Below are 144,179 nucleotides of genomic sequence, written 5' to 3' on the forward strand. Positions count from 1 at the left end.
GAGCTCACTCTGTCCCTGTGCTTTGTGCACACAGCAGCATGGAGCTTACCATGGCAGCCAGGGCTTCAATAGCGTCCTGGCTGCCATGGTAACCGATCGGAGCCCCAGGCTTACACAGCTGGGGCTCCGATCGGAGGAGCAGGGGAGAGGGGATCCTGTGGCCACTGCCACCAATGAGTAATACTGGGTGTGGGGGGGGGGGGGGGCGCACTGCGCCACCAATGTTTTTACTATTGGCCGGGATTGGGATGGGGGTGGGGGGCGCACTGCGCCACCAATGTTTTTACTATTGGCCGGGATTGGGATGGGGGTGGGGGGCGCACTGCGCCACCAATGATTAATGCTGGGGGGCTTGGGGGGGGGGCGCACTGCGCCACCAATGAAGATAAGTCTCTCAATCATTCATATACAGGAGGCGGGAGCTGGCTGCAGAATCACATAGCCGGCTCCCGACCTCTGAGCGGTAGCTGCGATCCGCGGCACCTGAGGAGTTAACTACCGCGGACCGCAGCTGCCGTTCATAGAGGTCGGGAGCCGGCTATGTGATTCTGCAGCCAGCTCCCAGCTCCTGTATATGAATAAATGAAAGGCTTATCTTCATTGGTGGAGCGGTGGCCACAGCCCCTCCCCTCCTATGTTCTCTCCTCTCATTGGCTGCAGCGGCAGCACAGGGGGAGGAGACACTGCTTCCTTCTCCCCTGTGCTGCGGAGGGAACACAGAGAGCGCTGAGAGCAGCACGTTCTGTGTTCCCAATATGTTATCGGTATATCTGCAAAATAGATGCCGATACCGATAACGTTCAAAATCCTCAATATCGGCCAAACCGATAATCGGTCGATCCCTAGTGCTGTGTTGGACTGGGATCAATCCGAAAATCTGAAAGCGCTTATGCGGTTTTTGGGATTCACCAACTACTACCGTAAATTCATATTGAACTATTCAACTGTGGTTAAACCTTTAACAGACATGACTAGGAAGGGGGTCGATTTCTCTGTTTGGTCAAAGGTGGCATTACAAACCTTTTCTGCTGTGAAATAATGTTTTGCTTCAGCCCCTATTCTGGTGCAACCGGACGTGTCTCAGCCATTCATTGTAGAGGCTGACACAGCCGAGGTAGGGGTGGGAGCAGTTTTGTCGCAAGGTCCTTCACCCAGTAAATGGCGCCCATGTGCTTTTTTTTTTCTCTAAAAAACTTTTGACTGCTGAAAGAAATGGCGCCATTGGTTGGAAGGAGCAATTTATCCTATTACAGTAATTACTGATCACAAAAATCTGGCTTACCTTGTTGACTGAATCCAAGGCAGGCCAGATGGTCGCTGTTTTTCACCAGATTTAACTTCATTGTCATCTACCACCCTGGGATTAAGAACATCAAGGCGGATGCTTTGTCGCGCAGCTTTTCTGGGGTGGGGGTGGGGGGGGTTATTCTAAAGATCCTAGTCCTATTTTGTCTGAAGGGGTAGTCATATCTGCCCTATATCCTGATCTTGAGGCTAAGGTGTTGGAGGCCCAAGAGGATGCACCGGACTCTTGTCCTCCAGGTAAATTGTTTGTTTCTTCTGACTTATGTCATAAAGTATTTGAGGAACATTACTGTACTGTCTTGGCTGGACAGCCTGGGAGAGAATCCACTGTCAATCTCATCTCGCGCAGATTTTGGTGGCCGGAGCTGCGTAAGTGTGTTGAGGACTATGTGTCAGCCTGTTGTACCTGTACTCGTGCTAAGGTGACACATACTCGGCCTTCTGGATCTCTTCTTCTGTTACCCATCCTGTCCAGATCTTGGATGCATTTGTCCATGGACTTTATCACTGACTTCACGAATTCTTCGGGAAAAAACGTGATCCTGGTGGTAGCTGATCGGTTTAGCAAAATGGCGCATTTTATAGCATTGTCGGCTCTACCTAATGCCAAGACTCTTGCACAGGTGTTTGTCGATAACATTGTGAAACTACATGGCATTCCCTCTGATGTGGTGTCTGATCGGGGGACTCCGTTTGTTTCCAGATTCTGAAAAGCGTTCTGTACTCGAATGGGGGTACAATTGTCCTTTTCTTCGGCTTTTCAACCTCAGTCGAACTGACAGACGGAGCGCACCAATCAGAATCTGGAGACTTACTTGAGATGTATTGTTTCGGAGAACAAGTAGTAGCGGTCTTCATTCTTGTCGTTAGCTAAGTTTGCCATTAATAACCATAGACAGGAGTCCACTGATAAGTTGCTGTTTTTTGGGGCATATAGATTCCATCCGCAGTTTGGCACATTTTCTAGTTCTCAAAACTTCCGGTATTCCTAAGGAGGAAAGAGTTTCCTCTTCTTTGTCTTTGATTTGGCGGAAAATTTGGCGTGTGGCTGACAGGAGCCGTATGAATGGTCCGGACCTAAGAGTGAGTGAATCTGTGTGGCTGTCCACAAGAAACATTAAGCTTAAGGTACCTTTTTGGAAGTTGGGCCCAAGATTTATTGGTCCATACTGTATAAGATCACTGCCATTGTTAACCCTGTAGCCTTCCGTCTTGAACTTCCTCAGGCTTTGAAAATTCATAACGTATTTCATAAGTCGTTGTTGAAGAAATGTGTCAAACCTGTTGAGCTGTCCTCCTTGCCTCCCGCTCCTGTCATGGTGGACGGTAATTTAGAATTTCAAATCAGCAGGATTGTGGACTCCCGAGTTCTCCGTAGATCCTTCCAGTATCTCGTCCACTGGAAGGTTTACGGACCAGAGGAGAGGATGTGGGTTCCAGCGGCTGATGTTAATGCAAATCGTCTGGTGAAAGCCTTTCACAGAGCCCATCCTGATAAGTTTGGTCCTGGGTGCCCGTAGGTCACCCGTAGAAGGGGGGGTACTGTCACAGTCCCTCAGGCGACTGATATCAGGAAATCAAGGAGATTGGCTGAGCGTGAAGGAATCTAACAGCCTCCTTGATTTCTCTTGATTCTGTGTTCGGGTTAATGACTACTTCCCTTTTCTCAGCTGTTGCTCAGTGGTCATCACTTCTACCCTTTATAGTCTGACCCCACCCTTCGGGTTTGGCTGAGCGGGTGTGAGTTTGTCTCTGGTGTTCCTGTTCGTCCGTCTCTACAGAAGTTAAGTGTCGCATTTGTTATATTCCCTGTTGTTCGTATCTGGGCCTGAGACAGAGACTTCCATTCATCCATCTGGGGAGAAATGGGTTGTCCCTGGTCCTAACCTTTTCCAGGGCCTTATAGGGATATAAAGGCCTAGGTATCCTGCATATGAATATTCCTACCTTCAAGGTCTATTCATATTGATAGATAGTTAGGGCCCGTATTAGGGTTGTCTAGGAGGTGACCTGTTTCTTCCCTAGTTTCCAGGCCCAGTTACTGTTCCCCTTCCCCCCCCCTCCCCGTTTTCAGTGTGGAAAATACACCTGTTCTGTGTCTAGAGCCGCAGAAGGTTTTGGCTCACAATCACTGACCTAACACTGATGTGTGAATGAGGCCTAAGAGTTGTTTGTAATTTTTTTTTACGTGATAAACGCATTTAAGGGTCCATTCACACATCCGTATGTGTTTTGCGGATCCATGGATCCGCAAAACACGGACACCGGCAATGTGCGTTCCGGATTTTGCAGACCGCACATCGCCGACACTATAATAGAAAATGCCTAATGGACACGTTCTATTTTTTGGGGGAACGGAATTGCGAACCCAGAAATGCGGATCCGGGCAGCACATAGTGTGGCCCCATAGAAATGAATGGGTCCGGAATTCCGTTCTGCAAAATGCGGAACAGAATTACGGACGTGTGAATGGAGCCTAAATTGATTGCATCCACATGAAGAAAAATAACTGAACGCAATCGCAGACAAAACTAACTGCACTTGTTTACAAAACCATCCATTTTTTTCCTGAACAGATCTGGACACAATCTGTATAGCTCGTCTGAATGTGGTTTGATACAGCAAGTACCTGCCGTGTATGGAGTGGACTCAGGTGCTGAGCCTGCTTCTTAGGGCTCATGCACACGAACGTGGCCGTATTGCGGGCCGCATACAGGTGGTACGCAATAGACGTGCATCGGCCGTGTGCACCCCCCACCACGGATTGCGGACCCATTCATCCGAATGGGTCTGCAAACCCAGAGATGCAGTGCGGAAGCACGAAGTGCGGACCATTGGATGCGGATCGCGGACCCCATTCAAGCGAATGGGTCTGCGATCCGCATGCGGCTGCCCCACGGTCGGTGACCGCAATTTGCAGTCTGCAGCACATGGTCGTGTGCATGAGCCCTTACACCCCTTTTGACAATAAGGCCTTTTTCACACAAGTGAGTTGTGGTGCGATGTGTGAAGCAAACGTATAGCATCCGGCCTGAATCCTGACCCATTCATTTCAATGCGTCTGTGCACGAGCGTCGTGTCCTCATACAGCTATGTGAACGGAAAAATAAAAAAAAGTTATGGCTCAAGGAAGATAAAGAAAAATGAAAATGCAAAAACAAAAAAAAACTCCGGTATCCTAAGGATTAAACTAAAAAAAATAGTAAAGCTTATAGATAATTTTTTTTTTTTCAGATATAAACAAATTCTTGAAAATTTGTCTCAGACTCTGATCATGAACTTGCAGCTACCCGGGGGTCCTGGCTGCACCCTGCATACATATCTCACGGTCACCCACTCTACAAGTGTCTTGAATCCCACTGTTTTCAATGGGATCGCGCCTGACTGAATGTAAGTCGCTAAAGCTCTTCCGCCGCCAGAAATGGAGCATGTCTCTGCTATATACTGCTGGTATCGCTGCCAGTGCCATGGACCGCGTACCCACATCACACACCACACACGGGGCCGCAGCCCGGGCGCGTCTTCTCTGCCGCCACTAGTGACGTCACGTGCACCGCCCCCTAGAGCCGGAAGAGCGCTGTGCAGCCCTAGACTGGCATAGGCGCCTGTGATGTCTGCTGAGGTCCTCCAGGGCTGCAGTGCAGGTACATGGAAGGGACGCTGTCTGATTCATTCTGCTGTTATGCTGGTGCCCACCCCATTATGAGACTTAAAAATGCCCCTGTACTTCTGCTTGTAATACTTCATACATGTTGCATGGTAGGGGCCTAGTGTGGCTTATTGCGCAGGCGCGCTTCCTCTCACATTGTGGGTGAGAGTGAGATGCACTTGCATGCTGGGCAGTCAGGTTGTCAAAGCATCTGTCCTATGCCCAGCGAGCATGGTTGTTGGACAGGTTACCGTATGTCTCTCCACACCCAATGTCAGAGTGGACACAAGGGTATAACAAGTAATCATGGGACCCAATAGCAGAACTTGTCATGGAGCCCCACTCCATCATGACCTTCATCAGTAAGTACCGAATGAATGGTGTAATGCACACAGCAACGTCACAGTACAAGTATAGGGCTCATTCAGACGGCCGTATGCTGTCGGCAAATATGCGGATCCGTTTTTTGCAGATTAGATGCCGTCCCATTCACTTCTATGGGGCCCTTTTCTTCCATTGCATGGCTCAGGAAAAAAATGAAACATGTCCTATACTTGTCAGTGAAAATCAGGACATGGCCCTATTGAAATGTCCATTCACACGTCTGTAGAATGGGTCCGCATCCGTTCCACAATTATGCGGAACTGGTGCGGACCCATTCATTCTCTATGGGGCCGGAAGAGATGCGGACAGCACACAGTGTGCTATCCGCATTTCCAGAGTGCGCCCCCGATCTTCCGGTCCACAGCTCCAGAAAATAACAGAGCATGTCCTATTCAAGAATAGGCATTTCTATGGTGGTGCCAGCCGGGTGTATTGCGGATCCGCACTACGGACGTCTGAATGGAGCCGAAGTCTATGGATCAGCCAAAAAAACTGAATGCAATCCGTTTTTTTGCTGACATGCTGAACTGTCCACAAAAAACTGATCCGCATTTTTGTGGACAGCATGTGGCCATCTGAATGAGCCCTAAATTTACACAACAGAAATAATGTACACGATAATATCATAGCAAAGCAAGCAACTTAAAAAACGGTCCCAATGTACAATGTGACATCACAGCAAAGGAAAAAGTCTTCACTAACTGCATCTTTACGTCTGAGTAGGAATGGGTCCCCTTAAGGCTACTTTCACACTAGCATTCGGGGCTCCGCTTGTGAGTTCCGTTTGAAGGCTCTCACAAGCGGCCCCGAACGGATCCGTCCAGCCCTAAGGCTACTTTCACACTAGCGTTCGGGGGCTCCGCTTGTGAGTTCCGTTTGAAGGCTCTCACAAGCGGCCCCGAACGGATCCGTCCAGCCCTAATGCATTCTGAGTGGATGCGGATCCGCTCAGAATGCATTAGTCTGGCAGCGTTCAGCCTCCGCTCCGCTCAGCAGGCGGACACCTGAACGCAGCTTGCAGCGTTCGGGTGTCCGCCTGGCCGTGCGGAGGCAAACGGATCCGTCCAGACTTACAATGTAAGTCAATGGGGACGGATCCGTTTGAAGATGACACAGTATGGCTCAATTTTCAAACGGATCCGTTCCCCATTGACTTTCAATGTAAAGTCAAAACGGATCCGTTTGCATTATCATGAACAAAAACAAATACCACAGTCCATCACAATATACTGCCAGCAGCACAAAATACATCCCCAAAAACTTCTGCCGGCCGTGAGGAGGGCTCAGGCAGCCCCCTGGGCATCAGCCCACCAGGAAGTTTCCCTGTAAAGTCTATGGCCAATCCGCCCCTGGCCATACATTGTATAGCGGCTGTGCTTGGTATTGTGCTCTGCCCCATTTACCTCTATGGAGCTGAGCTGCATCTAGGCCACGTGACCAATAAACGTGTCATCACTGGTCTAGGAAATGCAAAGAGAAGGCCAAGACGCTACTGCGAGTATCACTGCCTTTTCGAAGAGCTGATCGGTGGAGGTCCCGGGTGTCGGACTTCCACTGATCAGACAGTGATGACTTATCCAGAGGTAGGTCAGTCCCCAGAGCAGCTACTATACTTGCCATCCAGATACTTACACCCATGATTGGATGGAAGTATATACCCCCGCACAACCCCTTTAATATTTATCTCTGTTGGTCTAAGACAGAGGTCATTCAACTTCCAGCACACCAGATGTTGTGAAACTACAACTCCCAGCACGCTCTATTCCCTTCTTTGGAAATCCAAAGAAAAGCCGAGTAAGTTTGCATGCTAGGAGCTGTAGTTTTACAACAGCTGGAGTACTGAAGGTTGCTGACCCCTGGTCTTGGGCGATAAAAGGGTTAGTTTTCCTATCGCCCATGACAGCACCACCGGAGAGAGGAGGATCTGCCCCACAGAGACAGGAAACCTGCAGAATAAAACGGGCGGGCATACTCCTCCTCGTCAGTGTGGTTTCCTGTCTCTGATGGGAAGCCTGCAGAGCGACATGCTGGATCCTTCCCTCCGGTGGGTCCCCCACTTACCTGCGATCCTGGAAGTTGCAGAGCCAGCAGAGGCACATCTGAGCTCCGGAGGGGGCGGCAGTGTGCGGGGAGACGGCAGCATGTGTGGCGCCGGAGGAAGAACGCTGACCACCAGGGGGAGGAAGAGGAGCGGCCCCGGCTGTGAGTAGGCCGTGGAGCGCTCCTAAAGTCACATGACGCCGGCTGTGACGTCATCTGCAGGCGCCTATGAGAGGTGCACGAGTTGTCGGCCAGGCGTCTATTCCGGCTGGAGCATGGAGGATGAGAGCCTTCAGAAGCGATCTGAGGATCCCACAGTTCCTGCCCCAGCTAAGCCCAAGAAAGTGGGGGCAAAGAAGAAAAATAAAGAGTGTGCGTTATGCAGCAAGGGCTTGCCATCTGAATGGTAAGATGGAAAATGTCTAAACATAACTGTTGTTATAGCTTAGACGGAGTATCACTGGGTAATTACATTTTGACCTGCAAACCTGTGTAATTCATTTCCCAGGGATAAGATGTGCCAGCCCTGTATAGATAGGACGGTGGCTGAAGAGTCTCCCTCATTTTATAAGTGTTTGCAGACGTTGGTGCGCTCTGAGATTAATGCATCCCAGGTAGCCCAGAAACGGCAGAAACCTAAAACCAGAGCACCTTCCAGAGAATCCCCATCGTCAGACGAGGGTGAGATCCCTTCTTCAGTATGTGGTCCTTCTGATTTCTCGTCACAGGACTCGTCAGGGGAAGAAGAAATAGGGGGGAGACCCTGTTTTCCGGTTGAGGACACCGAGAAACTCCTTAAGGCTATTCGCTCGACTATGGGCATAGAAGAAATTCGGGAGCCCCGCTCAGTTCAGGATATTATGTTCGGGGGGTTGGAGTCCAGGCAGCATGGTACCTTTCCAGTGCATAGGAATGTATCAGCTCTGATTAAAGGAGAATGGAAAAAACCCAATAGGAGGGTATTTATTTCCAGGAGTCTCAAGCGTAAATATCCTTTTAAGGAGGAAGATTCTGCGTCTTGGGATAAGGCACCTAGGATAGATGTGGCTATATCCAAAGTTTCCAGGAAAACGGCCCTACCATTTGATGACACGGGAATCTTGAAAGACCCGCTGGATAAAAAGGCGGATGCCTTTCTGAAAGGGGCCTGGGAGGCATCTACCTCTTCCTTTAGGCCTAGTATAGCCTCCACTTGCACGGCCCGGTCTCTTATTGTATGGTTGGATGAGCTTGAATCCCAATTAAAAAATAGATGCCCCCGTGAAGAGATATTAGCCTCCCTCCCTACAATTAGGAAGGCAGCAGACTTTCTGGCAGATGCCTCAGCCGACTCAGTTAGATTGGCGGCCAGATCAGCGGCTTTGTCAAATTCTGCACGGAGATCTCTTTGGCTGAAGGGCTGGTCTGGAGACATGTCTTCTAAATCCAAGCTTTGTGGTGTTCCATGTGAAGGGGAATACCTTTTCGGTCCAAGTCTGGACGACCTGCTAGATAAAGCGGCAGACAGGAAGAAAAAGTTTCCGGGGTTTCAAGGATCCTTTTCTAGCAGAAATAGGTTTAGTCGGTCCTTTCGTCCCTTTAGGGGTAGCCAGGAACAGGATAGGAGAACTAGGGAGGACCGATTCAGAGGTCAGAGGAAAAATAGAAATTTTTTCTATAACCAGTCCTCCGCAGACAAGAGAAAGCCTGAACAACAATGACGCCAGGATTCCGGTTGGGGGCAGGCTGAAGGGCTTCTTAACGGAGTGGAAGAAAATTTCCCTAAGTCCGTGGGTTTTAGATAGTCAGCCAAGGGTTAAAGTTGGAATTCCTTCAGTCCCCTCCGGCCCGATTCCTTCCAACCATAGTCCCCCCTTCAGTCCTAGGGAAATCAGTGATACAGGCAGAAGTGCTGAATTTAATAGAGAAATCGGTCTTGATCCCAGTATTAAAGGAAGAAGTAGGCAGAGGATTCTACTCCACTTTTTTTGGTAAAAAAAACAGACGGTTCTTTCAGGACCATTATAAATCTGAAAAGATTAAATCAGTTCATTCAGCCCAAAAGATTCAAAATGGAAACAATACGATCAACAATCAATCAATCTTTATCCATTATGCTTCATGGCCGTTCTCGACTTAAAAGACGCATACTACCACGTCCCCATTGCAATAGAACACCAGAGGTTTTTAAGGGTGGCCATCTAGTTGAAAGGTCAACTGGAGCATTTCCAATTCCAGGCTTTACCCTTTGGCCTTTCCATGGCCCCAAGGGTGTTTACAAAACTAGTGGCGGAAGTAGCAGCCCACATAAGGGAAAAGGACATTCTCTTCGTCCCTTACCTGGACGACTTCTTAATAGTAGGTAAGACAGAAGAAGCATGCATCTGGGCAGTATCAGAGATCCGGGTTATCCTGAACAGGTTAGGGTGGATAATAAACGAGGAGAAGTCAAGACCCCGTCCATCGAGGAGGCAGACCTTTTTAGGCCTAATACTGGACTCTTCTCTCCAAAAAACCCTTTTACCTACAAGCAAGGTAGTAGTTATCCAGAACAAGATCCAGGATCTAACCCGGAGACCGGTTACTTCAGTAAGAACAGCAATGTCGGTCCTCGGCTCCCTCACATCCTGTATTCCGGGAGTAAGGTGGGCTCAGCGGCACTCCAGAGCCTTACAGTGGGAAATCCTGTCTGCTTGGAAGGAAAGCCGGTCCTTGAATGCGAAAATGGAGATCTCAGTCCAGACCTTACAGAAACTATCATGGTGGCTGGATACGGAAAATCTCGTCCAGGGGATCCCGTGGAAAACAGGAAGATTGGTGTGCCTGACTACAGATGCAAGCCCGTGGGGGTGGGGTGCCCACATTCAAGGAACCTCCTTCCAGGGTCGTTGGGACCCCCTACAAAAAGTAGAGTCCTCCAACCTGAAAGAATTGATGGCAGTCGGCCTTGCGATGAGGGCCTCCCTTCCGAAGATAAAAGGGAAGGACCTAAGGATCCTTTCGGACAACAGGACTGTAGTCTCCTATTTGAACAGGCAGGGAGGGACAAGATGCAGGGCTCTTATGGAGGAAGCCTATGTCACTCTGAGTCTAGCAGAAAGAATATGCACCTCGATTTCAGCAGTCCACATCAGAGGGGTAGAGAACAGACAGGCAGATTTTCTGAGCCGCCATACCCTGTCCCAGGGGGAATGGTCCCTAGACCCCATTGTTTTCCAGAAGATAGTAGATCTCTGGGGAGTTCCCGAAATCGACTTGTTTGCCACGTATTCAAACAAGGTGGCCAGGTTCTATTCCCTAAGCAGAGCGGGATCCCCCTGTGGGATAGACGCCCTGACACAGGAGTGGAATTTCCGCCTGGCTTATGCCTTTCCCCCTCTTCCCCTGATTCCCCGAGTTTTACGGAAAATCAGGGAAGAGCGGGCCACAGTAATCCTGATCGCGCCCTTCTGGCCCAGGAGGTCCTGGTTCACGGGACTCCGAACCATGTCGATCGCCGATCCCTGGGTCCTTCTGAGCCAGGGACCAGTGAGACATCCAGCTGTAGACAGCCTACATTTAACGGCCTGGATTTTGAAAGGTGGTTATTAGAGAAGGAAGGGTTCTCTAATGCCTTTGGTTTCTACCCTGCTAAAAAGTAAAAAGGAGGTTACTATAAAGATCTATAGCAGAGTTTGGCACAAATTCTTAAATTTTGCCCAGATCCAGTTAAGGAGCCTACCTAGGGTTGCTCCCTTGCTTTCTATTCTTGAGTTTCTCCAGAAAGGTTTAGAAATGGGTCTATCAGTCAGTACCCTGAGAGTTCAGGTCTCTGCCCTGTCGATTCTGTTTAATCAGAACATAGCTAGTAGCCCTTGGGTTGCCAGGTTTTTTAGGGCTGTGGAGAGGTCTTCCCTGGTGGTAGTTCCAAAAGGCCCCCCCTGGAGTCTAGAGGTGGTATTAAAAGCTTTGTCTGGGCCTCCCTTTGAGCCCATTGATTCTATTTCGATTAAGCACCTTACCCTAAAGCTATCCGTTCTGATAGCCTTGACTTCTGCTCGGAGGATTGGGGAGATCCAGGCCATCTCCATCAACCCTCCGTATACCTTGATTTTAGAGGACAAAGTTATCATCCGTCCTGACCCGGCTTTTCTTCCAAAAGTCGCCTCCAAATTCCACCGCTCTCAGGAGATTGTTCTTCCCACTCTCTGTCAAAATCCTTCCTCTGAGGAAGAAGAATCTCTCCACTGTCTGGATGTCAAGAGAGCCCTTTTGGCCTATCTGTCCTCTACCTCTTCCTGGCGAAAATCTTCCTCACTCTTCTTACAGTTTCAAGGTAGAAACAAAGGTTTTGCTGCCTCAAAGAGTTCTATATCTCGGTGGGTCGTGTCAGCCATCTCCTTATCCTACCTTTCATCGGGGTTGTCTCCCCCGGGGGGCCTAAGGGCCCACTCAACCAGGGCAGTGGCTGCCTCCTGGGCTGAGAGGTCTTCTGTTCCAATGGAGAAAATTTGTGAGGCAGCGACCTGGTCTTCCCCTTTGACCTTTTTTAGGCACTATAGGTTGGACTTGAACTCTTCTGGTGATCCTTCCTTTGGTAAAGGGGTTCTTCTTTCTACTTCCCACCCTTATGGATTACTCTAGTAAATCTCCGGTGGTGCTGTCATGGGCGATAGGAAAAAATGGTATTACTTACCGGCAATTTGATTTTACAGAGCCCATGACAGCACCCTGGGTTTCCCTCCCTGGTGGTTCTTCTTTATTACACGGGTGTGCAGAGAAAAAAAAAAAAGAATAATTTTTATATAAAAAAAAAAAAAAAAAAGAATATATATAATATATGTTCCCTGTATACAAATTGCATGTCTAATTCATGTGGCGGCCTTCCTCCGATACTTGGAAAACTCACTGACGAGGAGGAGTATGCCCGCCCGTTTTATTCTGCAGGTTTCCTGTCTCTGTGGGGCGGATCCTCCTCTCTCCGGTGGTGCTGTCATGGGCTCTGTAAAATCAAATTACCGGTAAGTAATACCATTTTTCAATATCCATGGTGGTCGAGAATATTTATGGTTTAATATCTAATATTACGGTATAAAGGGATTGTCCCATGACAAACACTTAACCCCTATCCAGAGGATAAGGGATAAGTAATCCACAGGGGGCCCCTTTGATAACTAGAATGGGGGCCCTGTGTTCCCAATTTGAATGGAGTGTCGGTCATACATGTGAACTGCCGGCGACCGTCCAGTACAGTTGTCAGCTCTGTCTGCCGTCCCACAGTGATGAATAGAGTGGCAAGCTTGACCTTCTGCTCCATTCATTTTGGATGTCACTGCTGGTAATGAGGCCCCATTCTCCTGATTGGTGGGGGTCCCAGCCGCCAGACCGCCACTAATCTAATGCTGTGAATAGAGGATAACATGATATAATTGGAATACCCCTTTAACCTGTGCCCCAGCTAGTAACCCAGCCCCAAGAGATTGCAGAATTGTAAGAAGGTGCGATGCTGATTTCTAATAATGGCACAATAATATGATCATACTAGACATTAAGCCTGTTACAATAGCGGGCGCTAGAACAGTAGTGCATAAACATTAGTAGGAACAGTCTATATTAGATGGCAAGGGGATGGCTGGCACTGACTGGTGGTGCTGTGGCTGAGACTGGTGGCACTGACTGCTGGCAGCGGCTGCTGGCGGTGGCTGAGAATGCTGGGACTGTGCGGCTCTGTAATGCACGGACAGTAATGGTGGCGCTCTGACGTGTAGAGCACAACATAACCTGCGAGTGGCGGCAGTGATTGGGCGGTGGGCAGTGCGGGCGGCACGTGGAGCGCCATGTGATGATTGGTTGGCTTGCTGCACATGTGCAGTTTAATTATCGGCACACACGCACAGACACACAGCCCTGAGCACGCACACAGGGCTTTCATTATAAGAGATAGCTCGTACCATTGATTCCCTCAAACACAATGTATAATAATAAAAGCCATGTGTGTGTGTTCCGTGTCCGTGCGCCGATAATTAAACATGCGCGGCGCGCCGACCAATTAGCACATGACTCCTGCACTGCTTATTACACAGCTTTATTCCGCACCAGGTGTCCGCAAGGAGGGCCGGAGCTCCCGTTACCTGACAGGCCGCAGTGCATGCCTCTGATGCCGCTGTACAGTTCCAGCACCCGCAGCGGCGCCATCACCAGATCCCGTGGTCTCTGCGGCTTGCACGTTGCTCCCTCCTCTTCCAGGGCCCGGGCACTTCTGTGTGAGGCCGCCCGACGGATGACTCGCTTCCTGGGGCTCAGTTCTGAGGGGAAGTTTGTAGGAGGATGTTCTGTGTATAGAGGTGGCGGAGGCAGCATCAGGTGCTGAGTGCAGGGGGCTGCCGCAGGCTTGGCATTTGCCTCTAGTAGTAATACTCCTGCTCTAGTGTCCATCCATTAGTGATCCTGCCCCTGCTCCAGGTAACCCCCATCAGTTTCCCCTGCTCCAGGTGCTCTGCTGTCTGCTCCAGCTTCCCACTTTCTGCTGCAGGTGTTCCCCAGAGCCCCTACTCTCCCTGCATCCAGGACCAACCCCTCCCCGAGTACCTCTGCTCCAAGTGCCTCCCCTTTAGTTCCAGATGCCCCCTCAGTGCCCCTCCTTCAGTTGCCTCCCCTCTGTAGTGCCCCTTCTCCAGATGTCCCTCCTCCCTCTGGTGCCTGTGCTCATGCCACCTCCACCTCCTGTCGTGCCCCTGCTGAGGTGGTCTCTGCTCCAGGTAACCCCCTTGCGATGATGGGGATTAAAAACCATGCCCCCTTACTGTCTCTTTCACCAATTAGCAGAGTGATTCCTTATCTCCCGATTCTGTTCTCCGGCGCGCTGATGTGGGCGGAGTGAGGCGCTGCGATTCTATTGGCCAGTGCGCCGCACATTTAACATCTCCACACACGCACGGACACATCGCAGGCACAGAGGGATTTTATTATAGAGGATTACATGTTAGATGTAGCTATAGCATTTATAATACATATATGGGTTCTTTATAGCATGTGATCATTAGATTTGGAGGCATGTAAAGGGTAGTTTCAGGACTCGGGATATTCCATTCACTGTCTCACATTCACATTTCTTCTTCCAGAGACCATCCAGCAGCCCACAGATAATTACTCCATTACGGGACCATGTCGGGGTCAGCAGCAAATGGTAGACCAGGAGTTGGAGTTGGCGTTGTGATCACACATCCTTCCTATCCTGGCTGTGTTTTACTAGGACAGAGGAAAGCTAAAGGCTCGCCAGGGGCAGGCATGTATCAACTGCCAGGAGGACACCTAGAATTTGGGTATGAGTACCTTGCTTTAGCAGTACATTGGTAAATGTCCAAACTTTTACTTGAGCATAGAGATTCCGAATTGTCACCTTCTGTCTGTGGCCAAGCAATAGGCCAAACATATTACAGTTGTGCATTGCAAATAACACTAGTAGAAGAACATGATTGATTAGGGACGCTTAAAAGTACATAACTGGAATTGAAAGTTCTAATTGTAAACGGGTTTTTGTTCTTACAGGCTCTTAAAGCGGTTCTCCAAGCTTTTAATATTCATGATCTATCCTCAAGATAGGTCATCAATATCAGATTGGAGGGGGTCCGAGACCCGGCAACCCCGCTGATCAGCTGTATGTATCCCTTCTCTCCTCCTGCATGCCAAGTGTCGGACCACCAACAATCTGATCATGATGACTTATCCTGATGATAGGTCATCAATATTAAAAGCCCGGAGAACCCCTTTAATATAAAAAATGTTAAAAGGGTTTTCTGACTGTTTTATACTGATAACCTATACTCATTAAAAGTCATCAGTATCTGGTCTGTGGGGGGCTGACATCCGGGACCCCCGCTGATCTGCTGTTTTAAGTAGGCCACTCCTTGCAGCTAACCAAGCACAGCTCCATACATTGTATAGCGGCTTTGCTTGGTATCAAAGCTCAGCCCTATTCACTTAAATGGGACTGAGCTGCGCCTAGACGTAGACCAGGTGACCGTTGAACGTGACATCACTGGCCTAGAGTAAGCTGTGAGAAGGCCGCAGCTCTCTTCAAACAGCTGATCGGCGACTGTCGGACCCCCACAGATCAGATACTGATGACCCGTTCACACATCTGTATTTCTGGTCCACATCCGATCCTCATTTTTTGCGAGGACAACAAATCGTGTGCTGTCCGCATCCACACCTACATTCTGTGGCCCCGCAAAGAAGATAGAACATGTCCTATTCTTGTCTGTTTTGCAAACAAGTATAGGCAGGACGTAGCGATCTGCAAAATGGCATCTGCTGTGCATGAGACCTAAGACAGTCAGAAAAACCCTTTAAATTCAAAGGAAAAAATATCTTTGCCAGGGATGCATATAGGAATTCCTTGTGTAAATGCTAACTCCGCAGCCAAATAGTGTGCAGCATTTACAGTACCAGCAAAATGCATAAGATGTTCTAAATGTCATCCACAACCTCATCCACATGCTGTGGAGAACACCTGCCGCTTATACGGACTTGAACTGTGGCTTTGAGTCTGCAGCTTGTCAGCTTATGTTGTGGGTTTTACCTGCGGCTTTCAACCTTTGGATTTCAGAGGATAAAAGGTGAAAAACCCAGTGCAATTGCCATAGCAATGCTGCTGCAAAAGACACCCTATTTTGGCCATTTTGGGGGCTGCAGTTTTCAGAGAAACCCACTGTACCCTTACAATTCATTGACACAGGGCCTTATACCTGATTAAAGAGGACCTGTCACCGCTCCTGACATGTCTGTTTTAATCGCTTTATGCATTCCCCATGTAATAACAATTCTGGAGCACCTATTCTTATGGCTTAATGTTGTGCCATTAATTTATTATTTCTACTAGAAGTTATGAATGAATTGCTTTTAGCCTTCAGGAGGGTACAGAGGGGAGGTAACAAGTTGGGGGGGTGTACCTGCACAGTCTGAAAATGGCCGCACTGATTGGATAGAGTGAGTCTGTGCAGGTACACCCCCCCAACTTGTTACCACCCCTCTGTACCCTTACTGAAGGCTGATAGCAATTCATTCATAACGTCAAGTAGAAATAATAAATTAAAGGGATTCTGTCACCTCTTTTTACCCTAGATCGCCGCTAGCATGTCCGCAATATACTTGTCCTATAGCTCTGTGTGGTTTTATTTAGGGGAAAAAATGATTTTAGATATATAAATGTAAATAGTAAGGAGCCCAAGGGGCTGCACTAACCGTTCTGGAGCCCAGCTACGCCCCCCTGTGAAGGAGCCCAGCACCGCCTGTATCCAGGAATCTCCTCCTTGCTCACGAAGTCAGATCGCCGTAATCTCGCGATGCGCAGTGCCAGCATAGTGTTCCTTCCCTGTGCTGGCATCAGCCTCAGGGAAGGAACTGCACATTGTGAGATTACAGCCATCTGACTTTGTGAGCAAGGAGGAGATTCCTGGATACAGGCGGTGCTGGGCTCTTTCACAGGGGGGCGTAGCTGGGCTCCTGAACGGTTAGTACAGCCCCTTGGGCTCCTTACCAGGCTTACCATTTACATTTATATATCTAAAATCATATTTTCCCCTAAATAAAACCACACAGAGCTATGGGACAAGTATATTGCGGACATGCTAGCGGCGATCTAGCCGTGCATGTCCGCATCTCTCTAGGGTAAAAAGAGGTAATCCCTTTAATGACACAACATAGAGCCATAAGAATAGAGGCTCCAGAATTGTTATTACATTGGGAATGCATGAAGCTATTAAAACAGACCTGTCAGGAGAGGTGAAAGGTCCTCTTTAGGCTAGGGCTACACGACATGTATCGCACAACATTTTTATAATGATAGTCTTTGGTGTCGCACTTTCATTATGAAAATTGCAGTGTAGTTGTGCCCTATGTGTCGCGCGACTTATTGTTGCGCAACACATATCGTTGTGTAGCCCTAGCCTTAAAGGGCTTCTGTCACCCCCCAAACAGCAATTTTCAGTATTGGACTTAATATAATTGCTAATGTACGCCGAGTCCATATATACCCCTCTTACCTCTGGCTGTGCTTTAAAGGGAGTCTGTCTCCAGATTTTGACCTTATAGACCGCTTACATAGCGCTCTAGCATAGCAGTCTATGATTCTAATGGTACCTTTGTTTTCTTGTGAAGTTCCCCCAAGGCAAAAACAGACTTTTATTCATATGTAAATTAGGGCTCGCAAGTGCCCACGGGCGGCGTTCACCTCGTTGGAGCCCAGGCTGTTCTGCCTCTTTTCGTCATATCCCCACCCCAGCCTCTTCCTCTGCCCGCCGCGCTCTTCCTTTGCGTCCTCCTTCTCAAGTTCTCTGCAGCGAGATCCATTGCTTGGCCGGGGCATGCGCACTGCGATGCCCATTGTGGGTGTCTCTGGTCCGTCTCCTCACCCCTGTTTCGCACCGTTGGCCGGCGCATGCGCAGTAGCTAATGCGATGCCGTGCCCACAATGGGCATCGCAGTGCACATGCCCCGTCAAAGCTATGGATAGCGCAGGCGTGGGATCTCGCTGCAGAGAAGGAGGACGCAGAGGAAGAGGCTGGGGCAGGGATATGACGAAAAGAGGCAGAACAGCCTGGGCACTTGCGAGCCCCAATTTACATATGAATGAAAGTCAATTTTTGCCTTGGGGGAACAAGAAAACATCAAAGGTACCATTAGAATCATAGACTGCTATGCTAGAGCGCTATGTAAGCGGTCTATAAGGTCAAAATCTGGTGACAGACTCCCTTTAAATTCTTTAAAAATAGTACTTTTGTGATATGCAAATTTCTTCACTACCAGCAAGTTAGGCGGTTACTTGCTGGTAGCCGCCGCATCCTCGGTCTAAAAAAACGCCCCCTCCTCCACTTGATTGACAGGGCCAGCGAGCGCTCTCCTCCTCTCGCTGGCCCTCTCTGCTCATAAAATCCCGCCCCTGCACCGTACCGGTCCTCATTCGGCGCAGGTGCTCTGAGAGAAGGACGTCGGCCTACACCCGGAAAAGAAGCATCAGGTGTAGGCTGACGTCATCGGCGCAGGCGCACTGAGGAAGGAGCGGGCAAGCGAGCGTCCTTCTCTGAGCGCCTGCACCGAATAAGGACTGGTACGGCGCAGGCGTGGGATTTCATGGGCAGAGGGGGCCAGGGAGAGGAGGAGAGCGCTCGCTGGCCCTGTCAATCAAGTGGAGGAGGGGGTGTTTTTTAGACCGAGGATGCAGCGGCTACCAGCAAGTGACCGCCCAACTTGCTGGTAGTGAAGAAATTTGCATATCACAAAAGTACTATTTTTAAAGAATTTAAAGCACAGCCAGAGGTAAGAGGGGTATATATGGACTCTGCGTACATTAGCAATTATATTAAGTCCAATACTGAAAATTGCTGTTTGGGGGGTGACAGAAGCCCTTTAAGGGTTCAAGTGCTTTCAAACTGGTATTTTTTTTACAAATTATGCTTGCATGTATCTGGATGTACTTTGTATTAGTGTTTTGCTCTGTATTTTGGTCTGCGTCCCATTCACATTTGTTTTTATGGGGCCACAAAAAATGTGGATAGAACATGTCCTATTCTTGTCTGTTTTGAGGTTGAGGATAACCCTTTTTTCAATTGGGCCTGCAAAAACTGCGGGATGCACACAGACCGCATCTCTATTTTGTGGATCCGCAATTTGCAGACTGCAAAATGGATATGGTCATGTGAATGCACCCTATATTTGAGCCTCAGGAAATACTCTGCATCGGTTAGTCATCGATAACCAGTTCCTAAATTATGTTCCATGTCATTATTGTGCAGTGAAAGCTGGGAGGCTTGTGCTGAGCGGGAAACTCTTGAAGAAGCTGGACTTCACCTGAAGAATGTCCGCTTTGCTTCAGTGGTGAACTCAATCAGTAGTGAACACAATTATCACTATATTACAATAATAATGAAAGGAGACATAGACCTGAATTATCCATCAGAACCTACAAACTTAGAGCCGGAAAAAAATGAAGGTAAGGAAATTTTAGTCAATGCTGTAAGTCAAATATAAGATGTAAACTGCAAGCCCGATCCTGCACGTCTTCCCGACAGGTTACTATTAAAAGGGTTGTCCTTTCTCAACATTAATGGCATATCACTAGGATATACCACAAATGTCAGATAGGTGCAGGTCCTAACTCTGGAGCCAGCCAGTGGCGCCTGAAGTCAACAAGAACACATTTCCAAAAATAGCAGTGAATGGCTCTCCATAGCAGTAAATGGAGAGTAAGGGCTCATGCACACGAACGTTTTTTGCGTTCCGTATACGGACCGTATTTTGATTCTGTATATGGTCCGTATACGGAACCATTTATTTCAATGGGTCCACAAAAGATGCGGACAGCCCCCGTGACCCCGCAAAAATTATGAGACCTGTCCTATTCTTGTCCGTTTTGCGGACAAGAATATGCATCTCTATAATGGGCCTCCTGTTCCGTTCCGCAAACTGCGGAAGGCACACGGGCAGCATCCGGTTTTTGCGGATCGCAAAAAACGGCAGTCGTGTGCATGAGCCCTAAGAGTTGCTACCTTTCTATTCACCACTATGGCCCTGTCGGAAATAGCTCTTTACACAGTGGTGAATTGAGGGTGGCCACACATAGGCGGCTGCTCTCCCTTCACTTCAGAGGCCCTGTTCTGGCGTTAGGAGTGGGTCCCAGAGGTTGGACCCACACCTATCTGACGTTTGTGGCATATCCTAGCGATGTGCCATAAATGATGGGACAACCCCTTTAATGACCAGTACACACCATGTGCTGCTGCATGGTGCCTTCATAAAGCACCCTATTCTCTCCTAGAAAGAATGGCATGTAAAGAAGCAAGCCATGATTTTTCTCTTAGCTTCCTACGATGTTTTTGATCCATATAGTATCCATACAATACAGACCGTTAAAGAGGTTGTCAGAGCTGAACCCAGACATATCCCCATCTTCACCGCTCCGGCCCCCCTGATATGAGCATTGGATCATTTCCTGCTCCGATGCTCTCCTTTGCCCTGCGCTGAATCATGCAGGGCAAGGGCTTTTTTGTTTACTTTGGCACACTGCTAGGAGGAGGCTTCCGGCCACCAGTGTTCCCAGTGACGTCACCGGCTCTGATGGGTGGGCTTTAGTGCTGCCCTAGCTGTTTTACAGGCTAGAGCAGGACCAAAGCTTGCCCATTAGTGCCGGTGATGTCACCAGGCTCACAGCAGGACGGAAGCCTCTGCCTAGCAGTCCCCATGAAGAGCCCAGTATGTCACCGGAACTCCAAAAAAGCATCGGGGCATGAAATGCTGCCTGGGTGAAAATGGGTATACCGTATTTTTCGCCCTATAAGATGCACCGGCCCATAAGGCGCACCTAGGTTTTTGAGGAGGAAAATAAGAAAAAAAATATTTTGAACCAATAGGTGTGCTTTTGGTGGGTTTTGAACTAATTGTGGTCTGTGGGTGACGCACTGTTATGGGGGATCTGTGGGTGACGCACTGTTATGGGGGATCTGTGGGTGACGCACTGTTATGGGGGATCTGTGGGTGACGCACTGTTATGGGGGATCTGTGGGTGACGCACTGTTATGGGGGATCTGTGGGTGACGCACATGGGGGATCTGTGGGTGGCTCTTATTGGGGTCTCTGGATGGCACTGTTATGGGGATCTGTGTATGACACATATATAGCATCTTATGCTATGTGTCATCCACAGATCCCCTCCATAAGTGTCCCTGTAGTGAATGACCCTCAATACAGGGGATGGGGGTCGCATCTGCTTTTATAATGACAGCGGGGCCCGTGTAGTGACTGTATTGTACTACACGGGCCCACTCACTGTATAATCGTATCTGTAATAGTTAATTATGCATATACCGGTAATCGGATAATCAGCGCCTATATTACTTACAACTACAAGCGCTCGGTAGGTAGCAGAGAGGAGGGAGGAGGCAGGCCGGGAGGACGGGCGCTGGCAGCGTGAGTCACTACGTCATGCGCCCACGCCGCCTGCTTCATTCATAAAGTGGGCGGCGCAGGCGCATGACGTAGTGACTCACGCTGCCATCGCCCGTCCTGCCTGCTCCCTCCTCACTGCTACCGAGCGCTTGTAGTTGTAAGTAATACAGGCGCTGATTATGCGATTACCGGAATATACATAATTAACTATTACAGATACGATTATACAGTGAGCGGGGCCCATGTAGTAGAATACAGTCAGTGCACGGGCCCCGCTGTCATTATAAAAGCAGATGCCGGCCCCCAGCACCTCCTCCCTCACAGCTGATACACCCGCCGCGCGGCATCGTGGCGGGTGTATCATTAAAAATTCGGCAAAATCAGCAGCATTCGCCCCATAAGACGCACTGCTATTTTCCCCCCACTTTTGGGGGGGAAAAAGTGCGTCTTATAGGTTGAAAAATACGGTATGTCCTGGTTCAACTCTGAACATGGACAACCCCTTTAACCATGTACATGAGGCCTTAGATGAGTCAATAATACCCCAAACAAATGAAGGAACTGTAATAAATGTAATTTTACAACTTCTTTTTACTTTTTATCTTGCAGGCTGGAATTGGGTCAATTGGGAAGAATTTCCTCCAAATGACCAACTGTTCTGGGCCTTATGCTGCTTGAGAAAACAAGGATATGATCCGTTTAGTGAAAATTTTGACCATCTTCATCCAGTACAGCAATAATGATCCTGTTGGACTTTAGCTTTCACTGTGTTCTGTAATGTACACTATCTTCATGCTATGTTTATATGAATAGCTGTTTTATTAGTTATTGCAGTTTTAAGCAGTTTTTGCATTTCAAATCCGAACCATAGAGTAATTTATTCTGTGGATTTTTTTTTCAGCAGCGTATGGGTGAGATTTGCTGGCCTCATGCATATGACCATAAGGCCTCATGTACACGGACGTTTTTTTTTGCGGTCCGCAAAACGGATTTCCGTTGTTCCGTGATCAGTGACCGTTTTTTCGTCCGTGGGTCTTCCTTGATTTTTGGAGGATCCACGGACATGAAGAAAAAGTCGTTTTGTTGTCCGCCTGGCCGTGCTGAGCCAAACGGATCCGTCCTGACTTACAATGCAAGTCAATGGGGACGGATCCGTTTGACGTTGACACAATATGGTGCAATTGCAAACGGATCCGTCCCCATTGACTTTCAATGTAAAGTCAGGAGTCCCTATTATACCATCGGATCAGAGTTTTCTCCAATCCGATGGTATATTTTAACTTGATGTTAGAATATACCATCGGATTTGAGTTAAATCGTGAAACTCAGATCCGACAGTATATTCTAACACAGAGGCGTTCCCATGCGATTAAACTGGGACTCCGATCAGAACTCTCTGCTGCCACCAATATTGGGGGGGTCGGTCATTTTAATTAGGGGGGTGGGGGCGGCCGCACTGGCCACCAATGTGTTAAATACAAGGGAGGGAGGGGGGGCTGGCCGCACTGGCCACCAATGTGTTAAATACAAGGGAGGGAGGGGGGGCCGGCCGCACTGGCCACCAATGTTTTAAATACCAGGGAGGGGGGGCCGGCCGCACTGTCCACCAATGTGTTAAATACAGGGAGGGGGGGGGGGGGTCCTGCCCCCTGCTCCCTGGCAGCACCTGCCAGGCAGCAGGGGGCAGTCATGTACACAGTTCTTTTAGTATATTCTAACCTGAAGCGTCCCCATCACCATGGGAACGCCTCTGTTAGAATATACTGTCGGATCTGAGTTTTCACGAAGTGAAAAAACAGATCTAAAAAGCTTTTATGCAGACGGATCAGCGGATCCGTCTGTGCGAAAGTAGCCTACGGACAAGGATGACGGACGCGGATGGCAATCTTGTGTGCATCCGTGTTTTTTCACGGACCCATTGACTTGAATGGGTCCGTGAACCGTTGTCCGTCAAAAAAATAGGACAGGTCCTATTTTTTTGACGGACAGGAAACACGGATCACGGATGCGGCTGCAATTAACGGTGCATTTTCCGATTTTTCCACGGACCCATTGAAAGTCAATGGGTCTGCGAAAAAAAATGGAAAACGGAACAACGGCCGCGGATGCACACAACGGTCGTGTGCATGAGGCCTAAGTGTTTTGCAGTCAGCAAAATGCGGATCTGCAAAATACGGATGATATTCGTGTTGCATCCATTTTTTTTTTTTTGCGGCCCCATTGACTTGAATGGGTTCCAGGTCCACATTTTGTGGCCGAGAATAGGAAATGTTTTATCTTTTGCAGAATGGACATACAGATGCGGAAAGCTCTTGATTATCCGTGTGCTTTCCACATCCGTATGCCTGTTCTGCAAAAGATAAAACGTGTTATTCTTGGCCACAAAAGTGGATGCAGCAGAGAGGACATTTGCAGACCACAAAATACATACGGTAGTGTGCATGGGGGCCTTAATCTCATCCGCTTTTCTAGTACTGTAGTACACTGGATTTTTCGCACACCAACCCATGTGGATATACCTGAAACGGAATCTTAATCTAATTTTTAATAAAATGCACAACAAACGATGCCATTTAACCAGTGTTATGCCTTTTTTATGCGTTGAATATAGCTGTCCTTTGTCAGCCCCTTCCTATAAATTGTCAAATCTGGCCTATGACCTCATTTCTCAGATACAGCTTCCTGCCAGTTCATCACATTTATAAGTTAAGGCTGAGTGCACACTTCAGTTATTTCCATCAGTAAGGGCTCATGCACACAAACATATTATTTTTTTCCGTGTCCGTATGTCCACTTGGCCGTTCCACCAAAAAATAGAACATGTCCTATTGTCTGAGTAGGCTTCACTGCTGGTTTAGGCCTCTTGCACACGACCGTATGCCCTTCATGATCATATGAGTGCGGGACAATAGTCCCGCAGGCGGCCCGACGTGCACAGCATCATTGTAATCTATGCTGTGTGCTCCTGTGCGCACGATCAATGCCGCTCCGGGACATGTGGCCTGCTCACGGACCGTATATTTCGGAGGGCATACGGTCGTGTGCAAGAGGCCTTAGGCTCACAATAACTGATGGAAACAACTGACCAAATAACTGAAGTGTGAACTCTGAAGTGATGTGGTGCAGCTTGAGCAATCTAATGTTAAAAATAAACTTTATGAAATATGTGAGACAGATTTACTAATTCTGTCTAATCCTGGCACACTGATTAGACAGCACGCCTACATTAAGTGAATCCTCCGGCAGCGCAGGGGGGAAACAAACACCTGTGTAAAAAGCCAATCTATGTAAAAGACCGCAAATGAGTTTTTAGCAATTCTCATCCACACCAGAAACTGACCAGCATGTCAAAATATGAAGCAGATTTCACCTTTTGTAATGCAAATATTGAAATCTGCAGCAAATCAGTAGCATTCCCTCAACAGAAAACGCACTATTCGTGCATTTTATGTTTCTCCTGCAGATTTCCAGCAGAATCTTTTTTTGCTGCAGAAAATCTGCTGCATTTCAGTCATTTGTAGATATACCCTGCACTAGGTTTTCATTTTTCTTCTTGATATACAGTGGATATAAAAAGTCTACACACCCCTGTTAAAATGTCAGGTTTCTGTGATGTAAAAATATGAGACAAAGATAAATCATTTCTGAACTTTTTCCACCTTTTAATGTGACCTATAAACTGTACCACTCAATTGAAAAACAAACTGAAATCTTTTAGGTGGAGGGAAGAAAACAATAAAAACTCCCCCTTATAACTGGGGATGTAGCTGTGTTCAGAATTAGGCTCCATTCACACGTCCGCAAAATGGGTCCGCATCCTTTCCGCAATTTTGCGGAATAGGTGCGGACCCATTCATTCTCTATGGGGACGGAATGGATGCGGACAGCACACAGTGTGCTGTCTGCAGCCGCAATTGCGGAGCGCGGCCCCGATTTTGGGTCCGCAGCTCTGCAAAAAGATAGAGCATGTCCTATTCTTGTCCTGAGCTTGCGGACAAGAATAGGCATTTCTATGGGGGTGACGGGCTGGTGTGTTGCGGACCCGCAACACACCACGGACGTGTGAATGTAGCCTTAAGCAATCACATTCAAAATCATGTTAAATAGGAGTCAGCATACGTACACCTGCCACCATTTAAAGTGCCTCTGATTAACCCCAAATAAATTCAGCTGCTCTAGTTGGTCTTTCCTGAAATTTTCTTAGTTGCATCCCACAGCAAAAGCCATGGTCCACAGAGAGCTTCCAAAGCATCAGAGGAATCTCATTGTTAAAAGGTATCAGTCAGGAGAAGGGTTCAAAATAATTTACAAGGTATTAGATATACCATGGAACACAGTGAAGACAGTCATCAAGTGGAGAAAATATGGCACAACAGTGACATTACCAAGAACTGGACGTCCCTCCAAAATTGATGAAAAGACGAGAAGAAAACTGGTCTGGGAGGCTACCAAGAGGCCTAGAGCAACATTAAAGGAGCTGCAGGAATATCTGGCAAGTACTGGCTGTGTGGTACATGTGACAACAATCTCCCGTATTCTTCATATGTCTGGGCTATGGGGTAGAGTGGCAAGACGAAAGCCTTTTCTTACAAAGAAAAAAATCCAAACCAGGTTACATTTTGCAAAAACACATCTGAAGTCTCACAAAAGCATGTGGGAAAAGGTGTTATGGTCTGATGAAACCAAGGTTGAACTTTTTGGCCATAATTCCAAAAGATATGTTTGGTACAAAAACAACACTGCACATCATCAAAAGATCACCATACCCACAGTGAAGCATGGTGGTGGCAGTATCATGCTTTGGGGCTGTTTTAATTCAGCTGGAACTGGGGCCTTAGTTAAAGAGGACCTTTCACTAGAATAAAACATCTAAACTAACTATACAGACATGGAGAGCGGCGCCCAGGGATCCCCCTGCACTTACTGTTATCCCCGGGCACCGCTCCGTTCTCCCGGTATAGCCTCCGGTATCTTCATAGTTAGGCTCCACCCAGGGGAACCTGCCGGGGTCTCTTTCTCCCAGGCTGTAGCGCTGGCCAATCGCAGCGCTCAGCTCATAGCCTGAGAGAAAAAAAAGCCTCTCAGGCTATGAGCTGAGCGCTGCGATTGGCCAGCGCTACAGCATGGGAGAATGAGACGCCAGCAGGTTCCCCTGGGTGGAGCCTAACTATGAAGATACCGGAGGCTATAACGGGAGAACAGAGCAGCGCCCGTGGATAACAGTAAGTGCAGGGGGATCCCTGGGCGCCGCTCTCCATGTCTGTATAGTTAGTTTAGATGTTTTATTCTAGTGAAAGGTCCTCTTTAAGCTAGAGGGAATTATGAACAGTTCCAAATACCAGTCAATATTGGCACAAAACCTTCAGGCTTCTGCTAGAAAGCTGAACCTGAAGAGGAACTTCATCTTTCAGCATGACAACGACCCAAAAGCATACATCCAAATCAACAAAGGAATGGCTTCACCAGAAGAAGATTAAAGTTTTGGAATGGCCCAGCCAGAGCCCAGACCTGAATCAGATTGAAAATCTGTGGGGTGATCTGAAGAGGGCTGTGCACAGGAGATGCCCTCGCAATCTGACAGATTTGGAGTGTTTTTGCAAAGAAGAGTGGGCAAATCTTGCCAAGTCAAAATGTGCCATGCTGATAGTCTTTTTGGGTATGAGTCTTAGTGCTGTAATAAAATCAAAAGGTGCTTCAACAAAGTATTAGTTTAAGGGTGTGCACACTTATGCAACCATATTTTATTTTTATATTTTTTCTTTCCTTTACCTAAAAGATTTCAGTTTATAGGTCACATTAAGGGTCCATTCACACGTCCGTGTGTGTGGATCCGCAAAACACGGACATCGGCGATGTGCGTTCCGCATTTTGCGGACCGCACATCGCCGGCACTGAATAGAAAATGCCTATTCTTGTCCGCAATTGCGGACAAGAATAGGACATGTTCTATATTTTTCGGGATCGGAATTGCGGACCCGGAAGTGTGGATTCGCACAGCACATTGTGCTGCCCCATAGAAATGAATGCGTCCGCAATTCCGTTTCGCAAAATGCGGAACGAAATTGCGGACGTGTGAATGGACCCTAAAGGTGGAAAAAAGTTCTGAAATGATTTATCTTTGTCATTTTTTTTACATCACAGAAACCTGACATTTTAACAGGGGTGTGTACACACTCACCTAAAGAATTATTAGGAACACCATACTAATACGGTGTTGGACCCCCTTTTGCCTTCAGAACTGCCTTAATTCTACGTGGCATTGATTCAACAAGGTGCTGATAGCATTCTTTAGAAATGTTGGCCCATATTGATAGGACAGCATCTTGCAGTTGATGGAGATTTGAGGGATGCACATCCAGGGCACGAAGCTCCCGTTCCACCACATCCCAAAGATGCTCTATTGGGTTGAGATCTGGTGACTGTGGGGGCCATTTTAGTACAGTGAACTCATTGTCATGTTCAAGAAACCAATTTGAAATGATTCGAGCTTTGTGACATGGTGCATTATCCTGCTGCAAGTAGCCATCAGTGGATGGATACATGTTCTCATTCTGTTTACGCCAAATTCGGACTCTACCATTTGAATGTCTCAACAGAAATCGAGACTCATCAGACCAGGCAACATTTTTCCAGTCTTCAACAGTCCAATTTTGGTGAGCTCGTGCAAATTGTAGCCTCTTTTTCCTATTTGTAGCGAAGATGAGTGGTACCCGGTGGGGTCTTCTGCTGTTGTAGCCCATCCGCCTCAAGGTTGTGCGTGTTGTGGCTTCACAAATGCTTTGCTGCATACCTCGGTTGTAACGAGTGGGTATTTCAGTCAACGTTGCTCTTCTATCAGCTTGAATCAGTCGGCCCATTCTCCTCTGACCTCTAGCATCCACAAGGCATTTTTGCCCACAGGACTGCCGCATACTGGATGTTTTTCCCTTTTCACACCATTCTCTGTAAACCCTAGAAATGGTTGTGCGTGAAAATCCCAGTAACTGAGCAGATTGTGAAATACTCAGACCGGCCCGTCTGGCACCAACAACCATGCCTCGCTCAAAATTGCTTAAATCGCCTTTCTTTCCCATTCTGACATTCAGTTTGGAGTTCAGGAGATTGTCTTGACCAGGACCACACCCCTAAATGCATTGAAGCAACTGCCATGTGATTGGGTGACTAGATAATTGCATTCATGAGAAATAGAACAGGTGTTCCTAATAATTCTTTAGTGTATATATATATATATATATATATATATATACATACATACAGTGGGATGTGAAAGTTTGGGCAACCTTGTTAATCGTCATGATTTTCCTGTATAAATCGTTGGTTGTTACGATAAAAAAATGTCAGTTAAATATATCATATAGGAGACACACACTAATATTTGAGAAGTGAAATGAAGTTTATTGGATTTACAGAAAGTGTGCTATAATTGTTTAAACAAAATTAGGCAGGTGCATAAATTTTGGCACTCTTGTCATTTTATTGATTCCAAAACCTTTAGAACTAATTATTGGAACTCAAATTGGCTTGGTAAGCTCAGTGACCCCTGACCTACATACACAGGTGAATCCAATTATGAGAGAGTATTTAAGGGGGTCATTTGTAAGTTTCCCTCCTCTTTTAAATTTTCTCTGAAGAGTAGCAACATGGGGGTCTCAAAACAACTCTCAAATGACCTGAAGACAAAGATTGTTCACCATCATGGTTTAGGGGAAGGATACAGAAAGCTGTCTGTTTCCATAGTTAGGAACATATTAAGGAAATGGAAGACTACAGGCTCAGTTCAAGTTAAGGCTCGAAGTGGCAGACCAAGAAAAATCTCGGATAGACAGAAGCGACGAATGGTGAGAACAGTGAGAGTCAACCCACAGACCAGCACCAAAGACCTACAACATCATCTTGCTGCAGATGGAGTCACTGTGCATCGTTCAACCATTCGGCGCACTTTACACAAGGAGATGCTGTATGCGAGAGTGATGCAGAGGAAGCCTTTTCTCCGCCCACAGCACAAAAAGTGCCTCTTAAGGTGGGCTAAAGCACATTTGGACAAGCCAGCTTCATTTTGGAATAAGGTGCCATAACAAGGGGCGTTATGCATGGAGGAAAAAGAACACAGCATTCCAAGAAAAACACCTGCTACCTACAGTAAAATGTGTTGGTTCCATCATGCTGTGGGGCTGTGTGGCCAGTGCAGGGACTGGGAATCTTGTCAAAGTTGAGGGACGCATGGATTCCACTCAGTATCAGCAGATTCTGGAGACCAATGTCCAGGAATCAGTGACAAAGTGTCACGGATGAGAGTGGGGGAAAATCCTCATCCGTGCGATGTTAGGGATAAGGAAGCTGCTAGGCCTGGACAACAGAATTAGGGAGCAGGTCACCTCCTAAAGCGTCCCTAACTCTGACCCTGACTCCTAACTGTATGAGCCAACCCAGATGGTAGGAGGGCTCATACTCAGGAACCTCGAGTCCCTACTAGCCCTCCAGAGATCCCTGGACTAGGAGCAGGGTAAGACTACCTGTTCCTCCTAGACACAGAGGAACAGGAGTCTCACTGGCCAAGCTGCAAGGAAAGGGGAACATCAACAGCATATGGATATGGCAGGCGAGTGAAACCACTTCCACACCTACCTGCCACAGACACACTGACTGGAACCCGTGCTCAATAGCTGTTATCCACACCAAACACAAAAGGACACAACATAAACTCACACAGGAAACCAGATCCATAACTGCAATGAGGTGAGACTCCACACAAACATAAGCATAACATTAATACATTAGTTTCATGACCACAAGGGTGGCCCTCACTGGATAGATGGCATCAGGATACCAGGAGGATGACTCCAGCATAACATGCCTGGAGTACCCCTCAGCTACAGGCTTCCAGCAGAGGCTAAGTAGCCACACCCACACAGACATACTAGGAAAGGAATTAACCCTTCCAACACCAGAAAAGGTAAGTGTCACTTAAAGGGGAAATGCACACATAACTTAAATCCCGTGCACACCAAACATACAAAGTGCACACCTACAAAGACAGGTTGCCAGTTGCAACCGCATGCACTTGACAGCAAGCTGCCTAGCAACCAGCTCAGGCTGCTATACTGCCAAATAACATCATGTTGCCAGCGGCAACCACACGTGAGGCATAATACTAACAGCCCTCACCTGTGATTGACAACAAGACCAGACCGCAGGCAACTGCATGCGGCTCAAGGAGTCACGACCATGACACAAAGCTGAAGCTGTGTCGGGGCTGGATCTTTCAACAAGACAACGACCCTAAACACTGCATCAGACCAGTGTAGTATTCTGATCTCATCATGTCTATCTTCATCGGCATATCTGGATAAAACCAAGAAAAAAGAGAAAGAAAATCTTTTAGAATATGGGTAATGAAAGAACATTAATAGTCCAAATACTAACTACCCAACACAGAATAGCATTAGTGGTCGGTCCAGAACAGGGGAGAAATAAGGGCAAGCCACAATCCTATCTAACCAATCCTACATTGTATTCTACATTTAGACCACTTGGTTTGAGAGAATTAAGTACATAGATCCACTCTAGTTCTTTTTTCTTCAACAGAGTGGATCTATTACCTCCTCGTCTTGGCATGGGTACATGATCAATTATATAACATTTAAGGTCCCTTTCAATATGTTTTATTTCAAGAAAATGTTTTGAGACCGGCAAGTCAGGGCGCTTCTTCCTAATGGATAATCTGTGGTTGTTGAGCCATGTTTTCAAGTCAGTGGAGGTTTCCCCCCACGTACAATAATTTACATGGGTAGGTAAGGACATACACAACATAACTTGAATTACAGTTTAAGTGGAACCGTATTGGATATTGCACCCCTGTATGAGGATGCAAAAAGCTTTTTCCTTTTATATAGCGACAATTTACACACCCAAGACATGGGAAACAACCAAGTCCCGCCGAAGTTATTGTGGTTTGTTCCACCATTCTGCTTGGGCCAACATCAACTCTTACAAGTTGATCACGCAAACTTTTTGTTCTACGATATGACATCAATGATAATGACTGAAATTCAATGACAGATTTGTGACAACCCTTTAATAAATTCCAATGTTTTTTTTATAATTTTGGAAATATCTATACTGTATTCCGTATAAGTAGAGATGAATGGAATTCTCTTAGTGTTGGCACGAATCAGCTTTTTAGAAAGTGTTGTATTATCTTGGTCATGGATTCTGTCCCCTTGTTGCTTTAAAAGTTTAGAAGGATAACCTCGATCCAGGAATTTGCCCACCATCACATTCAAAGTGTTGTTAAGCACCACTGGATCTGAGGTAATCCGCTGCGCCCTAACAAATTGTGAATAGGGTAAAGATTTGATCATAGATCTCGGATGGTTACTATTATACTCTAAAAGAGAGTTTTTGTCAGTTGGTTTAGTAAATACTTCTGTGCATAATTTGCCATCAGATAAAATAACCTTAGTGTCCAAAAACTGAATCTCTTTCTGGGAGTGCACAAGTGTAAACTGTAGAGTATCATCGATACTATTCAGAAAATCCTGAAACTCAAGTAATTGCGGCAAGGAACCTGTCCATATGAGGAAGATGTCCACATAACGCCACCACGCCAGTACATGACTGTAGTGGTGGGAGACGTAGACAACATCTTCCTCATAGACCCCCATATAGATATTAGCGTAGGTTGGGGCCACATTGGACCCCATCGCCACGCCTTGACGCTGTATGTACTGATCTTGAAACAAAAAGTAATTATACCGCAATGTTATTTCCAACAACGCCAGGATGAACTGGCATGCCTGTTCAGTAAATGAGGAATGTTGTAACATATGTGACACCGCTTTAAGCCCTTTGCAATGATCTATAAAGGTGTAAAGCGAAACTACCGTACATTGAATGATGCCAAAATGACATCATCTAAATGTGATATATTGATAGAATGCAGTTTATTCCAAAAATCTGATGTATCCAAAATATAGGAGTTTGCTCCAATGGCAAAATTACGTAATAACTTGTTGAGGAAGACAGAAATGTGGCTGAAAATTGAGTCAGAGCCAGACACTATGAGGAGTTAATGCACTAATTTTGTATTAGTCACATGATATGATGTAATCAGTTGTGGGTGTGTATATACACTGCTCAAAAAAATAAAGGGAACACAAAAATAACACATCCTAGATCTGAGTTAATTAAATATTCTTCTGAAATACTTTGTTCTTTACATAGTTGAATGTGCTGACAACAAAATCACACAAAAATAAAAAAATGGAAATCAAATTTTTCAACCCATGGAGGTCTGGATTTGGAGTCACACTCAAAATTAAAGTGGAAAAACACACTACAGGCTGATCCAACTTTGATGTAATGTCCTTAAAACAAGTCAAAATGAGGCTCAGTTGTGTGTGTGGCCTCCACGTGCCTGTATGACCTCCCTACAACGCCTGTGCATGCTCCTGATGAGGTGTTGGACGGTCTCCTGAGGGATCTCCTCCCAGACCTGGACTAAAGCATCTGCCAACTCCTGGACAGTCTGTGGTGCAACGTGACGTTGGTGGATAGAGCGAGACATGATGTCCCAGATGTGCTCAATTGGATTCAGGTCTGGGGAACTGGCGGGTCAGTCCATAGCATCAATGCCTTCGTCTTGCAGGAACTTCTGACACACTCAAGCCACATGAGGTCTAGCATTGTCTTGCATTGGGAGGAACCCAAGGCCAACCGCACCAGCATATGGTCTCACAAGGGGTCTGAGGATCTCATCTCGGTACCTAATGGCAGTCAGGCTACCTCTGGCGAGCACATGGAGGGCTGTGCGGCCCTCCAAAGAAATGCCACCCCACACCATTATTGACCCAATGCCAAACCGGTCATGCTGGAGGATGTTGCAGGCAGCAGAACGTTCTCCACGGCGTCTCCAGACTCTGTCACGTCTGTCACATGTGCTCAGTGTGAACCTGCTTTCATCTGTGAAGAGCACAGGGCGCCAGTGGCGAATTTGCCAATCTTGGTGTTCTTTGGCAAATGCCAAATGTCCTGCACGGTGTTGGGCTGTAAGCACAACCCCCACCTGTGGACGTCGGGCCCTCATATCACCCTCATGGAGAGTCTGTTTCTGACCGTTTGAGCAGACACATGCACATTTGTGGCCTGCTGGAGGTCATTTTGCAGGGCTCTGGCAGTGCTCCTCCTGTTCCTCCTTGCACAAAGGCGGAGGTAGCGGTCCTGCTGCTGGGTTGTTGCCCTCCTACGGCCTCCTCCACGTCCCCTGATGTACTGGCCTGTCTCCTGGTAGCACCTCCATGCTCTGGACACTACGCTGACAGACACAGCAAACCTTCTTGCCACAGCTCGCATTGATGTGCCATCCTGGATAAGCTGCACTACCTGAGCAACTTGTGTGAGTTGTAGACTCCGTCTCATGCTACCACTAGAGTGAAAGCACCGCCAGCATTCAAAAGTGACCAAAACATCAGCCAGGAAGCATAGGAACTGAGAAGTGATCTGTGGTCACCACCTGCAGAACCACTCCTTTATTGCGGGTGTCTTGCTAATTGCCTATAATTTCCACCTGTTGTCTATCCCATTTGCACAACAGCATGTGAAATTGATTGTCACTCAGTGTTGCTTCCAAAGTGGACAGTTTGATTTCACAGAAGTGTGATTGACTCGGAGTTACATTGTGTTGTTTAAGTGTTCCCTTTATTTTTTTGAGCAGTGTATATTGTTCACTATGTCCTGTTACTTTGCTTGAGAAAGGCTCTGGTATAGAGCTGAACCGTCGCTATTGCCACTGAGGTGAATAGTTTTTTTTAATTTTATTTCCTTCGAGTGCTGCCTTTTTCCTATATATATATATATATATATATATATATATATATATTTAACAACCCACTGTATATTGCCTAGGATGGTGTTGCATGGTTTTGATGACTGAAAGACTTGGAGAAATCCTGCTGCAGCAGCAACGCCATTGAGATGTATGGAACGGATTTTCAATTTGTGCACCAAATCTGCTTTAGGCCTCATACATATGGCCATGCCTTGTTTTGCGGAACGGAAGGTCTGGCCCCCAATAGACTAGTCGTATCCATGTTCTATTTTATTTTATTTGCGGGCATGGATCTGAGGTATGGAGTGCCTTCCGCCACTTTAGCGGCCCCACTGAAGTGAATAGGTCCACAGAGCCTAACAACGTTTGTGTGCATGAGGAATTAGGCTGAGGTCACATCTCCATTTATTTTCTGTTCTTCTGAGCAGTCAGAACGGAAAGTAAAAAACAAAAACGGATCCTGTGTTTTAAGCATCCATTAGACCCCTTTCACACAAGCGAGTTTTCCGCGCAGGTGCAATGCGTGATGTGAACACATTGCACCCACACTGAATCCTGACCCATTCATTTCAATGGGTCTGTGTACATATTTATTTTTTTCATGTATCAGTTCTGCTTTGCATGAAAAACGCAGCATGTTCTATATTCTGCATTTTTCACGCAGGCCTGGCCACATAGAAGTGAATGGGGCTTCAGTGAAAAACGTATTGCATCCGCAAGCAAGTACGGATGTAATGCGATTTTCACTGATGGTTGCTAGGAGGTGTTGTTTGTAAACCTTCAGGTTTTTGTTTTTTTATCACGCGCATGAAAAACGCATTGCACCCATGCGGAAAAAACAATGCAATCGCAGACAAAACTGACTGAACTTGCTTGCAAAATGGTGCAAGTTTCACTGAACGCATCCGGACCTAATCAGTCACGCTCGTGTGAAAGAGGCCTAAAGGTTTTCACCATACCTCATAATTAGGGATGAGCGAACTTGTGTTTCAAGATCGGTGTGCAAGGTTCAGGTTATGTAAGAATTCCGTTATGGATTCCGCTACCACAGACCATAGGCACAGATTGGAAGCACTACGAAGCACTTCTGATCCGTGCCTCCATACCGCAAAAAGATAGATTATGTTCTATCTTTGGCCATATGTTGCATTGTTCAAGTCAATGGGTCCACATCCGCAAGTGGACAGCACACGACCAGTGCCCATGCGTTGCAGATTTGCAAAACACAGATACCGGCCATGTGCATCCCGCATTGTGCAGAACCCTTGATAAGACAGTCCTATCCTTGTCGATAATGCAGATAATAGTAGCACGTTTTATTTTTTGCAGCACAGACACGGAATGCACACAGAGGCATAGCCATTTTTTTGCAGCCCTTTTAAAGAGGATGGTTTATACACAGTGCCTACTTTAAAAAACTTGCTGCAGTCTTAGCTGTACTTTTGTACAGTGGAGTAAATACAAAAGGCAATTATCCCACCAGGCGATATGTATATCTTTTCTAAGCTTTTCTCCCACATCTGAATTGTTGGAATGTAATGTTCTTGCATTTTCCCCCACTATAATGGTGTTACAATGACAACTCCAGAACACAAAAACATGATCTACAGATTCCAAAATAAATCAAAGATCTTGTACATATCAATGGTAAGTAGCATGAGGCTGTAAGTCATGAATCTGTGCCATCTCGTATATTTAACATATTTTATTACGCAGTAAACTAATTTCATAACCTGTCAATTTCTATAGTTAAAGAGGTTCTGCAGGCCATTTATATTTATGACCTACCCTCAGGATGGGTCATCAATATCTGATCAGCGGGGGTCTGACACCCAGCCAATCAGCTGTTTGAAGAAGAGGCGGCCATCCATGCGAGTGCTGCTTCCGGTTTATTAAACTACGCATCATCTTCTCTGGAACAGTGGTGTAGTGTAGTTACAAGTACTCGCTCCATTCAAGGGAATGGGGAAGAGTACTTGTCAACACACTGCACCACGGAGACGACAGCCAGTGTAATGAACAGGTAGCAGTACTAACACGGAGTGCCATATCCTCATCAAATAGCTGAGGATAAGTCATCAAAAATGGCCTACAGAACCCCTTTAATTAAGGGCAACTGTACAAGTTCTGGAATACGCACAGTTTTTCAGTACCAATTCCCATGAGGAAATGTCACAGCATAGTACACCTTGCAGATTTATTCTTTGTGAAAATTAACAGGCCGTGCGGATTATCAAATCCGCAGCATTTCAATACTGTTTGCAGTTTTAGCTGCGGATTTCACCATAGCCGCATCAAATCCGCACCAAATACAATGATTAGAAATTGTGGTTTTTGGTGCGGTTTGGGTGCAGAAACACACAAATCCGCACATAAATTCATGTGGATACTCTGTGCATTCACCTGCACCTGGGTGCAGGCATCCCAAGAGTGTCCCACTACGGGCATATGACACGTGGCTTAAAAATACAAGCCCTAAATTTAAAGTAGAGTCTAGAAAAGGAGCTTTTTTGTATAACTTTCCAGTAAAATCTCTTTCTCGCTCTTCATTGGGGGACACAGGAACCGTGGTATAGCTATGTCCTCTAGGAGGCGTTGACACTAGATAAAGTTGTTAGCTCCTCCCCTGGCAGCTATACCCCCTCCAGCCTGGAGAGAGAGCTTCAGTTTGTGTACAAGCAGTAGGAGAAGCAAGCAAACAAAAAAAAACATGGAACACAAACCATGCCAAAAGACTCAACGGGGTCCTAACCAACAACTGTGGCCGAACAACAATACTGGGTGGGTGCTGTGTCCCCCAATGAAGAGCGAGAAAGAGATTTTACTGGTAAGTTATACAAAAATCTCCTTTTCTCACCCATATTCATTGGGGGACACAGAAACCGTAGGATGTCCAAAAGCAGTCCACGGGGAGAGAAAAACCACAGACCCATGGAAGCAAGTGTCCCTGCTGGCATCTAAGAAACTGCCGCCTGCAAGACCATGCGGCCCAAGCAGCGTCCGCCGATGCATAAGTATGCACCTGGTAAAATTTTGTGAATGTGTGTAAGGAGGACCAGTAGCCGCGTTACACAACTGCGCAGCCGAAGCACGATTCCTCAGAGCCCAAGAAGCGCCCACCGCTCAGTGTAGCGAGCCGTGACACCTAAGGGCGGAACCCTGCTCCGGGTGCGGAATGGTACGGCATTTGCAGACCGAATCCATCGTACAATTGCCACCTTGGAGGCCGCCAATCCCTTGCGTGGACCCTCTGGATGAAAAAATAAATAAAATTTCAAAAAAGGGGTTCCGTACGCCGGAAGGGACTGGAGGCTGCCCATAATGATCAGAGCCCTGACAACGTCAATGACATAACTCTCTTCCCTAGGGTGTGAAGGAGAGGGACAGAGAAGGAAGGACAATTTCTTTATTGATGTGGAAGACAGAGACCACCTTCGGGAGAAAGAAGGAATGGGCCGGAGAACCGCCTTATTTGTGAAGACCCAAGAAGGGTTCTCTGCAAGAGAGCACCCCCAACTCGGACACCAGTCTGATGGATGTGATAGCCACAAGAAAAAAAAAAACTACCTTCTAGGACAGGAGCCGGAGAGATATCTCCCGCAAGGGCTCAAAGGGAGAAGACTGGAATGCTGAGAGAACTATATTCAGATCCCAAGGCGGTAAAGGACAGTACGGAGGAACCGTATGTGCCACTCCCTGAAGGAAGGTTTTCATGGGCATCAGGAGAACCAGAGGACGCTGGAAAGCTGCTCCAGGATAGAAGAGCCAACACCTGACCCATCAAGGAACTAAGGGCTAAACCAAGGTCCAACCCTGATTGTAGAAAGGATAGGACTGTAGTGAGAGAAAATAAAACTGAGTGAGGGAATGTCCCAGCTTTCACAGAAGCCCAGGAGGACCTCCAGGGCCTATAATAGATCCTGGGCGATGCAGGCTTCCTGGCCTGAATCACAGTGCGGATGACGTCCGCCGAAAACCCTCTCCACCCACATCAGAATGGCGGATTTCAATAGCCACGCCGTCAAACAAGACCCTAAATGCTGATGTAAGACCGGATCCTGTGAAGAAGGCCGTCTGAGTGGCAGTGACCAAGGGACATCTCCTAGAAGGAGAACGAGGTCGGCATACCACGCGCAACAGGGCCAATCCGGAGCGACTAGGATTTTTCGGAATGCCCTCCATCTGATCCTCCGTAGAACCCTGGGTAGGAGAGAAAACACATAAGGAGTGAGAACTCCCGCCAAGGAAATATCAGGGCGTCCATGCCGCATGCTTCCGGAACCCTTGCTCAGGAGAGAAAGGTGGGAAGCTTTCGTGTAGATACCGTTAGCACACCCGGACCAATGGAAGTAGTCCCTGTAGTAGGAGGGATGTGGAGGGCGCCACAGCCCACCAGTTGGGACCGGAGCGTGTCTGGAATGGAAGGCCACCAAACAAATACCCCGTGCAAATGCAGATGAGGGAAGATAGTAACGTAGGAACTACCAAGGCATGCGGGGTGGCTATGAACCATGAGCCAGAGGAGGAAAAAGACAGGAGAATAGGCTAGGTCTAGGCCCATTCCTCGTCTGAGACCGGCGCTATACAGAAGTAGCCAAGGATTAAGTGGCTGTGCAAAAAACTCCGCCTGAGGAGGAAGCCAAGCAAGGGGAGTCACACTGTATTGCTAGCCACATACCCCAGCAGAGGAGGGGGCCACCCGCAGAGGCAACCAAACTCAGTGCTAGAAGAGTCCATCACCTGACGAAAGAGCTAAGCAGTAAGAACCCAAGTATGTAGTGGTAACGCAATACCGCTCCCACAGTAGTAGCCAGCGCTTGCCCCGTCAGCACAAAACTGAGGGGGAGGCCCGAGACTATCCATAGAAGCCACGTACCGTACTGCTCCAGTTTAAGTAGAGATAACCTTAAAAACTCTACCTGGAAGGGCGCTGAACCGGAGCAACTGCCAAGCTAGCGCCAGGGTAGAACCCCTACCTGAGGGGATGTCCCACTGCAGCGACCACGAACTCGAGCATTAGCGAAAAGCTGCACCTGTGGAGAACACGCTGTAGTAGCTAAACTAGAGTGCCAGCATAACCACTTTCCCAGAGAAGGAGGAGTGGTGGATAGAGAATACAGAGTCAGTGAAACACTTGACTCGCTGGAATGTACTCACCATATATGTGCAATGGTGTAAGCACTACGTATTGATGCGGACAATATCATGACCGACTGGAACAATGGAGGCCCATGGAGATAGGGGTCTCTAGGACACAAAGTGATGCTAGGAAACCCCTCTGAGAAGACAGAGGATGTTATAATCATGCCCCAAACCAGCACCAAAAGAACAGGATACAATCAGGAATAGCCACCGTATCCACTGGCGGCACCCATATAGCACTAGAGTAAGAGTACCGGGCACCGTTGAGTACCAACTGTTGCCACGCTCCCTTGTGATATTAAGCGAAGGCACCTAGAGCCGTGGCGCAGTTGATTTGCAGCATCTGAAGATGTTTAGTTATTCCCCCACAAGTGGATCACTTCTGAAAGGGGGTAATGCAACAGAAGGCACAGAGATGGGCAACACTCCGCCTATGGAAGGATAGCGCGATAGTCAGATTACCCTACCTATGGAAGGTGGAATGCGTACGGCAAGTACTTAAGCCAGTGGTAGGGAAAATACCCCACCTAAGAAGGGGGGGTTAATGGCCACGGCGAGAACTAGTGCATATGTCGAGTACTGTACCCCGTGGGAGTGCAATTAGCACCTAAGTAAGGGGGTAATGCATACAGCACACCTTGTAACCAGTGAGAATGTCATCGCGCCACCTATGGAAGGGGCTAATGAATACGGCAGGTACTGAACCCAGTGGAGATGCAATTCCGCCACCTACAGAAGGGGGAATGTATAAGTCTGGCACTGAAACCAGTGTTATTGTACTTAGTCCACCTATGGCAGAAGACAATGTATAAGGCCAGTACTGTATCCTGAAGTAGTGCAATTACTCCGCCTATGGAAGGGGGTAATGCATACAAGTACTGCTGGCCCCCATAGACGCAATCTTGGGAGATTACTTCGGATTCATGTCAGGGTCTGAATCAGTGATTCTCCCCCCCAAAGGGACCCACTCCTGTGAGGGAGGGTACGTCTGAGCGTGACCCAGGGAGGAAGTGTGGAGATATTCGAGGAGAAAGATGACCTGCTGTGGTCCGCTAGCGCGTAGATCTACCTCTCAGAATCTTGACCCTGGCAGTTGCGGACTTATCAACCAAACTACCCAGGGGGTGGAATGGGAACTTCTAGAGGTCGCTTCACCAGATTCATCAATCAAACAACTCCAGAGGGTGGATTGCACAGGTGGAGAATCATCAACCAAACGACCCAGAGGGTGGATTGGGAAGTTCTGGTTGTCCCCCACTGGATTGCGCAGGGGGGAATTATCAACCAAACGACCCAGGAGGGTGGATAAGGAATGTCAGAGGTCCTTTATTGAATGCGCTGGTGGAAAATTATCAACCAAACGACCTGGAGGGTGGATTGGAAATACTTCAGTTGTCCTCAACGGGATTTGCGAAGGTGGAGAATTATCAACCAAACGGCCCCGGAGGGCGGATTGGGAACTATGAGAGGTCCTCCGTATCAGACATAGGACACGGGCCCAGTGTGGTACCACACAGACAGGTTGGTCCTGTGGTAGTGAGGGCTGAGGAGGGGGCCCGTATGGCATACATCTTTTTCATTTTTTTTAAAACTAAGATTCCAGCCTCAAGTGCACAAGAGGCAGGAAAGGGTTAAATTTCGCCTCATTACCTCCCTTGCACTAGGAGTAGAAGGGTTAAGGCCATTTTGAGGACGGGGGGCAGGCTCAGCATGCATCTGGGGGAGGGGTAGCAGGGCGGGAAGAATTTGCACCAGAGTGCCGGCCGAATTACATGGCAGTTAACCCCCTCCAGAGCACCGCGCCGGCGTCCGCTCGGAAAGGGGTGGATAATGGTGGTAGGTGCCGGCCCCAGGGATTCCTCCTGTCAGGGAGCGGGAGCCTTCTGCGCTTCCCTCTCTGCATGTTCTGGATATTCCACCAGGAAGGGGGAACAGCGGTGTGGTCGGCCTCCCGCAATTTGGAAGCGCCGGCCAGGGAATTCCACCGTATTAACCCCCCTATGTGCCGTTGTCCCGCTCCTGTGCCAGGGGGTTTGCCAGAGGGGGAGTGGGTGCTGGGCTATGCTGAAGCCCTGTGCCTGTTCGAAACTATTGCCACCAAGAGGGAGGGAGAAGATCAAACGACCCAGGAGGGTTAATACACGTCAGAATGGGCATACTTACCTAGTTCCGTGTACTCACCTCATCTTCATCCTCTTCTCCTGCCGCCATCATCACTCTTCCTCTTCTCCAGCAGGGTCACCCGTCTTCTGGAGAGATGCAGGGGAGCGAGGCTGCCCTGGTCCACCTTGTCTTCTTGTGGGGGAGGAGGCAGCGTGGCGGACCAACGCTGACGTGCTCCCCCGGGAGAACAGGGAGGCGGACCACTGTTTCCCACCTGAAAAGAAGGAAAATAATAAACTAAAATAAAAAAAACCTCCACGAGCTATTCTTGCCTCCTATTGACACTAGAAAACTGAAGCTCTCTCTCCAGGCTGGAGGGGGTATAGCTGCCAGGGGAGGAGCTAACAGCTTTTACTAGTGTCAACGCCTCCTAGAGGACATAGCTATACCCACTGTTTCTGTGTCCCCCAATGAATATGGGCGAGAAAGTAAAGTCAAGAGCCGTCCCATTTATTTGTGTAATCTTTGGCTGATCACCAGATATTGTATTATTACAAGGGACTCGGCCTCTTGCAGGATTTAGCCTTCTTGCTGTACTTTTCTATACAAAAAAAGGGGCAGAAAAACTACAATGTGCGACTTGCAAGCCATGTACCCTTTTGGACACTTACAATTTTTATCTAAGTAAACATACGCCACTCAACCAGAGTGATATTTCTATCAATGTGAATAGAAGTAAAACAAATTCTGCAGCTGCCAGGTCAGTTCACTCCAAAAGATTTTTGAGGCTCTGCATTCTTTCAACTACAGCTTGATGGCTGCCTTTCACAACATGATGTACCATACTTGGCTAAAGGGCCTTCAAGTACAGTCTTAATGGACAACAAAGCCCTAAGCAAGTTACAGTGCCTGTAAAATGTGGACTGATTAAACATTATGGTTGAGGGTTGTTGAAAGTGAATAAACATTACCATAAAAATAGAAAATACAGAATACTTTTTATCCTTCTAAATCTTCAAGTGTAATGCGAGAAAGTGTAAAAAGCTGGAAAAAGTCTTTAATGAAATAACCTTCTGCCATGCCAGAATTTTACAATAGAAAAGGGCATGAAATAACCATCAATTCCTTATGTACAATATAGCATACATGCATACTCCATGTCTGAACAAAAACATATATACATACACATGGACATGCAAATACATTTATATACAAACAGTGGAACCAACTTAGTTAAAAAAATATAGTGGGTAACATCTGCAAGTAAAAGACTGTTTTACAAAGATGCTTAAAGGGGTTGTCTCACCTAAGCAAATGGCGTTTATCATGTAGAGGAAGGCACTTAATAATGTATTGTGATTGTCCATATTGCTTCCTTTGCTGGCTGGATTCATTTTTCCATCACATTATACACCGCTTGTTTCCATGGGGTTACGAGAACCTTGCAATTCAGCAGTGGTGGCCCTGCTTGCACACTATAGGAAAAAGCTTCAGGAAGCGCTTTTTCCCCATAGTGTGCAAGCACGGCCACTGCTGATGAATTGCAGGGTGGTCATAACTCCTGGATACGAGCAGTGTATAATGCGATGGAAAATGAATCCAGACAGCAAATTACACAATATGGACAATCACAATACATTAGGAAGTGCCTTGTATTAACTTTCTCTATATGATAAATGCTATTTGCTGAAGTGAGGCAACCCCTTTAAAGCCTATAGTTACTTGAACTACAGACTGCAGGACTGAGATGTGCAGAAGTGAAACGGCCCCTTTATCTCTATGCACACACCTGTATTCTGTTTATATCCCAACAATATAGTCCACCAAAAGTAGACATATCTTCAGTTTAAAAAGGGATGTATGGATGAGTCCAGGCTCTAGTGAAAAAAAAAAAGTAGGTACACCTCATCATATTAGGGATGTTTGGCTTCCATGTTCCGCTTTGAGAGCTGGATGATAAATACAAATTTTTAGTCAGAGTCACTGCTACTACTGGAGGAATCGGTCGACATTACTTCCACATCATCTTCATTCTCCTTGTTGGGCCCTAAAGATTCCATTAGGAAGTCATTGCTGTGGTTTGGAGGTAGCATATTCATTGAAATATCATTGGACTGCCATGGATATTGTGGAGCCAGGACATCTAAAAATGCAAAAAGACAAATCTAAAAAGTCAAATACAGAACATTACTGTGCTACATTTACCAAGTGCTACCAAGACCTAAAAACAAATGGCTTTCCACGCTAAAATAAATCAAATTTTATTTACACTACCTCTTTATCCTGTCTTTGTATGGGGAAGCTATAGTAATCCTTGAATTTCATGCTATAAGTTAGGACTTTAGAATTTTATTCCTGGCAGTTCATTTTAGGAAAATTAACAGAGTTTGTCGAACCACTCATCCACAAGCATGAAAAGAAAAATAGGTGGTTTTCAAGATTGCCGATGCTTAAGTGTTTGCTTCTTAATTCATACACTGGAAGTGCCTATCATAGTGAACCTATCAATGGACGGGCTCGACAATTACTGGCCAACATGGCTGATCAGTCATCTGTGGGATTGTTCGTACAATGGGTCACACCAGCAACATGCCACACTAAGGCCTCTTGCACATTTTTTTTTTGCAGGTTCCGTATGCATTCCGTTTATCTATTCCCCTAAAAGATGGAACTTGTCCCATTATTGGCTGCAAATAACGGTCCGTGGCTCTTTTTCTTACTGATAATCTATCCTCTGGATAGATCACGAGCATCTCATCGTCGGGTGTCTGACACTCGAGACCCCCACCTACCTGTTTGAGAAGGCAGCGGTGCAGGGAGTGGCGTGCGGCCTTCCCACATGCCCAGTGAAGTAACGACTATTGTCACTGGCCTAGGCACGGCTCAGTCCGGTTTACTTCAATGGGGCTTAGCCGTGCAAAGCCAGTGATACTAGTTGCGACGTCACTGGGCCTGCAGGAAACAGCAAGAAGGCCATGGTGCTACTGCCTTCTCAAACAGCTGATCGGCAGGGATCCCGGGGAATGGGATAGATCATTAGTAAGAAAAAGCTGAAGAACCCCTTTAAGTTATAGTAAACTTCCAGTACCCCCGCAGATCAGCTGTTTGAAGAGGTTGTGGCCTCTTCCTAGGCCAGAGACAACAATGCTTATTGTGCAGCTCAATCCTGTTCCAAGAAAATGGGACGTGGCTGAATTACCAAGTACAGTTACTATACAATATACAGCACTGTGCTTGGTATGCTGTGAGACGGCCATGGCCTCTTCAAACAGCTGACTGGCAGCAGTGATGGGAATAAGTCCCTCTGCTTATCAGAAATTGACGATCTATCCGAAAATCATTATCCAAAAATGTTACACTGATGAGTTTTTGACAGAAGGGACCCCGCAGATCTAGAGAACTGGTCTCATGTCTCCACTTGTACACAATCCAAGTAGCAATGTGTAGTAGAGCACAACGCGGCACTCCCCCGGGAGTAAAAAATCTTCTTGCTTTATTGCTGTGGGTTACCTAAACAAGGACATTAACATCTAGGAGACGGCTGTTTCGTGCACATCTTCATTTCGTCTGGCCTTCCCACACAAACTGTGGCACGCCCCTTAATGACCCTGGGATTTTCCATTTTTGCATTTTTGTTTTTCACTCCCCGCCTTTCCATAGTCCTAACTTTTTTATTTTTCCATTCACATAGCCTTATGAGGGCTCATTTTTTACACTACGTGGTAAAATTGACCCGTTATCCTTATTCTCCAGGTCAGTACGGTTCCAACCATACCACACTTGTATAATTTTTCTTGCATTTTGATACTGAAAAAAAATAATAATTTACCTGAGGAATTTTTTTTTCTCTTCATAACCATATTCTGACCCCTATAAACTTTTTTGTAGCTATGTGTACAGGGCTGTGTGAGGGCTCATTTTTTGCGGGACGATCTGTTCTTTTTAGTGATACCAATTTTAAGTGTGTGCCACTTTTTGATCACTTTTTATTAAAAAATGATTGGGTAGTTGAAGTGACAAAAAAATTGCAAATTGTGTATTTATTTTTATTTGCCATATTATTATATTTTAATAGTATGGACATTTTCACACACGACGATACCCATGATGTTTTATTTATTTGTTATTGGTTATTTTTTAGAGGGGTGATTTGAACTTTTTTTTTTTTTACAAATATAAAAAACCTTTAAGTCACCTTGGGTGACAATAACTGGCAATCATTCGATTGCCCATAGTATTCAGTGATGGCTAAATAGCCATCATTGAAGACTTCATTTGCACTATATCAATACAAGGCTGCCACCTAATGCTAGATGCATTATCCTGGGAATTGACTCTGAAGCTGGCTTGAGGCTTCAGTCAATTAGATTGAGGTAACAGGTCCCACGATGTCAGCCGGGGAACGCTGTTGCCGGACCGGAAGTGCACGACTTCAAGTTTCGGTCTGCACAGATACCGTGGTCACATTTGACCACGGCATCTAAAAGGTAAGATGTTTGCGATCAGCCTTATGGCTGATCGCATACATGTGCCGCGGGTCTCTGCTATTTAAAATAGCAGAGACCCCGCGGCTAAGGGCCCGCTGCACACGCGAGAGGGCGCCATGTTTAGGGATCGGACCCATGACGTACAGCTACGTCCTGGGTCCTTAAGGGGTTAAAGGCACCTAATGAACCACATTATACAGCACGATACAAAGTATGTCAAACTTGAATTCCTCCTCCGTTTACAACAGGTAACAAAAGGAGGAGATAAAGAAAAATGCTATTGCAAAAGGAGGCAGAAATTATCAAAAAAAACAGGGAGTTGGGCCCTCTAGGGTTAAACGACAGAAATGACCTTAGTGTGTTTTTATGAAATATCTCCTAAGGGAGCGCAATACTGTAAGGTTTGGGGAAGTTACCGGTCTCAGGTACACATTTTTATCCTTGTTTTTAGTGCTATGATTTGTATCATGTGCTGTATAATGTGGCTCATTAGATAACCCGCAGAAAGCAATAAAGCAAGAAGATTTTGACTCACGGGTGAGCGCCGTTTTATGCTCTACTACACATTGTATATGGACTCTTTAAAGACACAGAGCACCACTAAGGAGTATGTGGGATTAGAGATCCAAGCACTGACAGCAGCATATGCAAAGCAGTCCCAGTAGTGCCAGTCTGCTTCTTGGTTGTTACAATCCAAGTAGCAAATAGATAAGTCTGGGGGCACAATCCATTATCATCAAAATATCAAGATATGAAGACAGCAGAGTGCTCCCATAAAATATAATAAACTAAAATATTTTTATGAAACCTGACATTTGCCATTCTGGGATTTTCCATCCAATTGCACCACTAACAGCAATCTAATGAGCATTTCCATTTTGTGTTTATCACTAAGAAACCATTTGTAAGAACATACCTGGAAGTCTGCCAGCTGCCAAGGCATCCCCTGGTAAATGACCATTGACACCATTTGTAGGGAGGTTACTCATCTGTCCCAACAAGCCACTCCTCATTTCAAGATCTGTGGGGTAGGGCCGACGAGGATCCCCTTAAATAAACAAGTAAATACATCAGTTATTCGAAGTCAGCTTTACAGATAACTTTAAAAGGGAACCTGTAATTTATATTATTACAGTTACAGGGGTTGTCCACTGTTTTATATTGATGTCTTAGCCTCAGAATAGGTCATCAATATCAGATCAGCGGGGGTCCAGCTGTCTTCTCTTCACCGTTTACCTGCTCATAGTTGACATAGCAGCGGCGAGCAGGTGTAATTACAACTCCGCAATGCCATTCACTTCAATGAGACGGCTCCTTCCTGTTCCCATTGAAGTGAATGGGATGGCGGAGTTGTAATTACACCTCTCATTCAAGTGCTGCGGTCTTTTCAAACAGCTGATCAACGGGGGTGCCAGCAGTCGGACCCCTGCCAATCTAATATTGATGACCTATCCTGGGAATAGGTCATCGATATAAAAAAAAAAGTGGACAACCCCTTTAAGGCAGAGTTCATTTTTTGTCTTTGCTAAAAAAAAAAAAAAAAATAAAAAAAAAAAAGTGATGCAAAAGCCACTTCAGGATTTCTTATGTTTTCACCAGAGGTTTTTATGCCGACATGGTTTTTGCCTTTACTTTGATTCAACAGGAACTGTGACATGGATTCCACACAGAATGCTAGTCAAGGATTGACATGTCAACTCTTATTTCCAGAGCGGTTTTTAAAACCATAAGAGGAAAAAATGCACTGTATAACTTAAAGGGGTACTCCACTTATGGTAATTTATCCCCTAGCCGCAGGCTAGTGGAAAACTGATGGGAGGGGGTCCTTCTGCTGCTGGGACCCCAACTGATGACAAGAATGGGGACCCCATGGAGCCCTGCTAAATGAATAGAACGGCTAGTTGGGCATGCACGCAGCCGCTCCATTCATTTGTTTAGGAGTTGTGGATCCAAGTACAACACTCGGGTATCTCCAGAACTTCCACAGAAATGGATATAATCAGTTTTCCTATTTAAACTCAATGAAGATTAATTGCAAGCATTTTCAGAATGGTTTGGTTTTTTTGGGACGCAAAATCTGTGCCCAAATAAAACTCAGTGTGAACATATCCTAAATCTTTTGTTGTAAAATAATAAACGAAAAAGGAAAAAAATTCTGCAGTTTAATTCTGGATTTTCAACTTCCTAATGAAGGAAAACAGAGGAAAAAAAAACAGTAGTTACCTGGAACCCACGTCATAGGAGCGCACACTGCGTTACTTGCACTAATCCGATGGGCATACTTAATCAATTCTTCAGATGAGATTGAACCTTCGAATGCAAAAACAAAACGTGTAAAGTGAAATTCAACACAGTCTGATCATCTAAAAGAAATCTCATATTGCTACTCATTTCACATGTAAATAGTCTGACGGTTGTCCTCTGCTTATAATGGAAGATAGTGAGCTGCTCATCTAGATTTATATTACAGTCCAGCTTTCCCAGATTTTAAAAAGGCACAGGTATAAGAAAACTGCTGCATTAGTTGTACTTTTTCTTTTTTTAAACCTCTTGTTGGGTCCCTGGGTACGTTAGTCTTTATCAGTTCAGTCATGGGCTGTTTTTCTTTAATCACTGACATATAAGAAAATGGATATTCATTTTTAATTACTTTCTTAGACCTCTTTTACACGAATGTATGCACTCCGTGGCAGTATTGTGGACCACATTTGCGGATCCGAAATACACAGGCGCCGTTCCGTGGGCATTTCGCATCACTTCAATGGGTCCGCGAATCCGGAGATGCGGAACGGAACCCTACGGAAGCACAGAGTGCTTCCGTGGGGTTTTGTCCTGTACTTCCGTTCCGCAAAAAGAGAATATGTCCTAACTTTTTGCGGAACGGGCAGATCGCTTAAAGTGAATGGGTCTGCTATCCACTGCGGCTGTCCCATGGTTGGTGTTCGTGCATTGCAGCCCGTATGCAAGAGGCCTTAATCTGTTGTTTTAGCTATAAAGCAATACATTTTTTTAAATGGGTATTCTACCCTTTAGCCATAGATAGGCTATCCTCCAAATAGTTAATTACACTGCGTGCAGAATTATTAGGCAAATGAGTATTTTGACCACATCATCCTCTTTATGCATGTTGTCTTACTCCAAGCTGTATAGTCTCGAAAGCCTACTACCAATTAAGCATATTAGGTGATGTGCATCTCTGTAATGAGAAGGGGTGTGGTCTAATGACATCAACACCCTATATTAGGTGTGCATAATTATTAGGCAACTTCCTTTCCTTTGGCAAAATGGGTCAAAAGAAGGACTTGACAGGCTCAGAAAAGTCAAAAATAGTGAGATATCTTGCAGAGGGATGCAGCACTCTTAAAATTGCAAAGCTTCTGAAGCGTGATCATCGAACAATCAAGCGTTTCATTCAAAATAGTCAACAGGGTCGCAAGAAGCGTGTGGAAAAACCAAGGCGCAAAATAACTGCCCATGAACTGAGAAAAGTCAAGCGTGCAGCTGCCAAGATGCCACTTGCCACCAGTTTGGCCATATTTCAGAGCTGCAACATCACTGGAGTGCCCAAAAGCACAAGGTGTGCAATACTCAGAGACATGGCCAAGGTAAGAAAGGCTGAAAGACGACCACCACTGAACAAGACACACAAGCTGAAACGTCAAGACTGGGCCAAGAAATATCTCAAGACTGATTTTTCTAAGGTTTTATGGACTGATGAAATGAGAGTGAGTCTTGATGGGCCAGATGGATGGGCCCATGGCTGGATTGGTAAAGGGCAGAGAGCTCCAGTCCGACTCAGACGCCAGCAAGGTGGAGGTGGAGTACTGGTTTGGGCTGGTATCATCAAAGATGAGCTTGTGGGGCCTTTTCGGGTTGAGGATGGAGTCAAGCTCAACACCCAGTCCTACTGCCAGTTTCTGGAAGACACCTTCTTCAAGCAGTGGTACAGGAAGAAGTCTGCATCCTTCAAGAAAAACATGATTTTCATGCAGGACAATGCTCCATCACACGCGTCCAAGTACTCCACAGCGTGGCTGGCAAGAAAGGGTATAAAAGAAGAAAATCTAATGACATGGCCTCCTTGTTCACCTGATCTGAACCCCATTGAGAACCTGTGGTCCATCATCAAATGTGAGATTTACAAGGAGGGAAAACAGTACACCTCTCTGAACAGTGTCTGGGAGGCTGTGGTTGCTGCTGCACGCAATGTTGATGGTGAACAGATCAAAACACTGACAGAATCCATGGATGGCAGGCTTTTGAGTGTCCTTGCAAAGAAAGGTGGCTATATTGGTCACTGATTTGTTTTTGTTTTGTTTTTGAATGTCAGAAATGTATATTTGTGAATGTTGAGATGTTATATTGGTTTCACTGGTAAAAATAAATAATTGAAATGGGTATATATTTGTTTTTTGTTAAGTTGCCTAATAATTATGCACAGTAATAGTCACCTGCACACACAGATATCAACCTAAAATAGCTAAAACTAAAAACAAACTAAAAACTACTTCCAAAAATATTCAGCTTTGATATTAATGAGTTTTTTGGGTTCATTGAGAACATGGTTGTTGTTCAATAATAAAATTAATCCTCAAAAATACAACTTGCCTAATAATTCTGCACTCCCTGTAATTACCAATAAGCCGGTTTTGGCAGCCACCTGCGCTAATGCATAACAGTAGACTGAGCTTTTACAGGGGTATTACCATGTTATAAAAAAAATTAAATAAATCAAATTTGGTAGAATTGAAGGGAAAAAAAATAAAAAAAAATCAATTCCACAGTTTTATGGGTTTTGTTTTTACGATGTTCACTATGTTGTAAAACTGATCCGTGCCCTTCATTCTCTGGGTCAGTACAATTACAACAATACTACATTTATATCATTTTCTTTTGTTTTAATACTGAATTCGTTTTTCTTTTCATCGCCATATTATGACTCCTATAACTTTTTTTTTTTTATAGTTATGTCTACAAAGCTAAGTGGGGGCACATTTTTCCAGGACAATACCATTCTCGGGTGTGTACGACTTTTTATTCCTTTTTTGGGGGAGGGGATATAATGAAAAAAAATCATGAATCAGCCATTTAGATTTTTTCTTCTGTTACGTTGTTCACCGTATGGGATAAATATTTTAATAGAACATGAATTTTCAGATGCCGTGATGCCTACAAAGTTCATTTTTTTCATTGTTTTAAATTTTGGGGAAAGGGGGTGATTTGAGTTTTTATATTTAGATTTTTTATTTAGGCCCACAAGGGGACTCCAATATACAATTACTGGATTGCCATTTCTATTCTGTAACTGAATTTTATGCATTAATAAATACAAAAATCAGGATGTCCCAATGCAGTGCTGCCACAAACTCTGGCTTACTACAACTAAGGCCTCTTTCACACTACCGTTTTTTTTTTTCGTTTTGCGGTCCGTTTTTTGCGGTCCGTATACGGAACCATTCATTTCAATGGTTCCGCAAAAAAAACGGAATGTGTTCCGTATGCATTCCGTTTCCGTTTTTCCGTTCCGTTGAAAGATAGAACATGTCCTATATTTGGCCGCAAATCACGTTCCGTGGCTCCATTAAAGTCAATGGGTCCGCAAAAAAAACGGAACACATACGGAAATGCATCCGTATGTCTACCGTTTCCGTTCCGTTTTTTTCTGAACCATCTATTGAAAATGTTATGCCCAGCCCAATTTTCTCTATGTAATTACTGTATACTGTATATGCCATACGGAAAAACGGAACGGAAAAACGGAACGGAAACAACGGAAACACGGATCCATGAAAAACGGAACGCAAAACACTGAAATGGACATACTGTAGTGTGAAAGAGGCCTAAGGAACACCTTCCCCAATCTCAGCAAGGGAAAGGCATTCCTACCCGGGAACTGCACTGCACGCTTACGTTTCTTTTTACCTTTCCGATGCCATGGTCACATTTGACCACAACATCTGAGGGGGGAAATGTCTGCTATTGGCATTAACTCCAATCGCAAACATTAGCCTTGGGTGCCGGCTGTGTGAGAGAGGGCAAAGTGGAGCAGGCACAATTTTTAAAGACCCTACTGCTGATGTACAGCGGTAGGGAAGTACAAACCGGATTTCAAAAAAGTTGGGACACAATACAAATCGTGAATAAAAATTGAATGCAATGATGTGGAGGTGCCAACTTCTAATATTTTATTCAGAATAGAACATAAATTACGGAACAAAAGTTTAAACTGAGAAAATGTACCATTTTAAGGGAAAAATATGTTGAATCAGAATTTCATGGTGTCAACAAATCCCCAAAAAGTTGGGACAAGGCCATTTTCACCACTGTGTGGCATCTCCCCTTCTTCTTACAACACTCAACAGACGTCTGGGGACCGAGGAGACCAGTTTCTCAAGTTTAGAAATAGGAATGCTCTCCCATTCTTATCTAATACAGGCCTCTAACTGTTCAATCGTCTTGGGCCTTCTTTGTTGCACCTTCCTCTTTATGATGCGCCAAATGTTCTCTATAGGTGAAAGATCTGGACTGCAGACTGGCCATTTCAGTACCCGGATCCTTCTCCTACGCAGCCATGATGTTGTGATTGATGCAGAATGTGGTCTGGCATTATCTTGTTGAAAAATGCAGGGTCTTCCCTGAAAGAGATGACGTCTGGATGGGAGCATATGTTGTTCTAGAACCTGAATATATTTTTCTGCATTGATGGTGCCTTTCCAGACATGCAAGCTGCCCATGCCACATGCACTCATGCAACCCCATACCAGAGATGCAGGCTTCTGAACTGAGCGTTGATAACAACTTGGGTTGTCCTTGTCCTCTTTGGTCCGGATGAAATGGCGTCCCAGATTTCCAAAAAGAACTTCGAATCGTGACTCGTCTGACCACAGAACAGTCTTCCATTTTGCCACACTCCATTTTAAATGATCCCTGGCCCAGTGAAAACACCTGAGCTTGTGGATCTTGCTTAGAAATGGCTTCTTCTTTGCACTGTACAGTTTCAGCTGGCAACGGCGGATGGCAATGTGGATTGTGTTCACTGACAATGGTTTCTGGAAGTATTCCTGAGCCCATTCTGTGATTTCCTTTACAGTAGCATTCCTGTTTGTGGTGCAGTGTCGTTTAAGGGCCCGGAGATCACGGGCATCCAGTATGGTTTTACGGCCTTGACCCTTACGCACAGAGATTGTTCCAGATTCTCTGAATCTTCGGATGATGTTATGCACAGTTGATGATGATAGATGCAAAGTCTTTGCAATTTTTCGCTGGGTAACACCTTTCTGATATTGCTCCACTATCTTTCTGCGCAACATTGTGAGAATTGGTGATCCTCTACCCATCTTGGCTTCTGAGAGACACTGCCACTCTGAGAAGCTCTTTTTATACCCAATCATGTTGCCAATTGACCTAATTAGTGTTAATTGGTCTTCCAGTTCTTAGTTATGCTCAAATTTACTTTTTCCAGCCTCTTATTGCTACTTGTCCCAACTTTTTTGGGATTTGTTGACACCGTGAAAATTGGAATCAACGTATTTTTCCTTTAAAATGATACATTTACTCGGATTAAACGTTTGATCTGTCATCTACGTTCTATTACAAATAAAATATTGACATTTGCCATCTCCACATCATTGCATTCAGTTTTTATTCACTATTTGTTTAGTGTCCCAACTTTTTTGGAATCCGGTTTGTATTTATATTTTTATCAATGTAAAACAACTACAGTACTAAGCAACTACATCACACTTTCTGCAAACTGGTGATAATGAAAACCTGCCATTCCACTACGATCATTATGTTAACTTTAGATATCTGTATAGTGCACAAATATGTTAGGGTGCATTCACACATGCCAGAACTGATGCTGAAAATTTTTGCAGCAATTCTGCAAAAATCTGCAGTGGCAAATCCACACCAAATTGAGCAGATTTTGGTGTGGATTTGCTTACGGATTTCACCTTCAGAAAGCTGCTGGAGATAAAATAGAGAAAATAAACACTATGCGCGTCTCCCCTGGCATTTCAGGGCTCCAGTGTCTGATCCCATGCAGATCTCCATACAACCCGGCCTCCTAAAATGATTTGTCATTCCATGTGAATGCTGCAGCGGTCACATGTGAAGAGACGTCATCGCAGGAGGCCAGGCTGTTCAGAGACTGGCATGGGACCTGGCAAAGGAGCAACAAAAGAACCATGGGAAGACAGTAGTGTTTTTTCATTATCAAAACTGTTTATGATTTGCTGTGGATCCATGGCCAGTATGCAGCAAAGTCCACAACTGGAGTCTGTGGCAGATTTTGACTTCCCTGCTGAAAACAATGGGGAAAATCAGCAACAAACATGACAATTCCACATCAGAAATTGACAGGCTGTGGTCATTTTCCACACAAATCTCAATAATTTTGCTGGTACTATAACATGTTGAAGATTTTCTGCCCACAAATCCGAACTGAAAACTCAGATGGCTGTAACATGGTCATATTTTGCCATCTGTTTTCTGGCCCCATGGCGGGCTTATTGAGCCAAACTCCAGCATCAAATATACTTCTGTATTGCAGCCGTAATGCGGTTCCTAAAATAAGGTCACATTATAGCTGGTTCAAGGAGTCCTTCATATCAGCAATTATATCTCTGCTTAAAGGGGTTATCCAGTAATAGATAATGATTACCTATCCACAGTACAGCAGCTGTGCTTGGTATTGCCGCTCAGCCCCATTCACTTCGATGGGGCTGAGCTGCAAATGGGCCGTGTGACTGAGATACGGTGATGTCACATGGCCTAGGAAGAGGCTGCAGCGCATATGGAGCGCTGGCATCTTCTAACAGCTGATCGGCGGGGTTCCCTGGTGTCAGACCCCCGATCTGATATTGATGACCTATCCTGAGGATAGGGCCATCAATATTAGTTACCAGATAACCCCTTTAATTCAGAAGAAGTGTCACATTAATATTGTTTCCAAAGTAGCTTAATTTTACACACAGCTGTAAAACTTTAACTGACCTTTTCTTGCTTTTTCAATGGACTTCAGTTTTTCTTTTGCCTGGTAAACTGCTGTTGCCTAAAGAACAAGAAAGGTTAAAAAAAAAATAATCTTTAAAAGCTATTCTATTAAATGGATTTCCTTTGGATAGATAATCAATATCGTATCGGTGAGGGTCCGACAACCAAAACCCCCACCAATCAAGCCATTTGCAGCAGCAGAACTTTGGTTATTACATTAATCTTAAAAGTAGTCTCACTTTACTAAATAGCATTTATTAACAGAGAAAGTTAATACAATCCTGCACTGGCTGGATTCATTTTTCCATCACATTATACACTGCTCATTTCCATGGTTACGACCACCCTGTAATCCATCAGTGGTGGTTGTACCTGCACACTATAGGAAAAAGTACCAGCCTATGTCAGCACCCACGGCCCGGCCACCAGAGAGGCTGGCACTTTTTCCTATAGTGTGCAAGCACGACCACCACTGATGGATTGCAGGGTGGTCATAACCATGGAAACGAGCAGTGTATAATGTGATGGAAAAATGAATCCAGCCTACAAAGGAGGCAATATGCATAATATCAATAGATTAGTAATTGGTTTGTGTTCACTTTCTCTATATGATAAATGCCATTTGCTGAAGTGACACAACCCCTTTAAAAGGGCTTCTGTCACCCCACTAATCAGTTTTTTTTTTTTTGTGTACTTAACCACCTCCGGACCGCCTAACGCAGATTCGCGTTCCGGAGGTGGCAGCCCTGCGCAGAGTCACGCATATACGCGTCATCTCGCGCGAGCCGAGACTTCCTGTGAGCGCGCGCTCACAGGAACGGAAGGTAAGAGAGTTGATCTCCAGCCTGCCAGCGGCGATCGTTCGCTGGCAGGCTGGAGATGTGTTTTTTTTTAACCCCTAACAGGTATATTAGACGCTGTTTTGATAACAGCGTCTAATATACCTGCTACCTGGTCCTCTGGTGGTCCCCTTTGTTTGGATCGACCACCAGAGGACACAGGTAGCTCAATAAAGTAGCACCAAGCACCACTACACTACACTCCCCCCCGTCACTTATTAACCCCTTATTAGCCCCTGATCACCCCATATAGACTCCCTGATCACCCCCGTGTCATTGATTACCCCCCTGTCATTGATCAACCCCCTGTAAAGCTCTATTCAGACGTCCGCATGATTTTTACGGATCCACTGATAGATGGATCGGATCCGCAAAACGCATCCGGACGTCTGAATGAAGCCTTACAGGGGCGTGATCAATGACTGTGGTGATCACCCCATATAGACTCCCTGATCACCCCCCTGTCATTGATTACCCCCCTGTAAAGCTCCATTCAGATGTCCGCATGATTTTTACGGATCCACTGATAGATGGATCGGATCCGCAAAACACATACAGGCGTCTCCCTGGAGCCTTCCAGGGGGGGTGATCAATGACTGTGGTGATCACCCCATATAGACTCCCTGATCACCCCCCTGTCATTGATCACCACCCCTGTCATTGATCACACCCCCCTGTCATTGATCACCCTCTGTAAGGCTCCATTCAGACATTTTTTTGGCCCAAGTTAGCGGAATTATTATTATTTTTTTCTTACAAAGTCTCATATTCCACTAACTTGTGTCAAAAAATAAAATCTCACATGAACTCACCATACCCCTCACGGAATCCAAATGCGTAAATTTTTTTAGACCTTTATATTCCAGACTTCTTCTCACGCTTTAGGGCCCCTAGAATGCCAGGGCAGTATAAATACCCCACATGTGACCCCATTTCGGAAAGAAGACACCCCCAGGTATTCCGTGAGGGGCATATTGAGTCCATGAAAGATTGAAATTTTTGTCCCAAGTTAGCGGAACGGGAGACTTTGTGAGAAAAAAATTAAAAATATCAATATCCGCTAACTTGTGCCAAAAAAAAAAATATTCTATGAACTCGCCATGCCCCTCATTGAATACCTTGGGGTGTCTTCTTTCCAAAATGGGGTCACATGTGGGGTATTTATACTGCCCTGGCATTCTAGGTGCCCCAAAGCGTGAGAAGGAGTCTGGTATCCAAATGTCTAAAAATGCCCTCCTAAAAGGACTTTGGGCACCTTTGCGCATCTAGGCTGCAAAAAAGTGTCACACATCTGGTATCGCCGTACTCAGGAGAAGTTGGGGAATGTGTTTTGGGGTGTCATTTTACATATACCCATGCTGGGTGAGAGAAATATCTTGGTCAAATGCCAACTTTGTATAAAAAAATGGGAAAAGTTGTCTTTTGCCAAGATATTTCTCTCACCCAGCAAGGGTATATGTAAAATGACACCCCAAAACACATTCCCCAACTTCTCCTGAATACGGCGATACCACATGTGTGACACTTTTTTGCAGCCTAGGTGGGCAAAGGGGCCCACATTCCAAAGAGCACCTTTCGGATTTCACAGGTCATTTACCTACTTACCACACATTAGGGCCCCTGGAAAATGCCAGGGCAGTATAACTACCCCACAAGTGACCCCATTTTGGAAAGAAGACACCCCAAGGTATTCCGTGAGGGGCATGGCGAGTTCCTAGAATTTTTTATTTTTTGTCACAAGTTAGTGGAAAATGCTGATTTTTTTTTTTTTTTTTTTTCATACAAAGTCTCATATTCCACTAACTTGTGACAAAAAATAAAAACTTCCATGAACTCACTATGCCCATCAGCGAATACCTTGGGGTCTCTTCTTTCCAAAATGGGGTCACTTGTGGGGTAGTTATACTGCCCTGGCATTCTAGGGGCCCAAATGTGTGGTAAGGAGTTTTTTTGGAAAGAAGAGACCCCAAGGTATTCGCTGATGGGCATAGTGAGTTCATGGAAGTTTTTATTTTTTGTCACAAGTTAGTGGAATATGAGACTTTGTATGAAAAAAAAAATAAAAAAATCATCATTTTCCACTAACTTGTGACAAAAAATAAATAATTCTAGGAACTTGCCATGCCCCTCACGGAATACCTTGGGGTGTCTTCTTTCCAAAATGGGGTCACTTGTGGGGTGGTTATACTGCCCTGGCATTCTAGGGGCCCAAATGTGTGGTAAGGAGTTTGAAATCAAATTCTGTAAAAAATGACCTGTGAAATCCGAAAGGTGCTCTTTGGAATATGGGCCCCTTTGCCCACCTAGGCTGCAAAAAAGTGTCACACATCTGGTATCCCCGTACTCAGGAGAAGGTGGGGAATGTGTTTTGGGGTGTCATTTTACATATACCCATGCTGGGTGAGAGAAATATCTTGGCAAAAGACAACTTTTCCCATTTTTTTATACAAAGTTGGCATTTGACCAAGATATTTATCTCACCCAGCATGGGTATATGTAAAATGACACCCCAAAAGACATTCCTCAACTTCTCCTGAATACAGAGATACCAGATGTGTGACACTTTTTTGCAGCCTAGGTGGGCAAAGGGGCCCATATTCCAAAGAGCACCTTTCGGATTTCACTGGTCATTTTTTACAGAATTTGATTTCAAACTCCTTACCACACATTTGGGCCCCTAGAATGCCAGGGCAGTATAACTCCCCCACAAGTGACCCCATTTTGGAAAGAAGAGACCCCAAGGTATTTCGTGATGGGCATAGTGAGTTCATAGAAGTTTTTATTTTTTGTCACAAGTTAGTGGAATATGAGACTTTGTAAGAAAAAAAAAAAAGAAAAAAAAAAAAAAATAATCATCATTTTCCGCTAACTTGTGACAAAAAATAAAAAGTTCTATGAACTCACTATGCCCATCAGCGAATACCTTAGGGTGTGTACTTTCCGAAATGGGGTCATTTGTGGGGTGTTTGTACTGTCTGGCCATTGTAGAACCTCAGGAAACATGACAGGTGCTCAGAAAGTCAGAGCTGCTTCAAAAAGCGGAAATTCACATTTTTGTACCATAGTTTGTAAATGCTATAACTTTTACCCAAAGCATTTTTTTTTTACCCAAACATTTTTTTTTTATCAAAGACATGTAGAACAATAAATTTAGAGCAAAATTTATATATGGATCTCGTTTTTTTTGCAAAATTTTACAACTGAAAGTGAAAAATGTCATTTTTTTGCAAAAAAATCGTTAAATTTCAATTAATAACAAAAAAAGTAAAAATGTCAGCAGCAATGAAATACCACCAAATGAAAGCTCTATTAGTGAGAAGAAAAGGAGGTAAAATTCATTTGGGTGGTAAGTTGCATGACCGAGCAATTAACGGTGAAAGTAGTGTAGGTCAGAAGTGTAAAAAGTGGCCTGGTCTTTCAGGGTGTTTAAGCACTGGGGGCTGAGGTGGTTAAAATCCCTATACTGCGATTTATCCATACATAATGTGATTAATCATTTTGGTTCAGTAGATTCTGCTAAAAACGTACTTTTATAATATGTAAATTACCTGTTTACCAGCAAGTAGGGCGGCTGCTTGCTGGTAGCAGCCGCATCCTCCTATCATAATGACGCCCCCTCCGCATGTTGATTGACAGGGCCAGCGAACGGGATCTCTCTCTGCTGGCCCTGTTTGCATTCAAAATCTGGCGCCTGCGCCGTATCTGTCTTCAGTCGGCGCAGGCGCACTGAGAGGAGGACGCTCGCTCGGCCGCTCCATCCTCAATGCGCCTGCGTCGGGTGTAGATGGGACGTCATCGGCGCAGGCGCATTGAGGATGGAGCGGCCTAGCGAGCGTCCTCCTCTCAGTGCGCCTGCGCCGATTGAATACAGTTACGGTGCAGGCGCGAGATCTTGATAGCAGACAGGACCAGCCAGAGAAAGATCCCGTCCGCTGACCCTGTCAATCAACATGCGGAGGGGGCGTCATTAGGATAGGAGGATGCGGCTGCTACCAGCAAGTAGCCGCCCTACTTGCTGGTAGACAGGTAATTTACATATTATAAAAGTATGTTTTTAGCAGAATCTACTGAACCAAAATGATTAATCACATTATGTATGGATAAATGGCAGTATAGGGATTAGAAGTACACAAAAAAAAAAAAACTGTTTAGTGGGGTGACAGAATCCCTTTAAGATCTGTTCACATCTGCATCAGAGGCTCAGTTAGGAGCGTCTGTCACATATCCAATTGTTTAGGACACACAGATTTTTTTCTGGTTAAAAGGACAGACACTGCAGCAGAACTTTAAAGTGAATGACAAACCATAACGCAGATGCAAACAACCTTATTAAATAGGAAATACATGATTTTGAGATCTTTTGTACAGCACAAGCACAGCGACATGCTGCAGTATTTGTTATTGACTTTAGTGCCAATGACCTATAGTGTCCAGAGCACCTTGGGAACCTTTAAAGCACGGATCAGCAACCTCCTGCACTCCAGCTGTTCTGAAACTACAACTCCCAGAATCCTCCTTTCACCTCTACCGGAGTTACAATAACAGACAAGTAATTGTGCCAGCTGGGAGTTGTATTTTTACAGCAGCTGGAGTGCCGAAGGTTACTGTTACCGGATTAAAGGGAACCAGCACAAAATAAGGGATAATTCAGACAACTGTATGCGGTCTGCAAAAATGCGGATCCGTTTTTTTGGAGGATTAGATGCTGACCCATTCACTTCTATGGTGCCCTTTTCTTCCATTTTGCTGCTCAGCAAAATAAATGAAACATGTCCTATACCTGTCAGTGAAAATCAGGACATGGCCCCATTGAAGTCTGGGGGTCCGCAAAAAACTGAATGCAATCTGTTTTTTTTGCGGACATGCTGAACTGTCCGCAAAATAACGGATCCGCATTTTTGCGGACAGCATACAGCCATCTGAATGAGCCCTAAGTCACAGTCCTGGTATTTTAACTGACCCTAGAATGCCAATTAAACTAATTATGACACATTGGCCACAGTTCTAATTTCTGTTGTTGCAGTGTTTTTCATCTCTTTCATCTGTACTGTCCTCAATGTGTTTGCATACTGCAGATAAAGACATTAGGAATAGGGATACCATATAGATAAAAATATGAATCAAATGTGTTTTTCCCCTCATGCTCCATTTACTCAAATAGAACCTCTAAATGAGAATGCGGAAAATGAAAGACAGCCATATAGATATACAAATGTATGAAAAGTTCCATCACTGAAAGATACAGATCCCGATCTGCAATGTTTGGGGCTCACTCACCAGAATGTGCTCAGCCTCCTTTAGCTGTTTTTGCAGCTGCTGGATATCACTGTCCCTTTTCTCCACCTCCTTTTCCAGGAGCTGCATTTCTTGGTGAACCTTGCCTTGACTGAAAGCAACCTTCATGAGTTCCTGAAACTCTCCATCCTTCTGAATTAATAACTCCAAAATCTGAAATGACAGCAAACAACGCAGTGAACATTTTATTACAAAAGTGAAGGATTTGGGCTGTAGTTGGAGTACAATAATGATTATTCACTCCCTTTACATCTCTGGACCTACACAGGTAAACTCAAAGTAACGGAGATGATTGGGCACCCTTATAAATTGTCCGCTGCTTATGGCGACCGCTTTCATTTTTCAAGAGCAGAATATGAAATGAAAGCTGCACAGTGACTAGTTGCTATCAAAGACAAAGAATGTTTTTCTTTAAGACAGTTTCATAAATCTCACCCAATATGTGAAATGCTATGTCATTAAGATTATGACCACGCGACACGGCAGTGCTGTGGTCACGTTCCGTACGGGCATACAAGTTGCAGTCATCTCTAATTAAAGGGGTTATCCAAAGTATAAAACATGCCCCCAATGCCTGGGCCCCTTAGATAGATAATACTTACCACTCTCCCCGGCACCAGCGTTGCTCCTAATCCCTGCACGGCTGCCGCTGCATTTCCCCATTTGCCGGGTCAAAATATCCGGTAACAGGAGGAGCAGCCAATATCAGGCCGTGACAAAGACGAGCCTCCCTGGCGTCACCCGCGATGCTAGGGAGGCTTGTTCCCGTCGCAACCTGCTATTGGCTGCTCCCCCATCGTTGGATGCTTTGACCCGGCGATGGGGAGATGCAGCGGGGGCCGTGCGGGGATCGGGAGCGTTGCGGGTGCCGGCTAAGTATAATCTATATGTGACGACTGTGCACTGTGGGGGGCATGTTTTATACTTTGGATAACGCCTTTACAGTCACTATTTAGTGGATCTGCATTGTTAATGGAAGCTGATCGGCAGGGGTGTCGGGGGCCCCCGCCAGTCAGATATTGATGACCTATATTGCTGCACAAGAAGTAATGAGATACTGCATCCTGCTGTAAGGTCTTTTCAACAGAAAGAGATTAAACAAGAATTTAATGGGGTAGTCTCACAACATGAATCCCTGCTCTTTGAAGGAGGAAATCCCAGTTGCCCCTATGTATATGCCAGAATAGAGGAGCGGCTAAAAAAACTCTGGTAAACCCACCGAATCCATACATTACATGGGGGCAATTCAATTGAATGGCTGGCATGCAATGCCATTTCCCCTGCAGCAGATTTCACCTCATGACAGCAGCTAATCCTGAGGGAGCTATGAAGGTGATAGAAGATCAGGTGATCAACTTCTTTAAACTAAACTTAAAGCTTTTATCCAGGTATTAATATTGATGACCTATCCACAATATCATATCATCATGGGTCTGACTCCTGGGGCCACCACCGATCAGCTGTTAGAAGAGGCTGGGCCTTTTCCTAAGCCATGTGATGTCACCGTACATGGGTCACATTTAAGTGAATGGGACTGAGCTGCAACGCCAAGTAAAGCCACTATACAATGTACGGCGCTGTGCTTGGTGAGCTGCCGGGAGCCCGCCAAGCTCCCCACGGCTCCCTGAAACAGTTAATTGGCGGGGTGCCGGGACTTGGACCCCTGCCGAAGTGATAATGAGGACCTATCCTGAGCATAAGTCATCATTATTATTTCCTGGATAACCCTTTTAAACCCCTGGATCTGCAAAAAAAAAAAAAAAAAAAGAAATCCTAATAATAACCTGTGCGGTGTTGGTTTCACAGCGGAACAGTATCCACACTTCTGCAATCAGATGCTGCTGGGATGAAATACCCCAATTCCCTGTCATCTCAGTCATGAGACGTTTTCACAGTGACAAATATGGTATTATCCACATTGCTTACAATTACCCAAAATAAAACACCCCATAGAGTACAAACTGATAAAAAAAAGAAAAGGACTTCCGGTTCCGGCACGCCGATGTGAAGACGGAGGTAGCTAGAGCTCCGTGCCCCTGTTGAAAATGCTAGGGGATTTCGCCGCTTAATCGGAGCAACAAAGCTCCAGAATTAGAACCCGTGAGGATGGAGAAGTTTCTGTTACGAAGCGGCTCCCCAGCACCTAATACACCGCTCCCACAGCGTGACAGAGACACAGCACGGCTGGAGCCAAATATGGCGGACGTGAAAAGGCGGCCCACTCGTTCCTCGTCGCAACCTCCTGCCTTGCCAGTTAATGAGGTTCCCGCAATCTCCCTCCATCAAACCCTTCCTCAATCACAGGGTACAGAAATATCCTGCAAGGCATTAGCTATAGAGGTAGCGACACTTTTGGCGCCAGATATCAAGGCCTCCTTAGAAGCCACAGTCGCCTCTTGCCTGAAGCAGATCCAAGGCAAGGTTGCCCAGCATACCCTCCAAATACAAGAGGTCGAACAGCGAGTGGAAATAATAGAGGATGAGCTGGAGTGAGCACAATCTTTGCTGAAAGAAACCCTCCAGACAAATAAATTCCTGAGGAACAAGTTGGATGACTTGGAAAACCGTTCCAGAAGGAACAACCTCAGGATAGTGGGCCTCCCTGAAGCGATCCCTCCGGGCCAACTTGCACAGATATGTGCAGTGGATCTCCCTCAAGCCCTGGGACTGCCGGGTACCATGACGGTGGAAAGGGCTCACCGTATTGGACCGCCAAGAGAGTCATCAGCGACAGATCCCAAACAGAGGCCGAGGGCTACGATCGAAAGATTCTTGAATTATGCAGAAAAGGAATCCCTCATAGCAAAATACAGAAAAACTGGACATGCTGCAAAGATCCGGAGACATAAAATTCTCCTGTTCCGTGACTATTCAGCTGACGTAGCAAAAAAAAAAAAAAAGAAGGGCCTTTTCTGAGATTTGCTCCCATTTAGCCCAAGAGAAGATCAAGTTTGCTCTGCTATATCCGGCAACTTTAAGAGTCTTCAGACAAGATGGAGCCATTGACACCTACCTCACGCCGTTGGACGCAAAGGAAGCGTTGGGAGACAACAGGGTCGGTCACAAAGCATCTCAAAGAGGCAATCATCATCTAAGCCTGGTGAGGTCCAACCCCCCCCCCCCCCCCGAGTCCATCGTCCCGCACCCCGAGACTGAGCCAGAGCCAAGCTTCGAGCCCTACTTGGGACTGATGACTCTTACTTGCCATCAAATCTGTCTGATTTCAAATGTTGGTTGACCCAGCGGACAGATCACTGTTAAGTTCGGCACCCAAGACGGTCCTTAAGTGAGATATTTGTCGGCTAGAAAAGGTCAACGCAGGGGGGGAATATCTGAATAGAGAGGAGGGGGGGAATGAGGGAGGGGAGAAAAAAAAAAAAAAAAAAGAGGGGGGCATTTCATGTTATATCGTGCCGGTCTGCCTGGGATGCTCAGGACGGGTAACGAAACTTACTTGAACCTCCAATCATAATACTGAGGGGCAAAGTGCCAGTTAAATAACAAGGTGCACATGGGGCTTTAGCATGGTAAATGTGTTTCTTAAAAAGGATGTGTTACTCTGCTGTTCTAGTTGTCAGCCAGTCTAGACCGAGATGGGCGAAAAAAGTGAAGTCCAGAAAGAATGTTGGCTGGTATTGTTTAACTCCTACTAGGAGTAAGATGTGGGGGTGTTGGGGGGAAAGGTTAATGTTTTTATATTGTTATGTTTTGCTCCACCGGTATTGTGTCCAATTAATAAGAAACCTGATGAACCATAATTTACTCCCTCCAGGTGGGTTTACTGCCTGGTTCTTGACATATCCGCGTGCTTTTGTCAAATGTTGAAAATAGTGACATGGAATGTCAACGGGCTGGGAGCCCCTCAAAAACGGGCCTCCATATTGAGACATCTTAGGCGGTTGGATGTAGATATTGCCCTCCTGCAGGAGACCCACCTGGAGGAACCAGACTTCTGGCGTATGAGACGCATGTGGGTAGGACAGGTCCTGGGATCCTCGTCTGTAGGAAGAAAAGCGGGGGTTTTAACCCTTATACATAGACGTGTACGGCATAATATTATTGAAAGTCATAGCGATGACTCTGGGCGTTTACTGTCTGTTACACTAGAGGTGGATGTGGGGACGCTAAAGATTATTAATGTGTACGGTCCTAACACAGCTCATGCAACATACTTTAAAGAACTAACATCGATGGTACTACAGGAAGGAGATGGTCAATTGCTGGAGATCTAAATGCAGTCAGGGATGCAAGAGAGGATCGTAGGCACACACAGAACTCAGAGTCACCTATTTCGAGAGGCGGCTTCTCGATAGACCCATTTCTACAGGCCACAGACCTAGTAGATGTATGGAGATTCTTCAACCCCATCGAGAGAGAATTCACACATTTCTCTCATGCACAGAATTCATGGTCCAGGATCGATTACATATTAGCCTCACAGCAATTAATGCGCAGGGTGGAGAGGGCCGAGATTTTAGACATTGTCATATCTGATCATTCCCCAGCGATGATCGATTTAGTAGATGTCATCCCCAGAGGTTAGGATATCACATGGCGACTTCCTAGCCACCTATTTACTGACGAGGACTTCTTAGATAGACTAAAAGGGTGGTGGTGGGAATTTTCGGAAGATAATAAAGCTCACGTGGAGGAACATATCCTCTTCTGGGAAATGGCAAAATCAGTGCTGAGAGGCCGCATCATTTCCCACGTTTCCGCCAAAAGGAAGAAGACCAGGGCGCAATATAAACTAGCATCAGAAAGTGTAAGGAAAGCATATACGCTTTTCATGGAAGACCCCTCAGACCAAAATAGAACAGGTTGGGTGACGGCCAAGCATACATATGACCATTATGTAGAGGCGCAATCCAGGCTATTTCTAAACCAAAAAGCTGCCACTTTTTATAAATTTGGTAATAAGGCTGGCAAGCTGCTGGCATCCTTGGCTAAGTCACATAGAGGTACATTGTGTCTGACCAATATCTTAGATGAGTCAGGGGGGAAAATTAAGGATATGAAAAATATAACAGATCGCTTTGCGCGATTTTATGCCAAACTATACTCGCAAAGCCCATGGGATAGCAATAAAGCTAAAGAGTTATTATCTAAACTTAGACTCCCCCAGATCTCAGAGGAGGCTCTAGTTAATATTAATGCCCAGATCACAGAAGACAAAATAAAAAGAACAATTAAAACATTGTCAAACGAGAAAGCACCAGGGCCAGATGGCTTTCCGGGCGAATTTTATAAGATGCTGATCTCGGAAATAACCTTACCCCTGAAGTCCATCTTCAACTCGATAATGCAGGGAGGGGAAATCATGCCCACGGGAAACACAGCCCATATTAAGGTCATTTTAAAACCAGGCAAAGACCCCAGTCTAGTGGGCTCTTATAGGCCGATTTCATTAATTAATCAAGATCTGAAAATCTTTTCGAAGATTTTAGCTAATAGATTAGCTGACTATATGCCGGATCTGATAGGACGTCATCAGGTGGGATTTTCCAAGGGCAGAGCAGCAGTTATGAATATTCGAACGGTACTCTCTGTCCAGGACTATCTCGGTCAGAGTGGTGCCTCTGGAGACCAGCCAGCCCTTCTGTCATTAGATGCAGAAAAGGCTTTCGACAATGTCAATTGGCAGTGGCTGCGTTGGTCCCTGGACGCATTTGGTTTTAAAGGCCAGATTCGATCTGCACTGGAAGGTCTGTACCGAAGACCACAAGCAAGAGTCAGCTTCCCGGGTTTTCTATCTGAGACTTTCCAACTTATGAGAGTTACCAGACAGGGCTGCCCTCTCTCCCCACTCCTTTTTAATCTGGCTCTGGAACCATTGGTCCGATATCTAATACAGACAAATGTTTTCAGGGGTATTAAAGTAAGAAAGCAAGAGGTAAAGTTAATTTGCTTTTGCTGATGATATATTAATTTTTCTTGACTCCCCAAGGGATCATCTAAATAAGGTGTTAGACACCTTCCTTTACTATGAAGAGGCCACTGGTTATAGAATAAACGTGAGCAAAAGCCAGCTCCTCTACTTACAGGGACATACTCCAAGACCAGATTCCAATCCTAGAGTGGAGATAGTTTCAAACTATCTGACATATCTTGGGGTTAAAATAGGGAGGCATCCAACTGCTCTTTATTCTCTAAATTATGACCCTTTGATTAGGAAAATAGGAGAGGAGCTGGAGAAATGGTCTAACCTCCCACTATCCCTATCGGGAGGGCGCATCTCTTGAAGATGATCAGTTTTGCTAGACTTTTGTACCCGATGCAAACCATACCCCTACTTATAAAACATCAAGATGTAGGCAGGCAAAATTAGAAGGGCCTTCATAAAATTTCTGTGGAAAAAAAAGAAACGCCCCAGAATTAGCTACGAAAAACTTTGTCTGACAAAATGGGACGGCGGGATCCATTTACCGGATATTAGAAGGTATAATCTGGCAGCCCTGACAAGACATATTAAAGACTGGATATGGCATACCTCCTTCTTTTCTAATAGGGCTCTGGAAGCAGAGCTGGTAGCCCCGGAAGACTTGGTGGCCCTTCTGCACTCTAGAATTAGAGACATGCCCCCAGTAGTAAAACGATATACCCTGATAAGAGATACATCAGCTGCTTGGAAAGCAGTCAGGAAAGTGTATAAATTACCTATGTATATCACCCCCTATATGCCCCTGTGGACGCTCCCTGCTTTCCAGGCTGGGAGACAATCCACGCTATTCCATAAATGGAGGGAGAAAGGAATTCATACTTTGAAACACATTCTAACCCCCACGGGATACAAATTGATTCCCTGGACACAACTTCAGACTCAGTATCAGCTACCATCATCACATTTTCTAGCATACGCCCAAGTTAGTTCATATTGCATGGACCAGGCAAAAGTTTTGGGAGACTCGGACAGACTTGCTTGGTTTGAGGGCTTGATAGGCCGGGACAACTCGGCTGGTACATTGTCCGATTTGTACGGTAGACTCCAAAGTACCCACTCTATAGGGCTGGGTAACAAGGTATTTAGAAACTGGGAGAGAGAACTTAAGGATGATTCGCTGACAAAGCTGAGGGCGGGGATGGAGAGAGTGAGACAGGCTGTGACCTGTGAGGACTGGAGAGAGATGCAATTCAAAATCCTTCATAAGGCGACACATGCTTTCGATTTATCCTACAAGGATGCCCCGGCACATTATATCAGAGCCTGTCCAAAATGTCAGTTACCTAAAGCCAACCTTCTCCATGGTCTCTGGGAGTGTCCGTCCTTATCCCAACTATGGAGTGAAGTAGTAGACCAGATCAAGGAGATATGGAATGTTGGATTGGATCTCTCTCCCCAACAATGTATTTTCCACTATATCCCGATGGACCCGGAGGGGAACTCTTCGCAGGTTATTGGCGTCAAGGGGATACATGTAATGTTATTGTTCGCAAAGAAGAGTATACTGAGACATTGGCTGTACCCTTCAGTGCCCAATTTGGAGGAGGTTTTGGGCATAGCAAAACAGATAATGTAAATGAAAAGATTAGACACAGAACAGTGTAAGGGTAGAGCCACAAAGAATTTCTTCAATAAATGAGAAGATTCATTGTAAAGATACTACCCCAAGATGAAATAAAGGAGTTGGTAGCCCCGTTCCTAGGTACTCAGTAGTATCTCCTGGATAAAACAAAGGGCACGCTTGGAAGACTGGACAGTGATTGGCATGAGGGAGGAGATATGTTGTGAATTATGAAATTCAGGTTTAGATAATAGGTGACACACATGGTGAACCACAAGGAGCTAATTTTGTTAGTTAGGGATATATGTTGATTTTTTTTTTTGGGGGGGGGGGGGGGGGGGGAGGTATTTAGCACCGAAAAAAATAACAAAAATTGAGAAAATGATTATGTATTGTTTGCGATGTCTTGTCTCTCAAGCAATTCGTAAAAATGGAAATGTAATTGATTCTTGACCAGATATAGTTTATTGTATCTACTGATATGCGACCTATTCCCACATATTCTGTTTGATGGGACATCTCAAGCCATGTACAGTATTGTCATTTTCTGCCAATAAAATTTGTTTAAAAAAAAAAAAGAAAAACGATGTATTCTTTCTGATTAGTGGTGAGTGAAACGAGCTTCAGTAACTTTGGTATTTTAAAACTTGAAACCGAACTCTGATTCGGTTCCGACTAGTACCTCGTAACCAAAGCCGAGTTCGGTTTCAAGTTTTAAAGTGGTTTTCAACTTTAAAAATCAAATAGCGAAGTTATTCAACAAAGTCAAACGCGACTTTGCGAATAACTTACTTCGGCTCATTGGAGCACATACATTCTAATACTGTACGGAGCCGGATCTCTGTACACTATAAGGGTCCATTCACACGTCCGCATTTTGCGGAACGGAATTGCGGACCCATTCATTTCTATGGGGCAGCACGAAGTGCTGCCTGTCCGGAATTGCGGATCCGCACTTCCGGGTGCGCAATTCCGATCCCGAAAAATATAGAACATGTCCTATGCTTGTCGGCAATTGCGGACAAGAATAGGCATTTTCTATTAAGTGCCGGCGATGTGCGGTCCGCAAAATGCGGAACGCATATCGCCGATGTCCGTGTTTTGCGGATCCACACACACGGACGTGTGAATGGACCCTTTACGCCGAAGTTTTGAACAAAGCGACTTCGGATGAAGCCTCCGAAGCTCGCTTTGCTCAACGTTAATTCTGACAGATTTGTAGTAGTCTGCCAGTGCCCAAAAGTCAATGGTTTTCATACTGTAGTGAATGGATTCTTACTTGATTTTCTTCTCCAGGTTGAGCTAATTTCTGACTTCTTGAAAGCGCCAATAATTCTATCAGCTCTCTGAAAAACATTTTAGAAAAAAAGAAATTCATGGCCACAGCTACACCTAGACTTTTTGTAATACTTCTGATTTTAAGTACTGAATTACAGCTGTAGTCCAAAGCAGTAAATTGCTTTGTACGCAAGAGGGTACACTGCAGCTTTGATTCAATTGTGAAAATCAATTAAAAGGTCTACAAAAAGTCTAGATGTAGAACCACCAGAATTACACAGTGACAAAATAAAACTGGTAATGATGCCTGTATTTGCACATATAATGGACGCAGTGCTGGAGCTACACCTACTGTAGATTTGTTGTAGGACGGTTTTCAGAGAGAGATCCTCTGGATAGGTCATCAGTATCTGATCGGTGGTGGTCTGACATCTGGGAACCCCGCCGATCAGCTTTTTGAGAAGCCACCCTGGTGTCGGACATCCATTAGGATAGGTCCTCAGTTAAAAAAAAAAAAATCTCGGAAAACCCCTTTATCACGGTACAAGTCAGTGACACTGTGGCATAAGGGTTTATGGAAGGTCACCTCTGCAGCCAATCACTGTCCTCAGCATTAGACCACTAAGGCCCCTTGCAGACGAGTGTGTCCGGATGAGTCCAGTGAAAACTGCACAATTTCGCAAGCAAATCAATTCAGTTTTGTTTACGATCGCGTTCAGTTTTTATCGCGCGATTTGATGTGTTTTTCACGCGCGTGATAAAAAACCGAATGTTTACAAATAACATCTCTTAGCAACCATTTCATGAAAAACGCATCGCATCCGCAATTGCTTGCGGATGCGATTTTCACGCAGCCCCATCCACTTCTATGGGGCCAGCGTTGCGTGCGAATAGCAGAATACAGAACATGGTGCGATTTTCACGCAACGTACTAGTGGTGCGTGAAAATCAACGCGCATGTACACAGTCCCATTGAAATGAATGGGTCCAGATTCCGTGCGGGCGCAATGTGTTTGATTCACGCATTGCACCTGCGCGGAATACCTCTAAAAACCTTCCCCTTCATTTCAATAGGAGGCAGAACTTCCTTTTTTTCCCACAAATAAAAAGCGTGGAAAAAAAATAAAAAAAAATAAAAGCAGTGTGCTGTACCTTGGGCAGAATCCACACAGATTCTCCCATTGAAATGAATGGAAAGCTAAATTATTTTTTTTTACCTAAAACCGCACTGATTTTTTTCAGCGTGTCTCTAAGGCTACTTTCACACTGGCGTTTTGTCTTTCCGTTTGTGAGATCCGTTCAGGGCTCTCACAAGCGGTCCAAAACGGATCAGTTTTGCCCTAATGCATTCTGAATGGAAAAGGATCCGCTCAGAATCCATCAGTTTGCATCAGTCTCCATTCCGCTCTGGAGGCGGACACCAAAACGCTGCCTGCAGTGTTTTGCTGTCCGCTTGACGAAACTTAGCCAAACGGATCCGTCCTGGCACACAATGCAAGTCAGTAGGGACGGATCTGTTTTCTCTGACACAATAGAAAACGGATCCGTCCTGGCTATAGAAGACATTAGGGTACTTTCACACTAGCGTTTTTCTTTTCCGGCGCCGAGTTCCGTCCTAGGGGCTCAAATCCGGGAAAGTACTGATCAGTTTTATCCCCATGCATTCTGAATGGAGTGTAAGGCTACTTTCACACTAGCGTTGTTTGAATCCGGCGTTAAATTCCGACACCGGAACTGCCCGCCGGATCCGGAAAAACGTGTGAAAACGGATTACATTTGAATCCTGATCAGGATTTTGATCACAATGAAAAAAATGCATTGGAAAAATCGGATCCGCCATTTATGGACTTTAATTTTTTTCACATTTTTTGGGTTTAACATGCAAAAGCGGGATCCGTTTTGACGGAATACACGGTGCCGGATCCCGCGTTAATGCAAGTCAATGGGAAAAAGGCCGGATCCGGCGTTCAGTCAAAGTGTTCAGGATTTTTGGCCGGAGGTAAAAATACAACATACTATGTTTTTCTGAAAAGCCTGATCAGTCAAAAAGACTGAACTGAAGACATCCTGATGCATCCCGAACGGATTACTCTCCATTCAGAATGCATTGGGATAAAACTGATCAGTTCTTTTCCGGATTTGAGCCCCTAGGACGGAACTCAGCGCCGGAAAAGAAAAACGCTAGTGTGAAAGTACCCTAATCCGTTCAGGATGCATCAGGATGTCTTCAGTTCAGTCTTTTTGACTGATCAGGCTTTTCAGAAAACCGTAGCAGGTTGTATTTTTACCTCCGGCCAAAAATCCTAACACTTTGACTGAACGCCGGATCTGGCATTTTTCCCATTGACTTGCATTAATGCCGGATCAGGCTTTTGCATGTTAAACCCGAAAAATGTGCAAAAAAAGTTTAAGTCCATAAATGGCGGATTCGTTTTTTTCCAATGCATTTTTTCATTGTGATCAGAATCCTGATCAGGATTCAAATGTAATCCGTTTTCACACGTTTTTCCGGATCCGGCGGGCAGTTCCGGCGATGAAATTGCCCGCCGGATTCAAACAACGCTAGTGTGAAAGTAGCCTAATACAACCGGATACATTCATGACGGATGCATGCGGTAGCATTATTGTAACGGAAGCGTTTTTTGCAGATCCATGACGGATCCAGAAAAAACGCTAATGTGAAAGCAGCCTAAACCTGTCGTGTGAACACACCCTTACACTGGCCATGGCCCCCTGTTAGGGAGGAGTTCACACATCATATATTTGCTCCAGAATCCACACTGAAATTCAGCAACACAGTACAATGGTAGTGAATGGGGGTTTACATGGTATATTCAAGGCATGTTGCAGATTTGGATATCCTCAGCATGTCCTATTTGTTGCGGTAATACCCTGGTGTGTATTAGCCCCAATGAATCACAAAGGTAAAAGCATCCACCACAGAGAAACTACTGACACCAGCAGTAATGTGTATAGAATTATTCATAAACGTACAGCAAGCGAACGTCCTGACGTAAGACTACGGCCGCACTGGCTTTACCTGGACAACACCTCCAAATCATCCAGCACAGACAGCAGCTTCTCTTTGGTGTTCTTCTCCGTGGCGGCCATGATGGCTCTGTCCTCCCAGCATGCACAGCAACGAGCGGCTCAGCGCTCGGGAAAAGAGATGACAGCCGCTTAGAAAAACGTTCACGTTTTTACAGCAGCGCCACCTACTGGTAGCTTCTCAGGAACTGCGCTCTGTGGAGGTTATAATGTATTGCCTTTCAGACTTCACATTTGTGTCAAAATTAGGTTATTAATTTAAGCGTATTTCTCATTTACAGCCATAAGTTAATATCTGCTATTTCATTTAAAGATCATATACACATGGCAATTTCAGAATCCTAAAGGAGAAATGACACAGATTTGTCTCAGGTGGGGGACATATAAAAAAAATTGTCTCAAAATGCAGCGGATGTACGTTTTGTACAGTTGTCTGAATAGGTCAATAAACAGACTTTTAGGCCTATTTTGGAGGCATATAACACAGGCTACCCGAGTGAAACATGCAAAGTCACAACAGAGGCAAGATTCCTGGACGGTCCTTACACTAGGGCCGGACCACACAGGAAACTTGAGGTTTCACCAGTTTGCGCCAAAGATAATGTTGGTTTTTGCCCATCCTGTCCTGCTGGTGTGTGGGTTTCTGGGAGGCTACACTGACAGGCAGGGGTGGACTGGGACTGAAATTCAGCCCTGGCATTTTAAAACAGACAGTCCTATTTAGGGCCCATGCACATGAACGTGCCGTGTTTTGCAGTCCGCAAATTGCGGATCCACAAAACACAGAAGCCACCCATGTGCCTTCCACAATTTGTGAAACAGAACAGGAGGCCCATTCTAGAAATGCCTATTCTTGTTCGCAAAACGGACAAGAATAGGACATGATCTATAATTTTAATACATATAGGAATATACAGAACTACTGTACATAGTGACATAGTACATAAGGCCGAAAAAAGACATTTGTCCATCCAGTTCGGTCTGTTATCCTGCAAATTGATCCAGAGGAAGGCAAAAAACAAACAAACTGTGAGGTAGAAGCCAATTTTCCCCACTTTAGGGGAATAAAAAATTCCTTCCCGACTCCAATCAGCAGTGGCGTAACTAGAGTGTTATGGGCCCCAGTGAAAACTTTGGATCGGGGCCCCCCCTCCCCCTTTTTACAAAGAAGCGGCAGATTTTCTTACGAAGGGCTCTTTCCCTTGTGGTTAGTCCGCTGCGTGAATGAGGGCCAAGCTCCATTCCGGACAGCAGAGACACGGAGCAGTAACATGATTGATAATGCTCCGTGCCTCTCTGTGACTTTTTTACTACAAAATCACAGTGAGATAAAGTTGTCACTGTGAGTTTGTAGCAAAACGATCATAGAGAGGCACAGAGCATTATCAATTATGTTACTGCTACGTGTCTCTGCTGTCCGGAGCGGGGCTTGGCACTCTTTCACACAGCGGATTAGCCACACGGGATCCGCTTGTGTTAAAGAGCCCTAAGCCCAATGCATGGCTACACTAACCCAGTCCTAATAAAATCTGGTCCTACCTCATCCAGGGTGTCGCTGGCTTCGGCGTGATATCCACTGGATCCAGAACAAGGTCCCTGTGGTGATAGAGAAAAAAATGAATAATCACATAAGGAAGGGATGGTGACTGCCCCTATGAAATCACCAGCAGGGGGCGCTGTGCTGGCCTGGTAGACTGAGCTATGCCAATGTATAGCAGGGTAATTTAGGACATTTCCCCTAAGTGCTACCACACAGTACTAATGCCCACATTGTGGCCCCTCACAGTACTAATGCCCACCTTGTGGCCTTTCACAGTAATTAAGCCCACCTTTGTTCCTGTCACAGTAGTTATGCCCAGATATGTGCCCCCTAACAGTAGATATGCCAAATATGTGCCCCCTAACAGGAGTTATGCCAAATATGTGCCCCCTCACGGTATTTATGCCAGATATGTGCCCCCTTCACAGTAGTTATGCCCAGATATGTGCCCCCTTCACAGTGGATATGCCCAGATATGTGCCCCTCACAGTGGATATGCCCAGATATGTGCCCCTCACAGTGGATATAGCAAGATATGTGCCCCTCACAGTAGTTATGGCCAGATATGTTCCCCCTCACAGTAGTTATGACCAGATATGTGCCCACTCACAGTAGTTATGCCAGATTATTTGCCCCTCACAGTAATGACCAGATACGTTCCCCCCTACAGTGGTTATGCTAGATTATGTGCCCCTCACATTAGATATGCCCACATATGTACCCCTCACAGTGGTTATGCCAGATTATGTGCCCCCCCTCACAGTAGTTGATATATGTGCCCCCTCATAGTAATGCCTTTATATGTGCCCCCCTCACAGTAGTTATGACAGATTAGGTGCCCCCTCAGTAGAGATGCACACTTTTGTGCCCCCCCTTCCCCTTTGCCCCCAGTCTGCAAAAAAAAAAAAAAACATACTTACCCTCTTCCCTGATGTTTCACTGCCACACTCACATCGCGCTGCTGGCTGTACTGAAGGCAGTTTCCCGGGCCTTCAGAGCTCCTCCCACAGCCAGCAGCGCGATGTGCGGCAAGCAGAGGGAGCGCTAGAGCTCCTGCTTCACTGATGATCTGGAGACAGCCCGGCAGTGACAAGAACTGCCGGGCCGAGTGTATATGAGTGAGTGCGCGCGTCCCCCCTCTTCCTCCTCCCCCTCTCTGCGCAAACCTCCCCCACCTTGCCTCATAATATTAAACGTGTAATGGAGCGCCCTGACGGGGCTGGCATTGTCACTGTACTTCATGCCGGGCCCCGTCACAGCTCTTCATTACATGTTAGTACAGCGGGCCCCCTCCCCCCGCCGGGCCCGGTCGCAGTCGCACCCCCTGCGACCGCGATCGTTACGCCCCTGCCAATCAGGCAATCAGAATAACTCCCTGGATCAACGACCCATCTCTAGTAGCTATAGCCTGTAATATTATTACACTCCAGAAATACATCCAGGCCCCTCTTGAATTCCTTTATTGAACTCACCATCACCACCTCCTCAGGCAGAGAGTTCCATAGTCTCACTGCTCTTACCGTAAAGAATCCTCTTCTATGTTTGTGTACAAACCTTCTTTCCTCCAGACGCAGAGGATGTCCCCTCGTCACAGTCCTGGTGATAAATAGATGATGGGATAGATCTCTGTACTGGCCCCTGATATATTTATACATAGTAATTAGATCTCCCCTCTTTATTCTAAAGTGAATAACCCTAATTTTGATAATCTTTCAGGGTACTATAGTTGCCCCATTCCAGTTATTACTTTAGTTGCCCTCCTCTGGACCCTCTCCAGCTCTGCTATGTCTGCCTTGTTTACAGGAGCCCAGAACTGTACACAGTACTCCATGTGTGGTCTGACTAGCGATTTGTAAAGTGGTAGGACTATGTTCTTATCACGGGCATCTATGCCCCTTCTGATTAGTGAAACGTATAGAAAAATGAGGGGGCACACACACCAGGGAACACTGGGTGAATGAATAAATGGTGTTTAATATTCTAAAAACAAACCCCTAAAATATACATAAAACGTACATCAAGTACATATATGGTGTAACAGCCTGTTGATTCACTTACACATATATACATATATATATTATCCCAATACTGATGGCAATATCAATTGTGCGCTGGCCTGCACACTACTGTAGATATAGTGTGGTCACACAAAGTTCATACAGACAATGTCCCAATTTAGGTTGTAATGAATGTGACAACCTATATAATCCTGTGTACGGGATGTGGCCACACAAAGTGTCCCAATGGTGGTAGTGGTATTGGATATCCAGAAAATAGCACCAATGAATGAACTGTGTCCAAATGTGATGGAACACTAATGGTGACTGAAAGCCAATGTCCAATGTTCAGAGATGCGTACAAGTAAAGCACATTTGAATTAGCTTCCAAGTACTTACAATATCCAGCCGCTTGTGCTCACCCGGTCTCTCCCCTCCTTGCTGCCTGGCCGCAGCGCTGGTTTCCCAGGTGGCCGAACACGACCGACTGTGGCGTCCCACGTGACCTGGTGATCTGGGGTTCCGGGCGGACGCTTGAATGACGTCACTGCTGTGCGGTGGTAATTTCAAATTTAGAAGTAGCTCTTTTGCGCTTACAGCTTGATATCCTGTTTCTTTAGTCTTGTCTTGAATCCACACTCACTCTGTAATGCCAGACGCGTTTCAGGGTTTTACACCCCTTCCTCAGTGGCCAGGCAGCAAGGAGGGGAGAGACCGGGTGAGCACAAGCGGCTGGATATTGTAAGTACTTGGAAGCTAATTCAAAGGTGCTTTACTTGTACGCATCTCTGAACATTGGACATTGGCTTTCAGTCACCATTAGTGTTCCATCACATTTGGACACAGTTCATTCATTGGTGCTATTTTCTGGATATCCAATACCACTACCACCATTGGGACACTTTGTGTGGCCACATCCCGTACACAGGATTATATAGGTTGTCACATTCATTACAACCTAAATTGGGACATTGTCTGTATGAACTTTGTGTGACCACACTATATCTACAGTAGTGTGCAGGCCAGCGCACAATTGATATTGCCATCAGTATTGGGATAATATATATATATATGTGTAAGTGAATCAACAGGCTGTTACACCATATATGTACTTGATGTACGTTTTATGTATATTTTAGGGGTTTGTTTTTAGAATATTAAACACCATTTATTCATTCACCCAGTGTTCCCTGGTGTGTGTGCCCCCTCATTTTTCTATACGTTTCACAATCTTTCTAGGTCCTGAGGGTAGGACCGGAGGGTGAGCACCTATCCATACGTGATAGGGGTGAGCCGCTGTATTCTATTTGCGATTTTTTACTCAGTACCCTTCTGATTAGTGTTGATCGCGAATATTCTAATCGCGAATTTTTATCGCGAATATATTACATTGCCGATTTTCGCAATCAACGAAATAATGACTAAAGATCACGAATTCTCAAATTTGCGAATTCGAATATTGCCTATGCCGCTCATCACTAATGGGTACACAACAGTGTTTAGAATGGAAGAAGTGCCATATGGTTTTTGTAGGGCAGATTTAGATGGAATGGTTTTTGGACTCCATGTTGCATTTGAAGAAACACTAAGGTACTCCTACAGAGGAAATCCCCCAAAAGTGACCCCATTTTGAGAACTACACCCCTAATAGAATTTATTGAGGGGTGTAGTAACCCCACAGGCATGTCATAGAATTTAGAAACAATTTCTGTGAAAATGAAAAATCATTTTTTTTTTTATAAAATGTTGCTTTAGCTCCATATTTTTCATTTTCACAAGGGGTAACAGTAAAAAAGCACCACGAAATTGGTTACCCATTTTCTCCTAAATATGACAACATCCCATACATGGCCATAAACGGGACTGAAGGGCTAAGAAGAAAGGAGTGCCATCTGGCTTTTGGAAGACAGATTTAGCTGGAATGGCTCTCAGGTGCCATGTCACATTTGTATTGCCCCTGAGGTATGAGTTCAAGTATAGGTGCTTCACAGAATGTATTAAAATTGGGACATGAAATTAAAAATGACATTGTATGTAATACCCCCTACAGTATGTGGTCATGTGTTTGGGCAGACTGCATGGTTCAGAAGAGAAAAAGCACCATGTGTATTCAAAGCCTAGTTTGGTAATTTATTACAGCACTGGCCAACAACTGCAGAGGCTCTGAGGTGAAATAAAAAAAACTCCCAAGAAGTGAGTGGGTAGGCAACTTTCCTATTAGTTGCTAGGGATGTTGCTAAGTGCAGATATTCGTGATAAATTAGTGAAAAATTCGCAATTAGAATATTCACGATCAACACTATTCACGAATACGAATATATAGCACTATATTCTAAATATTCGTGAATTCTCGAAGTGGCAATATTCACGATTAAAAATTTGCAATTCGAATATTCGCGATGAACACTAGTGCCCATACAGCAGTTTACAACCATATGTGGGCTTATATGTGTATACAGCTAAACCTGCCAATAGCCTTAATACAGTTCCTATGTGTCACGGTCTTTGGTGTGTGCTGTGACACTTATGCCACGCTTGCTGTTGCCTGTGGCAACGTGTTGCTGTTTCAGCATGCGGGGGCAGTGTCACGGCCTTTGTGGTGTGTGCCGTGACATGGTTGCCTTGCATGTTGTTGCCTGCGGCAACGTGTAGCTTTTTATGCTGATGTGTGCACTTCCCCTGTCAGTTGTTTCCCCCTCTGTCTGGTGCTGGAGGGGTTAACCACCTTGTTGGGCGTGGTCACTAGGTGCTTCATCTTACCTGTGGCTAGAGGCCAGGAGTCAGTGGTACTCCAGCCATGGTGTGTGTTGGAGTTATGCTCCTGGTCTTCATATTCCATCTTCCAGTGTGAGGGCCACCTAGTGGGACATCGAGGTCTCCAGCGATGTCTTCCCTCCCTTACATGTTTTGTATGTTTTGTATGTTTGGTGTGGGGTTATGATTTGGTGTGTTGTAATTGAACCACAAGCCTGTATGCAGTGCCGTCCGGGGCTGCCATGCACCTTGCGGCACGGGGGTCCTAGCGGAGTCTGGCGTGCTGGATACCTGTGTGAGTTGCTGGTATGGTGTCCTGTTTGGTGTTAGGGCTCCGATACGTATTCACGGGTTCCAGTCGTGGCAGCGGCAGGTTAGTGTGTCGTCTTGTTTTCTTACCTGCCGATTCTCTTGCTGCATATTGTCTTTTCTTTTCCCTGCTTCTAGGCCTTTTGAGACTCCTGTTCTTCCGTGTCCTGGAAGAACAGGGCGCCTCTCCTCAGCTCCTTTGTGAGGGATTCTCAGGGCCTTAGGTATCCAGGGTATGAGTCGTCCTACCATCCAGGTCCGCTCATACGGTGAGGAGTTAGAGATAGGTATAGGGATGCATTAGGAGGTGACCTGCTCCCTTATCCTTGTGTTCAGGCCTAGTTGCTTTCCTTATCCCCCAGTCATCGTACAGTGGGGGGTTTTCCCCACTCTCCATCGTGACACTATGTTTATGTGTTAAAGACAAAAGCAGAGTTATTTAGTGTGACATCATGTTTTGGATATCATATTACTGTTATATTTTGTGTTCACAGAAGCAGAAAAAGATAATATGCCTTTAAGATTAATTTTGTAATGTAAGGTAAACTCAGTGACACAGCAGTAGCAACAGAAAGCATAATGTTAATCTGTTGCTACTGGGCAGAAGTCTAGACCAATCACAGCCAGCCTCACAGACAGCCTGTCTGGGAATTCCCCCAGCTCCTGCTGCTAGAATCATTATTCACCAGAGACAGGAGCTGAAGAGACATTCACTCCACTGAGAGCTGAGTTTTATGGGAACAAGAGGCCAATATAGGTATTTAAAACAGTTATATAATGTTCATATTGTTAGTATTGTGTTTAGAACTGTATACTGAACTATATATATATATATATATATATATATATATACACTGCGTGCAGAATTATTAGGCAAATGAGTATTTTGACCACATCATCCTCTTTATGCATGTTGTCTTACTCCAAGCTGTATAGGCTCGAAAGCCTACTACCAATTAAGCATATTAGGTGATGTGCATCTCTGTAATGAGAAGGGGTGTGGTCTAATGACATCAACACCCTATATTAGGTGTGCATAATTATTAGGCAACTTCCTTTCCTTTGGCAAAATGGATCAAAAGAAGGACTTGACAGGCTCAGAAAAGTCAAAAATAGTGAGATATCTTGCAGAGGGATGCAGCACTCTTAAAATTGCAAAGCTTCTGAAGCGTGATCATTGAACAATCAAGCGTTTCATTCAAAATAGTCAACAGGGTCGCGAGAAGCGTGTGGAAAAACCAAGGTGCAAAATAACTGCCCATGAACTGAGAAAAGTCAAGCGTGCAGCTGCCAAGATGCCACTTGCCACCAGTTTGGCCATATTTCAGAGCTGCAACATCACTGGAGTGCCCAAAAGCACAAGGTGTGCAATACTCAGAGACATGGCCAAGGTAAGAAAGGCTGAAAGACGACCACCACTGAACAAGACACACAAGCTGAAACGTCAAGACTGGGCCAAGAAATACCTCTAACGTTTTATGGACTGATGAAATGAGAGTGAGTCTTGATGGGCCAGATGGATGGGCCCGTGGCTGGATTGGTAAAGGGCAGAGAGCTCCAGTCCGACTCAAACGCCAGCAAGGTGGAGGTGGAGTACTGGTTTGGGCTGGTATCATCAAAGATGAGCTTGTGGGGCCTTTTCGGGTTGAGGATGGAGTCAAGCTCAACTCCCAGTCCTACTGCCAGTTTCTGGAAGACACCTTCTTCAAGCAGTGGTACAGGAAGAAGTCTGCATCCTTCAAGAAAAACATGATTTTCATGCAGGACAATGCTCCATCACACGCGTCCAAGTACTCCACAGCGTGGCTGGCAAGAAAGGGTATAAAAGAAGAAAATCTAATGACATGGCCTCCTTGTTCACCTGATCTGAACCCCATTGAGAACCTGTGGTCCATCATCAAATGTGAGATTTACAAGGAGGGAAAACAGTACACCTCTCTGAACAGTGTCTGGGAGGCTGTGGTTGCTGCTGCACGCAATGTTGATGGTGAACAGATCAAAACACTGACAGAATCCATGGATGGCAGGCTTTTGAGTGTCCTTGCAAAGAAAGGTGGCTATATTGGTCACTGATTTGTTTTTGTTTTGTTTTTGAATGTCAGAAATGTATATTTGTGAATGTTGAGATGTTATATTGGTTTCACTGGTAAAAATAAATAATTGAAATGGGTATATATTTGTTTTTTGTTAAGTTGCCTAATAATTATGCACAGCAATAGTCACCTGCACACACAGATATCCCCCTAAAATAGCTAAAACTAAAAACAAACTAAAAACTACTTCCAAAAATATTCAGCTTTGATATTAATGAGTTTTTTGGGTTCATTGAGAACATGGTTGTTGTTCAATAATAAAATTAATCCTCAAAAATACAACTTGCCTAATAATTCTGCATTCCCTGTATATATATATGTTTACTTACAGTTCCACCAATTGCAAACTACAATTGCAAGCATACAAATTCAATTGCAAACCACAAAGTTCACAATCCAAATACAAATTGCAAGCATTCAGATTCCATATTACAATCCAAATTGCATACATCCATACCAGATCATACTCAACCAATCTGCAAATAGTCACTACTAACTGCATACTGTAAGTGAACCATTAGTTAGACCTCAGATTTACCTCTCAGAGAGATCATAAAGTGCTTAAATAACTTCAAAATTCTAAGCCTTCTAACATCCTAAAAGAATAAAATGTCATTTGAAAAATCATAGCAGATAAAAGGATACAGAGGATCTACTGTCAGCAATCCACGGACTGGTGCTCTCTCCAAATGTCAGTACCTGTTGCCAAATTGTTGGATATAATATAAAAGTTCAAGAAATGGAGGGCACTCGAATGACTGGGTGTATATACAATCAATTGCAAATGTGAATTATAAAGGATTATTTATTATGGTTAGCATAAAATGATTAAAATATACAACACCACTGTGTCTTGCAATAGCAGCAGTGTCTTGGCCACAATAAAATTATTATATGCAGTCAGTTGGACTATGTATATCCTGCAGGATTATGGGTTACCTACTCATACAGGTGATCAATCTGTATGGAGGTATCAGCAGAGCACACAAATATATATATTGTAAGAATCAAAATAAAAATCGAAATGAAATCGAGATGGATAAAATCACATAATATTGAGATGGATAAAATCACATAATATATCGATCAGGATAAATCGCATAAAAGAATGAATGATGATGTCTTGATTATGTATAGTCTTGTTCTTATGTCCCAAACAAAGGTTAGCAGCCGAATAGAAAAAAGAGAACAGTCTTACCCCATCTGTTGTGGGTCTCAGAAAGCGGCTGTAGGCAGGTTCTGTACTCACAGTGCCCCTGGGCTGTATGGACTGTAGTCCGGTCCTAGATGGCGTTGGTGAGCACGTAATTCGTTGCTCCCTCGGCGTCTCTCTTCACTGCGGTGTCCTGACTTCTCATGCGGCGTTCCCACGTGGTGCAGAGGGTAGCGTCCCATGTGACCGGAAGAATAGCTGTAGTACTGTGATCAGCTGGGTAATGACGTAAGCGAGTTTGTAACCTGCTCTGTAGACATCAAGTAGCGATTTTTCCTTTGTGGCAATTTTCGACTTATTAAATAGTTATAAGTCCTTGTGCTGTCTGTCTGTCCTATACCAAACACGTTTCGGTGCACACTTGAACCTTCATCAGTGGTCACCGCAGTGAAGAGAGACGCCGAGGGAGCAACGAATTACGCGCGCACCAACGCCATCTAGGACCGGACTACAGTCCATACAGCCCAGGGGCACTGTGAGTACAGAACCTGCCTACAGCCGCTTTCTGAGACCCACAACAGATGGGGTAAGACTGTTCTCTTTTTTCTATTCGGCTGCTAACCTTTGTTTGGGACATAAGAACAAGACTATACATAATCAAGACATCATCATTCATTCTTTTATGCAATTTATCCTGATCGAAATATTATGTGATTTTATCCATCTCAATATTATGTGATTTTATCCATCACGATTTCATTTCGATTTTTATTTCGATTCTTACAATATATATATTTGTGTGCTCTGCTGATACCTCCATACAGATTGATCACCTGTATGAGTAGGTAACCCATAATCCTGCAGGATATACATAGTCCAACTGACTGCATATAATAATTTTATTGTGGCCAAGACACTGCTGCTATTGCAAGACACAGTGGTGTTGTATATTTTAATCATTTTATGCTAACCATAATAAATAATCCTTTATAATTCACATTTGCAATTGATTGTACATACACCCAGTCATTCGAGTGCCCTCCACTTCTTGAACTTTTATATTTGAAAAATCATGCCTACATAAAGTAGACATATGGAGAATGCTACTAAATAACTATTTTCTTCAACAACAACCAAACAAGAGTATATGTGATTCCTTGAATAAAATATATTTTTATTGAAACTCATTTAAAAAGTGTACATGACACTAATACAAACAGTATGTATATGTCACTACCAGAGCTTTGGGACGTTCTCACAGCTCTGTTTCTCCACCCCTGTGATGATGTCACTACTAGAGCTGGGAGGAGTTCTCACTGCTCTGTTTACTTTTGGTTTTCTTCCTCCCAGCTGTTCCTCATGCGTTTGATTTCCCTCTCTTTATATCACCCCTCCTCCTATTGTAGGGCGTGGATTATAGTTCTCATTTCAGTTGTAGCTCTTGCTTTAGTATCTTAACTTGTAGCTATCAGTTCACTGGACCTGTGTTCTGCTGCAGCAAGCACTCCGGATATTGCCCGCTGTCCTTGGATCCGTCTTCTCTGCGGCTGCAACACCTTCAGCTAAGTGTACAGACATTGTTGTGAACCTGATTATTTTCTGACTGGATCTGAGGTGGCCACGGTTCCCTCCATATACTGAGTAGGGCACCGGTGGCCGTGCCCCTTCCACTATTGTAGGGGTTACAGTGGTCATCAGTCTTAGGTACGTGGGCATGCCTTTTTCCGCCATTTGGATGCGGGCATGTGCTTTAGCAGCATAGGGAGAGCTTTGAGGGTCTGACAGGGGTCACCCTTTGTCCTCCCTAGTTTGGGTCCGGTCAGTGGCTCTTTTACTGTGTATGCTATTGTTGCTCACATACAGCCGTGACATTATAATCCACCAAAACCGTCCTTTTTTGACATGGATCCGCTTTCTGGCCTGGTTGACCGCATGCAGGGTCTTTCTTTGGAAGTAGCGGATCTCCGTCAATCTATGACTCAGCTTCAAGCATTGGGCTCTGCTCCGGCTCATGGAGTCTGTTGCGAGCCAAAGGTCTCACTTCCGGAAACGTTCTCCGGGGGCAGTGAGAATTTTGTTCGCTTCAGAGAGGCATGCAAACTCCATTTTTGCTTGTGTCCCCACTCCTCTGGTAAGGAGGAGCAGAGGGTGAGGATTGTCATCTCCCTGCTCAGGGGTAATGCTCAGACTTGGGCTTTTTCGCTGCCATCAGGGGATCCCTCCCTTCGATCCGTGGAAAGATTTTTTGTGGCCCTGGGGCAGATTTATGATGACCCGGATCGTGTTGCTCTGGCCGAATCTAACTTACGTGTTTTATGCCAGAACAAACTGTCTGCGGAGCTTTATTGTTCTGAATTTCGGAGATGGGCAGCTGCTTCGGGTTGGAATGATGCTGCACTCCGGAGTCAGTTCTGTCATGGTCTCTCAGAGAGATTGAAAGATGCGTTTGCTTTCCATGAGAGACCAACGTCCTTAGAGTCTGCCATGTCATTGGCGGTACGCCTTGACAGGCGTCTAAGAGAAAGAAACGAGACCTCTCTGTCCAGCCATTGTCAGTCTAGGGGCAGTGGTGCGGACTCATTCAGTGTGCAGGGGCCTCATCCTGTCTCGCTCCCTTCTGAGGAGGAGCCCATGCAGCTAGGTCGACTTGCCCCTGATAAAAGAGGATTTAGTCCTCAGAGTATGGTGTGTTTTTGGCAAATGTTTGTCTGTCTAGGAGATTCTTGAACTGTACTAAGAGCGATAATAAGAGAAAAACCTCAAAAGGTAAATCATCAAGTTCTGCTTCATCTGCTACTTTGGGCAAAGTTGATGTAGGAATTGATGCTTTTCCTCTGACCTGCAGTTCCTGTTTTCTCCTGTCTGCCAGGGTAGCGCTAGAGAGCAAAGTCATTTCTTGTGAGATTTTTGTCGATAGTGGAGCGGCCGTCAATCTTATTGACACTCAATTTGTAGCCATGCATGGTTTTCAGGTTTGCACATTAGAAAAGGATATACCTGTTTTTGCTATTTACTCTGCTCCACTCTCACAGAGATCTCTGAAGGGCATTGTTCACAATATCCGGCTAGCTGTAGGTGACACTCATGTGGAGGATATATCTTGTTTTGTCCTTAACGGATTGCCTTCTCCTTTAGTTTTGGGGTTACCCTGGCTCACTAGACATAACCCCACTATTGATTGGCAAGGAAGGCAAATAAATGAGTGGAGTGACTTTTGTAGAGAGAATTGTCTCACAGCGACTTTTGCAGAGGTGTCTACTAAAACTGTGCCATCATTTCTCTCTGATTTCTCGGACGTGTTTTCCGAGAGCGGTGTTCAGGAGCTACCTCCTCACCGGCAGTTTGACTGTCCCATTAACCTCCTCAGGACCGCCGTACGCAGGATTGCGTCTTTGCGGCGGCCCTGCTCTTCTGGGTGGACGCGCCGGCGCGTCCTCTCGCGAGACGCGAGATTTCCTGTGAACGCGCGCACACAGGCGCGCGCGTTCACAGGATCGGAAGGTAAGAGAGTTGATCTCCAGCCTGCCAGCGGCGATCGTTCGCTGGCAGGCTGGAGATGTGATTTTTTTAACCCCTAACAGGTATATTAGACGCTGTTTTGATAACAGCGTCTAATATACCTGCTACCTGGTCCTCTGGTGGTCCCCTTTGTTTGGATCGACCACCAGAGGACACAGGCAGCTCAGTAATATGTTGCACCAAGCACCACTACACTACACCCCCCCCCCCTGTCACTTATTAACCCCTTATTCACCCTTGATCACCCCTGATCACCCCATATAGACTCCCTGATCACCCCCCTGTCATTGATTACCCCCCTGTCATTGATCACCCCCCTGTAAAGCTCCATTCAGATGTCCGCATGATTTTTACGGATCCACTGATAGATGGATCGGATCCGCAAAACGCATACGGACGTCTGAATAAAGCCTTACAGGGGCGTGATCAATGACTGTGGTGATCACCCCATATAGACTCCCTGATCACCCCCCTGTCATTGATTACCCCCCTGTCATTGATCAACCCCCTGTAAAGCTCCATTCAGATGTCCGCATGATTTTTACGGATCCACTGAGAGATGGATCGGATCCGCAAAACGCATACGGACGTCTGAATAAAGCCTTACAGGGGCGTGATCAATGACTGTGGTGATCACCCCATATAGACTCCCTGATCACCCCCCTGTCATTGATTACCCCCCTGTCATTGATCACACCCCTGTAAAGCTCCATTCAGATGTCCGCATGATTTTTACGGATCCACTGATAGATGGATCGGATCCGCAAAACGCATACGGACATCTGAATGGAGCCTTACAGGGGCGTGATCAATGACTGTGGTGATCACCCCATATAGACTCCCTGATCACCCCCCTGTCATTGATTACCCCCCTGTAAGATCCATTCAGATGTCCGCATGATTTTTACGGATCCACTGATAGATGGATCGGATCCGCAAAACGCATACGGACGTCTGAATAAAGCCTTACAGGGGCGTGATCAATGACTGTGGTGATCACCCCATATGGACTCCCTGATCACCCCCCTGTCATTGATCACCCCCCTGTCATTGATCACCCCCCCTGTCAGGCTGCATTCAGATGTCCGTATGATTTTTACGGATACATGGATCGGATCCGCAAAACACATACGGACATCTGAATGGAGCCTTATAGGGGGGTGATCAATGACAGGGGGTTGATCACCCCATATAGACTCCCTGATCACCCCCCTGTCATTGATCACCCCCCTGTCATTGATCACCCCCCTGTCATTGATCACCCCCCTGTAAGGCTCCATTCAGACATTTTTTTGGCCCAAGTTAGCGGAAATTATTATTTTTTTCTTAAAAAGTCTCATATTCCACTAACTTGTGTCAAAAAATAAAATCTCACATGAACTCACCATACCCCTCACGGAATCCAAATGCGTAAAAATTTTTAGACATTTATATTCCAGACTTCTTCTCACGCTTTAGGGCCCCTAGAATGCCAGGGCAGTATAAATACCCCACATGTGACCCCATTTCGGAAAGAAGACACCCCCAGGTATTCCGTGAGGGGCATATTGAGTCCATGAAAGATTGAAATTTTTGTCCCAAGTTAGCGGAAAGGGAGACTTTGTGAGAAAAAAATAAATAAAATCAATTTCCGCTAACTTTTGCCAAAAAAAAAATAATTCTATGAACTCGCCATGCCATTGAATACCTTGGGGTGTCTTCTTGTGTCACACATCTGGTATCTCCGTGCTCAGGAGAAGTTGGGGAATGTGTTTTGGGGTGTCATTTTACATATACCCATGCTGGGTGAGAGAAATATCTTGGCAAAAGACAACTTTTCCCATTTTTTTTATACAAAGTTGGCATTTGACCAAGATATTTATCTCACCCAGCATGGGTATATGTAAAATGACACCCCAAAACACATTCCCCAACTTCTCCTGAATACGGCGATACCACATATGTGGCACTTTTTTGCAGCCTAGGTGGGCAAAGGGGCCCATATTCCAAAGAGCACCTTTCGGATTTCACAGGTCATTTACCTACTTACAACACATTAGGGCCCCTGGAAAATGCCAGGGCAGTATAACTACCCCACAAGTGACCCCATTTTGGAAAGAAGACACCCCAAGGTACTCCGTGAGGGGCATGGCAAGTTCCTAGAATTTTTTATTTTTTGTCACAAGTTAGTGGAAAATGATGATTTTTTTTCTATTTTTTTTTCCTTACAAAGTCTCATATTCCACTAACTTGTGACAAAAAATAAAAACTTCCATGAACTCACTATGCCCATCAGCGAATACCTTGGGGTGTCTTCTTTCCAAAATGGGGTCACTTGTGGGGTAGTTATACTGCCCTGGCATTCTAGGGGCCCAAATGTGTGGTAAGGAGTTTGAAATCAAATTCTGTAAAAAATGACCAGTGAAATCCGAAAGGTGCTCTTTGGAATATGGGCCCCTTTGCCCACCTAGGCTGCAAAAAAGTGTCACACATGTGGTATCTCCGTATTCAGGAGAAGTTGGGGAATGTGTTTTGGGGTGTCATTTTACATATACCCATGCTGGGTGAGATAAATATCTTGGTCAAATGCCAACTTTGTATAAAAAAATGGGAAAAGTTGTCTTTTGCCAAGATATTTCTCTCACCCAGCATGGGTATATGTAAAATGACACCCCAAAACACATTCCCCAACTTCTCCTGAATACGGAGATACCACATGTGTGGCACTTTTTTGCAACCTAGGTGGGCAAAGGGGCCCACATTCCAAAGAGCACCTTTCGGATTTCACTGGTCATGTTTTACAGAATTTGATTTCAAACTCCTTACCACACATTTGAGCCCCTAGAATGCCAGGGCAGTATAACTACCCCACAAGTGACCCCATTTTGGAAAGAAGACACCCCAAGGTATTCCATGAGGGGCATGGCGAGTTCCTAGAATTTTTTATTTTTTGTCACAAGTTAGTGGAAAATGATGATTTTTTATTTTTTTTTTGTCTTACAAAGTCTCATATTCCACTAACTTGTGACAAAAAATAAAAACTTCCATGAACTCACTATGCCCATATAGCCAATACCTTGGGGTGTCTTCTTTCCAAAATGGGGTCACTTGTGGGGTAGTTATACTGCCCTGGCATTCTAGGGGCCCAAATGTGTGGTAAGGAGTTTGAAATCAAATTCTGTAAAAAATGACCAGTGAAATCCGAAAGGTGCTCTTTGGAATATGGGCCCCTTTGCCCACCTAGGCTGCAAAAAAGTGTCACACATCTGGTATCTCCGTATTCAGGAGAAGTTGGGGAATGTGTTTTGGGGTGTCATTTTACATATACCCATGCTGGGTGAGAGAAATATCTTGGCAAAAGACAACTTTTCCCATTTTTTTATACAAAGTTGGCATTTGACCAAGATATTTATCTCACCCAGCATGGGTATATGTAAAATGACACCCCAAAACACATTCCCCAACTTCTCCTGAATACGGAGTTACCACATGTGTGACACTTTTTTGCAGCCTAGGTGGGCAAAGGGGCCCATATTCCAAAGAGCACCTTTCGGATTTCACTGGTCATTTTTTACAGAATTTGATTTCAAACTCCTTACCACACATTTGGGCCCCTAGAATGCCAGGGCAGTATAACTACCCCACAAGTGACCCCATTTTGGAAAGAAGACACCCTAAGGTATTCGCTGATGGGCATAGTGAGTTCATGGAAGTTTTTATTTTTTGTCACAAGTTAGTGGAATATGAGACTTTGTAAGAAAAAAAAAATAAATCATCATTTTCCGCTAACTTGTGACAAAAAATAAAAAGTTCTATGAACTCACTATGCCCATCAGTGAATACCTTAGGGTGTCTACTTTCCGAAATGGGGTCATTTGTGGGGTGTTTGTACTGTCTGGCCATTGTAGAACCTCAGGAAACATGACAGGTGCTCAGAAAGTCAGAGCTGCTTCAAAAAGCGGAAATTCACATTTTTGTACCATAGTTTGTAAATGCTATAACTTTTACCCAAACCATTTTTTTTTTTTACCCAAACATTTTTTTTTTATCAAAGACATGTAGAACAATAAATTTAGAGCAAAATTTATATATGGATCTCGTTTTTTTTGCAAAATTTTACAACTGAAAGTGAAAAATGTCATTTTTTTGCAAAAAAATCATTAAATTTCGATTAATAACAAAAAAAGTAAAAATGTCAGCAGCAATGAAATACCACCAAATGAAAGCTCTATTAGTGAGAAGAAAAGGAGGTAAAATTCATTTGGGTGGTAAGTTGCATGACCGAGCAATAAACGGTAAAAGTAGTGTAGGTCAGAAGTGTAAAAAGTGGCCTGGTCTTTCAGGGTGTTTAAGCACTGGGGGCTGAGGTGGTTAACCTCATTCCCGGCGCCAAGCTGCCAAAAGCACGCCTCTACAATCTCTCACAACCGGAAAGAATCGCAATGCGAACTTATATCTCCGAGAGTCTCGAGAAGGGGCATATTCGTCCCTCAAAGTCACCTGTGGCCGTGGGTTTTTTTTTTGTTAAAAAAAAGATGGCTCTCTGAGACCTTGCCTAGATTTTAGGGAGCTGAACCGTATCACGATTCGCGATCCCTATCCCCTTCCTCTGATCCCGGACCTCTTCAACCAAATTGTTGGGGCCAAGGTGTTTTCCAAATTGGATTTGAGAGGCGCGTACAACCTGGTCAGGGTCAGAGAGGGGGATGAATGGAAAACGGCCTTTAATACCCCTAACGGGCATTTCGAGAATCTCGTTATGCCTTTCGGCCTGATGAATGCTCTGGCCGTCTTTCAGCATTTTGTTAATAGTATTTTCTACCATTTAATGGGGAAATTTGTATTGGTGTATCTTGATGATATTTTGATTTTTTCCCCTGATGTTCAGACCCATCAGGATCATCTTTTTCAGGTTCTGCAGATTCTGCGGGAAAATAAATTGTACGCCAAGCTGGAGAAATGTCTTTTTATGGTATCGGAGATTCAATTTCTGGGTTTTCTCCTCTCTGCTTCTGGTTTTCGCATGGATCCGGAGAAGGTCCGTGCTGTACTTGAGTGGGAGCTTCCTGAGAATCAGAAGGCATTGATGCGCTTTCTGGGTTTTGCGAACTATTACAGAAAGTTCATTTTGAATTATTCCTCTGTTGTCAAACCCCTTACTGACATGACAAAAAAGGGGGCGGATTTTTCCTATTGGTCGGATGAGGCGCTTGCAGCCTTTTCTAAGATTAAAGAGAGTTTTGCGTCTGCTCCCGTCTTGGTGCATCCCGATGTTTCCTTACCTTTTATTGTTGAGGTGGATGCTTCCGAGGTGGGTGTGGGTGCGGTTTTGTCCCAGGGCCCTTCTCCTGCCAAATGGCGACCCTGTGCCTTTTTCTCCAAAAAACTCTCCCCGGCAGAGAGAAACTATGATGTGGGAGATAGGGAGTTGTTGGCCATCAAGTTGGCTTTCGAGGAATGGCGCCATTGGTTGGAGGGGGCCAGGCACCCTATCACCGTTTTTACCGACCATAAGAATCTGGCATACTTGGAGTCGGCCAGGCGTATGAATCCGAGACAGGCCAGATGGTCTCTGTTCTTCTCTAGATTCAATTTTGTTGTTACATTCCGACCTGGGATAAAAAATGTGAAGGCTGATGCTCTCTCTCGCTGTTTTCCGGGAGGAGGAAACTCTGAGGACCCGGGTCCCATTTTGGAGGAGGGGGTAGTTGTTTCTGCTCTATATTCCGATTTGGAGGCCGAGGTCCAGGCTGCCCAGACTGAGGCACCTGCCCGTTGTCCTTCTGGGAAGTTGTTCGTGCCTCCTGAGCTACGTCACAAACTCTTTAAGGAGCATCATGATACGGTTCTTGCTGGTCACCCCGGGAGTAGAGCCACGGTAGATCTCATTGCTCGGAGATTTTGGTGGCCGGCTCTTCGTAAGTCGGTGGAGGGTTTTGTGGCTGCTTGTGAGACGTGCGCTCGTGCTAAGGTCCCTCGTTCACGGCCTTCAGGTTCCCTTCTCCCGTTACCCATACCTTCCCGTCCTTGGACACACCTGTCCATGGACTTTATCACGGATCTTCCTCGTTCCTCGGGGAAGTCGGTGATCCTGGTGGTGGTGGACCGTTTTAGCAAGATGGCTCATTTCGTACCTTTCCCTGGTTTACCCAATGCTAAAACGTTGGCACAAGCTTTTGTCGACCATATTGTTAAATTGCACGGCATTCCCTCTGATATTGTTTCCGATAGAGGCACGCAGTTTGTGTCCAGGTTCTGGAAGGCTTTCTGTTCTCGCCTGGGGGTTCGGCTGTCCTTCTCTTCTGCTTTTCACCCGCAGTCGAATGGTCAGACTGAGCGCCTCAATCTGAATCTGGAGACATATTTGCGCTGTTTTGTGGCAGAGAACCAGGAGGATTGGTGTTCATTTCTCCCTCTTGCTGAGTTTGCTCTGAACAACCGTCGTCAGGAATCTTCTGATAAGTCACCATTCTTTGGTGCATATGGGTTCCATCCGCAGTTTGGGACTTTCTGGTTTACCTGAGGAGGAGAGATTTTCCTCGTCTTTGTCTACCATTTGGCAAAAGATTCAGAGTAATCTTAAAAAGATGAGTGAGAGGTATAGGCGTGTGGCTGATAAGAGACGTGTGCCTGGTCCGGACCTGAATGTGGGTGATCTGGTGTGGTTGTCTACAAGAAATATTAAACTGAAGGTTCCCTCCTGGAAATTGGGTCCCAAGTTTATTGGGCCTTATAAAATCTTGTCAGTCATCAATCCTGTTGCCTTCCGTCTTGATCTTCCACGAGTTTGGGAGTTACATAATGTATTTCACAGATCTCTCTTAAAACCATATGTCCAGCCCACGGTACCCTCCTCTTTGCCTCCTCCTCCGATTTTGGTTGATGGCAATCTGGAGTTTGAGGTTTCCAGAATTGTGGTCTCTCGCATTGTCCGCGGTTCTCTTCAGTACCTCGTTCATTGGAAGGGTTATGGTCCTGAGGAGAGGATGTGGGTTCCGGTGTCGGACATTAAAGCCACTCGCCTCATCAGGGCATTTCATAGGGCTCATCCTGAGAAGGTGGGTCCTGGGTGTCCGGAGTCCACCCGTAGAGGGGGGGGTACTGTCACTACCAGAGCTTTGGGACGTTCTCACAGCTCTGTTTCTCCACCCCTGTGAAGATGTCACTACTAGAGCTGGGAGGAGTTCTCACTGCTCTGTTTACTTTTGGTTTTCTTCCTCCCAGCTGTTCCTCATGCGTTTGATTTCCCTCTCTTTATATCACCCCTCCTCCTATTGTAGGGCGTGGATTATAGTTCTCATTTCAGTTGTAGCTCTTGCTTTAGTATCTTCACTTGTAGCTATCAGTTCACTGGACCTGTGTTCTGCTGCAGCAAGCACTCCGGATATTGCCCGCTGTCCTTGGATCCGTCTTCTCTGCGGCTGCAACACCTTCAGCTAAGTGTACAGACATTGTTGTGTACCTGATTATTTTCTGACTGGATCTGAGGTGGCCACGGTTCCCTCCATATACTGAGTAGGGCACCGGTGGCCGTGCCCCTTCCACTATTGTAAGGGTTACAGTGGTCATCAGTCTTAGGTACGTGGGCATGCCTCGTTCCGCCATTTGGATCCGGGCATGTGCTTTAGCAGCATAGGGAGAGCTTTGAGGGTCTGACAGGGGTCACCCTTTGTCCTCCCTAGTTTGGGTCCGGTCAGTGGCTCTTTTACTGTGTATGCTATTGTTGCTCACATACAGCCGTGACAGTATAGTGAGAATATCCAAAATTGACCACATCTGTAACACCCAATAACTATGGAGATGGAACTATGACAATCATATATTAATATCAAAAAGACATGCTGTGTGCCTGACTATGTGGAACAGTGGGATATGAGAAATCCTTAGTATGTTCAACCGCACTGATGTCGATCCATGAATCTGATTGAAATAAAGTGACTAGTGTATATAAATGAACTTCATCCGAAGTTCGTCATTACCTTTATAGGTGGGCGTTATAGACCTTGTTGTGTAATAAATAACTATTTTGTGAGGTATCACTATGTGTCTTAAAACCAGAGAAATTCAAATTTCAAAAATTTTCATTCATCTTGGATTTTTTTAAAGGTAAAATATATCGAACCAAATTTACCACTAACATGAAGTACAGTTTGTCACCAGAAAACATTTTCAGAATCGGTTGGATAAGTCAAAGCATTCCAAAGTTATTACCAGATAAAATGACACGTCAGATTTGAAAAATTACACTCAATCCTTAACCCCTTAAAGAACAATCACATACACGTACGTCATTATTCTTAAAGATGTAAAAATGGTACCAGTAAAAAATACAGTTCGCCAACAATTCATCTCAAAGAACAACAGTGAGAGCAGTTGATGCGAGAGGTGGATAAACAGGAGCAGTGTGTGTGATAGACGTAGGCACAGGCAGTACTCCGTCAACACCCTGGCAACTGCTTGCTCACTTCAGCTGCACTGACAGCAGTCAGAGACCCATCACAGAGGGACAACCAACAAGTGGGGAGAGCAAGCAAGTAGAAAACGGGACAGCACAGGATCCCTGATACATGAGGGAAACACACAGGGAGGGGACAGACAACAAGGGGGGAAAGCACAGCACAATTTAGATTCAAGGGGCCCATAGGACTCTTACTGCCCAAGGTCCCACACTGCACTCCTCAAGTATGGACTGATACTGACCATACAGTCAGTGAGAGGTACCACCTCAGCTCATGGATGGTGTGCTCATTTTTTTCTTTACCTCTCAAAGACATTCCCTAACCGCTTTGGCATTGTACAACCAAATGTAATGCCTCTTTACTCCTTCCAGAACCTATTGAATATAAAGCAGAGATCAAATGAGGTAGAAGCTGGTCAAGAAAGGAAGGCCATATTTATTTGTTGTCTTCTTCAAATGCTGCTTTGACACAATGTCTATAAAATCTCCACATGATGTAAGAACGTACTGTTCAGGTGTAGTTTCTAGAATAGCTTTCATAGGTACAATTCTATTAATAAAAACACTTATTTTACAAGCAGGAGGAATCCAATAGGAACCTGCAGAGCTACAAATAATTTGAAATTAAATTCCCGTTATCTGTCTGGAGTTTCACATGGGCCGGTGAAAACAACATCTTTCTGTAGGTGATGAATAGCCAATTTTCTTTTTTATCAGAACTGTACTATTGCATGAATGCAGTCTACACTGTCATTTATTGTAATATTCATATAAGCAACTTGTTTTTCCAGTGTAGTTTTCTGGAAAGGTGAACAGCTTGCACTGTATATAATATCGCACATGCACTGACAGATTTGTGATTTAGTATGCCTCTCATTTCTTTCTGAGACCATAAAACAGTAGTTGCCTTTTTGTCAGTTTTAGCATGTGCTGATTATATAAATTCATACTTTAAAACTTTATAACTTTGCAGATGGAGGGGATAGCAAATTAATTGTTCTTATTTTTTTGTAAGATCCCTATCCAGATTCGACAGCATGCACTTGTTAAACACATACCAGAAGCATAGTCCTGTTATCAGGAATATAATATAAGAAATAACACAAAATAAAGCTCTGTTCACATAAGTCCTCATGCATGTAGTGTCCCACTATGTAAATGTGGGCACTACTCAAGGGTCAATTGGGTCACGTTGTTCTCCACCTTCTGTGGAACATGGTCATTGTATTTTATATTGCAAAAACACAAATGCAATAGCACTCATTGCATTTTAATGTATATTGTCATATTGTCTCCTGTGTACCAGGCCTGTTAGGGGTGTAGTTCCTCCTTCTAAGCTGTAGAGGGAGCTAGGGAACCCCCTAGTATATATAGTCAGGTCTAGCACAGAGAGGGAGTTGAGTGTTCAGAAGCCAAGTGTGCACCTTAGCCAGAGAGTAGCTGAGCAGCTTCTGACATGCAGCTAGATAGCCCAGGCTCCTAGCTTGCCTCTAGAAGGGTTTGCCTCCTGAAGATATATAGCACCTTGAAAAGTACAGTGCAGAGCCACTGTATTCCAGCCAAGTAGAAAGCTGAAGGGCAGAAGGATAGTTACAGCAAGAGGATTTATAACAGAGGAAGTTTTCCCTACCCAAGGATAAAGCCAGCTATAGGCATACGGGCCTTGGAGGAAGACAGACAGGATCTGAGGAAAAGCACAGCCTGATCTGTAAGAGTTATTCCCTCTGAGTATCTTGCAAAGACTTTGCCTGCCATTTGTATGAAGCCTGCCTGTTACCAACATTTTACATGTGGAACTAACTAAAACCTGTACATAGTTGGACTGTTCAGTAAAAAGAAGTTCTGGTTCACTACAACTTTGTGTACCTCAATTATTCCTACAACAAATCGGTGTGCCACCGTTATCGGCACTGGCGTCATGAACTATAAGGGTTCTTGCCACAGGCACACTAAACCTACTACACCCAGGGCACCTCACCTACCACCTGGCCTGGTCCCTATACACAGAGTGCCCCAGAGGATCCATGTGCCAGCCTCTCCATCACTGCTGTACGCCTGCCCAGGGTATATAAAAACTGAGTACCAAGAGCAACCCTCGGTTTGTTAACTACCCCTGTGACCTTGCACTCGCTCACCCTGCAGGGCTGCGTACTGCATGCACACAACCTTATTTTTGGTCTTCAACCTATCCACATTTTTTGCGGATTGGATGTAGGCCTATTCGTTTCAATGGGGCCGCAAAAAATCTGGACAGTGCATCTGTATGTCCGTCCCTTCAGCTAGGTTGGTCATTTGTCATGTACTTAGTATGCTAGTATTGCTGCTTGTGTGTTGATACCGTGGACTAGCTGTACCCTGTATAGTGTTATGCTCCTTGGTCTTCTCAAACCACCCAGGTTTTATTCTCGGTCCTGTGGTGCATTTGTATATATTGATAAGACTGACTGAGCACATTGATTGTTCCATCCTTTTTGTATACAGTCTCCGGTGTACCACACAGGCAGTAGCAACTTTATGCAACAATTATGTAATGATATACTTACTGGTATGGGGGGTTTTATCCACACTTCTTTGCATTTCCCTTTTGGGTTTTAATCATTCAATTAACTATTTATCTTGTTTGTATGCATATTTGTTTAATAAAGATTTGTATGAAAATTACCACTGGTGTGTTTTGCATTTGTAGGAGTTTCATCTGTATGTCCGTTCCGCCTTCTCGCAAAAAGGATAGAACATGTCCTATTCTTGTCCGTTTTGTGGACAAGAATAGGCATTTTTAACATAGGGCAGGACATGCAGAACAGGAAAATGCAGGATGTACTCTGCCGGTATCAACCGTTACGTGGTGAGGCATACACCAGCAGCGCAGTCCATCCTGGACCTAGTACCAGCACTGCCGTAGAACATGGTGAAGTGGCGAGCACCAGAAGGGCAGTTGAAGCTGGTACGGTGGCACGTGCATTAGTTCCCCCGTCGCAGCCACCGCACAAACAGGCCCGTAGAGCCCCTAGAGTCCCTGAGGTGCTGGCAAACCCTGATTGGCAGCCCCCAACTTCAGCCGCACGAGTAGTTCCCCCTTTCACCGCCCAGTCTGGAGTTCGGGTTGAGACAGCTCAGATTGGATCGGCACTGGGATTTTTTAAGCTGTTCTTGACTGCGGAGCTCTTGGACTTAGTCGTGGCAGAAACAAATCGGTATGCCACTCAATTTATAGCCGCCAACCCGGGAAGCTTTTATGCCCAGTCTTTCCGGTGGAAACCCGTCCAAGTTTCAGAATTGAAAACTTTTCTGGGCCTTCTCCTCAACATGGGCCTGACAAAAAAACATGAATTGCGGTCATATTGTTCCACGAACCCAATTCATCACATGCCCATGTTCTCTGCTGCCATGTCCAGGACACGATTTGAGACCATCCTGCGTTTCCTGCACTTTAGCGACAACAGCACCTCTCGTCCCAGAGGCCACCCAGCTTTTGACCGGCTCCACAAAATTCGGCCCCTCATAGACCACTTTAACACCAAATTTGCAGATTTGTATACCCCTGAGCAAAACATCTGCATAGACGAGTCCCTTATACATTTTACCGAGCGCCTTGGCTTCAAACAATACATCCCAAGAAAGCTCGCCCGGTATGGGGTCAAATTGTATAAGCTCTGTGAAAGGGCCACAGGCTATACGCACAAATTTCTAGTCTATGAGGGTAAAGATCAGACCCTGGAGCCGGTCGGTTGCCCTGACTACCTGGGGAGCAGTGGGAAGACAGTCTGGGACTTGGTGTCACCCTTATTTGGCGAGGGGTACCATCTTTATGTGGACAATTTTTACACAAGTGTGCCCCTCTTCAGGCATTTGTTTTTAGAACAGATTGGCTGCTGTGGCACCGCGCGACCTAGTCTCCGGGGCTTCCCCCAACGGCTCGTTACCACCCGTCTTGCAAGGGGGGAGAGGGCTGCCTTGTGTAACGAAGAACTGCTCGCGGTGAAATGGAGAGACAAGCGTGACGTTTACATGCTCTCCTCCATTCACGCAGACACGACAATCGAAATTGAACAAGCAACTGGAGTCATTGAAAAGCCCCTCTGTGTCCACAACTATAATTTGCTCATGGGAGGGGTTGACTTCAATGACCAGATGTTGGCTCCTTATTTAGTTTCCCGACGCACCAGACGCTGGTATAAGAAGGTGTCTGTATATTTAATTCAATTGGCGATGTACAATAGTTTTGTTCTCTAAAGTAAGGCTGGGAGAACAAGATCCTTCCTCAAATTTTAGGAAGAGATCATCGAGAACCTCCTGTATCCAGGAGGTTCCGTGGCCCCAACCACCAGTGTAGTGAGCCGTCTACACGAGCGACATTTCCCCAGTGTCGTTTCTGGTACCTCAAACCAACCGCTACCCCGAAAAAAATGTTGTGTCTGTAGCAGGAGTGGAATAAGGCATGACACCCGCTATTTCTGTCCTGACTGCCCTGACCACCCTGCCCTATGCTTAGGGGAGTGTTTCCGGAAGTACCACACACAGGTACACTTAGCATAGGGATTGCGTTACACAGGACAGGCACACAGGGCTGTTAGGGCCCTTTCACTCACAGCTGCTGCAATCCTCTCCTTTCACCTGGGACAAAGTGCATAATGTACTTCGCCACATCTTTGGGTGATTTGCGCTTTGCACATTGTCCCATGGGGAAGGAGAGGTTTGTCCTATAAAAGGTAAAAAAAAAAATCACAGGTAAGCAAAAAAGTTAACGTTCCAAAAGTTTTTAAAAGTTAATGTTCTGTTTCAAATGTTATAAAGTTAATGTTAATAAATTTATTGCTTTGCGGCCTGTTTTTTTTTTACCTTCTAGGTGGACCAACCGTCGAACCAGCTGCAGCACTGATGTGCATTCTGACAGAAGCATTGCGCTGCTGTCAATTTACACAAAAGTCTGTGTATGCGGCGCTGCAGTAAAAAAGATACGTTTGCCGAGGCATATGAGCTGAGGGGCGGTGTTCATATGCTTTGGCAAACACTTTGTATATAAAAAAAATAAAAAATCCCGGCAATGATTTATTCATCCACATCGATTGATGTGAATAGAGAAATCGGGTTTGCCAGGGCATACGAGCTGAGTGGGTTTGGATGTTGGGCGGACTTCCTATGTCCTAGCAGATGCCTTTCTCCTCCTTTTTTTTTTGGCAGAGATTTTTTTATCCACATTGATCGATGCGAATGAAGAAATCTGTGGCGTTCATTTTTTCTTTCAGCCCAGAGGCTGAACGGAAAAAAATAAATCTCATTACCCGTATGCTCAATATAAGGAGAATAGCAGAAACTCCTAATGCTGGCCATACATGTAATGATTGTGGAGACCCTCAAATGCCAGGGCAGTACAAACACCCCACAAATGACCCCATTTTGGAAAGAAGACACCCCAAGGTATTCGCTGAGGGGCATATTGAGTCCATGAAATATTGAACTTTTTGTCCCAAGTTAGTGGAAAGGGAGACTTTTTGAGAAAAAAAATAAAAAAATCAATTTCCGCTAATTTGTGCCAAAAAAAAATATCTTCTATGAACTCGCCATGCCTCTTATGGAATACCTTGGGGTGTCTTCTTTCCAAAATGGGGTCACATGTGGGGTATTTATACTGCCCTGGAATTTTAGGGGCCCTAAAGCGTGAGAAGAAGTCTGGAATCCAGATGTCTAAAAATGCCCTCCTAAAAGGAATTTGGGCCCCTTTGCGCACCTAGGCTGCAAATAAGTCTCACACATGTGGTATCGCCGTACTCAGGAGAACTTTGGCAATGTGTTTTGGGGTGTCTTTTTACATATACCCATGCTGGGTGAGAGAAATATCTCTGTCAAATGACAACTTTGTATAAAAAAATGGGAAAAGTTGTCTTTTAGAGAGAGATTTTTCTCACCCAGCATGGGAGTATGTAAAAAGACACCCCAAAACACATTGCCCTACTTCTCCTGAGTACGGCGATACCACATGTGTGACACTTTTTTGCAGCCTAGGTGGGCAAAGGGGCCCAAATTCTAAAGAGCACCTTTAGGATCTCACAGGGCATTTTTTACACATTTGGATTTCAAACTACTTCTCACGCATTGGGGCCCCTAAAATGCCAGGGCAGTATAAATACCCCACAAGTGACCCCATTTTGGAAAGAAGACACCCAAGGTATTTCGTGATGGGCATAGTGAGTTCATGGAAGTTTTTATTTTTTGTCACAAGTTAGTGGAATATGAGACTTTGTAAGAAAAAAAAACAAAAAAAACACCATCATTTTCCACTAACTTGTGCCAAAAAAAAACAATACTAGGAACTCGCCATGCCCCTCACGGAATACCTTGGGGTGTCTACTTTCCAAAATGGGGTCACTTGTGGGGTATTTATACTGCCCTGGCATTTTAGGGGCCCTAATGCGTGAGAAGTAGTTTGTAATCCAAATGTGTTAAAAATGCCCTGTGAAATCCTAAAGGTGCTCTTTAGAATTTGGGCCCCTTTGCCCACCTAGGCTGCAAAAAAGTGTTACACATGTGGTATCGCCATACTCAGGAGAAGTTGGGCAATGTGTTTTGGGGTGTCTTTTTACATATACCCATGCTGGGTGAGAGAAATATCTCTGTCAAATGACAACTTTGTATAAAAAAAATGGGAAAAGTTGTCTTTTAGAGAGATATTTCTCTCACCCAGCATGGGTATATGTAAAAAGACACCCCAAAACACATTGCCCTACTTCTCTTGAGTACGGCGATACCACATGTGTGACAATTTTTTGCAGCCTAGGTGGGCAAAGGGGCCCAAATTCTAAAGAGCACCTTTAGGATTTCACAGGGCATTTTTAACACATTTGGATTTCAAACTACTTCTCACGCATTAGGGCCCCTAAAATGCCAGGGCAGTATAAATACGCCACAAGTGACCCCATTTTGGAAAGAAGACACCCCAAGGTATTTCGTGATGGGCATAGTGGGTTCATGGAAGTTTTTATTTTTTGTCACAAGTTAGTGGAATATGAGACTTTGTAAGAAAAAAAATTAAAAATCATCATTTTCCGCTAACTTGTGACAAAAAATAAAAACTTCTATGAACTCACTATGCCCATCAGCGAATACCTTAGGGTGTCTACTTTCCGAAATGGGGTCATTTGTGGGGTGTTTTTACTGTTTGGCCATTGTAGAACCTCAGGAAACTCAAATTTTTGTACCATAGTTTGCAAACGCTATAACTTTTGCGCAAACCAATAAATATACACTTATTGCATTTTTTTTAATCAAAGACATGTAGAACAATAAATTTAGAGAAAAATTTATATAGAAATGTAGTTTTATTTGAAAAATGAAAAAAACTGAAAGTGAAAAATGTCTTTTTTTTTGCAAAAAATTTGGTAAATTTCGATTAATAACAAAAAAAGTTAAAATGTCAGCAGCAATAAAATACCACCAAATGAAAGCTCTATTAGTGAGAAGAAAAGGAGGTAAAATTCATTTGGGTGGTAAGTTGTATGACCGAGCAATAAACCGTGAAAGTAGTGTAGTGCAGAATTGTAAAAGTGGTCTGGTCATTAAGGGTGTTTAAGCTAGGGGAGCTGAGGTGGTTAAAAGGCAGTGTATAAGTAGCGTCTGACAATGTCTGTATTGGGTGCAGTTTCATAAAATTTAGTTTAGTAGTCAAATTACACAAGGGGTCTGGTGCCTCAAAAACATTGCTTACTGCAGATGTGGATGGTATTTCTGACATTATGTCAGAGTCTGAACTTTGTGAATCTCCCTCTTTCTCAAGTTCATCTAAATTACCAGTCAAGTCTTCCGTGTATATGTCTTTTATCGCTTCAGGTAAAGATGATTCACCAGCCTCATCTTCATCAAGTATAGTTGCTTCTACATCTGCCACTGTCTCAGACATGTGTAGGAGCTGTAGAGCAAGATGCTGTTGGTTCCACAGAGTTTTGGCTGGTAGCACCTATTGAGTGCCATAATTTCTGCTGCCCTGGAGCTGATCCAGCTTTTGCAAGATCTTTTCGGGTAGCCGTTAGTCTCTTTTGTGCACCAGTTTTATATATATATATTTTCTGGGTGCTGCTTCTTCAGATTTTTCTTCAGAAGCAGAGGGTCGTTTAGAAGACATTGCCCTACAAAATATTATTAAAATTAGAACTGCGTGGTTATTCACTTTTTCCTGATTCTGCCTGACCTTTCCTTTACAGAATCATACTGACATAAAGCTGTCACTATGATTCTGTAACAATAAGGTCATACAGAGGCACAAAGCATTATCAGTCATAAGTCCAGAACGCACCATCCCTCTCTAACATGGAGTGTGCAAGGAACACGCTCGTGTGAAAGAGCCCTAATGCTTAGTTTTTATTATCAACATTGTCTGTCACCAGTTTTATGCTGCTAGGTTATAACAGTTTCAGCACATGCCAAGTCCCCATATTCATGAACTCAAGGCTATTCTACCCATCTGACTTTAATTGACAGTTCTTTTCCAACTGAATCAGCAGCAGGGGGTGAAAAAAGCCAGGCGCTCATGAATATTCATGACTCATCATAATGCACTGGAGCTGGTCAATTAAACAAAGTGATTAATTATGAGCAAAGTTATGGAAAATTTGATTCGGCTGCTTTGCCGAATTTCACAAAGAAACTTGCTTCATGACAAATTACTTTGTCACAAAGCGCATTTCTTTGACTGTAGTGGGTGCAATGATGGGAAACCGCGATTGCACTACCCCCTGTCATTGAACCTTTCAGATGCTGCATTCATCGTTGATTGCGACATCTGAGAATAATAGTGAGGGCTTTCAGGAGTTAATTAGTTAAACCAAAAATACTCACTTTATCCATTTGATCGGCCATATTGATTGAAGACACTGATAAAGACGCCGCAAAATATTGCACAGTGAAGTGATTATGTGATCACATGGCAGGCGTGGTGATGTCATACATCACTGTGCATGAGATTTCATGCGGTATCTTCAATCAAGATGGCCGCAGCGGTCTCTTCGTGTGCAAATGGATGAGGCAAGTATTTTTTTTTTTAAACGCCATTTCAGGTAAAATCTATTCAGCTTTGCGGCAAATCAAATTTTTCCTGAATTTCAGATCGAAGTATCACTTCGGATACTTTGGTCGACTTTTTGATCGCTTGCTATTACACTTTTTGTGATGTTAAGTGACAAAAAATGGCTTTTTTGACACCGTTTTTATTTTTTACGATGTTCACCTCAGGGTCATGTGGTATTTTTATAGAGCAGATTCTTACGGATGCGGCGATACCTAATATGTCTACTTTTTTTTTTTTCACGTTTAACATAAAGCATTTTTTAAACAAAAAAATCATGTTTTAGTGTCTCCATAGTCTGAGACTCATAGATTTTTTATTTTTTGGGCCATTGTCTCATGTAGGGGCTCATTTTTTGCAGGATGAGGTGACGGTTTGATTGGTACTATTTTGGCATACATATGACTTTTTTGATCACTTTTATTACCTTTTTTGGGAAGGAAGGTGGATGCGGTGATATCAAATATGTGTAGGGAATTTTATTTTTTTCATTTTTAATCAGTGAAAATTATTATTATTTTTTTAAACTTTTTTTTTCACTTTTTTTTTTTTGACCCAGACCCACTTGGTTCTTGAAGATTCAGTGGGTCTGATGTCTGTATAATACAGTACACTATACAGTTGCAAGAAAAAGTATGTGAACCCTTTGGAATGATATGGATTTCTGCACAAATTGGTCATAAAATGTCATCTGAACTTCATCTAAGTCACAACAATAGACAATCACAGTCTGCTTAAACTAATAAGACACAAAGAATTACATGTTACCATGTTTTTATTGAACACACCATGTAAACATTCACAGTGCAGGTGGAAAAAGTATGTGAACCCCTAGACTAATGACATCTCCAAGAGTTAATTGGAGTGAGGTGTCAGCCAACTGGAGTCCAATCAATGAGATGAGATTGGAGGTGTTGGTTACAGCTGCCCTGCCCTATATAAAACACACACCAATTTTGGGTTTATTTTTCACAAGAAGCATTGCCTGATGTGAATGATGCCTCACACAAAAGAGCTCTCAGAAGACCTACGATTAAGAATTGTAGACTTGCATAAAGCTGGAAATGGTTATAAAAGTATCTCCAAAAGCCTTGCTGTTCATCAGTCCATGGTAAGACAAATTCTCTATAAATGGAGAAAGTTCAGCACTGCTGCTACTCTCCCTAGGAGTGGCCGTCCTGTAAAGATGACTGCAAGAGCACAGCGCAGACTGCTCAATGAGGTGAAGAAGAATCCTAGAGTGTCAGCTAAAGACTTACAAAAGTCTCTGGCATATGCTGACATCCCTGTTAGCGAATCTACGATACGTAAAACACTAAACAAGAATGGATTTCATGGGAGGATACTACAGAGGAAGCCACTGTTGTCCAAAAACATTGCTGCACGTTTACAGTTTGCACAAGAGCACCTGGATGTTCCACAGCAGTACTGGCAAAATATTCTGTGGACAGATGAAACCAAAGTTGAGTTGTTTGGAAAAAACACACAGCACTATGTGTGGAAAAAAAGAGGCACAGCACACCAACATCAAAACCTCCTCCCAACTGTGAAGTATGGTGGTGGGGGCATCATGGTTTGGGGCTGCTTTGCTGCGTCGGGGCCTGGACGGATTGACATCATCGAAGGAAAAATGAATTCCCAAGTTTATCAAGACATTTTGCAGGAGAACTTAAGGCCATCTGTCCACCAGCTGAAGCTCAACAGAAGATGGGTGTTGCAACAGGACAACAACCCAAAGCATAGAAGTAAATCAACAACAGAATGGCTTAAACAGAAGAAAAAACGCCTTCTGGAGTGGCCCAGTCAGAGTCCTGACCTCAACCCGATTGAGATGCTGTGGCATGACCTCAAGAAAGCGATTCACACCAGACATCCCAAGAATATTGCTGAACTGAAACTGTTCTGTAAAGAGGAATGGTGAAGAATTACTCCTGACCGTTGTGCACGTCTGATCTGCAACTACAGGAAACGTTTGGTGGAAGTAATTGCTGCCAAAAGAGGTTCAACCAGTTATTAAATCCAAGGGTTCACATACTTTTTCCACCTGCACTGTGAACGTTTACATGGTGTGTTCAATAAAAACATGGTAACATTTAACTCTTTGTGTGTTATTAGTTTAAGCCGACTGTGATTGTCTATTGTTGTGACGTAGATGAAGATCAGATCCCATTTTATGACCAATTTGTGCAGAAATCCATATCATTCCAAAGGGTTCACATACTTTTTCTTGCAACTGTATAGTGTACTGTACTGTATTTTCACTTTACAAAGTCTGATTAGACTTCTGCCTTTAGCAGAAGTCTGATCAGCACCATGGACAGCCTCTGATCAGGAACCATTGACAGCCGGACGCCTTCGCCATGAAAACCATCACTCGCTGCCACAGCAGAGCAGTGGGTGATGGGGATGGAGGGGGGCGCCCTCCCTCACCCATCGCGGGCTTAAAAGGCACAGCAGCCCCCGATGCAAGAGGTAGGGAGCTCCCTCCCTGTTAACCTCTTCCATACAGCGGTCCCTACGATGTCAGGCACTGCAAACTGCTCGGCCATCCTGATAGAGGGGGCGGGCGGATGATTGCGCACCTGCCCGCACAAGCCCCCCCCCCCCCGCTGCGCCCGCCCTCACATAACACAGAGGGCTGCAGGGGGGGGGGGGTTTAAACATAAAATAAAGGCATTTTGAAGTTTCTGATCCCCGTGGTCACAGGGATCAGAAACCTCCCCGAAAAAGCTGCAAACCGCAGGTCTGAATTGACCCTGGGTGCCTGCTGATTGATTTCAGCAGGCACTGGGTTCCGATCACAGCCCGCTGAGCGGCGGTGATCGGTACGCCCTATGTCCTAAACAGGTTAAGGGTGGGTTCACAAAACGGAAACCTTTAAGAGGCATTCTGTTTTGATCCGTCATAGTGGAAGTCTATGGGCAATCATAACGGATCCTGGAGACAACTTTGTTTTCCGTCCTGCATAACTGAAACCAGACGGATCCGTTATACTTGCCCATAGACTTCTATTGTGACGTATCAAAACGGAATGCCTCTTAAAGGTATTCAGTTATAAATGGAGCCTATAACGGAAAGACAGAACGCAAGTGTAAAGCCACCCTTATTTGCTTGTATATAGTAATTTTGGTACTGGCAATTGATGGTGCGGGCAGCGGGTGAGAATGCAAGACCTGTGTCCACATCATAATTACAACATAAAATTACAGCAAGTTGCAGAAAGGAAAACTACAACTCCCAGCAGGTCCTGAAGGTTTGCATCTGACAAGGCATGCTGGGAGTTGTACTTTCCAAGGGGGGAAGGCAATAAAATGTGAAAAATATTTTTTTAATAGTATTTTAACAGTTATTATGGGAATTTACGGTATTACCTATCTGGACTGCCTGAGACAGAGAGCGTGACGTCCACTGCCTCTATCTGTCTTGCTCACAGGCAGGAGGCAGCGGGTTAACTGCTGGGCACCCACGGCACACTATAAACCCGCCTCTGCAGACTCCAGGGCGCGGCGGGGAACCTTACTGGCTGCGTGGAGATGCTCTGTACGGACAGCGCAGCGCAGGCACGTCACATATGAGGAGGCAGGGCCCACGAGCAGCGCTGCAGTGGAGCGGTCTGGAGAGGAGGCGCTGGGCACAGGCAGGCTGCGGCCATGGCAAGTGAAGTGGCGAGGTGAATGATCATGGTCTGGATCAGTCATCTCGCCACTTATATGACAAGTCTGAGGACTGGAGTCACTGTCAGAGCTCATTGAAGTGGCAGGCAGCGGTGCTGGCCAGCGGGAAGCTGGAGAGCTGCCTGCCACACTAATCATTATGAATGAAAATGCCTGGGGCCCACCGAGGGTTTCCCCGGTGGGTCAGTCCGAACCTGGTCCTTGCAATCAATCTGTGCTGAAAACTGATGAATCATATGCTGAAATTTGCTTGCTGGCTGGAGTATGCAGGCTTGCATTGTGCTTTGCTACTATATTCCAGTGTCCATATACATCTCACTATCTATGCATAGCTAGCAAGGATACTTGGCTGATCTTCTAAGATCCTTTCACTGATTTTTTTTGACTGTTCTGCCTCTTTAATCTAAGCATTGAAGGTGTGATCTCTGTAACTTACAGTTGTGATGAGATAGCGGTAACCATCAATCTTAGTTGAATTGGCTGACAGTGACTCGATTCAAATGACACCTTGTGGATCGTGAAGAAGTTTATTCCAAACTGTGCAGATCATACACCGATGAACAAATGATTAGGTCAAAAAATCTGAGTGTGAGCAGCTAACAGGATACATGTGGCTGAGATGAAGAGTGAATGCAAGGGAGAGAAGGGAGGAGACTTTACAGAGAGCACAGCAGGAGGGGAAGAGAGAAGGGACACACAGAATAAAAAGGCAAACCATGCATGTGTAACATGACAGGATCGTCCCACAAAAAGTATTACTATACAATGAAGAGAGCATTTCAAATTGCAGTATTATTGCAGCTTGCGAGCAATAAAAATATTGTTTTTATCTACAATACATTTCTTCTCTGGTAGCGCCCACTACTGTTCCTTCTCTGACCAAAATTCTGGTGCACTTTTTCATTTTTTTTGTTAATAATTTTTTATTTAGCAAACAACAAAATTATAACAATACATAATTAAACAATAACATCCTCCATTATCATCCCTCTTTTTTATTTATTTTTTATCGCTCCCTAACCCATCCAAACCCACCCTACCGTCCCTCCCTAGCAATGCATCTCTGTAATAGAAATAATAATAATAAAGGTGGACAGTGGGAGGGAGGGGGCTATCAAGAGGACTACTTCCACAGTCCCCTTATCCTAGACTATTTTTCCTCAGAATGTCTCTGGTTAATGTCTCTGGTTAATTGAGACCCTCTCATATCTCTTAACCTTATTCACGAGGCATAGCCACTCCTTACAGTTTGGAGTATTTTGTGACATCCAAACTCGAGTGACCAGTAGTCTAGCTAAGAACAATTTTAATCAAAAGGATCTTTTTATACTTGTGACAGTTTACCTTGGATAAATCACCCAATATCCAGTAGTTAGCTGTAAACGGAAGTACTATCCTCAATTTTTGAGTGATGAACTTATGAATTATACCCAAATAGGCTTTTAAGTCTGGACACAACCAAAACATGTGCAAAAAATCCGTCATCTGCAAATCACACCATAGACAATTCGCAGACTCTCGTAAACCACATTTATTAAGCCATATCGGCGTGATATACACTCTGTGTAGAATATTAAACTGTACTAATATATGATTCAAATCATATGATATGAAACTTGCAAACTTGATTTACTTGTTTGCTGTGGGTTATCTTTATTGTAACTCCCAATGTCTTCCAGCTTGAGTTCATGGACTGCGATCCTTAAATTCGCAAAATTAATTGGGGGTTATTTACAAATATCGCCACGCCTGTTTTTGGCCTAAGAAAAGTTGCAGTTTGCTCTCCGGTATGGGAACGCAATTAAACAGAACGGAATGCATTTTGGAGCATTCCGTTCTGTTCAGTTTTGTCCAAATTGACAATGAATGGGGACAAAACTGAAGCATTTTTTTTCGGTATTGAGCCCCTATGACGGATCTCAATACCGGAAAACTAAAACGCAAGTGTGGAAGTAGCCTTAGACAGTCAGGGCCGTACATAGCCCTCAAAGGGCCCCATAGCAAAACTTAGAATAGGCCCCCTGCCCCACCCAGTTTCCTATACATATGCGACAATCACTTCCAGGTGATTTTTTTTTTATTTTTTTTTATTTTTTAACCCCTAAATGGCTATATAGATAAAGTGTATCGGCCATTAGACGGGTGCACTCCTGTCAATCGGCCGTTAAAAACGGTCCCAATGATTTCAATGGAGTCCATCTGGCTGTGGAAACGGCCAAAAATAAGACATGTCCTATTTTTGGACGGACGCTATTTACTGGCCGTTAAAAGAACGGCCATGTGAATAGCCCCATAGACTTTCATTGGTGCTAAAAATAGCCATGTGACAACCGTTACTTAGACGACCGTCACACGGCCATTATTCACTGTCGTGTGCATGAGGCCTAAATGAGACACAAGAGTGAAATTATAAAATATGTATATTGTACAGTGTGGAAATATTGATATTACAATTATTATTATTGATGAGTATATATGGAAGTACAGTCTTGTGAAAAAATTAGGACACCCTTTGAAAGCATGTGGTTTTTTGTAACATTTTTAATAAATGGTTATTTCATCTCCGTTTCAACAATACAGAGAGATTAAAGTAATCCGACTAAACAAAGAAAACTGAAGAAAAGTCTTTTCAAGATCTTCTGTAAATGTCATTCTACAAAAATGCCTATTCTAACTGAGGAAAAAGATAGGACACCCTTGCCCCTAATAGCGAGTGTTACCTCCTTTGGCTGAAATAACTGCAGTGAGACGGTTCTTGTAGCCATCTACCAGTCTTCGACATCGGTCTGAGGAAATTTTACCCCACTCCTCAATGCAGAACTTTTTCAGCTGTGAGATGTTTGAGGGGTTTCTTGCACGTACAGCCCTTTTCAAGTCACCCCACAGCATCTCAATGGGATTCAAATCTGGACTTTGACTTGGCCATTCCAGGACTCTCCATTTCTTCTTTTTCAGCCAATCTTTGGTTGATTTACTAGTATGTTTTGGGTCATTGTCATGTTGCATGGTCCAGTTCCGCTTCAGCTTTAATTTTCTAACTGATGGTCTCACATGTTCTTCAAGCACCTTCTGATACACAGTAGAATTCATCGTGGATTCTATGATGGTGAGCTGACCAGGTCCTGCTGCAGCAAAGCAGCCCCAAACCATGACACTTCCACCTCCATGCTTCACAGTTGGTATGAGGTTCTTTTCTTGGAATGCTGTGTTTGGTTTACGCCAAACATGTCCTCTGCTGTTGTGTCCAAATAATTCAATTTTGGACTCATCTGTCCAAAGAACATTATTCCAGAAGTCCTGGTCTTTGTCTACTTTATCGCTGGCAAATGTCAGTCTGGCCTCGATGTTTCTCTTGGAAAGCAAAGGTTTCCTCCTTGCACACCTCCCATGCAAGTTAAACTTGTACAGTCTCTTTCTGATTGTAGAGGCATGTACTTCTACATCAACAGTAGCCAGAGCCTGCTGTAGTTCTCGAGATGACACTTTAGGGTTTTTGGATACCTCTTTTAGCATCTTGCGGTCTGCTCTTGGGGTGAACTTGCTGGGGCGACCAGTCCTGGGCATGTTGGCAGTTGTTTTGAAAGCCCTCCACTTGTAGACTATCTTCCGGACAGTGGAATGGCTGATTTCAAAATCTTTTGAGATCTTTTTAAATCCCTTCCCAGACTCATAGGCTGCTACAATCTTTTTTCTGAAGTCCTCTGACAGCTCTTTTGCTCTCACCATGGTGCTCACTCTCACTTCAACAGTCAGGAGCACACCAAACTAAATGTCTGAGGTTTAAATAGGGCAAGCCTCATTCAACATGCAGAGTAACGATCTACTAATTATGTGCACCTGGTGTGATATACCTGTGTGAGATCTGAGCCAATTTAAGAGGGAATACATGTGAGGGTGTCCTATCTTTTTCCTCAGTTAGAATAGCCATTTTTGTAGAATGACATTTACAGAAGATCTTGAAAAGACTTTTCTTCAGTTTTCTTTGTTTAGTTGGATTACTTTAATCTCTCTGTATTGTTGAAACGGAGATGAAATAACCATTTATTAAAAATGTTACAAAAAACCACATGCTTTCAAAGGGTGTCCTAATTTTTTCACATGACTGTATAAAGGAACAAAAATAAATATCACATACGGAGAGACTTGTACACAATAATATTTACAATTACTTAGACTACAAAATTACAATATAAAGTTACATTTGGTAACTAAACAATAAATTACTCTCACTCTACAGTATATAGTAGTTACCATACATGGGTCTGTTTAGGTCTCTCAACCAGTCCTTCTTATGGCCCTTCCATTTTCCAGTTTCTATATCACTCCTTCTCTGTCTGTGCTCTGTCTGTCTTCCTCTTGTCTCTCTTCTTCCTTCCTTTCTTCTTTTCTCTCTTCTTCCTGTCCCTCTTGGGTCTCACATCCTGGCCTTTTATATAACAGCCAGTTCTAGAATCTTCTAGAACAGGGATCAGCAACCTCCGGCACTCCAGCTGTTCAGAAACTACAACTCCCAGAATGCTTCATTCACTTCTAAGGGAGTTAGAAGCGCAGCCGAGTATGTTTGCATGCTGGGAGTTGTAGTTCTACAGCAGCTGGAGTGCCGAAGGTTGCTGATCCCTGTTCTAGAATATGGCCTGGACACATCTGATTGGTTGCTCCCTATGGTTTTCTAGCAATTTCTGGTTAACTTCTGAAGATTAATAGAAGTAGCTGGAATGTCCAGCATTTTCCTTCCCCACTAGCCACTGTACCATCTACTGGACAACTGTGAGACATTCTTTAGATAGTTTACAACTATTTGCTGCCTTTTGATATGTTAATGTTCCTTTGTCCAGACACACAGTACCTGCTCATACTGGTTTTGAGAAGACACTAATTAACAGAAAGTTGCTAAATACCTTACATACATCCAGGATACCAATACAATATATAGCTTACATTATCTTCCTATAAATGTATAAAAATCAGTTTTTTCCCTGTTGCTCCCCACTCCTTGTCATGGCTCAACATGCAAGCAATTCCAGGAAATTCTTGCTCAGCCAAACACTGGATGAGGTAAGTCATCACTATATCCAGTAATTGTTGAGCAGTGACTAGCAAGTGGAGAAGAAAGGGGAATGGAGTAACATCGAAACAGCTGTCAATGGGGATCAGTGAGGGTGGGTATGACTTTTTTACCCCCTGTGAGCTATATACTTTATGGGTCCATAATAAAAAAATAGGCACAAATATCTCCATCATACTTTTACTGTGTAGGTTTCACTCCTGGTTTTGGCTTAAAGGGATACACAGGATAGGGGATAACTATCAGATTGATGGGGATCCTACTGCTGGGACCCTACCATTCACAAGCACAGGGGCCCTGTACTCCCTGCAGGCCCCCTGCTACTCCCCTGAAATAACCAGAGGGGCTGAGCGGTCTACTTCTGGCTTTCTCCAGAACTCCCATAGAAATGAATGGAGTGGTCATTCAAATGTGCCGACTGGCTGATGCGATCATTTCAGGAGAGCAGCAGGGGGCCTGCAGGGGTTACAGAGTCCCTGTTCTCGTGATCGTGGGGGTCCCAGCGGTATGACCCCACCAATCTGATAGTTATCCCCTATCCTGTGGATGGGGGATAACTTTTTTCCACAGAAATGCCCCTTTAAATACTGGCCATGTGATTTTTCACACATATGTGATTCACTAAAGAAGGTGTATGCTGCAGCTGCTGGATGTGGGAGTTAGACAAATTAGTCTTATATGCCGTTCAGCACCTCAGGTAAATATGTGAATGCACCTCAGTGCCACTGCCAGAGGGATATATTTCACAGTTGTGACAAATCAGAACATGCTGAATGTGTAGCTTTAGCCACTGGGACAGAACAGGTCATGACAAGACAATCCTACACTCATCCTCTATACACTACCTACACAACTATATCTGCTGACATGGCAGCTTTAAAAGACTTCTAGAAAAATGGGATTTCTATAGATCTGAACTTTTCTGATGTTTATTGTTAATCTTAGCAATAAAGATTTTTCCCCCTGTCTTCCAACCGAAAGCATATTTCAACGCATTACCAGTTTCCAGGTTTCATGAAGGGATCCTGTGTTTTTTTATAAAGTACTCAGACATCAACTGTAGTACTATAATTTGGAAATGGAGACTGGTAATACATTGGTTGGTAATATATTGGACTGTGGCTATAAGGGACACTTCCATCGCAAAGGGTATTTTTAACTCAATATTTAAACAGAACATTTTTTATAATTTTGTCTGTTTTTCTTTTCCACTTTGTTGGTGCATATCATTGAAAATTAAAAAAAAATATTTAGGGTAATTTACAAACAGATATACGCCACTTTTTGACGTATATCTGTCAGATTGCAGTACAAAGGTTATTTGCGGCGCAATCTGAGATTTTTTTATTTTTTATTTTTCCCCCTTTTCCGCTGTTCATGCCAGGTCTTTAACCACCTCAGTATCGCCGTACGCAGGATTGCATCCTGGCGGTGGCCCTGTTATTCCATGCGCATTGCGGGCCGGCAAAAGTTAGAGGAGTATTTCGTCACCAGCCTGCCAGCCAATGATCATCACTGGCAGGCTGGTGATTTTCAAAAAATCGAATCACAAGCCAGTTAACACATTATATTTATAAATATAATGTGTTAAATGGCTTCTGTGCTCCTCTGCTGGTCCTTTTCGTCGGTTGGTCCCAGCAGAGGAGCACACATCACTGTGAGTACACACCGACACTACACTTAGCTCCAGATCACCCCCCATCACCCCAATTAACCCCTTGATCACCCCTTGATCACCCCTGTCAATCACCTAGTGAAAGGGAAAAAAGTGATCAGTGTAAACTGTCACTTTTTTTTTCACTAGTATTGACGGTTAGGTTTAGGATAGTTTAGGCCCCTTGGTTAGGTAGTTAGCGTCGGTTAGCGCCCAGCCCACCGCACCGCAGTCACTGATTCGCTGATTAGCGTATAGCTAATCAGCATTGGTACTTTTATAGTATCTGTAAGTGATCAGAAATGATCACAGTCAGATCTATAATAGTATTAGTGTCACCTTAGTTCGCCCTCCACCCAAAACACAGTGTTTGCCCGATCAGGCCTGATCGGTCGCCCACACGTGCGTTCACCCACGCCCACCCCGCCGCAGTGACAAAAAATTATTTATTGTTTTGATCACTGCACAATCACTTTACAAGCGCTGCGTCGATAAAAAAAATCAGTTTTGATATTTTTTATCAATCGCAGCGGCTTCCGGTGTTTCGCTAGCCTCCCATTTGTAAGACAGGCTTGCTTTTTTTCTTGGGTAGTCTCAGGGAATACCCCCTAAATTTAGTTGACCAAATGGCAAATAAGGGGTATTCTTCTGAAGAGGCCTACAGGCTTCTGACCCAGTCGGATGAGGAATGGGAACCCTCATCTGACGAATCCAGCGGGTCAGAATATGAACCTGTAGAAAGCACTGGCAGTCTGACCCAAAGTTCGGACGAGGAGGTTGAGGTCCCTGATACCACCAGGCGTACCCGGCCCCGTGTTGCTAGACCACAGGTTGCGAAGGATCCGCTTCAAGGGCAGCAGAGTGGGGCTGGCGCTGTCGGATTACGTGGTGAGGCATACACCAGCAGCGCAGCCCATCCTGGACCTAATACCAGCACTGCCGTAGAACATGGTGAAGTGGCAAGCACCAGAAGGGCAGTTGAAGCTGGTACGGTGGCACGTGCATTAGTTCCCCAGTCGCAGCCACCGCACAGACAGGTCCGTAGAGCCCCTGAGGTGCTGGCAAACCCTGATTGGCAGCCCCCAACTTCAGCCGCACCAGTAGTTCCCCCTTTCACCGCCCAGTCTGGAGTTCTGGTTGAGACAGCTCAGATCGGATCGGCACTGGGGTTTTTTGAGCTGTTCTTGACTGCGGAGCTCTTGGACTTAGTCGTGGCAGAAACAAACCGATATGCCACTGAATTTATAGCCGCCAACCCGGGAAGCTTTTATGCCCAGTCTTTCCGGTGAAAACCCGTCCAAGTTTCAGAATTTAAAACTTTTCTGGGCCTTCTCCTCAACATGGGCCTGACAAAAAAGCATGAATTGCGGTCATATTGGTCCACGAACCCAATTCATCACATGCGCCCATGTTCTCTGCTGCCATGTCCAGGACACGATTTGAGACCATCCTGCGTTTCCTGCACTTTAGCAACAACAGCACCTCTCGTCCCAGAGGCCACCCAGCTTTTGACCGGCTCCACAAAATTCGGCCCCTCATAGACCACCTTAACACCAAATTTGCAGATTTGTATACCCCTGAGCAAAACATCTGCATAGACGAGTCCCTTATACATCTTACCGGGCGCCTTGGCTTCAAACAATACATCCCAAGCAAGAGCGCCCGGTATGGGGTCAAATTGTATATGCTCTGTGAAAGGGCCACAGGCTATACGCACAAATTTCTAGTCTATGAGGGTAAAGATCAGACCCTGGAGCCGGTCGGTTGCCCTGACTACCTGGGGAGCAGTGGGAAGACAGTCTGGGACTTGGTGTCACCCTTATTTGGCAAGGGGTACCATCTTTATGTGGACAATTTTTACACAAGTGTGCCCCTCTTCAGGTATTTGTTTTTAGAACAGATTGACTGCTGTGGCACCGCACGACCTAGTCGTCGGGGCTTCCCCCAACGGCTCGTTACCACCCGTCTTGCAAGGGGGGAGAGGGCTGACTTGTGTAACGAAGAACTGCTCGCGGTGAAATGGAGAGACAAGCGTGACGTTTACATGCTCTCCTCCATTCACGCAGACACGACAATCGAAATTGAACGAGCAACCAGTGTCATTGAAAAGCCCCTCTCGGTCCACGACTATAATCTGCTCATGGGAGGGGGGGACATCAATGACCAGATGTTGGCTCCTTATTTACTTTCCCGCAGGACCAGACGCTGGTATAAGAAGGTGTCTGTATATTTAATTCAATTGTCGATGTACAATAGTTTTGTTCTCTACAGTAAGGCTGGGAGAACAGGATCCTTCCTCAAATTTTAGGAAGAGATCATCGAGAACCTCCTGTATCCAGGAGGTTCTGTGGCCCCAACCATCAGTGTAGTGAGCCGTCTACACGAGCGACATTTCCCCAGTGTCGTTTCTGGTACCTCAAACCGATCGCCACCCCGAAAAAAATGTTGTGTCTGTAGCAGGAGTGGAATAAGGCATGACACCCGCTATTTCTGTCCTGACTGCCCTGACCACCCTGCCCTATGCTTAGGGGAGTGTTTCCGGAAGTACCACACACAGGTACACTTAGCATAGGGATTGCGTTACACAGGACAGGCACACAGGGCTGTTAGGGCACTTTCACTCATAGCTGCTGCAAACCTCTCCTTTCACCTGGGACAAAGTCACCTTTCACCTGGGACATCTCTGGGCGATTTGCGCTTTGCACATTGTCCCATGGGGAAGGAGAGGTTTGTCCTATAAAGGTAAAAAATAAAAAATAAAAAATAAAAAATCACCGGTAAGCAAAAAAGTTAATGTTCTGTTCAAAAAGTTAAATAAAGTTTATAAAAGTTAATGTTCCATTCAAATGTTATATAAACTTAATGTTAATAAATTTATTGCGTTGCGGCCTGGTTTTTTCTTTTTTGTTTTGTTTTTTTTACCTTCTAGGTGGACCAACCGATGAACGAGCTGCAGCACTGATGTGCATTCTGACAGAAGCATTGCGCTGCTGTCAGATTACACAAAAGTCGGTGTATGCGGCGCTGCAAGACGAGATTTCTCCTCTGCAGTAAAAAAGATACGTTTGCCGAGGCATATGAGCTGAGGGGCGGTGTTCATATGCTTTGGCAAACACTTTGTATATAAAAAAATATAAAAAATCCCGGCAATGATTTATTAATCCACATCGATTGATGTGAATGGAGAAATCAGGTTTGCCAGGGCATACGAGCTAAGTGGGTTTGGATGTTGGGCGGAGCTCCTATGTCCTGGCAGACGCCTTTCCCCTCCTTTTTTTTTTTTGGCAGAGATTTTTTTATCCACATTGATCGATGTGAATGAAGAAATCTGTACCGTTCATTTTTTCTTTCAGCCCAGAGGCTGAACGGAAAAAAAATCTCATTACCCGTATGCTCAATATAAGGAGAATAGCAGAAACTCCTAATGCTGGCTATACATGTAATGATTGCGGAGACCCTCAAATGCCAGGGCAGTAAAAACACCCCACAAATGACCCCATTTTGGAAAGAAGACACCCCAAGGTATTCGCTGAGGGGCATATTGAGTCCATGAAAGATTGAAATTTTTGTCCCAAGTTAGCAGAAAGGGAGACTTTGTGAGAAAAAAAATAAAAATTATCAATTTCCGCTAACTTGTGCCAAAAAAATAAATCTTCTATGAACTTATATTTATCTCACCCAGCATGGGTATATGTAAAAATACACCCCAAAACACATTGCCCTACTTCTCCTGAGTAGAGCAAAATACAACATGTGTGACACTTTTTTGCAGCCTAGGTGGGCAAAGGGGCCCAAATTCTAAAGAGCACCTTTAGGATTTAACAGTGCATTTTTAACACATTTGGATTTCAAACTACTTCTCACGCATTAGGGCCCCTAAAATGCCAGGGCAGTATAACTACCCCACAAGTGACCCCATTTTGGAAAGAAGACACCCCAAGGTATTTCGTGATGGGCATAGTGAGTTCATGGAAATTTTTATTTTTTGTCACAAGTTAGTGGAATATGAGACTTTGGAAGAAAAAACAAACAAAAATAAAAAATCATCATTTTCTGCTAACTTGTTTATACATTAGGGTGTCTACTTTCCGAAATGGGGTCATTTGTGGGGTGTTTTTACTGTCTGGCCATTGTAGAACCTCAGGAAACATGACAGGTGCTCAGAAAGTCAGAGCTGCTTCAAAATGCGGAAATTCACATTTTTGTACCATAGTTTGTAAACGCTATAACTTTTGCGCAAACCAATAAATATACACTTATTGCATTTTTTTTATCAAAGACATGTAGAACAATAAATTTAGAGAAAAATTTATATATAAATGTAGTTTTATTTGAAAAATTTTACAACTAAAAGTGAAAAATGTCTTTTTTTGCAAAAAAATCTGTAAATTTCGATTAATAACAAAAAATGTCAGCAGCAATGAAATACCACCAAATGAATACTCTATTAGTGAGAAGAAAAGGAGGTAAAATTCATTTGGGTGGTAAGTTGTATGACCAAGCAATAAACCGTGAAAGTAGTGTAGTGCAGAATTGTAAAAAGTGGTCTGGTCATTAAAGGGTTTCTATCACTTCGTTTCACCTATTTAGCTTTCAGACACTAGCGATCCGCTAGTGTCTGCTTTATCTAACCACCCTAATATAAGAGCTTATTGTCCTGCCGTTTAGCTAAAAAAATAACTTATATAGATATGCAAATGAGCCTCTAGGTGCTATGGGGGCGTGATTAGCACCTAGAGGCTCCGTCTACCTTAACAAACTGCCGCCGCCCAGCGCATCCCTCCAGCCCGCCCATCTCCTCCGGAATGCGATGCTCCTCGTATTCGGCGCATGCGCAGTGAATGTCTGATCGCTTCCCTGCTCAGACATCTCCACTGCGCCTGCGCCGATGACGTCATAGTGCTCCGAGGAACAGGCGCAGTGGAGATGTCTGAGCAGGGAAGCGATCAGACATTCACTGCGCATGCGCAGAACAGAGACGCGCACGGAGAGGATCGCTTCAGCTGGAGATGGGCGGGCTGGAGGGACGCGCTGGGCGGCGGCAGTTTGTTAAGGTAGACGGAGCCTCTAGGTGCTAATCACGCCCCCATAGCACCTAGAGGCTCATTTGCATATCTATATAAGTTATTTTTTTAGCTAAACGGCAGGACAATAAGCTCTTATATTAGGATGGTTAGATAAAGCAGACACTAGCGGATCGCTAGTGTCTGAAAGCTAAATAGGTGAAACAAAGTGATAGAAACCCTTTAAGGGTGTTTAAGCTAGGGGAGCTGAGGTGGTTAAAAAGGGAGCGTGCGTGGGTGGGGAATGGGCGTTGCGTGGGTGGGGAATGGGCGGGCTGGCAGGCCCGTCATATTTATCATTTTCTACGCATGTTTTAGGCGTAGAAAATGGTCTAAATCTAGGCCAGCAAGGGAGCTGGCATAGAGTTAGACAAGTGTAAAGTCTGCAGAAAAAATATATGTAAACTGGGATTATTTAAAACGTAACCTTTACTAGGTCATTTAAAATAATATGTCACACTAGGTGAGAGACGACAAAGATAACAATAAAAAATTCCTCCGCTGCATCAATTTATATTCATATTCCGTTCAGAACTAGTAAAAAGAAAAGATGGGTGGATCTCACCTCGTCTGGGCGGGGTCCAACTGTGAAGGATGGTCCTGGCGATGGTCTAACCACGGACCAATGTGACCAGGTGCTGTTGTGGTATTGGCACGATGTATATCCTGGAAGGCCCTATTGTGGCTTTCCTGCCTACCTAGGGGGATAGGGACTCAAGCCTGCCTACCACAATGGAGCACCCGTCCCGACAGGGGCGACCCACACCGAGCCTTTCCCTCAGTATGGGTCTATATACCTAATAAGCCCTAATTATAACGCCCTACATGCCATGTTTCTGTCACTTCTGGACATCATCAGGGGACTCCGTATGTATATTCCAGGGCAACTACAAGTAAAAGTTATAAACAGACACTCAATACAGGTCACCAATTATTGAGCACCGCATGCAAAGTGGCTGTTTAACAGCCACAATTTACTTACTCAGAATCAAGGTGAGTTTGGCCTCGTATTCTTTGGACAAGGTAAAGGATGACTCTTGTCCTCACTGATGCAGGGGAAGTGTCCCTTGTCAATCCATGTCTCACCCAACATAACAGTAGTTTGGGTGAGCATTGAATGGTCGTTAGCCGCCTCCTCTTATACCTCTACCTCCGATTTGTGTACGCCCCCCGTGATCATTTGACTCACCTGTCCAGGTATCATGGAACACATGTATTTCAACGTGGAACGCACGCCGCTCGCGTGCGTTCCACCGGACCGGAAGTCAGCGTCACATGATGCGGCTAAACCGGAAGAGAGGTCGGAGCCTAAGTCAGAGCGTTGCCGTTGCATAGCAACTGCTAGGCTCATGACGCTTGGCCTCCATAGCAGGCACTTGATACCTTGCCTGTCATTTTCATAAATGCACAATCGCATTACAGATATAAATTGGCATTACCACCGTGTACAAGCTCCTCCCCTTTCGAACACTGACCGATTCTTAGGCCAGAAAACCTGAGCATGATCATATTATAATGCTATTTTTTAGGTGAATCCACCATGGCGTCCTTTGCGCTCATGGTTTAAAAGGTGACAGCATTAGAACTGGGGGTCATTATCCAGTCAAAAAAGCCCACTCTTTATCAATTGCACTATATATTAACACAGTGGAATGTAAAATATATCCACCATCATAACCCATATGCTCAGGTGGTACAGCATCTAGTCTGAGGGTCATCCTGAACACTTATGGGGGAGGGGAAGAAGGGGAAGAAGGGAGGGAAGAGGGGAATAAAAGCCGCCGTTGGCGGATTCCCTCTCTGTTATTTACACTCTTGTCCATCATCCCATCCCATGCGTCCATATATTGGGCACACACCATGAGAGGAGGGGCACGGCAAATATCCCTCCATGATTGTTGAGCTTTAAATGTAGGTCACAAAAAACAGCAAAAGTTTTGCTGTTCGTTTAACCCAAATGGATGGACTGTTTTGAGATAGAAGATCCATTTAGCCTCGCATTGCAGGATCCTTCTATCAAGATCACCTCCTCTGGTGCCAGGTTTAATTTTTTCAATTCCAGAGAAGGATAGACAGTCCGGTCTCCCTCCATGTTTGGTGTTAACGTGACGTGCCACCGATGTGTCTTTTTCGTTTCTTATATCGCTCAAATGTTCTCCTATTCTCCTCCTAAACTCCCTACCAGTCTTTCCAATGTACTCTTCGCCACATTCGCATGTAATCTTGTACACCAGACCTGTGCTTCTGCAGTTAATAAAGTCCGTAATTGTATAGACTTTATTTGTGTTGTTACTCCTGAATGACTTTGCTTTGGCCATAAAGGGGCACGCCACACATCTACCACATTTGTGGTTTCCACTGATGCCTCTCTCCAGCCAAGTCCTAGGCTTGGGCCCTGATGTATAGTGGCTGTGTACCAGCATATGCTTCTGCCCCGTCTGTAAGTGATGCTGGGGTGCCCCTTTATGGCCCCGCGAACATCAGGATCCATTAAGAGCACGTGCCAATGTTTTGAGATGATATCTCTGATACCTGAGGAACAACCATTAAAGGTACTAATAAGACGGATCTCTCTGTCATCACTGGGGCTATTGTTTGCAAGGGCATCTGTTCTTGGTGTCAGGAGAGACACTCTGTCCTTGTTCAGGGCGGTCTGGTAAGCTGGTGTAAGCACACCCACTGGATAGCCGCGGTCCAAAAAGCGGGTTTTTAAATCGCCCGCCTGTCTCACGAAATCCGAGCGCTTAGAGCAATTTCGTCTAAGACGCAGGTACTGACCTCTTGGTATTCCCTTCCTGAGGGGGTATGGATGGCTACTTTCCCACCTCAGGAGGGAATTGGTCGAAGTAGGCTTACGATATATTGATGTTTCCAGGCATCCCTGATGGTTTAGATTTATTGTGATGTCAAGGAAAGGAAGTTTGAATGGGTCACATTCAGATGTGAAATGGAGGCCAATCTCGTTCTGATTTAGTTGTCGAACCCATGCCGAGAAGGTCTCCATGCTTCCCTTCCAGATAACGAAAACATCATCAATAAAGCGAGCCCATTTTTGGACATGCTGCAGCTCGGTCGCGCATTCATCCCTGAATACAATAGTGTTCTCCCACCAGCCCAGGAACAGATTAGCATACGATGGGGCACATGGGCTCCCCATCGCAGTGCCCCTGAGCTGGTGGAAGAAACGTCCATTGAAGAGAAAGTAATTTCTCCTCAATGAAAATTCAAGTAACCTAGTAAAGGTTACGTTTTAAATAATCCCAGTTTACATATATTTTTTCTGCATTATTTGGGTGTAACTTTATACCACGTATAACTATCACTAAGAGTGGTATACATAATTTGTTTTATTCTAAGTGTAAAGTCTACCTAAGTTATGTAGAGGCCAGTGCCTCTATAAAACTTAGGTGGATGAACCGCCAGTACAGGAAGGACAAAGACCAGTGTCTTAATAGTCGGTCTTCATAAATATCCCCCATTATCGTTATGTAGCAGTTAACACAAATGATAAGACCTTCTAAGTATGTAGGCAATCCTTTTGTTAGTTTACTGCTGCTGTGAGAGGAAGATGGTCTCTGTGAGGTAATCCTCATTATAACAGCAGTGTAACGGTCACGTACACACACACCCAGGGAAGAGGATAGTGACCACTGCGCTCCATCCTCACCCCTGGCCCTGCCTACTTGCCTCACAAGTCCTGATGACAGGGGACAACTGGACGGCAGTCCCTAACTTAGGATACGTGTGGGAGGGACAGACAAGACAAATAACAGATGGTGAACGGACCAGGTCAAAACCAAGAGGACAACGCAGTACAGAGGGATAAGCAAAGAATGGTCAGGAGAAGCCGGGGTCATAAATTCCAGGAGAGTCGAGAAGTACCAAAGGAGTCCGCAAAAAATAGTCAGGTGGAAGCCAAGGTCAAAATACCAGGAGGGATGCGCAGTACAGGAGAAGCAGGCAAAGGATCGTCAGGGAACAGGATCAGGTAAGTATACAGGTATCCAACAAACGCCAGGAACCTAAATTAACAGGCAACCTGTGGCCAGCAGGCTGCCTGTATTTATAGTGGGGAGTGAGGGTCATGTGACGTGGCCAGCGTCACATGACCGACAGACCGACCAGTCGAGCACCGAGTGATCAGCTCGGCGCTCAAGGCAGACCTAGGAGCAGGGAGCCTCCCAGCTAGCAAAGCCGCCCTGGGAACGAGGTCAAACACAGATCCTCGCTCCCAAAGCTAAGCAGCAGGTCTGCGGCTGATGGGAGACCGAGTGCGGCTTCGGCACCCCATTACAAGTAGGTGTAGAATTGGGGTAACAATATCACATCTGTCTAGTCCTTTTGATAGGCCTAAATAAAAATACCTACAGATTGCATTGAATAGTGTAATGTGTGATGCTTTATAGGGGTCTCTCTGTGACCACAGTGATGGTTTGATTAAAAAAGACTGAAGTGCAAAAAGTACAAACAAATAGGAAGCTAAAGGGCCAGGACAGAAAGTAGGATACATGGAGTGACTTTGAAAGTTATATCAAGAAAAACATAAATTTTTGTGACTAACAATCTACTGTATATTCACATATACAGTAGGTTATTAATAAGTGAAGAAAAAAATTGATGGAAGTGTACCTTTTAAAAGTTTTTTCTGGGATTTTAAAACTGATGACCTATCCTCAGGATATGTCATTAGTATTTGATTGGTGGGGGTCCAACACCCCCGTTGGTCAGCTGTTTGAGATGGCAGCGGCACTTGCAGTAGCTTTTCCTAGGCCAAGTGACAACACGTTTATCGGTCACATGGCCTAGGCGCAGCTCAGACCCTTTCAAGTGTATGGCGCTGTGCTTCTTGAGCAACGGGAAGGCCGTAGCACTCACAGGAGCACCAATGCCTTCTCAGACAGCTGATCAGTGCGGATAGGTCATCAGTACCCTTTAACATATGTCTTGTGTTACCATAGATCCTGAGTCCCATTGTGTGATAAAGGTAAAAGTGGTGCTTGTGTGATATATGTAAATTTATTGTATGCTCCCAGCATTTGTGGTTGTGTTCATTACCACGTTTAAGTAAAATTCTGTTTTGGCAAAAGTTGGTGGTGGAGTTGTTTTCCTTGTTCGTGACTTTGCTGTATTCTGGGGAGCCCACCCTAGTAAACGGCTTACATCTTGGCGTAGTCGGCAGGATACAGCAACCGTTATGGACTGGAACGTGGCGGGAGACCTTACCCCGGCGCCAATGGCACCAGTCCAGGACCCAGCTCAGGGTGCCCAGTGCAAGGCCAACTTGCCCCAACATCGCTGATACAGATTGCCCCCGCCATGCCTGCCCCAGTAGGCTACATCCCCATGGAGGCGCTGTTGCGTCATCTGCCAAAATTTGACGGTAAAAACATGACGTTGCAGGACTGGACTGAAAGGGTGCGAAGTGCGGTTAGAATGTGTAACCTGACCCCTGAGCTGCGGGCAGAGGTTGCGTCGGGGGCTCTAGAGAGTGACGTCAGACGGACAGTGATGGTAAAGCCCGAATCCGAGAGAGACACCCTAGAGAAAATATTCTCCCTGCTGGAGAGAGCCCAGGGGGGGCATACTAAAGTAGTGCAGTTGCGGAGCCACTTCTCCAAGCAACCACAGCGAGAGGGCGAGACCCCGATGCAGTACTCCAATGCCCTACAGGAGACGTTAAATGAAATACAGCGGCGAGACCCCGAGGCCTATGGGAGCCTTCCGGGAGGTGGACCGGCTAGTACGAGACCAGTTCATAGTGGGGCTCTCCAACAAGTTCTTACAGGACAAATTGCAAGAGATGACTTGGACGATGCCTGACATGAAATTCTACAGCGTCTACCTAGACGCAGTGGAGAGAGAGGAAGAGCACATGCCTGTAACAGCAAGAGTAGTGAGTAGCACCCATGCTACAGGAGGTCAGTCTGCATCTGAAGACTCAGAGTCCTTAAAGGATGTGGTCCAGGCCCTGCAGACAGAATTTTGAGAACTTCGGCTGGAAGTGTCCCAGATGAAGGCAGAATCACCCCGGCCTCCGGAAATGATCCCGGCACCCCGTGCCACTCCACCCAGGATAACTCAGGTTTGGGGGCTCTTCAAAAGAGGGCCCCTCTGCTGGGTTTGTCGACAGAACGGCCATATGGCCAGAGAGTGCCCAGAACAGATGAAGTTTGAGCCAACGTTAAATTTACGACCGCCGCAGTATCTGGGCGTCCTGCGGTGGTACACCAGAAGCTAAGCCCTATGGTTGAGGAACACAACCTGTATGCCAGCAACCCCATTATGGAAGCCGAGTTGGAAGGCCAGAAGGTACGCTGGCTAGTTGATACAGGGTCGGATTGCACCCTTATGCCTCTGGAGTTCTTCAAAAGACACTTTGGACGTATGATGAAGACGGGAGTGTCATCAGGCTGACAGCTGCCAATTACAGAAAGATGGACGTCCGAGGGATACTCTAGATGCGGGTCCGACTGTTTGGGCAAGATGTCGGCAAGAAGGGGGTCGTGCTGATGGACCATTCCTCCTGGAGAGGGATGGACATCACGTTAGGTATGAACGTGCTGAGAGACCTAGACCATCTACTCTATGCGAAAGAAGGGCCGAAGTATTGGCAACAGGCCACTACACATCGGCCGACCCAGAAGGTTCTACAGCAGATGGGGAGGAGCTGTAGTCTGCAAAAGAGCAACATGTCCGGTCGGCCAATTGGACACGTGAAAATGCCGCGGAGGACCCCGGTGAAGATCCCACCTCGACAAGAACAAATATTGATGCTGCTGGTGGGGGCTGGACGACAACTGAATGGACTGGAGGTCCTGATCAAGCCCGCTTGCCAAGAGGAAAAGCAGACTCGCCCACTGGTAGCCCGGGACCTCGCTATTGTGAAGGATGGATGTGTGCCTGTGCGCTGCCTCAATGTTGAAGACTGCGAGTTAACCGTTCCTGGGAATACCTTGCTGGCCAAAGTTTGTCTGAAAGGGATATCCCTCGACAAAGGAGTTTCACGCTACAGCCAGATAGGAGATCAGCCTAGACCTATGCTGTAGAGGTCCATGAAAGGGAGACCCCGACAGAGGAGTGGAACGGTCGAGTAATCTTGGCCCGGATGGGGGTGGACTGCAAGACCCTGACTACAGAACAACAGAAGTTGCTGGAAGACACCCATGGGAATTTTAGGAGACATTCTCGAGACATAATGAACACAAAATCCCCAGCGGCGATGCTGCACCGATCAGGGAACGTTACCGGCAAATCCCACCTAAAATGTACCAGGAGGTGAAGGATATGGTGGCCAGCATGTTGGAACACTGGGTATTCCAGGAGAGTCAAAGTCCTTGGGCTGCTCCAGTAGTCTTGGTGCAGAAGAAAGATGGGAGTCTCCGGTTCTGCGTGGATTATCGTAAGCTGAATGCCCAGACCGTCCGGGATGCTTACCCCCTTCCGTGGATTGAGGAGTCTCTGTCCGTCCTGAGTCATGCAAAGTTCTCCTCGACACTTGACCTGGCCAGTTGGTATTGGCAGGTATCGGTGGCCAAGAAGGACAAAGCGAAGATAGCCTTCATCCTACCTACAGGACTCTACGAGTTCAACCGGATGCTATTTGGCCTGTCCAATTCCCCAGGAACATTCCAGCGGTTGATGGAGCACTGTCTGGGGATAACAACTTTGAGTCTGTATTGATATACCTGGACGACATAGTAGTGTTTGGGGCCTCCTTTGAGGATCACCTCCAGAAGCTGCGACAGGTCCTCGGACAGCTATGAGACCATGGGCTCAAGATCAAGCCCAAGAAGTGCCAACTGTTTAGACAGCAGATAGAGTATTTGGGACATTTGGTCACCCAGGAGGGGGTAAAGCTGGCCCCCAGCAAGGTGGAGGCCACCCAGAAGTGGCCCCAGCCGCATACACTACGAGAGGTGCGGGCATTCATGGGACTGGCCGGCTACTACAGGAAGTTTATACCCAAATTTGCTCATTCGGTGGGCCCGTTAAACGAGTTATCAGAGGGCCCAAAGAATCGTCCCATCGAGTGGGGACCCTGGCAATAAGAGGTCTTTGAAGCAGTGAAGGAGGTGCTGACCAGTGCCCAAATTCTGGCTTATGCGAAGTTCGACACCCCATTCCTGCTGTACACTGACGGAAGTCTACATGGTCTTGAGGCCGTGTTATCCCAAGTCCAGGATGGACATGAGAAAGTCATTGCCTATGGCAGCCAGTCTCTGAGGGAATCAGAGAGCAAGCCTGACAACTATAGCTCCTTTAAATTGGAACTACTGCCACTGGTGTGGGCCATGACCGAAAGGTTCGTGGAGTACCTGACAGTTGCAGAGGTGACTGTGATGACGGACAACAGCCCGTTAGCACATCTGGAGAATACCAAGTTTGGTGCGCTTGAGCAGAGGAGGTTGGCTCGCCTTTCTAAGTACCAATACTGCATCAAGTTCCAGTCAGGTAGGGAGAACGGCAACGCCAATGCACTCTCCCGAGTCCCTGTAGGGTTGTCGACTCAGAGTGCCGATGAGGAGCTAGAGGACACTGAAACTCCTGACCTTGGTTGATTACCCATGTTCCAGGATGTGGAACATTCAAGTGGAGTGGCGTCTGGGATGCCCATGGTGCTAGGAAAGATGTCTGCTAATTGGGAGAGAGTCCAGAATGGCTGCCCAGACCTGTGGAAAGTGAAAGAATGGGTCCAGACCAATGTCCGGCCTTGGCCAGAAGAGCGGGCCCGTCTGACTCCAGAGGGCCAAAAGTTGTTGAGGCAGTGGGATAAGCTGACTGTTACCCAGGGCCTCCTGTGTCAGACCATATACTTACAGACAGAGCTGCAGTACTGGCAACCGAATGTCATCCCCATGTCATTGGTACCGGAGGCCGCCCGGAAAACCCATGAAAGGAGTGCCCATTTCGGGAGCGACAAAACGTTCAAGTAGCTCCAACGGCTGGTATACTGTCCAGATCTGGCAGACATGGTGGCTGAGGCATGTCTTAAGTGTCAACTCTGCGGGCTGAGTAAGAGTACTGAACTGTGGGCTCCTGTCCAGGCCATCCAGACCTCAGTGACCCTAGAGCTTCTTATGATCGATTATGTACAGTTTGGGTACTCTACCTCGGGAAACACGTACTGTCTAGTCATGACAGATCATTTTACAAAGTATGTTGTGGCTGTACCCGCAAAAGACCCAACGACAGAGTCGGCCGCTGAAGCGGTCTGCAAAAACTTAAACTTTATGCAGGTGTTCGGTTGTCCACGGACGATACATTCAGACCAGGGGGCATGTTTTCAGGGTACTCTAATGAATGAACTGTACCAACTGTATGGGATCGAACATTCCTGCACCACCTCCGCGTATCACCCCCATGGAAACGGGGGTGGGGGGAGCGATTCAACCGCACCTTGCTCCAGATGCTGTGGGCTCTGGAGGACAGCCAAAGGGCTTGGTGTCCCGAGTACCTACCTGACCTGATGTGGGCCTAAAACAGGGTACACAGTACCACTGGAGATGAGAGATTGAAGACCTCCTCATGCCCAATCCGATAGAGCCACCGCCGAGAAGTACCACCGCATGGGTGCAAGAGCACCGCCGCTGGCTGAGAGCAATCCACAAGGTTGTAGGGGGGTGACTGGGACAAGTGGTACACCCTAACCCAAGACCAATGCAGAGGGATGGGTATGCCCCGGGTGATCGAGTGATGGTCAAAGCCAAACGGCCATCTGGGAGGTTGGACTGGCGATGGGAAGCTGTCCCATACACGGTGAAGAGGAGGGTAGACCCTGCCATCCCGGTCTATGAGGTAGAGCCAATAGGGACTGGGGGCCCTCACGAAACTTGCACCCTAACACAAGATGGCCACAAGATGTCGCTGTTTCCTAAACACAGCTACAGACTGCATATATTTCCATATTCATGAGAGGTGGAGTTACACAGAGCCTGGAGAGGAAGAGAAAGGGAGCAGCCATTTTAGAGAGAAGTGAGACTGAGGAACTGTGTCAGCAGAGGATCCGATGCCATCCCTCAGTGACCAGAGCGGGAGCTAAGTGAAGCTGATCGTGTCCAAGACTCTGATCCTGAACAGAGGAACAAGGATTGCTTCCAGAAACGCTGATGAGAGCTGAAGAACAAAGCGACATACACTGCAGAACCGCATGCTTGTTGGAGAGGCATTTGTTCTGTTCAGAGAAACCAGCGGATGCAGAGCAGACCCAGGTTGGTAAGATTGTGCACGCACCTCATTACAGTTTTGGCGCCTAGAGACTGAGACCAGGCCTGTAGTTAGTTAGTTAGGCTCTCTGTTTGTGTCAGGCAACAAGTGTTGCTACTGTTCATTGCAAGGACTCCATAATTGCAAGGACTCCATAATTTAAAGGGACATCCACTGGAGAGCTGATAAACTTCCTACAAACTAAAGCCAGGCTTGTGTTTTGCTCAGGGGTAATACTCTGGCGCATGCTACAACACCAATTATGGGAGGGGGAATATTGTAGAGCTTTGTAAGATTGTAAGTTGTTGCTCTGCACCCCAAGCTAGCCCGTACCACACACCCATACAGTGATTCTTGTTTTTTTAGGGTAATAACAGGTAAGGTGTGGCAGTTTAGTTGTGCCCACCAGTAGATAAATTACCACGTTTTCCTCCTGCATCCATCGAAGGGCGCCAGGGTTAACCATCTCATTCCTGTGTGAGAAGATTAAAGCTCAGAAGACGAGATGTGAAAAAATAAATAAAATTTGTGCCCTCAATCACCCCCTGATTTTTTGTACCTCCACTACACATCTCTCCCATTTCCAAGGTGATCCCTCTTTGTTTGATGAGGCTGCAGAGTGAATACTCATAGCAATCGCACCCTGTCTGTGGGACTTATATTTATAAATAAAGACCCTATTAATAACCAATAGCCAAAGGCTATAAAGTTCAGTTTTTGGCCTATTATTTATTTGTTAAAATATAACTTTTATTATGGTCCTGTTTAACCCTTTCCACCCTAGGCCAGTTTTCACCTTCCTGCCCAGGCTATTTTTTGCAAATCAGACATGTGTCACTTTATGTGGTAATAACTTTGGAATGCTTTTACATATCCAAGCCATTCTGAGATTGTTTTCTCGTGACACATTGTACTTCCCCACAGTGCTAAATTTGAGTCAATATATTTTTCCTTTATTTATATAAAAAATCCCAAATTTACAAAAAAATTTGAAAAATTCACAATTTTCTAAATCTGAATTTCTCTACTTTTAAGACAGATAGTAATGCCTCATAAAATAGTTATCAGTCATCATTCCCCATATGTCTGCTTTATGTTGGCATCATTTTGTAAATGTGATTTTATTTTTTTAAGACGCTAGAAGGCTTAGAAGTTTAGAAGCCATTTTTCAAACTTTCAACTTTCCCAAAACCATTTTTTTAAGCACCAATTCAGATATAAAGTAATTCCGAGGGGCTTACATAATGGAAACCACCCAAAAACTACCCCATTTTAGAAACTATTCCCCTCAAATTATTCAAAACTGATTTTACAAACTTTGTTACACCTTTAGGTGTTCCACAAGAATTAAAGGAAAATTAAGGCAATTTTTTTCTTCTTGCAACACAGTAAGTATCAACAGCAAACTAAACCTCAATATGCATTACTCTGATTCTGCAGTTTACAGAAATGCCCCATATGTGGTGGTAAACTGCTCTATGGGCACGTGGCAGTGGTTAGAAGGAAAGGAGCGCCATAGGGATTTTGGAGGCAGATTTTGGTAGAATGGTTTTTAGGCACCATTTTGTATTTGAAGAGACCCTGACGTACCCCTACAGTGGAAACCCTCAAAAAGTGACCCCATTTTGGAAACTACACCCTTCAAAGAATATATTAAGGGGGGTACTAAGCACTTTAGCCACAAATTTTTCATTTTCACAAGGGGTAACAGGAGAAAAAGCACCCAAAATGTGTTACCCATTTTCTCCTGAATACGACAACACCCCATATGTGGTGGCAAACTGCTGTGGGGGCATATGGCAGGACTCAGAACGGACAGCTTTTGCAGCACAGATTTTGATGGATTGGTTTATGGGCGCTATTGGTTTTTATTTTTTGAGTTATTGTCTTATGTGGGGGCTCATTTTTTTCTGGATGAGGTAGCCTTTTCATTGATACCATTTTAGGGTACATAAGACTTTTTGATCGCTTGGTATTACACTTTTTGTGAGGCAAGGTGAAAAAAAGACTGTTTTGACGTAGTTTTTTAAAAGTTTTTTTTACAGTATTCACCTGAGGGGGCACATAATGTGATATTTTTATAGAGCAGATTGTAACGGACGCGGCGATACCCAATATGTCTATAAAAAAAAAATTCTTACGTTTTACACAGTAAATACATTTTTTAACAGAATGAAATCTTGTTTTTGTGTTGCCATTTTCATTCTGCCCTATTTTTTTTATTTTTCTGGCGATTGTCTTAGTTTGGGTCTCATTTTTTGTGAGATGAGATGGCGATTTGATTGGTACCACATTGGGGTACATAAGACTTTTTGATCGCTTGGCAATTATGCGGAATGGGTGCGGACACATTCATTTTCAATGGGGCCGGAAAAGATGCGGACAGCACACAGTGTGCTGTCCGCATCCGCATTTCCGGTCCGCGGCCCCAAGAAAATAGAGCATGTCCTATTCTTGTCTGCAGCTGTGGACAAGAAGAGGAATGATCTATTAAGTGCCGACGATGTGCGGCGTCAGTGTTTTGCGGTCCGCAAAACACTACGGACGTCTGAATGGACCCTAACTTTTCTCTGATATCTAAAGTATCAATATGTTAATGTATGCATTACATGTTGCAACCTTGTTTAAGGAGAGAAAGTAACTTATATTCTCAAAGTTCACCCTGTTATCATCAATTTCATCTATCAGGGGAAAGTTTATTTCTCAATTAGCAGAAGTAGTTTGCTGTGACCTAGATAACTAAATTCCACCTCCCCTTACTGCCAGGACTCGCCAAACGGATTAGCCCTAAATCACCTGCCGCTAAGTCTGTTTGTCCTCATAGGCTTTACATGTCTCTACTGCTTGTTAGTTGAAAGCAGGGAGATGTCTGCAGTACGGCTCCCTTACTCAATCACCAATGCGCTTCTAATCTAAAAACTAACTAGAGCTCCCCGACATGTTTCGCCACCACTGTGGCATCCTCAGGGGTTTTGGAGCATCTAACACGAGCGCTCAGTTCAATATGTATTTACAGGAGTGGGATCCCTCCTCCTCCCTTCTTGTCCATTTGGAGCGCTCCAAATGTGAATTGACAGTTGTCTTACACCTAGCAGCGGTGAGGTATCGTATCTCAACACCTATAGCTAGCGCTTCAGGTATCTGACGTCCGTAGCCATAGACCTATCAGATGAGTTACCCGGCACTTGCACTTGATTTTAATCTTTTAATCATAATTATTTTAATCTGTAACCTTTGATTATTCCTTATTGTTATTATATTTTTGTACCACTTTACACTATATTCACTCGTATATTTTAATGATGTCAGCTACTGTTACAGCAATTCCCTGTTTATTATAAAAATGTTAATTATTTTTGCACTAATGTCTAAAGTTCTTACATAATAGCTAAGGTGATTACTATCCTGCCAACGGCTTTTCATGTAATCTTCACTATTCAGTTTACCTTTTTTATTGTTTATCAATTTTTCTTCCTTGCTCTTTTATATAAAGGCTTAAAAGGAAAAACCTTCATTAAGGCCTATGGGGCACATTGTATTGAGCTTTCACACTAGCGTTTACGTTTTCCAGTATTGAGATCAGTCATAGGGGTTCAACACCAGAAAAAACGCTTCAGTTTTGTCCCCATTCATTGTCAATGACGACAAAACTGAACTGAACAGAACGGAATGCTCCAAAATGCATTCCATTCCGTTTAGATGCATTCCCATACCGGAGAGCAAACCTCAACATGTTGTAGTTTGCTTTTCGTCCTGGGATGTGGAGCAAGACCCCCAATGCAAGTCAATGGGGACGGATCCGTTTTCTCTGACACAATCTGACGCAATAGAAAACGGATCCGTCCTCCATTGACTTTCACAGAGTTCATGACGGATCCGTCTTGGCAATGTTAAAGATAATACAACCGGATCCGTTCATAACGGATGCAGATGGTTGTATTATAAGTAACGGAAGCGTTTTTGCTGAACCCTGAAAAATAGAGATAAAATTTCAAAATTTCACTTTTTTGGCACATTTTTCATTTGAATCCCTTTTTTCCAGTTACAAAGCAAGGGTTAACAGCCAAACAAAACTCAATATTTATGGCCCTGATTCTGTAGTTTACAGAAACACCCCATATGTGGTCGTAAACTGCTGTGCGGTCACACGGCAGGGCGCAGAAGGAAAGGAATGCCATACGGTTTTTGGAAGGCAGATTTTGCTGGACTGGTTTTTTGACACCATGTCACATTTAAAGCCGCCCTGATGCCCCCCTAGAGTAGAAACTCAAAAAAAAAGTGACTCCATTTTGGAAACTACGGGATAGGGTGGCAGTTTTGTTTGTACTATTTTAGGGTACATATGATTTTTGGTTGCTCTATATTATCCTTTTTGTGAGGCAAGGTAACAAGAAATAGCTGTTTTGGCACCGTTTTTATTTTTTGTTATTTACAAAATTCATCTGACAGGTTAGAGCATGTGGTATTTTTATACAGCAGGTTGTCACGAACGCGACAATACCAATATTTTTTTTGTTATTAGTTTCAGTTTTACATAACAAAGCATTAAAAAAAAAAAAGAATGATTCTTTAGTGTCTCCACATTCTGAAAGCCATAGTTTTATTTATTTTTTGGGGGACTGTCTTTGTGATGTAAGGTGACAAAAAATTGCTTTTTTACACATTTTTTTTTTTTTTTACGGTGTTCACCTTAGGGGTAAGGGCTACTCTCACACTTGCGTTTTGCAGATCCATTTAAAACGGATCCGTTGGAAGGATTTGATAGACGGTTTCGAACGTTGATCTTTTATTTGGATCCGTTCGAACGGATCCGCATGTAAAACAGATCCGTTCGTAGCGTCTGCATCCGTTTTAGCATCCGCTCAGCGGATCCGTTTTTCTATTAAAGGTGTAAACGTGTGCCTCACAAATTCCTCCCACTTTCAAAATGTATTAAAAAAGCAGGTACACCTCTATTCCGGCTCATTGTAGGTATGCCTCACAAAGTCCTCCCACTTTCAAAAAGTATTAAAAGCAGGTACACCTCGATTCAGGCTCATTGTGTATTGGAAGCATGTTGCTTGCACACTTGCGTCTCCGACTGAGGTTTCAAATTCTGAAAGGTAGATGGATGAGACGAGACCTGGAAAGAAGAAGACGTCGGTATTGGATACACCCTATAAGTTCAAAAAGGATGACCAGAGGGTTTTTTTCTGTTCTTTATTTGGAGTTGCGTGTAAATCCTGAAAAATTTTACAATTATATGCGCATGACGGTTGAGAGGTCTGACCAGCTTCTGCAGCGCATTTCTTCAACCATTGAAAGGCAGGATACCCGAATCAGAAGGCCCATTTCACCATCAGAGAGGCTAATGGTGACAATAAGGTAAAAATTTATTTAAATTTAGATTTTTTTTAATGTTATTTTACTTTATTTTTTTTACTAATTTTTTATTTTTTTTTGTTTATAAGGTTTCTTGCTACCGGAGAAAGCCTTACGTCATTACACTACCAATATCGTATTGGAATTTCGACATATCGTGTGGAATAGTAAAGTATACTTGTCGTGCATTGTGGGCAATATTGCATGAAGACTATATCCCGCATCCAACAACTGAACGATGGCTTCAAATAGCGGACAAGTTTATGCAAACCTGTCAATTCCCTAATTGTGTAGGAGCAGTGGATGGCAAACATATAAGGATTGTTAAGCCGTCAGGAAGTGGATCTGAATTTTTTAATTATAAAAAACATTTCTCCATTATTTTAATGGCGATTGCTGATGCAGAATATTGTTTTGTTGCTGTGGACATTGGAGCATATGGACGTACAAATGACTCCATGGCTTTCAAAACCTCCTCTATGGGACGCCTCCTGTATTCCAAGCAATTTGGATTACCGCCTCCAAGACCGTTGCCAGGGACAGATGGACCTCCCATGCCATTTGTTGTAGTAGGGGACGAGGCGTTCCAAATGTGTGAAAACCTCATAAAGCCATACTCCAGCCATGACTTAAATTCAAAAAAAAGGATTTTTAATTATAGACTCACAAGAGCTAGACGACTGGCGGAGTGCGCCTTTGGGATTCTGGTTGCAAAATGGCGTATTCTCAACAAAGCCATTAACCTCAAAGTAGAAACTATTGACGATGTTGTTAAGGCTTGTGTGGTGCTACATAATTATCTATTATCGGAGGAACCACTGCGTCTAGACCCGCAAGATGTAGATTGTACACTGACTAGGATGCAAAATGTGTTATATCGCTCTACCGTCGCCATTGTTAGAATGAGGGACGGTTTTGCTGATTACTTTGTCTCTGAAGCAGGTAGAGTGACTTGGCAAAATAATGTATTGTAAATGTTTTTAATGTTTAATTTTTCTAAAAATAAAAATTATTTAATTTATCACACCCGGTGTAATCTTTTATTTACTTTACCTACAGTTGTCGAGTCATTATGGATAAAGACATATAGTGTTCATCCATAGTGCTACCATACGTCCATTTGTTTTTGTGGTGCCATTTCATCACTATTGTGCCTGCTATAGCCCAGCTATAGCAGTTCAAATAGCTATGGCATGGCTACAGCTAGGCGTTGTCACAACCAGACAGCTGAGAAGCTCTGACAGGAGCCTTCCAGATCCTCCTCCTTGAGTTTCTTTGTTTTGGTTTCAGTTCCTCATCTCGTTAGTCTATCTCAGCTGTCATGCAGTTGGACTGATTGCTTCCCTTTAAGTTCCTCCCCATAATGCAGTAGTGTGCGGCTTATACAACTTCCTGGAGTGTGTGTGCATGCTGTTCCTTTTTCCCAGTCCTCTGCAAGATAAGTGCTGTTCCTTTATTTGTGATTTTCTGTCTGCTGGATTTTCAGGTGACCCTGACTCCCTCCGTGTCTAGTGTAGGGAGCCGGTGGTCGTGTCCCCTTACTATTGTAGGGTCTTCAGGTATTAGATAGCCGAGGTACGTGGATATGCGCCCATCCACCTTTGGGGTGTTCGCATAGGCTGAGCAGTCAGGGAGAGTGGCAGGTCTCATGCAGGGGTCTCCCTTTTGTTCCTTAGTTGTGGATCCAGTGAGTCATTAATTATATTGCATTGTCTTGTTTCCTGTACACCATCCGTGACATTATAAGCCGCCAAAACCGTCTCAAGCATGGATCCGGTTTCACTTTTGGCTGAACGCTTCCAGGGTCTTTCATTGGAGGTAGCTGATCTCCGTAAGACTTTTTCTCAGTTTCAAGTGACCGGTTCAGCTTGCATTCATGGAGTTTGTTCTGAGCCTAAGATCTCGCTCCCGGATACGTTCTCCGGGGGTAGTGAGTATTTTGTGCGTTTTAGAGAGGCTTGCAAACTCCATTTTCGCCTTCTTCCCCATTCCTCTGGTGATGAGGAACGGAGGGTGGGGATCATTATATCGCTGCTCAGGGGTAACGCTCAATCCTGGGCCTTTTCGCTGCCGGAGGGGGCACGGCCCCTCCGTTCAGTGGATGAATTCTTTTTAGCCCTGGGTCAGATATATGATGATCCGGATCGTATTGCTCTGGCTGAGTCTAGACTACATCTGTTATGCCAGGGTAAACAATCCGCAGAGATATACTGCTCAGAATTTCGGAGATAGGCAGCTGATACTGGTTGGAATGATGCTGCACTCCGAAGTAAATTTTGCCATGGCCTTTCAGAGGGATTGAAAGATGCATTTGCCTTTCATGAGAGACCTACCTCCTTGGATTCTGCTATGTCTCAGGCCGTTCGTATTGACAGGCGTCTTAGAGAGAGAGGAGAGATCTCTCCTTCCTGTCATACTCAGTCCCGGGACAGTGCAGCGGTCTCTTTCTGTGCGCAGGGGTCTCAGTCGCTGTCAGCCCCTTCTGAGCAGGAGCCCATGCAGCTGGGGTTGATTGCCTCTGACAATAGAAGATTCAGCCCGCATGGGAGGGTTTGTTTTTGCTGTGGAGGTATAAATCATTTGGCAAATGTTTGTCCCTCTAGGAGATTCAGGCAGTCTTCTGGGAGTAATAAAGAAACAAAAAGGAAAAAATCTTTTTAAAATGTTCCGTCTGTTACTATTGGCAGGGTTGAGGCGGAAATTGAAGGTTTTCCGTTTGCTTGTAGTTCCCGTTTTGTCCTGCTGCTAGGGTGGCGCTAGAGAGCAAGAGCATTTTTTGTGAGATTTTTGTGGATAGTGGAGCAGCTGTCAATCTCATTGATAATCAATTTGCAATAACTCATGGTTTCCAGGTATGCACTTTGGGAAAGGATATTCCTGTTTTTGCTATTGATTCCGCTCCACTTTCTCAGAAATCATTAAAGGGCATAGTTCACAATATCCGTTTAATTGTGAGTGATGCTCATGTTGAGGATGTGTCATGTTTCGTCCTTAGCGGTTTGCCTACTCCTCTAGTGTTGGGGCTACCCTGGCTCACTAAACATAACCCCACCATTGATTGGCAAGCGAGGCAAATAAATGGTTGGAGTGACTTTTGCAGAGAGAATTGCCTCATGACATCTGTTTCTGAGGTTTCTACTAAGACTGTACCACCTTTCCTCTCTGAATTTTCGGATGTCTTCTCTGAGAGTGGAGTTCAGGATTTGCCTCCGCACAGGGAGTACGATTGCCCTATTAATCTCATCCCAGGCGCCAAGCTGCCTAAATCTCGTTTATACAATCTTTCCCAACCTGAGAGGGTCGCTATGCGTGCTTATATCTCTGAGAGTCTGAGAAAAGGACACATACGACCCTCGAAGACACCTGTTGCCGCTGTTTTTTTCTTTGTTAAGAAAAAAGATGGTTCTTTAAGACCTTAACATAGTGATACAACAATATATACACCACCGGCGCTAATTACAATATGGAAGCAGCAGTGTCAAAAACAGCTCCGTATTAGCTGTTATAAATAGGTTATGCACATAGTTATAAAAGAAGGAGACACCGCGCTAAACCTAAATCACCTGACCCTTATTAACCTCTGGTTCCGTTCGTGTCAAAACCTATCCACCTCAGTAAGCAACTGGCAAGGTTACCTTAATTCTGATGTGTAGATGTAGGGGACCACCTTCTCGGGCGTTCCAATATGCACGTTATCTTCTGCACAGAGGCAAATAGCAGGTAAAAAATAGGCTGTAGGAGTTCGCCCCGGCCGGTAGCGAAACTCCGTTTGTACTTACGCTCGCAAAGGGAGCCGGTGACGTCACCTGTTGTACTACGGACTGCTGTAAGCACCAAAAAACCTTCCTACGCGTTTCGAGTGCACGGCACTCTTCGTCAGGGAATCGCTCTAGTGCCTCCAGTAGCTTCCTTTTATTCTACCTGCTTACGATCTAAATTAGCTCCAGCTGCAGAAGTTTCACGGTAAAAATATATTCAATATGTTTACTCAAAACCAAATAACTCAATTTCTGAGTTTAAACCATTCGGGACTAATGTATTCATATTAAAAATCCATTGGGTTTCTTTTTTAGACATGTCTTTAATAAAGTCACCTCCCCGTATATCCATTTTAACTATTTGTATACCAAAAAAGGAAGATCCGTCAAATTTTCCATTATGCTTTACTGCATAATGTCTAGACAGAGGATGCCCTTCAGATTTTTTATTTATATTATATATATGCTCACTCAATCGTTTTTTTAGTTGTCTTTTAGTGCGCCCAATATATAACTTTTCACAAGGACATTTTATGGCATAAATTACTCCTTTGGTACTGCATGTTATAAAATCCCGGATGTTATATTCAAAGGTATCGTTCTCATTTCTTATTTGACTAATTTTGCTAGTATGTTTCTGCGATTTTTTACATGCCATACATTTTTTGCAAGGAAAGAATCCTTTTAACCCCTGCTTGTCATTCACTTTTTTGATATTCATTATAGAAGCACATTTCTTCGTTGGTGCGATTATATTCCCAATATTTGCCGCTTTTTTATATACAAATGATGGATCTTCATTAAAGAGATGTCCAATTAACTTATCTTCCCTTAGTATATCCCAATGACGTTTTACAATATTCCTAAACGTCCGTGTTTGTGCGTTATATGGGATAATGATGGGTGGAATTTTTTCAATCTCGCTATCTTTCTGTTTTATCTCTGACACTTTTTCCACCACTACGTTATTTAGAAGGATGTCCCTTTCTAGGGATTTAATTTGCTCTTTCTGTTCTAAGAGTTTATCCACATTATATCCCTTTGATGCAAATTTGTTTTTTAAAATATCTGCTTCTTTGTTGTACTCTGTTAACTCAGTGCAATTCCTCCTGATGCGTAAAAACTGGCTCCTGGGTATATTGTCGAGCCAGCAGGGTAAATGACAGCTGGTCCTAGAGATATAACTATTAGAGTCAGTTGGCTTTTCGTATGTTTTTGTACATATTTCTTCTCACCTTATGTAAATAGTTAAATCCAAAAAATGTATTTCCCTAAAACTATATGTAGGAGTAAACTCCAAATAAAAATCATTTTTATTAATATCAATTAAAAATTCCTTCAAGCCTATTTCCCCCCCCCTCCCAAATAAAAATGACGTCATCTATGAAGCGCCGCCAGAGGACGAGGCCCGCCCGGAGCTCATTGTTGGGGTGTATATCTTCCATCTCCCACCTCCCAACGTATAAATTAGCGAACCCCGGCGCGAACCTCGTCCCCATAGCGGTGCCCCACGTCTGGAGATAAATATCATCCTTATATCTAAAAAAAAATTTTTCTAAAATAAATGAAATGCATTCCCCAATAAATTCTATCTGTGGGTTGGGCAGTTCGCCCTTTTGATGCAAGAAGTATTGTGCAGCTTCACGGCCTTTATTATTTTCTATTACCGTGTATAATGACTTCACGTCTAGCGTACCTATTATGTAGTTCTCTCTCCACTGTATTTTCTCCAAAATTTGGAGGATGTGCTTAGTATCTTTAAGATAGGTGGGTAGAGACTGCGCACACGGTTGTAGATATTGATCAACGTATTTAGATAGTGCGCTAGTTAGGCACTCCACCCCAGATACTATAGGTCTACCAGGAGGTCTATTGGCATCTTTATGTATCTTAGGGTTTTGGTAGAAGATGGCCATTTTTGGATATCTATTATCAATATAGAAACTTTCCTGTTTATGGAGGATACCTATATCTCTAGCTTTGCATACCAATTCTTTTAGTTCTTTTTTAAAAATTTCTGACGGATCCTTTTTGAGTAATTTGTACGTTTTGCTGTCACTCAATATATTTAACGCTTCCTTATCATAGTCCTCTTTATTTAAAACCACAATACCACCCCCCTTGTCTGCTGGGCGAATGATATAGCCAGTCCGTTACGAGCAATTTATTTATTGTGAATTCATCGATCATCAGAAGGTGCGTTACTACTATAATATATAAATATGTCTATATTGTGGTGGGATAGAAAGGAACGTATACAGAGGGTTCAAACACTATTTAAGATGAGAAACAATCGACAGAATGAAAGCCTGAATAAAGATAAAAACCCTTACCTCCCACATATTGTAACAACCCTGAAACAATTGGAATACCTACTTATAAGTGAGATGAAAGATCTCTGGGAAATTGCGTCCCTAGAAAAATACCTAGAATATGACATTGTACCAAGGGGTCTAAAAATAGATAAACTATTGTCAGGGGATATGGGGGACCGGAATATTGTAGTAGAATGGAAATGAATGCTACATAATTTTTCACTTAAAACAATGGAATTTATTATCGGGAAAAGAAATTTAAGATTAATAAATACAAATGAAAATATAAAAAAATTATTTGAAGAATTAAGACCATGGAAAGATCATCCAGATATAAAACAACTTCTGGAAAATATAAAACGAAGATTAAACATGATGGAAGAAGAAATAAAAGAGAAAAAAATAAGGAAATTTAACCGGGATTCCCTGCCCAATATTGCCCAAGATTTTAAATATAGAGAAAATTCCTTTGAAACTATAGATGAATATATACCACAATATAATGAAGAACAAGAAGAATTATTGTCTCTTATGACAGTACATAGTGAGGAAGAAATGATAAGTGTGGAGAAAACAGCTGTAGAAAAGGAGGCGGAAAAAGAATCTGTAGCCTGTAATATGCGAGAATCACTACCAACCGCAATATACAATCGGTACAGCCCTCTTGAGGAGAATGGAGTAAGAGATGAGGAAGAAAGTATAATAAATCTGAATAGACAGGAGAGACGTAGGACAGATAGGAATGACAATAGCGGTAATAGAACAGAAAGTACTACAGAGAATGCAGTTAGACCTAAAGAAAAACGAGAAACGTCAAAAAATAAAACTAGTAATAATAAAAAAACTGTAAACCAGGATTTTTTCAGGCCCCAGAGAAAAGGAAACCCAAAAGGGGATGTAGAGGAGGGAAATTCGCCAAAAAGAAGAAATCACAAAAAATAATGAAGAACAGAGATAAAGAAGGGGAAAATAACGCACTAACCAATCAAGATCTTGGGCAAAAAATTTATAACTTAAGTAAATATGTGCTAAATAAGGGAGAAGAAGAGATCTTAAAGAAAGGGCTCAAGTTCGCCCCAACAACTTACTTTAACAAATTCGAGGCTTTCATAGGGGTACGAAAATTTATGAGGCGCATAGCCCTTAAGAAATACCATATGAAAAAGAATAAAAATAGGGATCGAAATGAAGAAATAGAAATAAAAAATGACCCATTTAAACACACAAGCTTGAAACCTAGGTCTCGATTCGACCCAATAAACGAATACTCTACAGCACTAAATACTTTTATGAACTTGGTTACAAGGGACATCAAGAAAATAAAAATATCAAAAAGATCAAAATTTATGAGTAATATTACTAAAGTTGAAAAAGAAGCAATAATAAATATGCAAGAAAATAATCAGATAATCATTCGCCCAGCAGACAAGGGGGGTGGTATTGTGGTTTTAAATAAAGAGGACTATGATAAGGAAGCGTTAAATATATTGAGTGACAGCAAAACGTACAAATTACTCAAAAAGGATCCGACAGAAATTTTTAAAAAAGAACTAAAAGAATTGGTATGCAAAGCTAGAGATATAGGTATCCTCCATAAACAGGAAAGTTTCTATATTGATAATAGATATCCAAAAATGGCCATCTTCTACCAAAACCCTAAGATACATAAAGATGCCAATAGACCTCCTGGTAGACCTATAGTATCTGGGGTGGAGTGCCTAACTAGCGCACTATCTAAATACGTTGATCAATATCTACAACCGTGTGCGCAGTCTCTACCCACCTATCTTAAAGATACTAAGCACATCCTCCAAATTTTGGAGAAAATACAGTGGAGAGAGAACTACATAATAGGTACGCTAGACGTGAAGTCATTATACACGGTAATAGAAAATAATAAAGGCCGTGAAGCTGCACAATACTTCTTGCATCAAAAGGGCGAACTGCCCAACCCACAGATAGAATTTATTGGGGAATGCATTTCATTTATTTTAGAAAAAAATTTTTTTAGATATAAGGATGATATTTATCTCCAGACGTGGGGCACCGCTATGGGGACGAGGTTCGCGCCGGGGTTCGCTAATTTATACGTTGGGAGGTGGGAGATGGAAGATATACACCCCAACAATGAGCTCCGGGCGGGCCTCGTCCTCTGGCGGCGCTTCATAGATGACGTCATTTTTATTTGGGAGGGGGGGGAAATAGGCTTGAAGGAATTTTTAATTGATATTAATAAAAATGATTTTTATTTGGAGTTTACTCCTACATATAGTTTTAGGGAAATTAATTTTTTGGATTTAACTATTTACATAAGGGGAGAAGAAATATGTACAAAAACATACGAAAAGCCAACTGACTCTAATAGTTATATCTCTAGGACCAGCTGTCATTTACCCTGCTGGCTCGACAATATACCCAGGAGCCAGTTTTTACGCATCAGGAGGAATTGCACTGAGTTAACAGAGTACAACAAAGAAGCAGATATTTTAAAAAACAAATTTGCATCAAAGGGATATAATGTGGATAAACTCTTAGAACAGAAAGAGCAAATTAAATCCCTAGAAAGGGACATCCTTCTAAATAACGTAGTGGTGGAAAAAGTGTCAGAGATAAAACAGAAAGATAGCGAGATTGAAAAAATTCCACCCATCATTATCCCATATAACGCACAAACACGGACGTTTAGGAATATTGTAAAACGTCATTGGGATATACTAAAGGAAGATAAGTTAATTGGACATCTCTTTAATGAAGATCCATCATTTGTATATAAAAAAGCGGCAAATATTGGGAATATAATCGCACCAACGAAGAAATGTGCTTCTATAATGAATATCAAAAAAGTGAATGACAAGCAGGGGTTAAAAGGATTCTTTCCTTGCAAAAAATGTATGGCATGTAAAAAATCGCAGAAACATACTAGCAAAATTAGTCAAATAAGAAATGAGAACGATACCTTTGAATATAACATCCGGGATTTTATAACATGCAGTACCAAAGGAGTAATTTATGCCATAAAATGTCCTTGTGAAAAGTTATATATTGGGCGCACTAAAAGACAACTAAAAAAACGATTGAGTGAGCATATATATAATATAAATAAAAAATCTGAAGGGCATCCTCTGTCTAGACATTATGCAATAAAGCATAATGGAAAATTTGACGGATCTTCCTTTTTTGGTATACAAATAGTTAAAATGGATATACGGGGAGGTGACTTTATTAAAGACATGTCTAAAAAAGAAACCCAATGGATTTTTAATATGAATACATTAGTCCCGAATGGTTTAAACTCAGAAATTGAGTTATTTGGTTTTGAGTAAACATATTGAATATATTTTTACCGTGAAACTTCTGCAGCTGGAGCTAATTTAGATCGTAAGCAGGTAGAATAAAAGGAAGCTACTGGAGGCACTAGAGCGATTCCCTGACGAA

At 44.6% G+C, this 144,179-nt stretch overlaps 2 protein-coding genes across 3 annotated transcripts; one reads left to right on the top strand and one right to left on the bottom strand.

The window, feature by feature from the left end:
* The first annotated feature begins 4,848 nt into the window (after positions 1 to 4,848).
* NUDT15 (nudix hydrolase 15) lies at positions 4,849 to 22,217 on the top strand. Of its 2 annotated transcripts, none has more exons than XM_040422079.1 (4): positions 4,849 to 4,949; positions 14,458 to 14,688; positions 19,129 to 19,325; positions 21,887 to 22,217. In XM_040422079.1, exons 2-4 carry the CDS (start codon positions 14,501 to 14,503, stop codon positions 22,015 to 22,017), a joined length of 516 nt encoding a protein of 171 aa, XP_040278013.1. In that variant the 5' UTR covers positions 4,849 to 4,949; positions 14,458 to 14,500; the 3' UTR covers positions 22,018 to 22,217. The 2 variants fall into 2 exon arrangements, with proteins under 2 accessions (XP_040278013.1, XP_040278014.1); XM_040422080.1 differs by having other exon boundaries at positions 14,458 to 14,658; positions 21,887 to 22,214.
* Positions 22,218 to 43,122: 20,905 nt separating this feature from the next.
* Positions 43,123 to 72,890, bottom strand: MED4 (mediator complex subunit 4). Its single transcript, XM_040422082.1, has 7 exons — positions 72,787 to 72,890; positions 69,748 to 69,814; positions 60,949 to 61,119; positions 54,833 to 54,890; positions 48,059 to 48,145; positions 46,752 to 46,883; positions 43,123 to 43,491 (listed from the first exon to the last, which is right to left on the bottom strand). The coding sequence occupies exons 1-7, from the start codon at positions 72,855 to 72,857 to the stop codon at positions 43,319 to 43,321; spliced, it is 759 nt and encodes a 252-aa protein (XP_040278016.1). The 5' UTR covers positions 72,858 to 72,890; the 3' UTR covers positions 43,123 to 43,318.
* Between the last annotated feature and the right edge of the window lie 71,289 nt (positions 72,891 to 144,179).

The sequence above is a fragment of the Bufo bufo genome, chromosome 3 (genome assembly GCF_905171765.1).
Source record: "Bufo bufo chromosome 3, aBufBuf1.1, whole genome shotgun sequence".
NCBI classification, from domain to species: Eukaryota; Metazoa; Chordata; class Amphibia; order Anura; family Bufonidae; genus Bufo; species Bufo bufo.

What these genes read in the sequence shown, in the direction of transcription:
- NUDT15 (XM_040422079.1), top strand. Translation starts at nt 14,501, where the DNA reads ATGTCGGGGTCAGCAGCAAATGGTAGACCAGGAGTTGGAGTTGGCGTT. An exon ending in CTTGCTTTAGCAGTACATTG is followed by an intron (nt 14,689 to 19,128) that starts GTAAATGTCCAA and finishes ATTATTGTGCAG; the next exon opens with TGAAAGCTGGGAGGCTTGTG. An exon ending in AGAGCCGGAAAAAAATGAAG is followed by an intron (nt 19,326 to 21,886) that starts GTAAGGAAATTT and finishes TTTATCTTGCAG; the next exon opens with GCTGGAATTGGGTCAATTGG.
- MED4 (XM_040422082.1), bottom strand. Translation starts at nt 72,857, where the DNA reads ATGGCCGCCACGGAGAAGAACACCAAAGAGAAGCTGCTGTCTGTGCTG. An exon ending in AGGAGGCTGAGCACATTCTG is followed by an intron (nt 54,891 to 60,948) that starts GTGAGTGAGCCC and finishes CTTGTTCTTTAG; the next exon opens with GCAACAGCAGTTTACCAGGC. An exon ending in CATTGAAAAAGCAAGAAAAG is followed by an intron (nt 48,146 to 54,832) that starts GTCAGTTAAAGT and finishes TTGCATTCGAAG; the next exon opens with GTTCAATCTCATCTGAAGAA.